The sequence below is a fragment of the Mytilus galloprovincialis genome, chromosome 12 (genome assembly GCF_965363235.1).
Source record: "Mytilus galloprovincialis chromosome 12, xbMytGall1.hap1.1, whole genome shotgun sequence".
NCBI lineage: Eukaryota > Metazoa > Mollusca > Bivalvia > Mytilida > Mytilidae > Mytilus > Mytilus galloprovincialis.
This window is the reverse complement of record NC_134849.1, coordinates 50,535,147-50,657,042: the sequence shown is the minus strand read 5'-3', so window position 1 is coordinate 50,657,042 and position 121,896 is coordinate 50,535,147. Positions and strand designations below refer to the sequence as shown.

At 32.7% G+C, this 121,896-nt stretch overlaps 4 protein-coding genes and 2 long non-coding RNA genes across 8 annotated transcripts; 3 read left to right on the top strand and 3 right to left on the bottom strand.

The window, feature by feature from the left end:
• Window positions 1-18,367: 18,367 nt before the first annotated feature.
• On the bottom strand, window positions 18,368-63,851 carry LOC143054131 (uncharacterized). 2 transcript variants are annotated; one of them, XR_012971569.1, is made up of 7 exons: window positions 63,696-63,851; window positions 58,761-58,907; window positions 34,080-34,135; window positions 32,921-33,000; window positions 32,453-32,535; window positions 26,343-26,535; window positions 18,368-21,895 (listed from the first exon to the last, which is right to left on the bottom strand). XR_012971569.1 is itself a non-coding variant. In XM_076227035.1 (6 exons), exons 1-6 carry the CDS (start codon window positions 63,805-63,807, stop codon window positions 21,849-21,851), a joined length of 525 nt encoding a protein of 174 aa, XP_076083150.1. In that variant the 5' UTR covers window positions 63,808-63,849; the 3' UTR covers window positions 18,368-21,848. The 2 variants fall into 2 exon arrangements, 1 of the variants encoding a protein (XP_076083150.1); XM_076227035.1 differs by lacking the exon at window positions 26,343-26,535 and having other exon boundaries at window positions 63,696-63,849.
• LOC143055434 (uncharacterized) lies at window positions 44,748-45,703 on the bottom strand. The gene is made up of 2 exons (XR_012972031.1): window positions 45,566-45,703; window positions 44,748-45,179 (listed from the first exon to the last, which is right to left on the bottom strand). It is a non-coding gene; the product is annotated as an uncharacterized LOC143055434 (long non-coding RNA).
• LOC143054132 (uncharacterized) lies at window positions 51,530-52,466 on the bottom strand. The gene is made up of 2 exons (XR_012971570.1): window positions 52,329-52,466; window positions 51,530-51,942 (listed from the first exon to the last, which is right to left on the bottom strand). It is a non-coding gene; the product is annotated as an uncharacterized LOC143054132 (long non-coding RNA).
• Window positions 63,852-64,403: 552 nt separating the features above from the next.
• On the top strand, window positions 64,404-81,600 carry LOC143054129 (zinc finger protein 704-like). 2 transcript variants are annotated; one of them, XM_076227033.1, is made up of 7 exons: window positions 64,404-65,074; window positions 65,899-66,047; window positions 66,309-66,517; window positions 69,698-69,798; window positions 70,394-70,613; window positions 76,357-76,509; window positions 76,997-81,600. In XM_076227033.1, exons 1-7 carry the CDS (start codon window positions 64,557-64,559, stop codon window positions 77,225-77,227), a joined length of 1,581 nt encoding a protein of 526 aa, XP_076083148.1. In that variant the 5' UTR covers window positions 64,404-64,556; the 3' UTR covers window positions 77,228-81,600. The 2 variants fall into 2 exon arrangements, with proteins under 2 accessions (XP_076083148.1, XP_076083149.1); XM_076227034.1 differs by lacking the exon at window positions 64,404-65,074 and adding an exon at window positions 65,397-65,527.
• A 4,607-nt stretch (window positions 81,601-86,207) lies between these two features.
• On the top strand, window positions 86,208-92,553 carry LOC143054127 (uridylate-specific endoribonuclease C-like). The gene is made up of 5 exons (XM_076227031.1): window positions 86,208-86,355; window positions 86,957-87,122; window positions 87,736-87,938; window positions 89,950-90,179; window positions 92,311-92,553. Exons 1-5 carry the CDS (start codon window positions 86,310-86,312, stop codon window positions 92,533-92,535), a joined length of 870 nt encoding a protein of 289 aa, XP_076083146.1. The 5' UTR covers window positions 86,208-86,309; the 3' UTR covers window positions 92,536-92,553.
• A 4,010-nt stretch (window positions 92,554-96,563) lies between these two features.
• LOC143054122 (uncharacterized) lies at window positions 96,564-100,882 on the top strand. Its single transcript, XM_076227025.1, has 2 exons — window positions 96,564-96,794; window positions 99,094-100,882. The coding sequence occupies exons 1-2, from the start codon at window positions 96,713-96,715 to the stop codon at window positions 100,650-100,652; spliced, it is 1,641 nt and encodes a 546-aa protein (XP_076083140.1). The 5' UTR covers window positions 96,564-96,712; the 3' UTR covers window positions 100,653-100,882.
• The last annotated feature ends 21,014 nt before the right edge of the window (window positions 100,883-121,896 follow it).

Sequence of the window (121,896 nt, the reverse complement as noted above, 5' to 3'; positions counted from 1 at the left end):
ATTTACTAATCATGTTTTTGTATCTATGAAATAATTAAGTAAAGTTTAAAACTAATGTATGATAATGAAATCTATGATTTAATGATTTACCAGTTATGCATGGATTACGTTTCTTAAAATCAATGACATCACGACACACAAGAGCATAACGAACGAGCTGGGACATATACATATCCAAAGCAAATAGTCGTTATGTCTTATTTCGAATTCCACTGCACTGATAGTTTGTAGGTGGTATATTTGGGTCTTTTCTTTTAGTCTCTGATTTAATTAACGTCATTAACCAACAAATACTAATATAGTAGAAAAATGAAGCCGTACAGAGTTAGATATATATATTCTTATACATGTGCGTTTAGATTATTTTTTATTAGACAAATTTCAAAAGCTATAATACTTGTATAAGAACGATTTATTTCCGATAATGTTTTTGATCTTTTTTGACTTAATGCTTATCAAAATAGTTAATTTGAAATATCTCGAATTTCTTTATTGTGAACTTTTCCATAGTATTTGTTTTTTATTCATGGCCTTTTCCATAGGCAATAAAACATATACTACTACCTTTCTATTTTCGTAATTTTAATTTATCGTAAATATTAAATGCACTGCGGTCGAAAATCTTTCAAATACCACTGTCCATAAAAGAAAAACTGATAACAAAATTTTTTTCAATAAAAAAACAACTTTAAAAATCATATAAAAGGGCAAACACAAAGGACTTACTTTTATATTGTAACTTAATGTTACAAAATGATAACGTTAATAGTTTAGAACGCCAGACGCGCGTTTTGTCTACATAAGACTCATCAGTGACGCTCATATATATAAAACTTTCAATTTTAAACCAAATCTAATATAATATAACATTTTACACTATTTTGTACAACAAGACGTGGTGAAATAAAGCAGGTGCTAAGTATTTATTTATTGCAATCATACAGCATCTTGTTCTTGATAAACTGGAACATGGAAACATTTTACGTAATAAACTTGCAATATCTAAAGCCATCTAAAGCCATCAGAAAAAAATCATTATATTTCTGAATGTGTGAAATATAACACTTTCTTGTGGCGATAATGGTTACACAAATCTCGTATAATTATTTTCTGGATGAGGTATATCGGTTGCCATCAAATCTAACTTTTACTTGACAATCCTTCCCAAATCAAACATTTTCATCATTTGTTTACAATTTCAACGACGAAATTGTACAAGGAATTAATATATAATAATCCAAAGCGTATGTTCTGAATCAACACAAAGACTGCCTTTTCTTGAAACCTAGTATATTCTTTACTCTTAATTTTCAACTCCACAACCTTATTCACAGGTAATACATGAATAATATCTTAACCATTTTGTTGACCTGATTGCTTTTTAAACATACAAATCAAGCTCTCAATTAGTAACATATTATAAAAAAGATCTGTTTTGTTTAATACTATTTTCTATACGGTTTAAAATTAATTCCCTTCCATTAAGCAAAAAAAAAAAAAAGAAGATGAAAAATCTAGTGAAATTTGTACTTTTACCTTTGAAAAAAAAATCCATTTTTGTATGTTTAAATCTAAAACAAAATCAGCAAATACAGAAACTGCTTATTCCTTGAAATATCTTTTGTTGAAACAAACTGCATGTACGATAATATCCATAAATGTCTCATTGTTTATGCAATAAGACGTTTCTTCTGATGTCGTTATTAAAACTTATTTCCACTATACAAACTAATGTAAGACATACCGTATTGTTTGTAGACTCGGTGTTTGTGATTTATGTTTAAAATAAAGTTGGTATATTGACATAAATTTTCTTAACTAACAACATAAACATATATATCATGAATTGTTTTTAAATTCAAAGAGATAAATATGTTATTATAATGAGCTGTGTTGAACTTTGGATTTTATTTTTTTTGTTTTAACGCTCCTTTTAAGCACCGCATTTCGGGCTATTTCATGGCGGCCAGTTTTTATTGGTGGAGGAAGCCGGAGTGCCTGGAGATTCCACCGACCTTTGATAGGAAAACTGACAATTCTAGTCAATTAAGATTGTAGTCAAGTTGTTGAAATTTGGAGACAAATATATAATTTAATTCAAGAACTGTATGGTAGGATTCTGAAATTTGGGTCTTTTCTTTTAGTCTCTGATTTAATTAACGTCATTAACCAACAAATACTAATATAGTAGAAAAATGAAGCCGTACAGAGTTAGATATATATTCTTATACATGTGCGTTTAGATTATTTTTTATTAGACAAATTTCAAAAGCTATAATACTTGTATAAGAACGATTTATTTCCGATAATGTTTTTGATCTTTTTTGACTTAATGCTTATCAAAATAGTTAATTTGAAATATCTCGAATTTCTTTATTGTGAACTTTTCCATAGTATTTGTTTTTTATTCACAGCCTTTTCCATGGGCAATAAAACATATACTACTACCTTTCTATTTTCGAATTTTAATTTATCGTAAATATTAAATGCACTGCGGTCGAAAATCTTTCAAATACCACTGTCCATAAAAGAAAAACTGATAACAACATTTTTTTCAATAAAAAAACAACTTTAAAAATCATATAAAAGGGCAAACACAAAGGACTTTCTTTTATATTGTAACTTAATGTTACAAAATGATAACGTTAATAGTTTAGTACGCCAGACGCGCGTTTCGTCTACATAAGACTCATCAGTGACGCTCATATATAAAACTTTTAATTTTAAACCAAATCTTATATAATATAACATTTTACACTATTTTGTACAACAAGACGTGGAGAAATAAAGCAGGTGCTAAGTATTTATTTATTGCAATCATACAGCATCTTGTTCTTGATAAACTGGAACATGGAAACATTTTACGTAATAAACTTGCAATATCTAAAGCCATCTAAAGCCATCAGAAAAAAATCATTATATTTCTGAATGTGTGAAATATAACACTTTCTTGTGGCGATAATGGTTATACAAATCTCGTATAATTATTTTCTGGATGAGGTATATCGGTTGCCATCAAATCTAACTTTTACTTGACAATCCTTCCCAAATCAAACATTTTCATCATTTGTTTACAATTTCAACGACGAAATTGTACAAGGAATTAATATATAATAATCCAAAGCGTATGTTCTGAATCAACACAAAGACTGCATTTTCTTGAAACCTAATATATTCTTTACTCTTAATTTTCAACTCCACAACCTTATTCACAGGTAATACATGAATAATATCTTAACCATTTTGTTGACCTGATTGCTTTTTAAACATACAAATCAAGCTCTCAATTAGTAACATATTATAAAAAAGATCTATTTTGTTTAATACTATTTTCTATACGGTTTAAAATTAATTCCCTTCCATTAAGCAAAAAAAAAAAGAAGATGAAAAATCTAGTGAAATTTGTACTTTTACCTTTGAAAAAAAAAATCCATTTTTGTATGCTTAAATCTAAAACAAAATCAGCAAATACAGAAACTGCTTATTCCTTGAAATATCTTTTGTTGAAACAAACTGCATGTACGATAATATCCATAAATGTCTCATTGTTTATGCAATAAGACGTTTCTTCTGATGTCGTTATTAAAACTTATTTCCACTATACAAACTAATGTAAGACATACCGTATTGTTTGTAGACTCGGTGTTTGTGATTTATGTTTAAAATAAAGTTTGTATATTGACATAAATTTTCTTAACTAACAACATAAACATATATATCATGAATTGTTTTTAAATTCAAAGAGATAAATATGTTATTATAATGAGCTGTGTTGAACTTTGGATTTTATTTTTTTTGTTTTAACGCTCCTTTTAAGCACCGCATTTCGGGCTATTTCATGGCGGCCAGTTTTTATTGGTGGAGGAAGCCGGAGTGCCTGGAGATTCCACCGACCTTTGATAGGAAAACTGACAATTCTAGTCAATTAAGATTGTAGTCAAGTTGTTGAAATTTGGAGACAAATATATAATTTAATTCAAGAACTGTATGGTAGGATTCTGAAATTTGGGTCTTTTCTTTTAGTCTCTGATTTAATTAACGTCATTAACCAACAAATACTAATATAGTAGAAAAATGAAGCCGTACAGAGTTAGATATATATTCTTATACATGTGCGTTTAGATTATTTTTTATTAGACAAATTTCAAAAGCTATAATACTTGTATAAGAACGATTTATTTCCGATAATGTTTTTGATCTTTTTTGACTTAATGCTTATCAAAATAGTTAATTTGAAATATCTCGAATTTCTTTATTGTGAACTTTTCCATAGTATTTGTTTTTTATTCACAGCCTTTTCCATGGGCAATAAAACATATACTACTACCTTTCTATTTTCGAATTTTAATTTATCGTAAATATTAAATGCACTGCGGTCGAAAATCTTTCAAATACCACTGTCCATAAAAGAAAAACTGATAACAACATTTTTTTCAATAAAAAAACAACTTTAAAAATCATATAAAAGGGCAAACACAAAGGACTTTCTTTTATATTGTAACTTAATGTTACAAAATGATAACGTTAATAGTTTAGTACGCCAGACGCGCGTTTCGTCTACATAAGACTCATCAGTGACGCTCATATATAAAACTTTTAATTTTAAACCAAATCTTATATAATATAACATTTTACACTTTTTTGTACAACAAGACGTGGTGAAATAAAGCAGGTGCTAAGTATTTATTCATTGCAATCATACAGCATCTTGTTCTTGATAAACTGGAACATGGAAACATTTTACGTAATAAACTTGCAATATCTAAAGCCATCAGAAAAAAATCATTATATTTCTGAATGTGTGAAATATAACACTTTCTTGTGGCGATAATGGTTACACACATCTCGTATAATTATTTTCTGGATGAGGTATATCGGTTGCCATCAAATCTAACTTTTACTTGACAATCCTTCCCAAATCAAACATTTTCATCATTTGTTTACAATTTCAACGACGAAATTGTACAAGGAATTAATATATAATAATCCAAAGCGTATGTTCTGAATCAACACAAAGACTGCCTTTTCTTGAAACCTAGTATATTCTTTACTCTTAATTTTCAACTCCACAACCTTATTCACAGGTAATACATGAATAATATCTTAACCATTTTGTTGACCTGATTGCTTTTTAAACATACAAATCAAGCTCTCAATTAGTAACATATTATAAAAAAGATCTATTTTGTTTAATACTATTTTCTATACGGTTTAAAATTAATTCCCTTCCATTAAGCAAAAAAAAAAGAAGATGAAAAATCTAGTGAAATTTGTACTTTTGCCTTTGAAAAAAAAATCCATTTTTGTATGCTTAAATCTAAAACAAAATCAGCAAATACAGAAACTGCTTATTCCTTGAAATATCTTTTGTTGAAACAAACTGCATGTACGATAATATCCATAAATGTCTCATTGTTTATGCAATAAGACGTTTCTTCTGATGTCGTTATTAAAACTTATTTCCACTATACAAACTAATGTAAGACATACCGTATTGTTTGTAGACTCGGTGTTTGTGATTTATGTTTAAAATAAAGTTTGTATATTGACATAAATTTTCTTAACTAACAACATAAACATATATATCATGAATTGTTTTTAAATTCAAAGAGATAAATATGTTATTATAATGAGCTGTGTTGAACTTTGGATTTTATTTTTTTTGTTTTAACGCTCCTTTTAAGCACCGCATTTCGGGCTATTTCATGGCGGCCAGTTTTTATTGGTGGAGGAAGCCGGAGTGCCTGGAGATTCCACCGACCTTTGATAGGAAAACTGACAATTCTAGTCAATTAAGATTGTAGTCAAGTTGTTGAAATTTGGAGACAAATATATAATTTAATTCAAGAACTGTATGGTAGGATTCTGAAATTTGGGTCTTTTCTTTTAGTCTCTGATTTAATTAACGTCATTAACCAACAAATACTAATATAGTAGAAAAATGAAGCCGTACAGAGTTAGATATATATTCTTATACATGTGCGTTTAGATTATTTTTTATTAGACAAATTTCAAAAGCTATAATACTTGTATAAGAACGATTTATTTCCGATAATGTTTTTGATCTTTTTGACAAATATATCATTCAATTCAAGAACTGTATGGTAGGATTCTGAAATTTCAGGCGCTGACTTCAAACAGGATTCATACTCCTTGTGAGTAAATTGTAAAATGTTCGTGCTTTAAAGGGAGAAATAGTGCATCAGTGGTTCTTGAATGAGAACTAAACACAAAACTATATTGTTTCGGATTTACAATTTTGTATGGTGGACAGTTAAGGCCATTTCGTGTTTTCGCCTTTCATATTCTATAGGTCGAAAACGCGAAAACACGAAGTCGAAAACGCGAAATCGCGAAAAGGTAAAGCCGAAAACGCCAAATCGCGAAGTCGAAAAGTCGAAAACGCGAAATCGATTTCGTTCGTTATGTTCTTGTGTGTCGTGATGTCGCGTTTTCGACTTCGCCATTTGCGTTTTCGCCTTTTATTTGCTGATGATAGCACCATATCAGTCATTGGACAAAAAAAAAGTTGCATCAGTCAAAAACTTAATACGGTTTTACAAGATATTTTTCGCTGGTGTGATGACAATAAAATGGCTGTAAATGTATCTAAAACGAAAGCTATATGCATTGGATCTAAACAAAAGCTTTCCGTTACATCAAATGAAAACATTAATCTTGCTTTAAATGGACAACAAATTATAGAAAGTACATGTGAAAAAGTTCTAGGTGTTTTTATTGATGCATCTCTATCTTGGTCTTCTCATATCGATTATATAATCAAAAAAGTTAACTCTTCTTTAGCTTTACTAAAAAGGATAAAGAAATATTTAAATCATAAAGCTAGACAAATGTACTATAACGCTTACGTTTTACCTCACTTAGATTATTGTTGTTCAATATGGGGAAACTGTAATAACTTTCTATTAGATAGTTTACTAAAACTGCAAAAAAGGGCAGCAAGAATAATTTTAGACGAACATGATTACACCAAACCTTCAAGAGAATTATTTCACGAATGTAACATTGTGCCAAACACACAAAGAATACTGTATCACAAATCATTACTAATGTATAAGGCAAAACATGGCTTAGCTCCAGAATATATGTCCAGTCTTATTGTATCAGCTTCTGCAAACCAAAAATATAATACGAGATTTTCATCCTCAGATAATTTTATTATTCCAAAACCAAATACACAGTTGTATAAGTCTAGTTTCTCGTACAATGGACCAAAAGTGTGGAATGCTCTTCCTAATTCAATAAAAAAATCAAATACAGTATCCGAATTTAAACATAAATACAAATCTAACTTTTAACTTTTAACATTACCATCATATTTTTACTGTAATGCCATATCATAATTGTTTATTGTATTTTAAATTGTACATAATCTTTATTTACCATTATTATTGATGCATTGTTTATTTGTTATGTAATTATTATTGTATTAAAAGAGCCTTATTGAAAATTGGTGTAATCCAAATGAGTTACTCTCTCTAAATAAAGATATTATTATTATTATTATTATTTCCGACTTCGCGATTTGCGTCTTCGCGGTTTCGTGTTTTCGCGATTTTTCGTTTTCGCGTTGTTGCGATTTCGCGATTTCTCATTTTCGCAATTTCGTGTTTCAAAGTATAAGTCATTCAAATGATTGTCATAAATTTCATATCTGTGGTTTACTTTAAAGTCATAAGAAACGAGTGACCGGTGAAAAATAATGTTCTTCCAATTCTTGAACCAATGCATACAAACATCATAAACTTAGTCTTCTGTTCAAGAATTTTTTCATTTTTTTCGCATAAATTTCGTATAATCGTCAATTTTTTTTCTCAATCGGTCAGTGTTGTTGTGAAAATTTGGCAGGTAATTAAAGTTCGTGTGTTGAAGCCGAAGTTTAACGATTGTCACCTGTAAACAAAAAAGCATGAGAATTGAGCACGTGTTTAACATGTAAATTCAGATAATAGTTTATTTTAAGGACATCCATGCGTATTGCGATCACCGGATTTTTACGAGATGGGTCACACTGAGGTCACTTTGCATACGGAAAATATGTCGGGGGAATTGCTTCCTGGAAGGAAGCAATTCAAATAAAGTAAACTTCTTCTAAATATGAATAAATTAAAGAATTTTCTTCAGAAAAAAGTACATGTACATAAGTTTTATAATGTAAACTATCCATTGAGTTATAAAAAAACATGTGAACTATTTTTTTAATTTGAGGTTTCTTATGACTTTAAATATTTTCATAATTTAGACAATTCCTTTAATACATTCTTTGTTTCAAATACTATAACAAGTCATTCTCTTTTAAAAAGTGTCAAATTTATAAGTTAAGCCACGATCTAAACTAAAGGCGTTTTTTGTTTTGGAAATTATATTTTGTTTATATACATCTATTGTTTACGTGTGTATATTAGTAGGTTAATTATGTTTTAGTCATGTAGTTGATATTGTATTTAGAGAGCCTTATTTTAAATTGGTTTAATCAAAATGAGTTACTCTAAGTAAAAGTTTAAAAACAGATGCATTTGTATAAAATGCCTATGAGTATACAATTTGCTTGAAATCATATTTTTGACATTTCAAAATATATTTGTTAATTGACCAGATTCAGTTTCTCTATTTGTTTTGTAAATCTGGTTCTGACACGGGGAGGATTGTTGTTGTCTATCTCATTCAACAGTATACCCCTTGTCCCTTGGTGTCTCCTGTAGATGAACAAATTTCCATCTTTGAAAATTTGAAATATTAATCAATGCGTTTAGTAATATATGCGAAACAGATTCTACATTTATATGAATTTTCAGTAAATCCAGGTTACTTTTTGTTGAAATTAAAAGAACATTCGACAGGTTTAGGATATCTTTGCTAAGATCAACCTACGACAGTTTTGAGGCGAGGTCCTAAGAGGATCATAAGACATGTCATAAGATATTCTAGTATGAACAGGTCTTAGGATAGCTTATCAAAACTGTTATAGTCAAGTTTTAGTTGACAAAAGTCTTATCTCCATAATGTATTAAATTTTAAACTTTTTTCACACAAGCTATTTTAAATATTAAAAAAATTTAGATTCACAACAAGAGCATTAAATGAAATATTATGTATTTTAAGTAACCATGGTGATAATAATTATTAATTTCATTTATTTTAAAATGTCAAAACTATAACTTCCAGCAAATTGTATATTCAAAGGTATTTTATACAAATGCATCTGTTTTTAAATTTGTTCAGTAATTGTAAACACAGACTGTATAGAAATTGTCTAATTTATATGAAAATATTTAAAATACGTCGGAAATATGAAATTTATATTAAATCATTTGAATGACTTATACTTTGTAGTCTTGTCTTCAATTATATTTAAAATGTTATTTTATAAAAACATGTATATCGTAAAAACGCGAAAAGGCGAAATCGCAAAAACGCGAAAACGCAAAATCGCAAAATCGCGAAAATGCAAAATCGCGAAATCGCGAGGTCGAAAAGGCGGAAACGCGAAAAGGCAAAAACGCGAAAAGACAAAGTCGATTTCGCGTTTTCGACTTCGCGTTTTCGCGTTTTCGACTTCGCAATTTCGCGAAAACGCGAAATGGCCTTAACCGGCCACCATAGGAAATTGTGTTGTTCACTCAAGCCGTGTTAAAGTCATGCTTTGATGAAGTAAATAAATAAACACAAATTATTAGCGTGTGTATTAGAAGTATTGCATCAAAGTCAGTAATGGATATTCTGGGTTTGGATTTGATCCAGAGATGGGCTGATACACTGAGAATATCATTAACAAAAGCGTAACTTGTAGTGAGGTTTTATTTTATTATTTAAAACAAAACATCAATAAGAATCTCTTCAAAATTTCATCTGGTGAAAAGTAAAATCACAAAAATACTGAACTCCGATGAAAATTCAAAACGGAAAGTGCCTAATCAAATGGCAAAATCAAATGATAAAACACATCAAACGAATGGATAACAACGGTCATATTCCTGACTTGGTACAGGCATTTTCAAATATAGAAAATGGTGGAATGAATCTTGTTTTATAGTGCTAAACCTCTCATTTGTATGACAGTTGCAGCCAATTCCATCACATTTACAACAACGCGTGAACAAAACAGACACAATAGGTAAAATTGTCAAAACATTGGTTCATCATTTGTCTGTAACAAATCAGGAAATAAGACAGTTATTAATCATGATAAAGTATAACGTTTGATTTTGTCATTGTTATGGGACTTTCGCCATCTTGATTAACCTTCAGCTCGGTATTGTTGTTGTATTTTTCAGTATAATCCTACACTAATCAACCACCTAGCTCTATAAACCTAGGATACTTGGATTGTCACTTGGCCAATATTCTTAAAAAAGTAAAATTATAATTCTACTCAAACAAAACTGAAAAATATATAAAAAGAATAAACACAACACATCTGACCTCATTTCAAATACATAATAGCAACTACCATAAACATGTTGAATTTTCACTTCAATTCGGCGTTAAAATATAACATCATTAACTTCACTCAAATGGATGGCTCACTACTTACTTCATTTAATATTGCACTAACGTTTATAATAGACTCTCGATTGATATATTTGTTTTATTTGCAATCACCGACATTAAAATAAATGTTTATATATGATATACTCGGATCATGAACACGAGTAGTATTCCTAATATATACGAATTTGTCTTTCCTTTGTCCTTACATAAAGAGTTCGGTTAAAAAAGACGTGCTACTTAAAACGTGTCGTTTTTAAAGTAGTTTTTCGTTGCTGAATTTAACAACAGAACAGCAGTTTCAACAACAACAATTTATTTCCAAAGAAATTATCAAAAAATTAGAATTTTGAATTATGCTTATTTTGCAGTGTAAATTGATCTATGTTGTATACGATCTCCTGACAATCAATTTGACACACACTTTTTTTTTATTGGAAAAATTTCATTGGATATATAGCATTTGACAAACACTAATTTTGATCATTGAAAGTGTAATATTCTCTAAACAATAGAACATTGTTAAAACGTTCAGTTGATTTTAAATAAACTCCGACTACTAGGCTGGTGATACCCTCGGGGAATTAAATCTCCACCAGCAGTAGCAGAGACCCAGTAAAACTCATAAAGAGTTATCTTTTTTTTGTGTTATGTACATCCTTAAGTAAGTAAGTCGTCGGTTATGTCAACCGTTTAAGCTGAATACAGCATGGTTTAAAACAAAATAAACGACAAAAAGACAAACAACTCCATATAAAACTTTACTACACAATTAATGTTGATTTAATACATTTGTTCGAGAGTAAAATTCCAGCTATATCAGTGACTAAGCTTAACCATTTGTGCTGAATTTGAGAGCAGGAGGATACCAAATAATAAAGGTGTATTAACTATGGGATTATTTTGCTAATGAGAACTTTATTGGATAACTCACTTTGAGAAAATGGATTGTTTAGCTAGAGAAATCGCATCACAATAGAACTTTCTGTGAGTGTTGAATTATAGAAAAATTAATCTCACTTTGAACCCAAAATTAACCTCGTATTTGTCAGCCTCGAAATAAGCAATCAATCTTCAATATGTTTTTTTATATGTGCAGAGGAATTAAAGAAAGGCCCAACAACCTGAAATTAGTTCCAAATCTTTATTCAAGGTCTTAGGAGATTTTAGGACTTGGTCATATGTATTAGTATTCACACACGATGAAATGGTTTACTGTAAAAGTAACTTTAACAGGAAAAAAGGTGTAATTGAAACAAAAGAGTCTATTAGGGTACAAAAAAAAAAGGAGGAAGAATGTTTAATTTAAATACCACCGTGTATCATCGGCACAGCGGATATAAGTATTTACCAAACGGGCTTGATCGATTATAAAGCCAAACAAAAATAAAGTTGAAGAGCATTTGTGGGTCCTCAAAACGCGCGTCTGGCGTATAAAATTATAATCCTGGTACCTTTGATGACTATTTACACCACTGGTTCGATGCCATTGCTTGTGGACGTTTCGTCCCCCGGGTTATCACCAGCCCAGTAGTCAGCACTTCGTTGTTGACATGAATATCAATTATATGGTCATTCCAATAAATAAACTGTTAAAAAACATTTGAGTTCTGATACCAGGAATAGATTACCTAAGCCGTATTGGACACACCTTTTTAAATTTTGGGTCCTCAATGGTCTTCAACTTTGTACTTGTTTGGCTTATTATATATTTATTATTATATATATTTGAACATCGGTATACTAGTGTTGCCTTTATATGTTCCTTTTTTTTAAATTTCCTGTTACAAAACATTAAATTTTTCGAAAAACTAAGGATTTTCTTATCCCAGGAATAGATTACCTTAGCCGTATTTGGCACAACCTTTTGGAATTTTGAGTCCTCAATGCTCTTTAACTTTGTACTTGTTTGGCTTTATAATTTTTTAGATCTGAGCGTCACTGATGAGTCTTATATATAGGAAACGCTAGTCTGGCATAGTAAATTATAATCCGGGTACCTTTGATAACTGTTTATCTGACACGGTAAGAAAGTCTATGTTTTGTTTAATCTAAATTCAGTGTACATTTCTCAACATCTGAAATTCTGCTTCCAAATCATTTTCGCATCGATTGTTTCCTATTTATACATGTTATAAGACAAATTTTATATTCTCATAAGAATGATAAACTTTTACATGGTTGAAATATTTTATAGAAAACTAACCAACGGAAGATCACCTGAAGGGGACTACAAAGACAAAGTGGACAATTAAATATTTATTTTAGCGTATAAGTTGAGAAATGATAGACATTGCCGAAGTATTTCAATCATGAAAGTTATGTGTATCTGGATTTAATATAGAGATCGACTTGTTAAACTGATATAATCGTTCAGAAAAACTGAACTTGTAGCTTTAGGCTTTCTTTTATTTACTGATATCAAAACCTTAAATAAACACTCATCAAAGATGCATGGCTTATAATTTGGTATGCCAGATACGCAGTCCGTCTTACTACAATCAATAATGACGATATATGTACAATAAACATATTAAATTGATAACTTTGCGTATAGTGTCAAGTGTTGGAACATTACGCACTGATCGCAGACCTTGTCTTTTCAAAATGTGTTTATTTAGACTCCTGGAGAAAAGTGGATTGAATGTGATTAATAAACAATGTAAATTCTGTTTTGTATCAACATTGCCACTAGGATCACACATAATATCGAACTGTTTTAACATTCTAAATAGTGTTTGATTCCTGTCAAAACCGAGAGTAAAAGATGTATATGTAAATATCTGCTTGTGTCTTTAAAGGCGAGTGACATTTTTCAAAAAGCCTCTAAGTTAAGGACTTTAGCGCTAACACGGCTGTATTATATTTCATTCGAAAGCTTATTTTCCGTGCTTTCTCTTTGCCCGCTGTATTTTCTGTTTAATAAAGGTAAAAGATTAAACATTTGAAAACCTATTTTTTAGTTCTTGTACGATAAAATTTTCCAAAAGATCATATGAACCTTATATAACATGATACATTAATTCCAAATCAAACATAAAATTAATAGGTATTTCCCCAAAAAATGAAATGCTTAAAAAAAGTTCTAAAATATCGATAAAATGCCCCAAGAGCAAAATATATCTTTGGGGATATTTGTGTGTATGCTCAATCATTAAATAAATGTATGGGTTAAGGAATCTTTTATTTTTAATAATGCGATGCATTTTTTAACTATTGTTCATGGAACCGCCTTCTATTAAAGTGTTTGCAATTGCCTAACAATCTTCAATCTGCGAATAACGATCATTTTGTTTTTCTATGATTAGATAGCACATCGGTAATAAAAATTATTGGGGAGGAGAATACTTTTCCAAAACCAAAGAAGAGGTACTTGAAGTTCGAAAAGAAATAAACGAGCTAAATGAGTTAAAAATATGTTAATTTGCGAAGTCAAAATTATTTACCTTTCGCAACAGTATACAAAACAAAACATATAAAACTAAACATTGAGCAAGACCAACCCCACAAGAAGAGTAAGCAGATTCTTTTCGCTCATTTAATTACTAACATTTTGACCTGTGGTTTAGAAGGCTACCTTGTGAGCAGCAACCCACTATCAAAATAATACAAGTTCTTGAATATCGTATAAACTGGGAGCTATATATTACTCGTATATATATGTACACGTTTCTGTTGGGAACTTGAAACGCTTCTGGAGCTTAACCAATAACAGTGGAGTGATCCCCTTATAGCAACATACGGCATAACATATTCTGAACCAACGTCAAAAGGCAACATCTTGAACAACCAATTATTATCTATGTTTATCTCCAACGGTAATAAGAAAACAAAAATTAAAATACTTGTCCGAGCACAGCATGATAAGGTCGAACCTGAACAGTTAGGGTAAGTTTCGACACAATATTCAAGCTTGAAACTGTTTGAGTTTAGATTGTGATCAAAGGAGTAGGTCCGGTAAGGGCCGATTTTGGCCTCAAATTTCAGGTTCATCTGACGAAAGACTTTTGACACTTTTTAAACACTTAAGTGTCTATTTCAGTTGATTCAATTAGTTTCTGTGAAAGATTTAAGCTAATGTAGTCTTTAAAAACGCTCCGATTCAAGCTGAAAATTTGAAAAATCTATCAAATATGCCAAAAAATGTCTCTTTTCAGGTGTTTTTTTGTCAAAACTGAAAGTGGCCGCATCCGTGTTCATCCTGAACCTTTCTATATGTTATGTATTATCATCAAATACAACTTACATTTCAATATTAAGAAAATACACAAATGCGACCACTTTCATTTAAGACCGTCTAAAATTTAACTCAAATGCTAAAATTGTGAAGATTTCAGTAATTTAGCATGCCTTGGTGATGCTAGTACCCGATATATGTGCACTGTATTGTCAAAAACAGCCATATTTATGTAGCAGAAGCATTCTACTTTCCAATAAATAATAAACGTTTACATTTTAACAATATGTAAAACTGCTATATTTTGGGACCAAAAAAGGTCTTACTTGACCTACTCCTTTGAAATATACTATAGGTTTCTAACACAAAATAAACGTAGTCTATTTTATTTCACTCCATGTTTAAACTGGAGTTCTAATACAAACCTGGAAACTTGAGTTTATTTCATGGGTCACTTTTTTATATATGTATCATCTGGAAACCACATTTGTTGCAAACAATTTTAAAGGATCATAATGTAATGCGAAAAAGTCAGACGTCCAGCGTTATTCATAATTCATTGGATAATGTTCTACCAATTTCATGAATCTATTCTCCTTTTGAAATTAAAGTATGACTGGTGAACGAACAAATGGTGATTGTGGATGGCTACTTAACGTGGATGATCAGTTAAAGATGGTGGATGACTTCTTAACGTGGATGAACAGTTAAAGATGGTGGATGACTACTTCACGTGAATGAACAGTTAAAGATGGTGGATGGCTACTTAACGTGGATGAACAGATGATGTGGTGGATTAACAGATGATGAGGTGGATGGTTACTTAACATGGATGAACAGATAATGTGGTGGATAACTACTCAATGTGGATAAGCAGTTGATGATGGTGGATGGCTACATAACATGAATGGACAGTTAAAGATGGTGGATGACTACGCAATGGATGAACATATGATGATGGGGGATGACTACTCAATGTGGATGCAGAGATGATGATTGTCAATGTCTAATTAACGTTGATGAAAAAATAATGATGGTGGATGGCAACTTTATGTTGATGAACAGATAAAGATGGTGGATGGCTAATTAACGTGGATGAACATATAATGATGGTGGTTGGCTACTTAACGTGGATGAACAGATAATGATGGTGGATGGCTACTTTATGTGGATGAACAGATAATGATGGTGGATGACTACTCAATGTGGATGTACAGATGATGATGGTGGATGGCTTTGTGTGGATGATCAGATAAAGATGATGGATGGCTACTTAACGTGGATGAACAGATAATGGTGGTGGATGGCTACTTAACGTGGATGAACAGATAATGATGGTGGATGGCTATTTGACGTGGATGAAAAGATGATGATGGTGGACGGCTACTTAACGTGGATGAACAGATGATGATGGTGGATGGCTACTTAACATGGACAAAGACAAGGATGGTGGATTGCTACATAACGTGGATGAAAAGATGATGATGGCGGATGGCTACGTAACGTGGATGAACAGACGATGATGGTGGATGGCTACTTTATGTTGATGAACAGATAATGACGGTGGATGGCTACTTAACGTGGATGAACAGATAATGATCGTGGATGGCTAATTAACGTGGATGAACAGATAATGATGGTGGAGGGCTACTTTATGTGGATGAACAGATAATGATGGTGGATGGCTTCTTAACGTGGATGAAAAGAGGATCATGGTGGATGGCTACTTAACGTGGATACACAGATAATGATGGTGGATGGCTACTTTATGTGGATGAACAGATAATGATGGTGTTGGCTACTTAACGTGGATGAACAGATACTGATTGTGGATGGCTACTTTATGTGGATGAACAGATAATGATTGTGGATGGCTACTTAACGTCGATGAAAAGATGATGATGGTGGACGGCTACTGACATCTATGAAAAGATGATGATGGTGAACGTCTACTTAACGTGGATGAAAAGATGATGATGGTGGGTGGCTACTTAACGTTGATGAAAAGATGATGATGGTGGACGGCTACTTTACGTGGATGAACAGATGATGATGGTGGATGGCTACTTAACATGGATAAACAGACAAGGATGGTGGATGGCTACTTAACGTTGATGAAAATATGAAGATGGTTGATGGCTATTTAACGTGGATGAACAGATAATGATGGTGGATGGCTACTTTATGTCGATGAACGGATAATGATTGTGGATGGCTACTTAACGTAGATGAACAGATAATGATGGTGGATGGCCTATTAACGTGGATGAAAAGATGATGATGGTGGACGGTTACTTTACGTGGATGAACAGACAAGGAGGGTGGATGGCTACTTAACGTTGATGAAAAGATGAAGATGGTTGATGGCTTTTTAACGTGGATGAACAAATAATGATGGTGGATGGCTACTTTATGTCGATGAACAGATAATAATTGTGGATGGCTACTTAACGTGGATGAACAGATAATGATGGTGGATGGCCTATTACCGTGGATGAACAGATAATGTAGTGGATGGCTACTTAACGTGGATGAACAAATAATGATTATGGATGGCTACTTTATGTGGATGAACAGATAATGATGGTGGATGGCTACTTAACGTGGATGAACAGATAATGATGGTGGGTGGCCTATTGACGTGAATGGACAGATAATGATGGTGGATGGCTACTTTATGTGGATGAACAGATGATGGTTAGTGGCTACTTAACGTGGATGAACAGACAAGGATGGTGGATGGCTACTTAACGTTGATGAAAAGATGAAGATGGTTGATGGCTATTTAACGTGGATGAACAGATACTGATGGTGGATGGCCTATTAACGTGGATGAGCAGATAATGTAGTGGATGGCTACTTTATGTGAATGAACAGATAATGACTGTGGATGGCTACTTAACGTGGATGAACAAATAATGATTATGGATGGCTACTTTATGTGGATGAACAGATAATGATGGTGGATGGCTACTTAACATGGATGAAGAGATCATGATGGTGTACGGCTATTTAACGTGGATGAACATATAAAGATGGTGGATGGCTACTTTATGTGGATGAACAGATAATGATGGTGGATGTCTACTTAACGTGGATGAAAAGATGATGAAGGTGGATGGCTACTTAACGTGGATGAAATGATGATGATGGTGGATGGCTACTTAACGTGGATGAACAGATAATGATGGTGGATGACCTATTAACGTGGATGAACAGATGATGTAGTGGATGGCTACTTTATATGAATGAACAGATGATGACGGTGGACGGCTACTGAACGTGGATGAAAAGAGGATGATGGTGGACGGCTACATAGCGTGGATGAAAAGATGATGATGGTGGATGGCTACTTAACGTGGATGAAATGATGATGATGGTTGGTGGCTACTTAACGTGGATAAAAAGATGATGATGGTGGATGGCTCCTTAATGTGGATGAAAAGATGATGATGGTGGATGACTTCTTAGCGTGGATGAAAAGATGATGATGGTGGACGGCTACTTAATGTTAATGAAAAGTGATGGTGGACGGCTACTTAACGTCGATAAACAGATGATGATGGTGTGTGACAACTTATATTAACATGGATGAAAAGATAAAACTAACATATATTGAATAGAAACATGAACAAAACTATTATCACTTTCATTTCAGCAGGAGTATAAAAATTCTTAAAATAACATTTTTCATTTTTATTTTTACTTGTAACCTCTTCCATAAATCAAAGTGATAGAATTCACTTATGGAAGGATTAGAAGAGTAATTTGAAAAAATTCATATTAAGGTATGGTGGGGGAAAATGAACATTGAATTATTAATAAAGTACTATTGCTAAAAACTGCATTAACAGCAGGTCTTTAGAAGGAAAAGTGTTTTTCCAGTATGAGAATAAAATGAGCTCATTTAATTAAATAATATGGGTCTCTTAATTTGCACAATTTTGTTTAAACTGCAGTTTATATCTTATCCAAATAATGTTGCCTGTTCTGAACATGTTTCAAAAAAACAAACAATTGCAAATCAAAAATTCTTCTAGTAAATGCTTCCAACTATCATTGTAAGACACAAAATCTAGACCAACAGCTAAGAATTTTAAAGTGTCAACAAAAATAACCTAAATATGTTGTTTTGGGGCATTTTGTAAGTTGAAACATAGGTTATATGACATTGAAGATTAAAAGTTGTAGAGTGCCTTTTGATCAATTTTTAAAGTATTTCTCAAGACAGGGCATTGAAAATGTACCTTTTCAACGTAAACAAATTTAAAAAAAACTTATTTTATTAAAATTTGAATTCTTTCTTGATTGCAAAAATATATATTCACTTCTAATAAAAAATCAAAGGACTAAAATAGATATAATAATTGATGGGGAATAAATGAATAAACAATGGTTTGTTTAAATTAAAAGTTTTAAATTTTAAAAACTGTTTCAAGCCAATGCCTGATGATAAAAACAATAAGTGAACCAATTTAAATTGTTGATTAGTTACAGATGATTATTGGAAATTTATCAAGTAAAATATAGGCCTTACTTGAATAGCTTTTATATATTCATATTTATATTCATATTTCATTTTTTTAAAAGATCTTGTTAATCCATTGATCATTTATCTTTCAGACATAATTTACAGAATCACTTTATATATTGTAGATCAAAAGTAATAGGCAATAAATAAATCTATCATCCTTATGTATATCAAACATCTAATACATACATTTGTGTATTCAATTATGAGGTCAAATTTTTGTATATTGAAGGTTTTTGTTATGTAAGACTGAGGTTGATAAGTTATGTGGTCAATTTGATTGACAGTTTAGGAGGTGGGGCATTGTAATTAAAGGTCCACCTGGTCTCTGATTGTTTGGTGATAATGACAGTTGTCAATCATTATAGTATTGTATCAATACCCAATTACCTAATGAAAATGTTATAAAAAAAAGCCTGCACACCAACACACCTTAGTTACATACATTCTTGGATGAACTGCTCCAACACTATGCCATTTTTTCAGTTCATATGTGTATTATGTGCACATACATGAGAACTTTAGGGAACTATATTTCAGTGTGAATACATTTAGTAACAGTAGCTAACCTGTCGTGTTCTTAGGGAGGCCAGTGCCTAAGTAAAGATTTAGAACAAGTTCTAATCTTTCCGAAAATGATATACAAACTATACAAATATGTAAACATTATTTTAAAATTTGCTTCATCACTGAGTATAAAAATTCATTTCATAAAAAAATAAACATATTCCAATTCTTGATACAAAATTACATAATAGCTGTATTATCACATTTTATAAAACCTAAAATTTGGATTCAGAGAGAAAGACTATACTACACATTCAAAATATACAAGACAAGAAACAAACTTTGTCATTTTATGAAATGTACAGGTATGCAATTATGTGGAGTCAACAGTATACTAAAAAATAACAAGTTAAAACTTAGATCTGACTTTACATAGTTGACAGCAACAATATAATGTCTCCTCAGTTAATATTCTAAACCATGATCTTTATGACTAACAATGAAATTAAATTATTGTTCTGTGAATTTCTTTCTCTAAATAAGCTGTATAATTACAACCTTTAATATTAAAAAAAAAACCATCTTAAATTTTATTGTCTGTAAAGAAAAAAAAGATAAAATTTTTTTTTTTTATAATACATGTACATTTTTTAATATTCAATTTTAAAAGGTGCACTGTCATAGATATCTACAATATGTAACCCAAAATGTATACCATCAAAACCAAATTATATAAATAACAAACAAGAATGTGTCCATAGTACACAGATTCCCAACTTGCACTATCCTTTTCTATGTTCAGTGGTCCGTGAATTGTTGATAGGATTTGAACTTCTAAAAAACTACTCTAACAAAAATTTAACCTGAAGCAGAACAGAAGGACGTTAAAACAGACGCACACACTAAAAAACTTAATGTCCCTATGTGGTACATAACAGAAAAAACACCATTATACTATTAGTTTCAGATAAGGATGAAGGTATGGTACCATTTAAAGTTTTAAACCCGCTGCAATTGCTTGCAACTGTCCAAAGTAAGGAATCTGATGTTCAGTACTTGTCGTTTATCGATGTGGTTGATACCTGTTTCTTGTTTCACGGTTCTTTTTTATAGATTAGACCGTTGGTTTTCCCTTTTGAATAGTTTTACACAAGTAATTTTTGGGGCCCTTTAAAGCTGGCTGTTTGGTGTGAGCCACGTCTCCGTGTTGAGACTGTACTTTGACCTATAAATTGTGACTTGGATTGAGAGTTGTCTCATTTGCACTCATACTACGTATTCTTATATCTATAAAAACTTGACATAAAACCATCACTGTCGACGTGGTTGACATGAAAATGTGGCGGTTTAAACTATTTTTAAGAGATCAAAACTCTCCCCAATACTAAAATTCAGAAGTCAAACCATATGTGATTCCTATTTCTATTTCAACCTTGATATTTTCATGTGTCAAAAAAAAAATCTTATCATCATAACAGCAATATTCAGAAAACATTCGGGACTTGATATTTAACAGATATTTGTCAAAGCACAACAAAAGAACATTAAAATGGTTTTTAAATGGCACTGATAGGTAATTTTTAAAGTGTAAAATCCAATTGAAACAATGTTTGAATTGCATAATTACCCTAGACTCAAAACTGTAAATATGATATCAGAATTAGCTATAATGTATAGCTTTATACCCTACTTATTTTACATCTTGTCAATGAGTTCTTGTATTTCACCTATTTTGTTAGTCATATTCTCAGACTTAACAGATATTATTATTTTTGTAAACTTCGATTTATTTCATGGATATTTTCAACTGAGATGAATTTGAAAATACTACAGATATTTTTTTCATGAATGTCTATGATACCAAATTAACAGATCATAATCAAGTTTTGCTTATCTTCTTTGGTTCATAGTTTCAGATATTTGTCAAGTTCTCTATTGCACTTCCCTTCAGTCACACCAATGTTCTATTTCATTTTGAATCACAAGACTGTGTTACTTTTCTTACCAAGGATGCTCTATTTCTTTTTATTAACATAAGAAGTCTTTTTCGATGACAATCAAAATGTTATTCAATAAGTTGGTTGAAAACGTTGTTCCAATAAAATTAGTTTTTTCTTTATTCTATCATCTACTTCCATAAGCTTTTGGTATATGTATTATGCTTTGTGATTCTGAAAGTAAAACAAAATTTTTTAATAAGTACAGATTCAAATTTTCTATGAAAACTCAAGAAGTCTTTAACTCTAATTATTAGGCATACCTGTCTTATGACAATAATTTTTAGTAGGTTAATGCAACTAAATGGTGTATCCTGGATAGATTTTTGTGCATTTAAGGAAACGATTTCAAGTAATTTTCTCTTAATGCACTTCTACGAGACAAATTGCTCTACACTTAATGTTTCTAAACCTATAATGTCTGTTAGAGTAAACTAAGTCCAAAATTCAGTTCCAATATTAATCAGTGTACTTACTTACTTACTTATATTTAGTTTTACTAATACCAAAATTTCCACTGGAAAATTGTCATTTACTTTGATAAAATGTGTATTAAAGCATATCACATTGAAGCACACGATATTAGTAGATTTATTACAAGAATGATTACTATTATTGCCAATTCCCAACCTGATGATAAAGCATAAAACACACAGTCTTCCTAGGGCAATGAACAGAGGGCACCATACAGTCTTTTTAAATATACAGGGCAATGAACAGAGGACAACATACAGTCTTCCTCAATAAACAGGGCATTGAACGTAGGGCACCATTCAGTCTTCCTCAATAGACACAAAACTGTACAAAGAGAAGCATACAGTCGTTCTCGATAGACAGGACAGTGAACAGAGGGCAACATACAAGCTTCCTCAATAACACGAAATGGTACAGAGGGCAACATACAGTCTTCATCCATAACACGAAATGGTACAGAGGGCAACATAAGTCGTTCTCAATAGACAAGAAAGTGAACAGAGGGCAACATCAACATACAGTCTTCCTCATTAGACAGAGCATTGAACAGAGAGTAACATACAGTCGTTCTCAATAGACAGGACAGAAAACAGAGGGCAACATACAGTCTTCTTCGATAGACACGAAATTGTACATAGGCCAACATACAGTCGTTATCAATACACAGGACAGTGAACAGAGAAAAACATAAAGTCTTCCTCATAAGACAGAGCTTTGAACAGAGAGCAACATACAGTCTTTCTCCATGGACATGAAATTGATCAGAGGACAACATACAGTTTTCCTCAAGAGACAGGACATTGAATAATGGGCAACACACATGTCTTCTTCAAAAGACAGGACAGTGAACAGAGGGCACCATACAGTCTTCGTCAATAGACAGGACAGTGAACAGAGGGCAACATACAGTCTTCTTCAATAGACAGGGCATTGAACAGAGGGCAACATAAAGTTTTTCTCGATAGACACGAAAATTGATCAGAGGGCAATATATAATCTGCAATAAGAGACAGAGCATTGTACAGAGGCAACATACAGTCTTCTTCAATAGAAAGGACAGTGAACAGAGGGCAACATATAGGTTCCTCAATTGACAGGTCAGTGAGCAGAGGGCAACATATAGTTTCCTCAATTGACAGGTCAGTGAACAGAGGGCAACATACAGTCTTCTTCAATTGACAGGACAGGGAACAGAGGGCAACATATAGATTCCTCAAAAGACAGAGCTTTGAACAGAGGGCACCATATAGTTTCCTCAATTGACAGGTCAGTGAACAGAGGGCACCACACAGTCTTCATCAATAGACAGGGCATTGAACAGAGGGCACCATACAGTCTACCACAATAGACAGGACAGTGAACAGAGGGCAACATACAGTCTTCTTCAATAGACAGGACAGTGAACAGAGGGCAACATACAGTCTTCTTCAATAGACAGGTCAGTGAACAGAGGGCAGCATACAGTCTTCCTCAATATACAGGGCAATGAACAGAGGGCAACATACAGTCTTCCCCAATAAACAGGGCATTGAACATAGGGCAACATAAGTCTGTCTCCATAGACAAGAAATTGATCAGAGGACACAATACAGTATTCATCAATATACAGGACAGTGAATTTAGGGCAACATAGTCTTCCTCAATAGACAGGGCATTGAACAGAGGGCAACATTAAGTATTCATCAATAGACAGGACAGTGAACAGAGGGCAACATACAGTCTTCTTCAATAGACAGGGCATTGAACAGAGGGCAACATAAAGTCTTTCTCGAAAGACACGAAAATTGATCAGAAGGCAATATATAGTCTTTAATAAGAGACAGGGCATTGGACTGAGGCAACATACAGTCTTCATCAATAGACAGGGCATAGAACAGAGGGAAACATAACGTCTTTCTCGATGGACACGAAAATTGATCAGAGGGCAATATATAGTCTTCTTCAAAAGACAGGACAGTGAACAGAGGGCAACATATAGTTTCCTCAATAGACAGGTCAGTGAACAGAGGGCAACATACAGTCTTCGTTAATAGACAGGTCAATGAAAAGAGGGCAACATACCTTCTTCTTCAATAGACAGGACAGTGAACAGAGGGCAACATACAGTCTTCTTCAATAAACAGGACAGTGAACAGAGGGCAACATAGTCTTCTTCAATAGACAGGACAGTAAACAGAGGGCAACATACAGTCTTCTTCAATAGACAGGACCGTGAACAGAGGGAAACATACAGTCTTCCTCAATAGGCAGGACAGTGAAAAGTGTCGATTTGTTTGCATGGTTCTTATTTGGTTCCTGAACACACAAACAATAATTGCTATTTTGATAGGTTACTTTTTATAAATGATGGTCTGTTATTCATTGTTCTATGGACTCAAAAAGGACTAGCGATACACATAACTAAGGTTCAAGTTATATTTTGTAGTCATACAGTTTGAGTTCTGTATGTACAATGTATGTTTATTTTTAACTTAAGGATGTACTTAAGTGAGGTTTTGGAATAAGTGTCAAATGTTCGGATTCCTTGGGTTTTTTTTCATACGATACAATGTAAAAATATTTTGGCGCATAACACCTATTTATCTTTTAACATAAGACTTAATAGCTCATAAAAGGTCATTTGAGAAAATTTAAGCAGATTCTTGATTTTCTTTCTTTTGATTTGAGACCCAAATAATACCAATTCAAATATAAGGTAAAAGTCTGAATCAGCTACCTTTTTCTGCCATATTTTATAAATCAAATATCTCGAAAAGGAGCTCCATGACCTATCAATATTTTTTGCTTATTTTGATACTTAACTAATACTCTTCCATCTTAAAGTATCAATTTTGAATTCTTCATCTATTTAATTATACCTTAGATCACCTGAGTGCATCATTAACTCAGGTTTTTAAAAAGTAATTACACCAGTATCATGACCATATTCGGGTATTTTTGATATCAAATTTTCTGATATACTTGATAATAAATCATCTGCTTTACAATGTGGTCAAATAACAATTTGACCTTTACTTGGTATTTACAGGTTTTCCGTGCATGCTGCTAAAATATTAAATGTAATGTTGAATTTGCACATGTTTAGCAAATTATCGAATAGTGAACATAAACAAGTCATGATATCTGTATGAAGTTAACTAAGCAACACTTTTAAATATATTTCATAAATTTAAACACCAACAGTAAATTTATGATGTGTTTCAATTAAATAATGTTTTGTCTAAAGCCAAACATTATGTATTTTGGTAGGTTACCAATAATTTAAAAGTTTAAAATGAGCTGAATCTTACCAAAATATAATATGCACATTTACATATTCAGGATATTATACAGTTACAACAATTGTGCAAAGTTTCATTGGTCTTCTTACTATACTAATGAGGTTTTGAGTTAACATAAGACATTTCTGGGAAAAATTTTGGCAAGATACTGGATGATTATCTTGATGACTTAATGACTAAATGTCTAGTCTAACAAGGACGTATCCCCAGCTGCATTTTAAGACTATTTCTGATTTCAGAATATGATATAATAGTTTGATATATTGTACATGAAATCTGAATCAGGATAATGTTTAACTGCTTTCATACAAGACGACTGATATAACACCAAGTGCCCAACTTTATTTGAAGTATCTTTAGTTGTACTACAGTTGTACACATATCGTAATTCAGGGGCAATAACTCTTAAATAAACACTACAGATGATTTCAGCCATGGTGAATTATTGTACACCTTATTTTGATGATCCTTTCTGCTTGTTACAGTTTCTCTCTATTCAATAAAAATTTGCCAAAGAGGGAGTAAACTTTGTGGTTCATGAGCAATAACTTAAACAAGGAGTTTGTTGACAAAATATTATTGTGTTCAACATTGCTGCTATCTTCAGACTTCAGTGTCTCTCTATCTTTACAATCAAAGAGCTGAAAGCTCTGAGGAAAAATGACGTCACTGTCTCTAATATTGGGTTATTTTTAATGCAAGTCTTGATTTTCACATACCGTAATTAGTTTAACAATGCAACATGTCTCGTAAGCATATAATTGATATTCGTATATGTGTGTGTGAAGTGAAGATGACAACTGGCTGTTTTTTTTTTAAAAAACAAATGAATAGGTCAAGACTACTTGAATTGTACAAATAAATACCGTAGAAAGGCTTCTATATTTCTCACTGGTACATAGTCCGAACCCCCTTCTCCAACAAAATTTTAGGAAAATAATCTTTTTGTTACTGTTATCAAAGGTCTAATGAAACTCAGGTAATTTCAATGAATTTTAGTCAAACCGGCACCTGGTTATATTGGCACCTGGTCAAATCGGCACCTGGTTAAATCGACACCTGAAATAGTCAATTCGTCACTCATGTTAAATATTTTTAACAGTATTTTAAGCAAAAAGAGTAAAAATAAGAAAGGGGTTGCCAAATTTTTTTTCAGTATTCAGGCAAAAAGAGTTAAATACCTAAGGAAGGGAATGTCCAAAAATATTAACTTTCACATTTTTGGGGGTTCATGTACATTTTGCATACATTTATTTTTCTCAACTAAATATGTATTTTTAATTATATATATGAGGTATATTTAGGAATTAAAGGTATTGGATATTTTTTATGCATTTTTTAACCAGTTGAGCATTTTACAGGATTGATGGTTTAATGCTGTTTAAACTTTCCTGAAAAAAAAAACACCTTAAATTTGTTAATTATTTGGCATGAAAGTTTGATTTATTGAAAGGGACTCACTCATAGTTTTTCATTTTTTTTTTCTAATTGTCCCATTGTTAAAACAACAGCTTGGGTAAGGGCTTCGTTATTTCCCTTTATACACAACAACATATTAACTATGTACTTGGTAAAAGTTATTAATAAATTGAATAAAAAATATTATAACAAATATTATTGGATGCCCAATTGACTTCAAATAGGTGCCGATTTGACTAGTTGCCGATTTAACCAGGTGCCGATTGGACTTGTACATTTCAAATCCTCTGCGATCGTTTGCGGTATTTTCTTGAGAAAACCTGTTTTCGATCATCAAACAGAAGTAGAAACTGCTTGAAAATGATTCTAGAACACTTCATGATTGTTAAAATAAGTTTAATTCACTTCAAAAAACAATTTTGACACTTGCTTGGTTTCAACAGGAAGTTTAAAAAGCACATGTAAAAGAAGAAATTAACCGGTGAGAATCGAAATCCGTACATGACAGATATCACTATAATACCATTTTGAAAAAAAACCAGTTCCATCCTTTTGTAAAACAGTCTTTAATATACCTATCACATTAATGTTTGAAGGGTCTTAAGCTTATACAAACCATATAAGTCGGTATGAAACACCAAAACGGAATGAACAATAACCGATTACGTTTTGTAGTTTACAAATTCTAAATGGTTAACGGTTGTCTTTTTCAGAGATGGGTCCGATTACTTTCAATGTAATTGATTAAATTACAATTACTTTGTCATTTGTACGATTAAATTAAATTAATGATTACATCATTTCTGAAAGTATCTGATTAAATTAATGATTACATTGGTAAAGTAATCATGATTACATTGGTAAAGTAATCATGATTACATCTGATTACAATGAATTTAAAAACAAAACATTTTGAATGATGTGGATGAATAAACGTTTAATATAACTATAGCATTTTTGAGAACGTATTTTATTTGGTTCAATTATAAAATGATAACTTCAAATTAAACGTCATCTATTTAAATAAACACCAAATTTCACTACATTTATATATATACATTACACTTTATCACCAATGATCTCTAAATTATTTTGAATTAAATTTAATAAAGATATATCATAATCAAGAGTTTTTTTGTTTGTCTTCTGACCTCTTTCATAATTTATATGTATTCCAAGTTGCAGTTTATGGAAGTTTAAATATGGATGAAATAAAGTTACATTTGTACCAGTTAAAACTATGTTAAATTTTAATAGAAATGTTTAATCAAATTGTAAACAATATGTATAAAAGTACTAAAAACCATTGCATTTTACACGTCCAGTCCAAATACAAAAAAAAGTTTAAACAACATATTTGTCCAACTTTTAATTTAGTTTGTGCTAATAAGATAAATTTTCATGTCTGATTTACCTTTTATCATATATATTTCCCTACAGCTATACTCAATTGGTAATTGCAATAAAAACAAACCTTAATTAGTCTCCTACCTGTCAATTCAAAGTTGACAAAAATCACAAAAATTAACAAAAGATTATAATTCAGGGTTAAAGAAAAGTATCACTTGAATATATAACAGTTATTATCAAATATTAATATGAAGATCATTATAAAACGATGAATATACATGTATGTACAATATCTTTTACCAAAATAAAAGGTATATAATTGTATTATATGTCTCTGCTTATAGGCTAATGATGACTTTTCAATACTGTAACAGTTTATTTTTTACTGAGGTAGACAAACTTAAAGTAACCAAACCATTTCAGTATGTTAAAAATTTATCGAATATGAACGAGAGGTTCATTTATTGACCAAAAACACAATTTTAGATTTTTTTTTCATTGTAATCAGAATGTAATCAAAAAGTAATCATGATTACAGGGTATTTTGAAAAGTAATTGATTAAATTAAATTACATGTAATCAGTGTTTTTGGCTGATTAATGATTACACTGATTACTTGAAAAATTGTAATCAATTACAGCTGATTAACGATTACAATTACAATTACCCCAAGTCTGGTCTTTTTTACTATGTTTAGATCGTTTCAATCTAGCTGATACCAGTTTATTTCAAATGCATTGAAAAGAAACGAGAAATTTGTAATGAAAAGTTTAGTTTTTATATTTATCAGTTTTAATTTTATATTAAATAGAAATAACTTATTAATTTGGATGAGTTAAAATTATTAGTTTGAAAAATGATGAGAGCGCCCTCTACAATATCAATAACAAAGATGGCGTAACGTTAACAAACCACCTCGCCGCGAAATTGAACTTGTTCTCTTATTTCTTGCTTATTGTACTCTATAGTCCGCACCCCCACTGGAATTTTGGAGAATAAAACCGCGGACTATACAAATCTTTCTATGACAGGTCAACCTTTTTGTTGTAAATAAAATAAAGTATGTAAACTGGTTCCCGTCCGTCTACAACACTGTGTTCAACTGTACCGGAATACAAGCAGATACCAGTTAGTTTGTAAAATAGTAAATATGAAACCGAGTGCGGTAGGCGGAGGCAATAATCGACTTCCTGTTGTTCTGGTCAATGGTAACGGAACAATGCCGCTGACGCGTCATTTTCCAAAAAATAGGTAAAAATCAACTTTAAATGGCAATAACTTCAATCATTTGTCAATTGAGTCAACTTATTGGAAGATCTTATTTAGATGATAACTTTTGCTATCAACGATTCTCAGTATCAACTAGTTTCAACTTGATTTTCTGATATCCTTGATAATAAATCATCTGCTTAAAAATGTGGTCAAATAACAATTTGACCTTTAGTTTGGATTTACAGGTTTTCTCGTGCATGCTGCTAAATATGTAAATGTAATTTTGAATTTGCACATGTCTAGCAAATTATCGAATAGTGAACATAAACAAGTCATGCATGCTGGTAAATATCTGTATGAAGTTTACAAAGCAACACTTCATATATTGTGTTCAACATTGCTGCTATCTTCAGACTTGTATCTTTACAAAAAATAGGTAAAAATCAACTTTAAATGGCAATAACTTCAATCATTTGTCAATTGAGTCAATTTATTGGAAGATCTTATTTAGATGATAACTTTTGCTATCAATGATTCTCAGTATCAACTTGTTTCAACCAAAATGGGAACGATCAATAACTACTATAAGTGGTCAATTTTGGCTCTGTTTACTAATTTGTCAATCTCAATTTGCTGAACATTTGCTCCATTTTATTCATTTGTAACAATTTTATACAATAACTGCAAGAAATGGGTAACCATTGTCTCTCAAGCCGAATAACTCAAATAAGGGGTATATTGACTCTTTTAGTCATTTTTGTAATTAAAAGTTTAAAACAAAAATTGCCTAAATACATGAAATAACAAGTGAAACTGCGAGCTACTGCTCACTGATGATACCCCCGCCGCAAGTGGATAATATTAATAGTGTAAAAATATGCAAGTGTTTGGTAAACAGGAAGTTGTCGAGTGATGAATCTGAAAACGCATCACACGGTATAGCTGACTTATAAAAATCCTGAAACCAAATTTCAGAAATCCTTGTAATGTAGTTCCTGAGAAAAATGTGACGAAAATTTTTAACTTGGTTATCATGTGTAAAATCATACAAGTGTTCGGTAAACAGGAAGTTGTTGAGTGATGAATCTGAAAACGCATCACACGGTATAGCTGACTTATATAAATCCTGAAACCAAATTTCAGAAATCCTTGTATTGTAGTTCCTGAGAAAAATGTGACGAAAATTTTCAACTTGGCTTTCATGTGTAAAATCATACAACTGTTCGGTAAACAGGAAGTTGTCGAGTGATGAATCTGAAAACACATCACACGGTATAGCTGACTTATATAAATCGTGAAACCAAATTTCAGAAATCCTTGTATTGTAGTTCCTGAGAAAAATGTGACGAAAATTTTCAACTTGGCTATCATGTGTAAAATCAGACAAGTGTTCGGTAAACAGGAAGTTGTCAAGTGATGAATCTGAAAACGCATCACACGGTATGGCTGACATATATAAATGTTGATACCAAATTACAGAAAGGGTGGATGTGTAGTTCCTGAGAAAAATGTGACAAAAGTTTCATGGGACGGACTGACTGACGGACGGACTGACGGACGGACTGACAGACAGAGGTAAAACAGTATACCCCCCTTTTTTAAAGCGGGGGTATAATTATCATTAAATAATTATAAAACAACAAAAATTGTGAAAGAGGTATTCAATTCCTAATAATTTTGTGAACTTCATATTTCATCACAAAAAACATACTAGAGGCTCACATTGAAAAATAAGATGCTTTGCTGAGCGCAGCCTGATACGACCACAAAGGTTGAACTCCTAAATGTTGGGGCAAATTTGGACACAATAGTCAAGCTTGATACTGTCTGAATTTGGATTGTGATCAAATTTTTGACATAATATAGGTTTCTGACACAAAATAAATGTGGTCAAATTTTACAAATCTAGTGCCCAAATGCAATACTGTGCAAATGATTTTTTGAAAGTTTTAAAATTTGCAAAATTAAAATCCCCAAAACTTATTCAAAACCCCCCTTAAAGCAATAACCCCAAATCTCAATCCCAGCCTTTCCTTTGTAGTATGTAACCTTGTAGTATGATTTCAGAGAGATCCATACACTTAAACACAAATTTTTGACTAGAACTAGAAAAATGCTTCTTTTTGACCCTTTTGTGGCCCCTGATTTCTCACTGTTTGGGGCAATTAACCCGAAACTCAATCCCGGTCTTCCCTTTGTTATATTAAACCTTGAGGTACAACGTCAGAGAGATCCATACACTGATACACAAGTCCGGAAACTAGAAAAATGCTTGTTGCGCAATTGAAAATTTCTTTCTCAATTTTCATTGCCCCCTTTTGGCCCTTTATTCTGAACTGTTTGACCCAAAAACCCTTAAAATAGTTCCTAACCTTCTAGTTATGGTATTAAACATTGTGGTACAATTTCAGAGCCATTGAAATACACAAGTTATTGTCCTGAAACTAGATAAATGCTTGTTTTGGGCCCCTTTTTGACACATAATTCCTAAACGGTTTGTACCATCATCCCCAAGATCAATCCAAACCTTCCTTTTATGTTATTGAACCTTCTTAAAAATTTCATAGTGATCCATTTCTTTAAACTAAAATTATTGTCCAGAAACCAATGTGTCTTTACAGGGCGCAGATGACGCAGACAGTGACATCATATCATTATATGATCCCAAAAATTTGTTAGCGGTCGTAAAAAAAATAACCCTTTTAGAAAATTACAAATTGTGACTTGGATGGAGGTTTCTGATTGGTACTCATACCACATCTTCTTATATCTATAAGTTATTCCACAGTGTTTCATTTTTAGTCCTGTAAAAAAAGATTTTTGAGTGGCTCCACAATTGCTTTATTTCAGATGATTTTATTTTTCAAAATAAATTGTCTAAACATCAAAATATTCTAAAGTGTAAGCTAATAAAATTTATAATTTCTAAATAAGTACTTTATATAATCCATGCAATGAATTTCTTTTGAGTTTTTATTGTTCATGAAAAACCTACCTATATCTTCTAATAAATTCTGTAAAATTAAACCAATAAATGATTTAGGTTTCTTAGATTCAAGTCCTACATATGAATATAACCTGAAAAATAAAAGAAATCTGTTATTAAAATTAAAGTTTGATAATTCAAAGCTATCATGTGCTAACTATATAACAAATATCAAATTAATATCTTCAAGCATGACGAAAAATGTGTGGAAAACTGATTATTCTAGTAATCCAGGGACCATAGCTCTGAACAAAATTATCAGACTGGAATAGTATTTGAACTTGATCTGTAACTAGACATGATAAAACAATATACCAAATATCAAATCAATATCTTTCTATCTACATAAATGGTACTCCTGTCTGGAGTTATGAATCTCTATCTACATAAAACAATTCTCCTGCCTGGAGATTTGAATGTCTATCTATAAAGAAAGTTCCTCCTTATAGCTTGGTAGACATCAGAAATCACACTTACCATCCTAAGTGAGTGCCACATCTGGGACATGCCACAAGCTGCCACATGTAATCAAGAAACCAGGTTTGTATATTTGAATACTGCAAAATAAATATATTAGCAAAAAATCAAACTAAGTTTACCATTCAACATTCTGTATTAAATGTATATTATACTTCACATTAAAATGCCATATTTTGATTGGCTAATACGAAGGTATTAATTTACTCTATCACATGACTGAGAGGGTGACAATTTTTGGAATGTTACCCTCTCGTCCAGACCAATCAAAAATTGACAATTTAAGGCACAATGAATTGAATTTACATCAAGTAATTGAATACAATGCTTAAGTTTTACGTTTTGGCTCAGATTTTATTAATTAACTGTCAAAATAAAAAAATAAAACATTTTGCTTAATTTATTATTTTTCTGTCTAATTCCCATAACGTTTTTTATGTATGTGACGTCAAAGAAAATACTTTTAAAATAAAATTAATCTGTAAAAGACAATAATGATAGGACATTTAGTATAATAAATTAAATAACACATAGCTGAGAGCCTCAGGGTGAATTGGAGCAGATTAGTACCCCTCGAAAAAGATATTCCAGTTACCTTAATTTACTCGGCAACACTAGGAAGTACAGAGACAGCAAATTGATTTACAGACAGGAGAACTTGACATGCATCCTTTTGCATAAATAACCCAGGAATCCCAGTGGCAGTGCAATTTGAATTGGTTCATGTATATCCTGCTGGGATTTATTTTTGGGATCCCGCTTTTTTTTCCGGGAATCCCAGTATATTTCCACTGGGATTTACATCGGGATCCCGCTTCTTTTACGGGAATCCCGAAAATTTATCCCAGTACATTAACATCGGGATCCCGCTTCTTTTGCGGGAATCCGGAAATTTTATCCAAGTGGAATTAGGTGGGATCCCAATTGAAATCCCACAATATTCCAGTGGGATCCCAGTATATTTCCACCGGGATTCCCGCTTCTTTTTCGGGAATCCCGAAATTTTATCCCGGTGGAATTAGGTGGGATCCCAATTGGAATCCCATCAAAATTTCAACTGGAATTCTTTTCTCTTGGGTAGTCATTAAAGCATAATGGGGTTCTAAAATTTAACTAAATTCATATACTATAGAAATCTAATTGGAACAATTAAGTGTACCTCTCCTGTTGGCTGTACATCTGCTTCTTGTGTTGTCACAACCTCAAAATATAAACCTACAACACAAAAATCAGGAAAAATGCTTAAAGGGGCACTAGCTGTCAAATTCATGTTCACTGATTTTTATCAAATTCTCATATTTGATTTATAACAATGTAAACCATTTATCCAAACTTTTAAAAGTCTGAAATAAACAATTAACAGGGCACGGGCATGAAAATACGTAACTTCGTTTTGTTTGTATTTTAGTCAAGACGCCATCTAATTAACTATCCAGTTGAATTCTAAAGTCATGTAAATATAAATATAGATATAGATAGATTAAGCAAACTTGTGCTGTTGGATTTTTTCATGTCTATTTAATTTCATATTATAGATGGAAAATAGATGTTTGTCATCGTATTTACATGTATAAGAATGATTTTTTGTGGATCGATGCAGTCAATCAAATGATTTACCTTTGTTTCACTTTCAATGTTGACATTCTTTTCCTTTAAAAAACTTTACACATACAATTCACGTGTTATCCATCTCAAGCTAAAGGGTCAAATGGAAGTTTACATGAATACGTACAGACTCAATGTGGTCGAATTATTCACTTGTATGTGAATAATTCATAATCAAGTTTTTTAGTTATTTTTGACAAAATTGAACAATACTGGCTGCTAAAAGCGAATTATTATTTCACTATTTGCATTTCATTTATATTTGAGCAAAAAAAAATATATTAGATTTTTAAAATAGCCCTCATGAAAAAAAATTCTGATTATTGTCTGAATTTGTCTGAAAATGTCTAAATCATTTCTGAAATTGTCTTACATGATAAATGATGTCTGAATTTGTCTGATTCCTGATATTTCTATTCTGAATTGATGCTGACAATTCTGATTTTTTGCTGAATATTTCTGAATCATTAAGAATTTTATTCAGACAAATTAAGAACTTCTGAGACGTTTTTCCTGTCCGTTTGTATAACTTGCTACGTAAAATACGTCTGTGGTATACCTGGGACTATTACAATAACAGTTAGTATAATAGTTCCAGTAAATACATTATAAACCAATATAAGGGGGCATATAACGTCGGTTAATAATTAACCATATCTGCCGGTACATATACTTGAAATTTAAGTAGACAGATATAAGTGGTTGAAAACCTCCATAAATTTTAATCATACAAGAAAGCTGAGACAACTATAACACGTGTGTTATATTAGTTTCAGAAATAAAGTAAAAATTTCCTTGTACAAATATATTTACTCCCGACGATTTCATGGTAATTGGTAAACGTAACAGTCTATAATCCAGAAAATGATCCGGAGTTGGTTTTCATGTTAAAACACGGCTTAGATCTAGATCGTGTGACGCAGACAACTAACGCTGCAGAACAGATATTTTAAAGATAAACTAGAACCTTTGTATGAATAACAGCTTGATAAATAGGGAAAAAGGACGTCTGCCATTTAGAAGATGGTTTTCAACTTGTGAACTGTCAGTGTAAATCCAAACGCACATACCGTACAACTACCAACAACTGCAAGTGACAACAGGCTATAAGAAAGCAATGACGTCAAGAACGATCATAGGGTATAACTATGAGTCTATTTCAATGACAATTTTTTTAATTTGGAAACGGACATTTAATATTATGGGTGGGGCAGGGGATTCGGAAAATGAATAATCTTGCCTTGCCCTAGTCCCAATAATTATTTAACCACAGCTGCGGACAGTGGTATCACATCAACTGCCAACAAATTAATCGCTCCATGTATGAAATATTAGGAAACAGTAACATCTCATGAGAATGCATCAACTGCTGCATGCCAAATTTTTCCACAACCTTTTTCAACACCACAATTGAGACATCAAACAGTTATTCAGAATTAGACATAAGTAATGAGCCAAATGGTGTGGATAACATCGGGCGACCAAATTCTACATCTTCACCCTTACCAAAAAAACGGGAAATACAGAAAAAACAAAAACAAACCGAATCCATGTAAAACAAAACTGAGAACACTTACCATCAATTTTTAGTATATGAAAAACAAAAAACTTTAAATAGAACGAATAATTGAATCTTGTGAACCAGGCATAAGTTATGGCACAGAAACCTGGCTCTCAAATACTATATCACCATACGAGTATATATCACCATCAAAGTACACTATATACAATAAAAATAGAAAAGACGGATATGGAGGAGTACTACTAGCTGTATCAAATAAAAACGTATCATCACAAGTAAATGAATTTGACACGGATTGTGAATAATTTGGACAAAAATAACATCACCAAATAGTAAAACTCTATACTTAGGTGCCTACTATAGACCACCTTCAGACAAAGGGGTATCATTAGAAAACATGGGTATCCTTCTTAATACTGCATGCAAGAAAACAAATGCAAACATCTGGCTGAGTGGTGACTTTAATCTAGGCCACATAAACTGGGAAAACACTTGGTATTACCAAACAAACCTTATCTAGCACTACACCAACAACTGCTTAATATTCTTGATGATAATAACCTAGCACAAGTAATTGATAAGAACACCAGAAATGATAGAACTTTAGATCTAATGTGCATGACAAATCCATCCTTTATGAACAGAGTTGAGACCCTCCCACCAATAGGAGGAAGCGACCATGATATTGTCTTTTGTGAAATCAACTTTGCTATACCAACACCAAAACAACAAACACACCAGATGCTCCGCAGGGCGTAGCTTTATACGACCGCAGAGGTTGAACCCTGAACGGTTAGGGCAAGTATGGACACAACATTCAAGCTGGATTCAGCTCTAAATTTGGATTGTGATTAAATAGTTGACACAGCATAGGTTTCTGACACAGAATGAATGTGTTCTAATGAACTTAAAATTTTTGTTTCTCTTAGAGCAATTCACTATGCTGTTGAATATTAATCCTCTCAAAAAAATGTTTGAAGAAATTTTCTTTTTTATTTATGAAATTTCAAATGAGAAAAATTGAACCCAATTTTTTTAATCACATCCCCCTTTCCCTTATTCCAAAACTAATCTCAATTAAAATTTCTAATGGAGTTTGCAACAATAACTACTCATTTAAATACATCATAAAATATTAAGATGTAAAAAAACTGCTTGTTATCACTGAATGGTAAAGATTATTTTAATTTATCAGTTGGTAGTAAAAAGTGAATATACATTGTATATTGTATATAACAAAGATTTAAGTTGATTCTGGACAAAGAAAGATAACTCCAATTAAAAAAAAATCTTGCTATTGCACAATATTTTGCAATTAGATATTTCTTGCTTACTATTCTGGACAAAGAAAGATAACTCTAATTAAAAAAAAATTTGATATTTCACAATATTGTGCAATTAGATATTTCTTGCCATTGCGCAATACTGTGCAATTGAAAAGACTTGCTATTGCACAATACTTAATATAATAATTTTAGATCCTGATTTGGACCAACTTGAAAACTGGGCCCATAATAAAAAATCTAAGTACATTTTTGGATTCAGCATATCAAAGAACTTCAAGATTTCAATTTTTGTTAAAATCAGACTAAGTTTAATTTTGGACCCTTTGGACTTTAGTGTAGACCAATTTGAAAACAGGACCAAAAATGAAGAATCTACATACACAGTTAGATTTGGTATATCAAAGAACCCCATTTATTCAATTTTTGATGAAATCAAACAAAGTTTAATTTTGGACCCCGATTTGGACCAACTTGAAAACTGGGCCAATAATCAAGAATCTAAGTACATTTTTAGATTCAGCATATCAAAGAACCTAACTGATTCATTTTTTGTCAAAATCAAACTAAGTTTAATTTTGGACCCTTTGGACCTTAATGTAGACCAATTTGAAAACGGGACCAAAAGTTAAGAATCTACATACACAGTCATGACAGTTAGATTCAGCATATCAAAGAACCCCAATTATTCAATTTTGATGAAATCAAACAAAAGTTTAATTTTGGACCCTTTGGGCCCCTTATTATGTTGGGACCAAAACTCCCAAAATCAAACCCAACCTTTCTTTTATGGTCATAAACCTTGTGTTTAAATTTCATAGATTTCTATTTACTTATACTAACGTTATGGTGCGAAAACCAAGAAAAATGATTATTTGGGTCCCTTTTTGGCCCCTAATTCCTAAACTGTTGGGACCTAAACTCCCAAAATCAATACCAACCTTCCTTTTGTAGTCATTAACATTGTGTTTAAATTTCATTGATTTCTATTTACTTAAACTAATGTTATTGTGCGAAAACCAAGAATAATGCTTATTTGGGCCCTTTTTTGGCCCCTAATTCCTAAACTGTTGAGACCAAAACTCCCAAAATCAATCCCAACCGTTCTTTTGTGGTCATAAACCTTGTGTCAAAATTTCATAGATTTCTATTAACTTAAACTAAAGTTATAGTGCGAAAACCAAGAAAATGCTTATTTGGGCCCTTTTTTGCCACTAATTCCTAAAATGTTGGGACCAAAACTCCCAAAATCAATACCAACCTTCCTTTTGTGGTCATAAACCTTGTGTTAAAATTTCATAGATTTCCATTCACTTTTACTAAAGTTAGAGTGCGAAAACTAAAAGTATTCGGACGCCGGACGACGACGACGACGACGACGACGACGCCGACGCCAACGTGATAGCAATATACGACGAAAATTTTTTCAAAATTTGCGGTCGTATAATAAAGCACTAATATACAACCAGATGCTCTGCAGGAAGCAGCTTTATACGACCGCAGAGGTTGAACCCTGAACGGTTGGGGCAAGTATGGACACAACATTCAAGCTGGATACAGCTCTTAATTTGGATTGTGATTAAATAGTTGACACAGCATAGGTTTCTGACACAGAATAAAAGTGGTCTAATGAACTTAAAATTTTTTTTTGCCTTTGAGCAATTCACTTTGCTGTTGAATATTAATCCTCTCAAAAAAATGTTTGAAGAAATTTTCTTTTTATTTATGAAATCTGAAATGAGAAAAATTTAACCCCCCCCCCCCCATTTTTTTCACATCCCCTTTTCCCTTTTTCCAAAACTGATCTCAATTCAAATTTCTAATGGAGTTTGCAACAATAACTACTCATTTAAATACATCATAAAATATTAAAATGTAACAAAAAGTGATTGTTATCACTGAATGGTAAAGATTGTTTTAATTTATCAGTTGGTAGTAAAAGTGAATATACATTGTATATTGTATAAAACACTGATTTAGGTTGACTCAACTACTATTCTGGACAAAGAAAGATAACTCCAATCAATTGAAAATTTCTTGCTATTGCACAATATTGTGCAATTAGATATTTCTTGCTATTACGCAATACTGTGCAATTGAAAATATTTGCTATTGCACAATACTGTGCAATTGAAGATTTCTTGCTATTGCGCAATACTGTGCAATTGAAAATTTCTTGCTATTGCACAATACTGTGCAATTGAAGATTTCTTGCTATTGCTGAATACTGTGCAATTGAAAATTTCTTGCTATTGCACAATACTTAATATAATAATTTTGGATCCTGATTTGAACCAACTTGAAAACTGGGCCCATAAACAAAAATCTAAGTACATGTTTAGATTCAGCATATCAAAAAAGCCCAAGAATTCAATTTTTGTTAAAATCAAATTTAGTTTAATTTTGGACCCTTTGGACTTTAATGTAGACCAATTTGAAAACGGGACCAAAAATTAAGAATCTACATACACAGTTAGATTTAGAATATCAAAGAACCCCAATTATTCAAATTTTGATGAAATCAATTTTGGACCCTTTTGGGCCCCTTATTCCTAAACTGTTGGGACCAAAACTCCCAAAATCATACCCAACCTTCCTTTTATAACCTTGTGTTTAAATTTCATCGATTTCTATTCACTTTTACTAAAGTTAGAGTGCGAAAACTAAAAGTATTCGGACGACGACGACGACGCAAGACGACGACGCAGGACGACGACGACGCCAACGTAATAGCAATATACGACGAAAAATTAAAATTTTTGCGGTCGTATAAAAAAGCAAACTGGAAGAACATAAAGAGAGACCTCAGCCCTCCTCAATGCTTTTCAACTTCGTGCTTTATTTGGCCTTTTTTACTTTTTTGGATTCGAGCGTCACTGACGAGTCTTTTGTTGACGAAACGCGCGTCTGGCGTATCTACTAAATTTAGTCCTAGTATCTATGATGAGTTTATTTATATATGATTATTTAAAAGCAAACAAGACAAATATGACTGTCGATGATCTATGGACCACCTTTAAAACCAAAACAACAGAGACTATCAACAAAAATATACCAACTAAAGTAATTGGGAAAAATCAAAATTACAATGGGTAAATAGAGACCTGAAAAGACTCAAAAGAAAGAAAAACAAACTCTATAAAAAGAAAAGTCATGACTAAAATTACAAAAATAAATACAAAGAGATAAAGACCAAACTTCAAAAAGAGATGAGAATAGCATACTGGGCATACATCGAAAATATGATCTTTGACATCGATATAAAAGTACCAGACCAGCATTGCTTCAACAAACAACCCAAAAAGCTGTACTCCGATATAAAAAGCCAAAGAAAAGAAAACACCGGCATTGCATCTTTAAGAAGCGAGGGCACCCTCCATACAAACCCCTCTGAAAAAGCAAACATATTAAACCAGCAATTTCAATCTGCTTTCACATCAGAAACTAACACAGAAATACCAACGAAAGAAGCTAGTACTAACCCTAAAATGGAACTGATTAACATCAGTCGGGAAGGTGTATACAAACTCATAAAAAACATAAACACCAATAAAGCTACAGGACCAGATACTATCGCTGGCAAAATACTGAAGGAAAACATTACAATCATTTTTGACAAATCTCTTGAGACAGGCAAAGTACCATCAGACTGGAACCATGCAAACGTTACATCAGTATTTAAAAAAGGAGACAAACATCATCCTTGTAATTATAGACCAACCTCACTTACCAGCATCTCATTAGTTTAAACATATTTAATTATAGTGGATAGGGAAACAAGTTTTGCAACTTATATTAATCCCTTTCCACTTTGCGGGTGCGAGTACTGCCTTGTAGCGGTATTAGCCTGCTCTTTTTCGAAATCTACAAGGGTGTCTTTAACGTGCAAGATATGGCTCTCTCTTAATACGGGTTAGCCATTTATCGTCCCCTTCCGATGGACTATCATCGTTTCCTCAAGACCATACTCACAAATTGCGTCAAGGGAGCGCCGAATATTCAGTCCCTGAAATTTTCATTCCAGACGGGAATCGAAGCAGGAACCTTGTGTTAGTAGTCCGATGCACTAACCACTACACCACGACTTATCTACATTAATGATTTACCTGACTACCGACAGCATTATCTACCGGCCGATTACCTGCCAAAACGATTGTCTTAATCTTCAAAAAGACATAGAAGCAGCTATAAAATGGGAACAAGACTGCCTCATGTCATTTCACCCCGACAAATGTAACATCTTAAAGAGTCTCAACAAAACAAATACACTTTTATTACAACATGCACGGTCATTTCCTAGAACAAGTACAATTAGCTAAATATCTAGGCATAACAATCTCTTCAGATCTCAAATGGAACAAACATATACAACAATCAGCAGCAAAAGCAAATCAATCTTTACCATTCGTCAGACGTAATCTAAAAATTAGTTCAAAATTAGTGAAGGAAAGAGCATATCAAACAATAGTAAGACCAAAATTCGATTGATTGATTGATTGTTGGTTGCTTAACGTTCAGTGGCAAATATTTCATGCATATTCAGGACGAGAACAAGTTCACAATAAATACAATAGGTAGGTTGATACAATAGAGGCCATCTGGGATGATGGTCGGGGAAATTTGGATTGCCGTTGGAAAATGAGGGTATATTGGATAGGGACAGAAATTTTGCCTTGCAACAGGCCACCTGCGGACCCCTCAAAGAGTTGTTACAAGGGTTCTTAACGTGCAAAGAGCGTGGCACTCTCTTTATACGAGGCATCGGATTTGACGTCCCCCTTCCGACCGGACGTGACTGCGAACTTGATACATCCCGCACAGCCAAACGGACGCCCCACTTCGGCAAGCGTTTTACTGCCGGTCGGGAGAAGACCGAGTGACCATATTTCTATACCCCAGTCACCCAAAGAATGCAATAAATTACCACTTGAAATTTCAAACAAAACTTCTACAGACAACTTTAAGGATGCACTTACCCATGAAGTACTCCTTAAAACTTTTTCTCACTTAAACTAAGTGTACCTATTGTTTTTATCTTAATTTAAAAAAAATAAAATAAAAATAAAAATTTAAAAGTTCAATAAAAATTGCAAAGCTTATATAAAAAATAAAGAAAAATTGAAATTAAATTTAAAAAGAATTAGTCATGCCTCCTCCTGGATGTATGTCATTTGGTCTATTTTAGTTACTGATATCATTATATAATTAGCAGCATTAAGTTATTGTACAGCCTTTAACAATGTGCTAAACTCACACCACATAGCAAGCTGTAAAAAGCCCAACAAGAAAATTGAATAAAGAGCTGCCCTTTAAGCTTGTTTTTGTGCTTTAAATTATTTTTTTGTACATTAATTTGGCTGTTAGTTTTCTAATTTGAAATGTTTTACATTTGTCATATCAGGGTCTTTTATAGCTATGGCTTTGCTCATGGTTGAAGGTCATATGGTGACCTACAGCAGTTAATTTTCTTTTAATTTTTGAAAGGTAGCTTAGTTAACAAATATAAACAATTTACCAGTTACATAAAATTTTGTGAATTGAATGTGTTTATGAGTGATTGTCCGAAAACTGAAAAATCCCCCCTTTTTTAAGCTTAAAAATTCATAACACGGAAACGTAATATCTGAAATTATAAAAATTGAAAGGGAGCATACATCAATAGATATAAACAATTCACCAAAATTTAATCAAAACTGATGGAAGCATTTTTAAGTTATTGATTGTCCGAAAACTGGAAAATCCCCCTTTTTTAAGGATAACATGGAAACGAAAAATCTGAAATTTATAAAATTGGAAAGGAGCTTACGTCAATAGATATAAACAATTCACCAAAGTTTCATTAAAGTTGATGGAAGCATTTTTGAGTTATTGTTCGAAAACCTGGAAAATCCTCCTTTTTTTAAAGGATAAAGCTTTATAACATGGAAACGAAAAATCTGAAATTTATAAAAATTGAAAGGGTGCTTACGTCAATGGATATAAACAATTCAACAAAGTTTCATAAAATTTGATGGAAGTGTTTTTTAGTTATTGTCCCAAGTGTGGACAACAGATGGACGGACAAACAACGGTACACCGGGGTCGTCCCGATAGTCCGACACTCATTGGTCCGACACTCGATAGTCCGACAGTCAATAGTCCGACACTCGATCATTTTCCACTACCTTGAAAAACAAGTGTGGACACACTGAAATGTCTCGCCTGTATAACGTTAAATTTAAATGATCAATGTCAGGGCCGGATCCAGCCATTTAAAAAAGGGGGGTGTCTGTTTTCCCAACCCAAGGTACATGTCCCGATACAAATGCATTGATCGGCCAAAAAAAGGGGGTTCAACCCACGACCCCCTCTCCCCCCCACACACACATGAGGTCGAGGTGAGATATACCCTTTCAGACAAACGTGTATATATAAAAAAGGAGATTTGGTGTACTTGCCAAGAGACAACTCTAAACAAGAGACCAAATGACACAGAAATTAACAACTTTAGGTCACCGTACGGCCTTCAACAATGAGCAAAGCCAAATTAATATACAAATAAATGAAAGACAAAGGCCAGATATACAATCATTCCATACTTCAAATATAGTTAACATATTACTTATAATAAAAGTGAAATTAACATTGCAAAAATCTGAACTATCCCAGTCTCTCTTTTTGTTACAGAAGTCGCAAGCGAGACACTAAATACAAAAAGATGTGATGTAATTTCCAATGAGACAACTCTTCACAGGAGACCAAATAACACAGTAATTAACAACTATAGGCCACCTTACGGCCTTAACTAACTTTAACCTTGCAATGTACTTTTTAAAAATTATGCCAATTCTATATTAAGTGAACAATAAGACTGAGCTAAAACCCAATTTATCATATAATTAATAAAAACCTCATCAAAGGAACATGTGTACTAAGTTTCAAGTTGATACGAGTACTGCTTCATAATAAACCACACTGACTAAAAATCTGTTCGCACGAACAGACGAACGAACTTACGGACAAACGAACATCTGGACAATCGGTCATACAAATGAACGGACAGATGAACAAACTAGACAATATAATGCCCATGTACAATCGTAAAAAAGGAGGTTGGGTGTAATAGATGAAAGCCACAGTAAACTCAGATTTGAAATAAATGTAGATGCGTAATGACTGGTCTTAAGGTCAATTAAGAATGTCACGTTCTGCTGGACTTTTTAGAATTACGAACACAAACTTGTAAGATATGTTTTATTTCAACTTTTATTACACCACTGACAAACGGCTAAACGTCTCAGTCATTTCAGTTAAATTGGGCAACAGTGTAAACCATGGCGTCCCAGTACTGATTAAGTGTTCTCTGTCCATTTCTGTAGAAATTCGTTCAGGCAGCAACCATTTGATTGTCTGGGGGGGGGGGGGGGGGGGGGGGCTATGGTTTTTTTTGGAAAAAAAAAGTTTGTTTCCAGTTTTTGGAGAAAAAAAAAATTTGTTTTTGATTCTGAGAAAAAAAAATTGTTTGTTTCACCCTCAGCTGCCACTATATGTAATGCTAAAATTGAAAGAAAAAAATTGTTTTCGATTTGTCGCGAAAAAAATAGATTGTTTTTCACCACAGGCGAAAAAAAAAATTTGTCCAGAAAAAAAAACCATAGCCCCCCCCAGAAAATCAAATGGTTGCTGCCTAAACGATCTATCCTTTCTTGAAGAAGGCGGTACTTCCTCTTTCGAACAGGTGGTCGATCGCCTCGTCTAACGGCTGCAACGGACAAGGCTCCCCTTCTCTCTTCTGTTTTTAACTTCTTCAAAAAGTACCACAAGTTTGAATGATGTCTGCCAACTACTGCGTTCCATCTCTTGTTGAAAGCTGAAAAATATTTATAATGAATTTTCAAAGGAAAAACAGAAAGTTTTTTTGTGACCCAATTCTGATTTAGTAGTTAGCAAGGATTAAATAACACATTTCATTTTTATATTCAGTGAAATACAAAAGTAAAACTCTTACAATCATGAGATACTGAATTTAAGCATTTTTCTTTCTGAATTTCGGGTATGATTGTTACACAGAAGCTTTTATGAAAAACAACGGCTGATCATAAGCGACAGAATCGCTTTCCATTTTTTTTTATTGGGGCCATTAATACTGATAAATCAAATTATTAATACTACATAGATTGGGGATACTTACCGTAACGGAGTGTCATTAAAGCATATGCTTTTATGATTTAATTTGTCATACATGTATATACTTACATTCGACATGATTGTTTGTCCTATTGTCCATATTTCTTTGGTAGACATTCCAAATAACTGGGCTAAACTGTCCATTTAGGTAATTTTGTTGGAAATAAGTTAATAGCTCCCTTAGACCTGGACAATTGTGACATAGTCAAGGAGTTTTTAAAGCCCTCCCCCTTTTTAAAAAAAATCTGGAGTTTTTAACTGTTAATTTCTAGCTGTGTAAAGTTAATTTAGAATCAAAAGCAAGTAGCAAATACAATTTAATTTGAGCATGTTTATTGTGATAATGTATAGAAAAAACGTGAATTTAATCGAAATTGATAGAAAACTAAGAAAAATACCAGATTTAGATAAAAGGGGGAGGGCTAAAAAGTTGTCTTTTAGCCAATATCTATGGCATAGACCAGATCATTTTTCAAAGTTATGCTAACCGTTTATGGTAATTTTTTAATTTTCCCCGATTTCACATCAGTTTGAAAGAAATTAAAGTTATTTAATATAGAATAAAAGTTGAGGAACAAAATTATTTCAGATAAATGTAGGGAAAGTTGTCCATTACATCGCAATAAACTAAACATGCATATTATGCATATTATTATTTTTAATATATATTTTTTCTTTAGGATATTTTTTTTTCTTTTCAAATTTATTGTTCAGAAATACAATGAAGCTAGGAGGAAAGACACGGAGAAATATAAATGTATAGCTTATCATTTTGTGATCAACATCTGGTTATAATTAGTGAACCACTAAACAAGTGTGTCCACATAATTTATATCTAACTGATTACTGATAACATGCTGAGATAAATTTATAGAAAAATATTAGGAAATCCGGGCTTATGTCTTAAAATGCCCTCTCCTAGAAAAAAGACAGCTAGCTAGATCATGAACCTTGTACCCACACTTGATTTATAAACACCTGCCTAAAAATGTTTTTATGGCATTGCTTTTATAGGCCTATTTAATGTTATTGAATCGTGAATGAATCCAGATTTTTCTCGAATGTAATTAACAAATTTGACCTTTTTGCAACAGGCATTTGTTCTATTTTAGATACTTGTCTCATTCGCAACTATAAGTCAATTCAACAATTTTCAAACACACATACCACATATGGCAAGCTATTAAAGTTCCAAACATAAAACAATTCAATCAAGAAAAACTAAGGCCTGATTTATTTACAAAACAATAAATGAAAAACAAATATCATATACGGAAACAAAGGACAAGCACTAAAATGCAGGCTCCTAAACCTAGTATATGGCATACAAAATTTAAATTCTGGTATCTATGAAGAGTTATCTACTAACTAGGATCAAACAAATATAGAATGTGTGGGTTTAAACATGTATGCCAAGTTCAAACCTTTCATCTATCCTAGCTGGTACATCAAAATATACCTTTATACTAAATATAAAAGGGAGGCTTATGACAAAAAAAAATTAATGCCCCATTTATGGGCATTATGTTTTCTTTATGGTATTATGTTTTCTGGTCTGTTTGTCAGTTCAGCCGTTCTTTCGTCCGTTCGTCTCACTTCAGATTAAAGTTTTTGGTCAACATGGTCAAGATAGTTTTTGATGAAGTTGAAATCCGATCAACTTGAAACTTAGTATGCATGTTCCCTATGGTATGATCTTTCTAATTTAAAAACCAAATAAGAGATTTTCTCCCATTTTCACAGTCCATTGAACATAGAAAATGATAGTGCGGATGGTGCATTAGTGTACTAGGGACACATTCTTGTTAATTTTACTTTAGCAATTCGACCGTCTTAGTGTCATTCTATTTGATTTATCATGATGAAAATTAAGTAAATATATGTTGGACTCAGATCGACGTCTGGCCTCTAATCGACGTCCTTTCCTCAAAACGACGTCCGTTTCTCAAATCGACGTCCAAATCTTACGTCACATTCTCAAATCGACGTCCAATATTTTGATATTCTAATCTACGCCCAATGTGACGGCATGTATTGCCAAAACTACGCCCGATTGAGTGTAGTCGTCCATTATCAACAAATGATAAATTAATAGACATAAGTAGGGCCTTTTTTGTCGTTTGAATTGTTTTATATTGTCATTTAGGGGAATTTGATAGCTGACTATACTGTATGGGCTTTGCTCATTTTTGAAGGCCGTACGGTGACATATAGTTGTAGTTATAGTTTTGGTCTCTTGTGGAGCGTTGTCTCATAAGCAATCATACCACATATTTTTTTAAAATTAATTGTTTACACTTATACATGTACATGTTTTGTAAGGTTCAAACATTATTACATACTTTTCATATAGATTTTTTTTTTCAACCCGAAATAGGTATCATGCATATTTAAGTTTATCTTGATAAAAAGTTTATCGAATAGATCTACAAAGAAGTGTGTCATTCCTAGTTTAAACATATTTAATTATAGTGGATAGGGAAACAAGTTTTGCAACTTATATTAATCCCTTTCCACTTTGCGGGTGCGAGTACTGCCTTGTAGCGGTATTAGCCTGCTCTTTTTCGAAATCTACAAGGGTGTCTTTAACGTGCAAGATATGGCTCTCTCTTAATACGGGTTAGCCATTTATCGTCCCCTTCCGATGGACTATCATCGTTTCCTCAAGACCATACTCACAAATTGCGTCAAGGGAGCGCCGAATATTCAGTCCCTGAAATTTTCATTCCAGACGGGAATCGAAGCAGGAACCTTGTGTTAGTAGTCCGATGCACTAACCACTACACCACGACTTATCTACATTAATGATTTACCTGACTACCGACAGCATTATCTACCGGCCGATTACCTGCCAAAACGATTGTCTTAATCTTCAAAAAGACATAGAAGCAGCTATAAAATGGGAACAAGACTGCCTCATGTCATTTCACCCCGACAAATGTAACATCTTAAAGAGTCTCAACAAAACAAATACACTTTTATTACAACATGCACGGTCATTTCCTAGAACAAGTACAATTAGCTAAATATCTAGGCATAACAATCTCTTCAGATCTCAAATGGAACAAACATATACAACAATCAGCAGCAAAAGCAAATCAATCTTTACCATTCGTCAGACGTAATCTAAAAATTAGTTCAAAATTAGTGAAGGAAAGAGCATATCAAACAATAGTAAGACCAAAATTCGATTGATTGATTGATTGTTGGTTGCTTAACGTTCAGTGGCAAATATTTCATGCATATTCAGGACGAGAACAAGTTCACAATAAATACAATAGGTAGGTTGATACAATAGAGGCCATCTGGGATGATGGTCGGGGAAATTTGGATTGCCGTTGGAAAATGAGGGTATATTGGATAGGGACAGAAATTTTGCCTTGCAACAGGCCACCTGCGGACCCCTCAAAGAGTTGTTACAAGGGTTCTTAACGTGCAAAGAGCGTGGCACTCTCTTTATACGAGGCATCGGATTTGACGTCCCCCTTCCGACCGGACGTGACTGCGAACTTGATACATCCCGCACAGCCAAACGGACGCCCCACTTCGGCAAGCGTTTTACTGCCGGTCGGGAGAAGACCGAGTGACCATATTTCTATACCCCAGTCACCCAAAGAATGCAATAAATTACCACTTGAAATTTCAAACAAAACTTCTACAGACAACTTTAAGGATGCACTTACCCATGAAGTACTCCTTAAAACTTTTTCTCACTTAAACTAAGTGTACCTATTGTTTTTATCTTAATTTAAAAAAAATAAAATAAAAATAAAAATTTAAAAGTTCAATAAAAATTGCAAAGCTTATATAAAAAATAAAGAAAAATTGAAATTAAATTTAAAAAGAATTAGTCATGCCTCCTCCTGGATGTATGTCATTTGGTCTATTTTAGTTACTGATATCATTATATAATTAGCAGCATTAAGTTATTGTACAGCCTTTAACAATGTGCTAAACTCACACCACATAGCAAGCTGTAAAAAGCCCAACAAGAAAATTGAATAAAGAGCTGCCCTTTAAGCTTGTTTTTGTGCTTTAAATTATTTTTTTGTACATTAATTTGGCTGTTAGTTTTCTAATTTGAAATGTTTTACATTTGTCATATCAGGGTCTTTTATAGCTATGGCTTTGCTCATGGTTGAAGGTCATATGGTGACCTACAGCAGTTAATTTTCTTTTAATTTTTGAAAGGTAGCTTAGTTAACAAATATAAACAATTTACCAGTTACATAAAATTTTGTGAATTGAATGTGTTTATGAGTGATTGTCCGAAAACTGGAAAATCCCCCCTTTTTTAAGCTTAAAAATTCATAACACGGAAACGTAATATCTGAAATTATAAAAATTGAAAGGGAGCATACATCAATAGATATAAACAATTCACCAAAATTTAATCAAAACTGATGGAAGCATTTTTAAGTTATTGATTGTCCGAAAACTGGAAAATCCCCCTTTTTTAAGGATAACATGGAAACGAAAAATCTGAAATTTATAAAATTGGAAAGGAGCTTACGTCAATAGATATAAACAATTCACCAAAGTTTCATTAAAGTTGATGGAAGCATTTTTGAGTTATTGTTCGAAAACCTGGAAAATCCTCCTTTTTTTAAAGGATAAAGCTTTATAACATGGAAACGAAAAATCTGAAATTTATAAAAATTGAAAGGGTGCTTACGTCAATGGATATAAACAATTCAACAAAGTTTCATAAAATTTGATGGAAGTGTTTTTTAGTTATTGTCCCAAGTGTGGACAACAGATGGACGGACAAACAACGGTACACCGGGGTCGTCCCGATAGTCCGACACGCATTAGTCCGACACTCATTGGTCCGACACTCGATAGTCCGACAGTCAATAGTCCGACACTCGATCATTTTCCACTACCTTGAAAAACAAGTGTGGACACACTGAAATGTCTCGCCTGTATAACGTTAAATTTAAATGATCAATGTCAGGGCCGGATCCAGCCATTTAAAAAAGGGGGGTGTCTGTTTTCCCAACCCAAGGTACATGTCCCGATACAAATGCATTGATCGGCCAAAAAAAGGGGGTTCAACCCACGACCCCCTCTCCCCCCCACACACACATGAGGTCGAGGTGAGATATACCCTTTCAGACAAACGTGTATATATAAAAAAGGAGATTTGGTGTACTTGCCAAGAGACAACTCTAAACAAGAGACCAAATGACACAGAAATTAACAACTTTAGGTCACCGTACGGCCTTCAACAATGAGCAAAGCCAAATTAATATACAAATAAATGAAAGACAAAGGCCAGATATACAATCATTCCATACTTCAAATATAGTTAACATATTACTTATAATAAAAGTGAAATTAACATTGCAAAAATCTGAACTATCCCAGTCTCTCTTTTTGTTACAGAAGTCGCAAGCGAGACACTAAATACAAAAAGATGTGATGTAATTTCCAATGAGACAACTCTTCACAGGAGACCAAATAACACAGTAATTAACAACTATAGGCCACCTTACGGCCTTAACTAACTTTAACCTTGCAATGTACTTTTTAAAAATTATGCCAATTCTATATTAAGTGAACAATAAGACTGAGCTAAAACCCAATTTATCATATAATTAATAAAAACCTCATCAAAGGAACATGTGTACTAAGTTTCAAGTTGATACGAGTACTGCTTCATAATAAACCACACTGACTAAAAATCTGTTCGCACGAACAGACGAACGAACTTACGGACAAACGAACATCTGGACAATCGGTCATACAAATGAACGGACAGATGAACAAACTAGACAATATAATGCCCATGTACAATCGTAAAAAAGGAGGTTGGGTGTAATAGATGAAAGCCACAGTAAACTCAGATTTGAAATAAATGTAGATGCGTAATGACTGGTCTTAAGGTCAATTAAGAATGTCACGTTCTGCTGGACTTTTTAGAATTACGAACACAAACTTGTAAGATATGTTTTATTTCAACTTTTATTACACCACTGACAAACGGCTAAACGTCTCAGTCATTTCAGCTATGGTTTTTTTTGGAAAAAAAAAGTTTGTTTCCAGTTTTTGGAGAAAAAAAAAATTTGTTTTTGATTCTGAGAAAAAAAAATTGTTTGTTTCACCCTCAGCTGCCACTATATGTAATGCTAAAATTGAAAGAAAAAAATTGTTTTCGATTTGTCGCGAAAAAAATAGATTGTTTTTCACCACAGGCGAAAAAAAAAATTTGTCCAGAAAAAAAAACCATAGCCCCCCCCAGAAAATCAAATGGTTGCTGCCTAAACGATCTATCCTTTCTTGAAGAAGGCGGTACTTCCTCTTTCGAACAGGTGGTCGATCGCCTCGTCTAACGGCTGCAACGGACAAGGCTCCCCTTCTCTCTTCTGTTTTTAACTTCTTCAAAAAGTACCACAAGTTTGAATGATGTCTGCCAACTACTGCGTTCCATCTCTTGTTGAAAGCTGAAAAATATTTATAATGAATTTTCAAAGGAAAAACAGAAAGTTTTTTTGTGACCCAATTCTGATTTAGTAGTTAGCAAGGATTAAATAACACATTTCATTTTTATATTCAGTGAAATACAAAAGTAAAACTCTTACAATCATGAGATACTGAATTTAAGCATTTTTCTTTCTGAATTTCGGGTATGATTGTTACACAGAAGCTTTTATGAAAAACAACGGCTGATCATAAGCGACAGAATCGCTTTCCATTTTTTTTTATTGGGGCCATTAATACTGATAAATCAAATTATTAATACTACATAGATTGGGGATACTTACCGTAACGGAGTGTCATTAAAGCATATGCTTTTATGATTTAATTTGTCATACATGTATATACTTACATTCGACATGATTGTTTGTCCTATTGTCCATATTTCTTTGGTAGACATTCCAAATAACTGGGCTAAACTGTCCATTTAGGTAATTTTGTTGGAAATAAGTTAATAGCTCCCTTAGACCTGGACAATTGTGACATAGTCAAGGAGTTTTTAAAGCCCTCCCCCTTTTTAAAAAAAAATCTGGAGTTTTTAACTGTTAATTTCTAGCTGTGTAAAGTTAATTTAGAATCAAAAGCAAGTAGCAAATACAACTTAATTTGAGCATGTTTATTGTGATAATGTATAGAAAAAACGTGAATTTAATCGAAATTGATAGAAAACTAAGAAAAATACCAGATTTAGATAAAAGGGGGAGGGCTAAAAAGTTGTCTTTTAGCCAATATCTATGGCATAGACCAGATCATTTTTCAAAGTTATGCTAACCGTTTATGGTAATTTTTTAATTTTCCCCGATTTCACATCAGTTTGAAAGAAATTAAAGTTATTTAATATAGAATAAAAGTTGAGGAACAAAATTATTTCAGATAAATGTAGGGAAAGTTGTCCATTACATCGCAATAAACTAAACATGCATATTATGCATATTATTATTTTTAATATATATTTTTTCTTTAGGATATTTTTTTTTCTTTTCAAATTTATTGTTCAGAAATACAATGAAGCTAGGAGGAAAGACACGGAGAAATATAAATGTATAGCTTATCATTTTGTGATCAACATCTGGTTATAATTAGTGAACCACTAAACAAGTGTGTCCACATAATTTATATCTAACTGATTACTGATAACATGCTGAGATAAATTTATAGAAAAATATTAGGAAATCCGGGCTTATGTCTTAAAATGCCCTCTCCTAGAAAAAAGACAGCTAGCTAGATCATGAACCTTGTACCCACACTTGATTTATAAACACCTGCCTAAAAATGTTTTTATGGCATTGCTTTTATAGGCCTATTTAATGTTATTGAATCGTGAATGAATCCAGATTTTTCTCGAATGTAATTAACAAATTTGACCTTTTTGCAACAGGCATTTGTTCTATTTTAGATACTTGTCTCATTCGCAACTATAAGTCAATTCAACAATTTTCAAACACACATACCACATATGGCAAGCTATTAAAGTTCCAAACATAAAACAATTCAATCAAGAAAAACTAAGGCCTGATTTATTTACAAAACAATAAATGAAAAACAAATATCATATACGGAAACAAAGGACAAGCACTAAAATGCAGGCTCCTAAACCTAGTATATGGCATACAAAATTTAAATTCTGGTATCTATGAAGAGTTATCTACTAACTAGGATCAAACAAATATAGAATGTGTGGGTTTAAACATGTATGCCAAGTTCAAACCTTTCATCTATCCTAGCTGGTACATCAAAATATACCTTTATACTAAATATAAAAGGGAGGCTTATGACAAAAAAAAATTAATGCCCCATTTATGGGCATTATGTTTTCTTTATGGTATTATGTTTTCTGGTCTGTTTGTCAGTTCAGCCGTTCTTTCGTCCGTTCGTCTCACTTCAGATTAAAGTTTTTGGTCAACATGGTCAAGATAGTTTTTGATGAAGTTGAAATCCGATCAACTTGAAACTTAGTATGCATGTTCCCTATGGTATGATCTTTCTAATTTAAAAACCAAATAAGAGATTTTCTCCCATTTTCACAGTCCATTGAACATAGAAAATGATAGTGCGGATGGTGCATTAGTGTACTAGGGACACATTCTTGTTAATTTTACTTTAGCAATTCGACCGTCTTAGTGTCATTCTATTTGATTTATCATGATGAAAATTAAGTAAATATATGTTGGACTCAGATCGACGTCTGGCCTCTAATCGACGTCCTTTCCTCAAAACGACGTCCGTTTCTCAAATCGACGTCCAAATCTTACGTCACATTCTCAAATCGACGTCCAATATTTTGATATTCTAATCTACGCCCAATGTGACGGCATGTATTGCCAAAACTACGCCCGATTGAGTGTAGTCGTCCATTATCAACAAATGATAAATTAATAGACATAAGTAGGGCCTTTTTTGTCGTTTGAATTGTTTTATATTGTCATTTAGGGGAATTTGATAGCTGACTATACTGTATGGGCTTTGCTCATTTTTGAAGGCCGTACGGTGACATATAGTTGTAGTTATAGTTTTGGTCTCTTGTGGAGCGTTGTCTCATAAGCAATCATACCACATATTTTTTTAAAATTAATTGTTTACACTTATACATGTACATGTTTTGTAAGGTTCAAACATTATTACATACTTTTCATATAGATTTTTTTTTTCAACCCGAAATAGGTATCATGCATATTTAAGTTTATCTTGATAAAAAGTTTATCGAATAGATCTACAAAGAAGTGTGTCATTCCTATTCATGTTAGTAAATGACATGCATGTGAGTGTATGTCAAGGAGAAAACAACCTAGGGACAAGGAAACCCAAAGTGAAAGGACATCTAGAGGGCATTATTCACTCTTCAACAATAAACAAAATAAAGAAGTTCAGCCAATTGTTTTGTTTTAGTATGATAATTCGGACTCTGTAAGATATTTTTCAACAAATTTGCACCTGGAGTGAAACATGTACGCAAGAAATTGGCATTATGTGTTCATGTGGTGCTATAACACAACTGTTCTATGTTAAGTGCTCACAACCTGTTTACATATTTAGTCTATAGATATAGGAAGATGTGGTGTGAGTGCATGCCAATGAGACAACTCTCCATCCAAATAACAATAAATAAAAGTAAACCATTATAGGTCAATGTACGGTCTTCAACACGGAGCCTTGCTCACACCGAACAACAAGCTATAAAGGGCCCCAAAATTACTAGTGTGAAACTATTCAAACGGGAAAACCAACAGTCTAATCTATATAAAAAACGAGAAACGAGAAACACGTATAAATTACATAAACAAACGACGACTACTGTACATCAGCTTCCTGACTGAGGACAGGTGCAAACATTTGCAGCGGGGTTAAACGTTTTAATGGTACCAAACCTTCTCCCTTTTTCTGAAACAATAGCAGAACATCACGACCTAGAAAAACACACGATAAAATATCAATTGGTAGTATGTTATAAATCTTTACAAAATAAAAGTTTTTGAATGGATCCTATTTGTCATACATAATATGTTTAAAAGTCTAAAGGTTTCAGCTTCTGTCGGTTCTGGTCAATTTCGTATTCTGTGTCCAAAACGGACGTTCATTAAAGAAGCTAAAAATAGGACGTCGATTAGAGAAGCCAAAAAATAGACGTCGATTAGATAAGCATAAAATTGGCCGTCGATTTGGAAGGATATTTTTTTGTGATGTCAGATTTGGACGTCGATTTGAGGAACGGACGTCAATTAGAAACCGGACGTCGATCTGAGTCTTACATATATACTAAGGCCATTAAAAAATGGATGTTGGTTTCCCCATACATGTGAAAGTTACAAAGGCCAAGGAGGCAGGAAAAACTTTTTTTTAATATTTTTTTGTGAAAAGTCAGTTTTGATCTACAGAGAATTTCTTGTTAACCAGTAATTAATTTTGTTTTTTAATACAAAAATGATATAAGAAGATCATTGATGTGGTTGTATGTCAATGCGACAACTTTCCATCCAAGTCACAATTTGTAAAAGTAAACCATAACAGGTCAAAGTACAGTCTTCAACACAGAGCCTTGGCTCACAGCAAGCTATAAAGGACCCCAAAGCTATTAAATGTTAATGAACCTCTCTGTTAACTGACAAAATTCAAACAGATTTTTAACAGTTTATAAGAAGATCCTATAGGTGAATTTTAAATTAAGCCTAAAGAAGTGATGGTTAAAGAGAGATAACTCTAACTCACTGATTAATATTCATTCCAATTTTCTCATTTATAATCTATATTTGTTTGAGACACAGCATCTTTAAAAATTTAAATAATCAGAATATATCTCAATAAGCATCTTATTCTTTAAAGACCAAACAGCCAAGTACAAAGTTGAAGAGCATTGAGGATCCAAAATTCCAAAAAGTTGTGCCAAATACAACTAAGGTAATCAATCTATGCCTGGGATAAGAAAATCCTTAGTTTTTCGAAAAATTCAAAGTTTTGTAAACAGGAAATTTATAAAAATGACCACATTATTGATATTCATGTCAACACCGAAATGTTGACTACTGGGCTGGTGATACCCTCTGGGACGAAACGTCCAACAGCAGTGGCATCGACCCAGTGGTTTTAATACATGTAGTTATCAAAAGTATATGTACGCATCAAAATATGTTTTGTAATGAGAAATGAGATACAGCAAGCACAAATATTTAGTAAAAATCAAACAAAAATCTATGAAAAGACAAATGCTTATGATTTTTAATTTTGTAATTTTCACAATTTAGCTACCAACAACAATAGTTCTAGTAGTTTCAATCTACTGGCAACAATTCTAACTTTAATTTACTGGGCTGGTGATACCCTCCAGGACGAAACGTCCACGAGCAGTGGCATCTACCCAGTGGTTTAAATACATGTAGTTATCAAAAGTACCAGGATTATAATTTAGTACGCCAGACGTGCGTTTCTTCTACATAAGACTCATGCAAAATGTTGCAGATGAGGAGGTCACATCTGTCATATAACATTGATTGCAATAATACATGTACGTACGCATCAAAATATGTTTTGTAATGAGAAATGAGATACAGCAAGCACAAATATTTAGTAAAAATCAAACAAAAATCTACGAAAAGACAAATGCTTATGATTTTTAATTTTGTAATTTTCACAATTTAGCTACCAACAACAATAGTTCTAGTAGTTTCGATCTACTGGCAACAATTCTAACTTTAATTTACTGGGCTGGTGATACCCTCCAGGACGAAACGTCCACGAGCAGTGGCATCTACCCAGTGGTTTAAATACATGTAGTTATCAAAAGTACCAGGATTATAATTTAGTAAGCCAGACGTGCATTTCGTCTACAAGACTCATGCAAAATATGGCAGATGAGGAGGTCCCATCTGTCATATTACACGGATTCCAATAATATGTACTAATCAAAACATGTTTTGTCATGAAAAATTAAATACAGCAGCCAGAAATATGTAGTAAAAATGAACGAAAAGACTTAGAATTTTGTAATTTGCACAGTTTACCAACAACAATAGTTCTAGTAGTTTCGATCTACTGGCAACAATTCTCACTTTAAATGGAGGATCTGGAAAAATTGTCGAAATCTGTTATCAGACTAGATTCATAGCATTTTCTTCCTTAAAAATCATCTAACCAATTTCCTTACAATTTCAAAAACAGTTTAGAGTAGCAGTTTTATTACAGGAAAGGGAATTTTAAACAAAAACAAGTTCAAAATGGCGATTATGAATAAAATGATTAAAAATTATTTCTGCAATACATTACTAAAGTGTTAATCTTCCATTCTTTTATATACATCTACATTCCCTTAAGTTTTTCTAGGACTATATTTTAACACAATATTTACTCTTATGTAGTTAACTGTTGATAGTGATATCCATAAACTCCAAAACTTTAATGATATATAACTACACCATGAAGTGTGAACTTTTTCATGGAGAATTTTAGAAAGTGGTAGTACATAAGTCTTCAGATTTTTCTAAAGTTGCAATATTGAAGTATCGAAATAGACAATTGAATGGGTAAATGTCTGACGTATGCCATGACTGCATATTGTGTGTGCTCTTTCTGTTCACACCATGTATATATTTACTTTTTACATTCAATTTTTAAAAGTATGAAATCATTACATAGTTTATAAAAAGAAGAATCCTCGAGTTTTGAAGGATTGCCAGCATCGGGTACCCCATACAGTATTTTTGATTCCATAAGGTAAAATTGGCTATATCAACTATATCATGTATATAAATGAATTGATATTTTTTGAAGTGAGTCATTAAATGATTTTTTTTAGTTTTAAAAAGGTCTTTTACCCCTTTTTGCAGTTCAGACTTGGCCTCTGTAAATGCATGGTGCAGATGCTGGAAATATGACTCCCAAATATCTATAATGTTTAACATTTTCTACGTATACTGTAATATTGTTGATTGTTTATTTTAAACCTAATAAACACCACATGTGTTAAATATCACACATTTAGTTTTTACATAGTTTATTTTCAGGTTCCACTGAAAGCGATAAGATGACAGCCTATCACACACCATATGTACACATGTACATGTATAACATGCATTAAGAGATCTTTTTTCGCTTGGAGATAACAATACCATATAGTCAGCAAACTATACCCAGTGTATTCTCATTTTAAAATACTGGATCACTAGAGATATCAAAATCATTATTTATTTGGTTAAGAAATCTTTTGAATAAAGTATTCCATGTGGATTTTAAATAGAGTTTTACCATGTGGATTTTGAATTAAGTATTACCAAGTGGATTTTGAATTAAGTATTACCATGTGGATTTTGAAACAGCTGTATTAGAACATCTTTGACTCCTGATATGGTATCATTTCTCTGTCGATGTGCTAATTTAGAAGGCACTGCAGTCAGATCAGTTCCCCTAGCTATCTCATGGCCACACTTCCTGCAGAGCAAATAATCTGTAAAATATACATTATATATATCAAGATCAAATAATCTGTAAAAATATACATGTACATGATATCAAGATCAAATAATCTGTAAAATATACATGTACATGATATCAAGAATTAAAATTAGAAAGATCATATCATAGGAAAAAGGTGTAGTAAGTTTCATCAAAAACCACCTGGACCAAAAACTTAAACCTGAAGCAGGACAGACGGACGAACAGGCGGAAGGACAAATAGGCAGGCGGACGGACGGACGAACAAACGGACGCACATACCAGAAAACATGATGCCCATAAATGGGCTATAAATTAACATGATATCAAGATCAAAGAATCTGTAAAATATACACCTTGACCTGTAATGGTTTACTTTTATTAATTGTTATTTGGATTGAGAGATGTCACATTGGCACTCATACCACATCCTCCTATATCTATCATATCAAGATCAAAGCAATTTCATGGCTACACTTCCTGCATAGTAAATAATCTGTAAAATATACATCATATCAAGATCAAAGATTGTAGTTCATAGGATATAAAAGAACCTCTTGCATAATTTTTCTTGTTAATCATATTAATTTAATAAATGGAAACATCAGATCATGCAGTGCTATTTACAAAACAACCAAGTAATAACAAAAACATCTTGTCAGAGTCAGACTAGTAGGTAGTTTTTATATTCACATAAGTAGTATACCTAAAACGACAAAGTTATTTTTCATTTACCTATATATATTATGAAAACCGTGATTATTTTCGAAAGGTTAAATATTTGGCGGTTGTGTCTTGCCATGGCTTTGTTTGGATTTATTTGTTTGCTTTTTGGCCTTGAATGTTTGTCCCTAATAATATTTTATTAACTATGAATCTGCATTCAGGTATTGCAGATCAAATTTATTCGTTCATAGTGTGTTAAATTACATTTTTTGATTAAAGTTAAGTCTTCCGATTGATATCTTATAGTGTGGTTTTCTATGTTGTGATGTTATGGCATGCTCATGCTATTGTTTAAGAAAAAGGGAGAAGGTTTGGTACCATTAAAACTTTTAATCCCGCTGCATATGTTTGCACTTGTCCTAAGTCAGGAATCTGATGTACAGTAGTTGTCGTTTGTTAATCAGTTAATGTAATTTATACGTGTTTCTCGTTTCTTGTTTTTTATATAGATTAGCTATAGACAATTGGTTTTCCTGTTTGAATTGTTTTACACTAGTAATTCTGGGGTCCTTTATAGCTTGTTGTAACTTTTTTGGTGTGAGCCAGGGCTCTGTGTTGAAGGCCGTACATTGACCTATAATGGTTAACTTTTATAAATTGTTAATTGGATGGAGAGTTGTCTCATTGGCACTCACACCACATCTTCCTATATCTAATCATCATTTCTTTTAAATACATAATTTACAAGCAGTGTAAGGGAGATAATCAAACAATGTTCTTTAAATTGATTTGGATTACCTCCCTTACACTGCTTTTAAAATTGTCTCAATTGTCCTTTAACCAGAAAAACCCTTGTTTTCCCCTTTGTTTGCCCCTAATTACTAAATGATTTGAACCATAACCCCCAAAGTTAATCCAAAACCATCCCATTGAAGTATGGAAACTTGTGGTATAATTTCAGAGAGATTCATACACGTAAACACAAGTTATTGTCTGGCAACTACAATAAATTGTTTTGCTGAGTGCAGCCTCAGATGCGACCAGAGATGTTAAACCCTGAACAGTTGGGGCAAATTTGGACACAATATTCAAGCTTGATACTGTCTGAATTTGGATTGTGATCAATTTTTGACATAGGTTTTTGACACAAAATAAATGTCAAGATCTTACTAATCTATTGGGCAATACTGTGCAATTAAAGATTCTTCTTGAAAATCTTCTTTTTAATAGTTATCAAAAGTACAAGGATTATAATTTAGTACGCCAGACTCATGTTTCGTCTACATGAGACTTATCAGTGACGCTCATATCAAAATAGTTATAAAGCCAAACAAGTTCAAAGTTGAAGGGCATTGAGGATACAAAATTCCAAAAAGTTGTGCCAAATACCATGAATACGGCTAAGGTAATCTATTCCTTGAAATTTGACAAATTTTGAAAAAGAAATTTGAACCCCTTAAGAAAAATTAAAAACCCCAAACTTTTGAATACCCCCTTGGAGCAATTACCCCAAAACTGAATCCCAGCCTTTCCTTTGTAGTATGGAACCTTGTAGTACAATTGCAGAAAGATCCATACTCTTAAACACAAGTTATTGTCTCGTAACTAGGAAAAATGCTTGTTTTTGGCCCACGATTCCTGCATGAACATGATGAATTTGGCAATTACCCTAAAACTCAATCCCAGCCTTCCTTTAGTGATATGGAACCTTGTGGTACAATGTCAGAGAGATCCATGATTTTTCAAGTTATTGTCAAGAAACTACAAAAATGTTTGTTTTTAGGACCTTTTTGGTCCTTATTTCCTTAACTGTTTGCACCATAACCCCAAAAAGAATTCAAACCTTCTACTTGTGGTATTAAACATTGTGGTACAATTTCAGGGCAATTGAAATACTTATACACAAGTTATAAACCTGAAAGTAGAAAAATGCTTGTTTTTGCCCCTTTTGGGCCCCTACATGTAATTCCTAAATGGTTGGGACCAGCATTCCCAAAATCAATTCCAAACTTCCTTTTGTGGTATTAAGCCTTCTTCTCAAATTTCATAGAGATCCATAGACTTAAACTAAAGTTATTGTCCAGAAACCAAATGTGTCTTTGGACGACATCATACCAGTATACGATCCCAAAAACTTTTTTTGCAGTCGTATAAAAATGCTTATTTACGCCCCTTTTTGGCCCCTTATTCCATAATGTTAGACTATAACCCCCAAAATCAATCCGAACCTTCCTTAAGTGGTTATACATGTACCTTGTGGTAAAGTTTTATTGATTTCTATAAGTTATGATTCGGAAACTATGTCTTCGAACGATGCTGACGATGACAACAATGACGGGACTACGAAAACAACAACATGATACAATTTTGGTGATAGTATAAAAAGCTAACTAACTAAATAAAGATTAAAAAAAAATAATACAAACAGAAACGATTGTTATTAATGTTATTTAGTTTTAAAAATTGCAACAGGTTTGGTTTTGCAAAAATGTAAACTTGTATTTTAAAATGATTATTTATATGCATCATTTCTTGAAATCACAATAATTGACCTCACATTTTTGTTCATTGTTTAATAATCTCAAAAAAAACTATCACTTTTTGTCCGGAATAGCAGGACATCACAGAAGTTCCTGTCGAATTTGATGTGAAAAAGTAATATCTTGACACCTCAAATGAAAGGAAGAGATAGTTCAAATGTTGCAAATTCTCCAGTCATATGTGTTTCAGATTCCTATTACGCGATAAAGTCTGTAAGCGCAAGCAATAATTTCTAAATTTACAGTAGTAATAAAGAATAATGGGGTGCTTAAATGTAAATAAACAATAGGCAAAAAAAAAAGGAGCAAAATAGCTTAAATTTAAGGAAAACAGGATGATAAACCTTATCTTGGCTCTGTATTTAAGAAAAAAAATCACTTTGGCCTTAGAGGCGGTAATTATAAGGCCTTGGTAGATTCAGCTATTTCTTTAAAAAATAACTTTATTGCACTTTTATAAAATTGATGTTTTATTAAAAATGATTATAAAGGTTATGTAAATCTGAGACTATCATAGTAGTCTCAGTGTAAATAAACTCATCATAGATACCAGGACTAATTTTTATATATACGCCAGACGCGTGTTTCGTCTACAAAAGACTCATCATTGACGCTCAAATCCAAAAAAGGTTAAAAATGCCAAATAAAATACGAAGTTGAAGAGCATTAAGGACCAAAATTCCTAAAAGTTTTGCCGAATACAGCTAAGGAAAAAGAACAGCCTTAATTAGCATTTCAAAAATTCTAAATTTTGTAAACAGTTAGTTTATAAATCTAATCATATCAATGATAATTCATGTCAGCACAAAAGTGCTGACTACTGGGCCTTTTAAACCCTGATTTAGAAAAGTTAATAAAAATGCATTACTTCATTGCTTTTAATCATCATAAACATTTTACTAAAGTTTAGATTTCCTTTTGGTCTGCCTGCCATAGGAGGCAACTGCCTACATGTCTCCACACGATCTTTACAAAATGAGATAAGCAAAGGAAATGGCAAATGAATGGTGACAGTTTGGTTTTAATTAATTAAATATAACTCATTGATTGGTCTATTATGAGACAGATCCCTTTGTCAATCACTTAGACACTAATTTTATCACTTACATTGTAACTAATCCAATTATCTAATCAAATACAAATATATCATTTTGTAAATTGGTCATGTAGAATTTATTTTATTTATATAACAATTTAAAAAATCCATTACAGTACAGCATTCAGCAATAATGGACTGGACTGAGAGCTATAGACCTCAAAAACATCAATGTTTATTTAAAATAGAATACAGTTATCTCATAGACAGCAAACACACAAAATAAGTTTTTGCAAATTGATGTTGTGAAAATCCATGGATGGTACCAGCAAGATTTGATCTCTCAATATCAGGATCTAACCATTGAGCCCCAAAAAAAAAAAAAAATCTTCCCAAACTCAACTAGTTAGACTACCTTATATTTCCAGGTCTACAACATTGATATGCAGATTTTCCAACTTCACACTTTTTTTACAAAACTTAAAGTTCTATGCACAAAAAGCAAATTACTTTTTTAGTAGGTGTTCTTAAATTTGAGCAAACTTAAGTTTTTAACAACCTGTTATATCATCTGATATACAATGTACACTGTGCATCAATGTGTAAACTGACAAAAACAAAAACAAATAATGTAAAATTGGATGCAAAATTGCTTTCATGGAGGCTGACATCTTTCCAATGAACTCTGGGATTTGCTTATTGTTTATCTCTTTGACAGTTGTCACATGTTTGACCGATTTAATTTGGCTGTTCTAGTTACGTTAATTACCCCTCATCCTTTTCAGTTAACGAAGATTTACATCCCGAAACGTACAGATATTATTATATGCATTGTGTCTCATGGTTTAAGCTGACATTTAATGAAGTCATAAAACCCTTTTTCTAAATAATAATTTCCTTTTTGCTGAAATTCATTACGTAAGTAACATGGCGGGAGTACATGATAATCTCTATAAACACCATGATGAAATTGATTGACAGGTGCGTTTTGACAAAACAAATCAAATTAAAGCAGTTTTACTTTAATTTTCAAGTAATCTGAGTAGCAAGTGTCATCTTCATCATTCAATGTATCTGAAATCACTTGAAAATACAAAGAGAATCCACGAAAATATACATTTTTGTCAAAATATTTCTTAATTTATGTCCTTAACCTTGTTGCTATTTTGAGTTATCCAATGACATTGTGGAGGTGTGCGATTTTAAGCTAATAGCTCGCAGTAGTTAAATCATGTGGTTTTGTTGATACCCAGTGAAGCTCCGCCTATTAACAGCACCATAACAAACCGGTGGAAAGACCGGCATATGTTTACATTTGACAGCTGATTTTGAGCAACAAATTATTCAATGAATATATCATTTTAAGTGCTAACTTCTAAATATTTTTATGTTGGATATATGATTTATTATATATGAAACTATGTTTACCAATCGGAGACTTGCAAAACGGTCTATTATAGGGACAAAAATCAGTGCTTTGTGGCAAGATGGCCGTTATTATCCTGGGAGCATCCAGAATTACACAGCTGAAGAAAGTATGGTATTTGGACCCTCATACGCCATACAGTTTGACGATGGACATAGGAAGGAAGTCCGTGCAAATGAAATAATTGGACCTGGATTTCAAACTCTATCATCTGTGAAACTTAAGAACGGCCAAAAACTTTATTTAACTTTGAACGGTCGTGAGGTCCCAGGAATTGTCATTGATCACGATAGAGAACATGACGTTGTGATTATTAACGTAAAATTGTCAAACGGTGGTGAATCGGAGATAGAGAGAAAAACGGACGAATTAAGACTGATAGAAAGTAGGAAATCGGCAAGACTTGTTGATCAAGATACCGATTATTCGAAACTTGCTGACTTGGCACTGAACACTAATGAAAACAAAAGAAGCCGAACAGTTTCACACGTGATAGATGTGCCATCAAAATTGTAAGTAATTTATTTTGCTCCTTAAATGGTATAGCTTCAGCTTTCTATTTGAAACTCCTTTTGTGTCTGTATAATATCTATTTAAACTATTCACAGGTTATTGCCTGTGTCTAAATATAGTTCATAGCTGATAAAAATCGTAAAATACAATACCGGCTTACTATACAATTAACTAATAGGAAATACGTAGGTTTCTTGCTGTTATGAAATTAATTCAGTAAACACGCCATTTACGGTATTATACATGTACAAGTCGCTGTCAACATCCTTTAATTGACAAAATTAGTGTACCGATTAACTACGTTAATTGGTCACTAAAATGATTTTCGATGGAAGAAAAAATGACTGGCATTTATAGCACATTATTTTCAAAGATGTGAAAAAAGTTAAAATCAGTCGATCCCCCATGATAGGAACCAGGAGGAGATTTAACATTGTGACTAGGGGATACCGGTACATGTATGTGTGCACGTGTGTACATGGTGTAGGTCATTTCGTGTGTATACTAGCTTTATGATGTAACAGTTTTAACATTTAAAGCTTCTACTTGAAACTGGGACTATTATACTAATAATATAACAGTCCCAACTGGAGACACACGTTGCTGAAACTGCATATCTGCTGTATAACTCTTTAGAACATGTACGTGCATGTATATATTTTATATATTTTTTCATTAAAACATTTATTTTTTTATTTGTAAGAAAAGGTAATCTAAAGAAATCAAATTATAGAAAAATTTAAAGGTGATTTGAAATACATGTACATGTATATATGATTTACATGTATATACAATTCGGGCAATTTGTACATATTATTTTCAGTAGACACAGAGGTCCAAACATTGAAGGAGAGGATCAGAACAACAGCCAAACCGATGATGATGTAGAAATGGACGAAAATATCGCGGCAATGGTGTTAACGAGTTTGTCGTGCAGTCCAGTATCCCCACACTTCCATGGGTCATTAACAGGTAATGGTCAATGGTTCTGTGTATATCCAAATGCCTAAGTTACCCGAACTGTCTTCCTCTAGTTGAATATATGCTGCTTCTGTTGGAGAACGAAATGTAAGCAATACATATCTCTTTGATAAAAGTTCGTTTGTACAAATGTTACTTAAACTGAAAATTAATGTTATGAACATAATAAATTTCATAAATAAGAATTGTTGACGTATATATGTGCAGTTTATATGCCAAAAAATAATAAACCCTTATTTTTTTTAAAAACAGAAAAGTGTCACTTGTTGTCTAGCAGTGCTAACAGTAGTGGCTTCCATTCCGAGCCCAGGAGTGATCCCTCCCCACCCCTCTCTAGTCATTTGAGTGAAAGTTGCCCTACGACGACGGGGATGTTTTTTGGACCCCTGGGGAAAGATGAAGGAATAAACGCAGATGATGACATGGAAAACAGTCCAGAACCAAAGAGAAAAAGAAGTTTGGTAGGTTAAATTGTCAGAGGATCAAATAAATAAATGTAGTGGAATTGTGTCAACTATTCTTCAATCGGTTATTAAATCAATGGAACAACAATTCCATTTGCGTGCCAGTTGGCAGGCTATCAATTATCAACAACATCTTGCAAATTTTAATGAAAATACTGATACACTTTATATGTGACGACAATATAGACATCACACCAATAGAAAATAATTCCCTTTCTACGCAATACACTTTTAAACTTTTAAACCCTCTTTACATAATAGTTATTTCAGGATTGGTTCTTTGTCGTTGTGAATGTGTATTACGTTTGTTATTTGTTTACATTTATGACCTACTTTCAGTCAGCTGATCATACCTTACCGGCTATCTATTTTTAGCTAGAAAAATTGATTATTAAAATTCGGAAAACCTTTATTTATATTTTCATTTTTGTGTTTATATATCTATGCAAAGGTGATTTGCTTTGTCTATCATGCGTACTTGCGCTGATTATGTTATGTAATGGGGATTAAAGGTTGCCTTTTTGCTGAAAGGGTCAACGTTCTTGGCCAATACACAAAGTCAGGTGTCAATCATGTGATCACGTGGTATTATCATGTAAACACGAAGCATAATAACAAAGACTTGTAGTTGAACTTTGCTTTGTTTAAAAAAATCAAAAAGTAAAGAATTGAAATGAGCTTTGTCTAATTATTTTTGGATAATTTGCATTGATTCTCCGTACAAGTGCAGAAGGATCATATCACATATGGGAACTGACCGATTTTTTATTGTGCAATGGAGCGTAACAAGACGTATCGGTTAACATCCCGAGTCAGCAGTTTTTAAGTGGCACATCAATGTAACAGTACACTAACCCTTAGGCAGTTAATAGAACATGATATTGACATAATTTTGTAAATACACAACAACACTTTCTGTTTGCAATTGAAACATGGAATTATGAACTATATGACCTAAATGAGCTATATATATATATATATATATAGAGAGAGAGAGTTTTTTTTCACATGTTCATCTCTTAGTTATGGATATATAAAAACCACAGATAGGAGACGTGTTCTTTAAAATATATCTAAATATATACACACTGTATTCAGTAAATATACATATACATGTATATTAAATATCTCCCCTCATACCTGTGTGTCAAACAACACAAACACTGTGACATTCAAACATAGAAAGCCGGAGATCATATATTTATATATTATATGCATACATTAAAAACACACATTGAAGCATGCACTTATGACATGGATAAGAAAACATAAGGCTTGTTTGCTTATTGAAATAGCACAAAGAGTTTTAACATTTTAAGAATAAGGTTCTTGTTTTATTTAGTTTATTCCCCAAAAATTTTAGGAATTTTTATAGAAAAGTGATATGTAAATATGAGAAATGATCAGAAATGCATAATTGTCTATTGTGGAATCATACAACATCTTATTTTTTTTAGCTCACCTGGCCCAAGGGCCAAGTATGCTTTTCTCATCACTTTGCGTCCCGCATCCTCCATCCGCGTCGTCCGTCCTCGTTAACTTTTACAAAAATCTTCTCCTCTGAAACTACTGGGCCAAATTAAACTTGGCCACAATCATCATTGGAGTTTTAAAAAATGTGTGGCGTGACCGGGCCAAACAACCAAGATGGCCACCATGGCTAAAAATAGAACATAGGGGTAAAATGTAGATTTTGGCTTATAACTCTGAAACCAAAGCATTTAGAGCAAATTTGACATGGGATATAATTGTTTATTAGGTCAAGCTCTATCTGCTGTGAAATTTCAGACAATTCGGACAATTTGGCTTATAACTCTAAAACCAAAGCATTAAGAGCAATTCAGACATGGGATAAATTGTTTTGCAAGTCAAGATCTGTCTGCCTGAAATTATCAGATGCATCCGACAACCAGTTGTTGGGTCGCTGCCCCTGAATTGGTATTTTTTAAGGAAATTTTGCTGTTTTTGGTTATTATCTTGAATATTATTATAGATAGAGATAAACTGTAAACAGCAAAGTAAGATCCACAAATAAGTCAACATGACCAAAAAGGCCAGTTGACCTCTTAAGGAGTAATTGCCCTTTATAGTCAATTTTTTTTTTTAATAATTTTGTAAATTTTTGTAAATTTTAACAAAATATTTTCCTCTGTAACTAATGGGCCATGTTCATTATAAATTGAGATAATTGTAAAAAGCAAGAATGTTCAGTAAAGTAAATTCTTTAAACACATCACCATCACCAAAACACAATTTTGTCATCAATCCATCTGTGTCCTTTGTTTAATATGTACATAGACCAAGGTGAGCGACACAGGCTCTTAATAGCCTTTAGTTTTTTATATAAGGCGAAATAAAAATAAATGTGGATCCGGTTACCCTACCTACCCTCATTAAAGTCAGAATGTTGCTACCATAGACTCAATGTTAAAATAAAGCATAGAATAAAAATATCCCTACCTACCTACCTATCCTATTTTTATGCCCCACCTACGATAGTAGAGGGGCATCATGATTTCTGGTCTGTCCGTCCTTTGGTTCGTTCTTCTGTGCGTCCGTTGGTTCATTCTTCTGTGTGTCCATTCGTCCCGCTTCAGGTTAAAGTTTTTGGTCAAGGTAGTTTTTGATGAAGCTGAAGACCAATCAATTTGAAACTTAGTACACGTCATGTTCCTTATGATCTGATCTTTTTACTAGTAACTTATATTTAATATTAAAACAGGGAAAAAAGTAACTTTCCTTGGCACATTTAAATACAGTTAAGGCATATGTTTTTTTTTCAAACCAGGATCATTGTCACAAAATCTCAATTTATTTTAGAATTTGTAGTATGATATTACAGTTGAATATGTGTACTTTGATAATCCAACAACATTTTATGACATTACTGAAAGACTGTTTGAGCTTTAAACTAAAATTTAGATAGATTTTGGCAGATTTTTAGTTTATTTTCAATGATTTCTTTCAGCATGATAAGAAAGACAATAATTTGAAACCAATTGTAATATGTGTATTATGAGTATTAAGAGATATATATATCAGTGTAGATAGTATTTTGATTTATAATACATATATGCAAAATTGAAAAAAAATCTTAATTTAGACTTTACTTAATATTATTTTTTTAAGGTCAGAGCAGTACTATTTGGAATCCATATTTTGATTTTTCAATTTTAGGGTATGACCAGAACTATGTTCCAGTGTACTTGGAAAGGATGTGGAAAAGTTCACAACACAGAATCTGCAATAGAAAAACATGTCAGGACAAACCACTTGGGGTATGTATACATAGGCTGATCCAGGGGGACTGTCCCCCCTTTTTGTGGGAAAAATTTGGTTGAATATATATAGGGAATCACTGAAGAGTGACTGGAGCCTTAGGTCAGTCAGCAGGCCCCCTTACAAAAAGTTCTAGATCTGTCACTGGGATACTCATATTATGTTGAGACCAGCATGTAAATATAGAAACACTGACAATGAAGAGCTTGCTCACAAGAAGAATAAATATACATTTTAAAAGGCCATGACATACAAGAAATATCCACAGTATCAATGTCGAATGCAAAATTTATCAATTATACTATAATCAGTTTGTTATTAAAGGAACATACTAGGAGGACATTAAGGCATATATGCTGAGACATTACAGTCAATGTATCTATAACCCTGACCATTTTCATAAAAGATTGACTTATCTCCCTTAGGCCATAACTGTTCATCTTTAAATGTGTATGCAATGTGGAATTTTTGTTTTGTTTTTTTTTTGAGAAAATTTGTGGTGAACATGTGAATGAAGTTTGAATAAAAAAGGAAAATTGATAAGAAAAAGATATAAACTTTGATTGTAATACAGGAACAAATATTTGATTACAGGGGCAAAGATTCTGATTCTGACATGTCTGACCATGAAGAGGAATTTTATTACACAGAGATAGAAGTGAATGTTGACAATGTTACAAAGACTTTCTCAGATATGTTCACGTCCTCACCTCCAGACCATAATTACATGGACCCTGTGCAGTATATTACAGACCATGATTATCAGAGAAAAGTTGATATACCAGAAACTAAACCAGAAACAATTGATATGAAGGTAAATAAAATTGTTTAGAGCTTAGCTGCCAGCAACAGGTTATACTGAAAAGTCTGAGATTTTTTTAATGGGTTTCCTGAAGAATATTAACAGACATTCATATATATCATAATTGTTTATGTAAGAAGACAAATATTTTTTACGTATATATATTATATTTTCATTAACAGGAAATACTAGTACTCTGTCCACTGTTTTTGAGAAACCAAAAACTGCCACATTAAATATAATTTTTAAATTATAAATGTATAATTGAGATTTTAATGTTTGAAATTTAGGGGAAAATATATTCACAAACCTCTTTTAAGCTAATTGATATCAATTACAAATTGTTTTACTAGTCAAGCTGATTTAAAATTGAACAGTGAATTGATTCATTATAGAAGCAAATAAAAGTTCATGCACTTACAATTTTCACTTTGTAATTGTAAACATTTCACATTCTATGACCATCACTGAAATTAATTATAATGTAATGTTTTTATTTTCAAACCTATGACATTATTAAGTGTATATACTGAAATGCAGTCGACTTTAGCGTTTGATAGTTCATTGATAACATTCTGGCGTAACACAAACAAACAACTTGTAACGTCTCATTTCATTGGCCGAAAGATTTAAATACAACAACAATGTAATAAGTGTGCACGTGAATTGACACAGGTGACCGACAATGGAATTTACTATGTTACTACGAACGTCAAAACAATGATTTGTATAGTATAGTTTACAAACCTTTGGTCAAAAGAAATAAATGAATGTTTTATTAACTTCAAAAAGTGGGGTCGAAATATTATACTGATAGTTATTAACTTCAAATAGTGGGGTCGAAATATTATACTGATAGTTTGTTTTAAATAATATTCTAAGTTCTTTACATGCAGCAACTCAATTATCTTGTACCCGGCATGATGAGAAATATAAGGATAAAATAAAATACATGTGCCGCTTTTATACGGATGAATATATGAACCACTTTTAATTTCTTTCATACTGACGATAGGTTATAATCCTAACAATGTCATAGTCACTTATAATCAGTATCTCATAATACTGATCCATTACAATCATTAATCAGTGGTTGCACTGACATTCCTCTTTTATTATTTTCATGCTATAAAACATACACACAGTACAAAAATGTAGCTATAAGCGTACCATAAACGGAGGAAATTGTCCCCCAAAGATAGAAACAAAATAACTTTAATCGTATCATTGGTGCACCTGAATGAATTCAGTGAAGGCATGTTGTTGTAATAAATTGAACTGTTACATCGGCGAAGATTATTTCTTATGCATGTGTGGAACTAAATAATAAATTAATACTTGTGAGAAATCGTAGTTTATAAGGAACAATTCTCTTGTTTGAATTCGGGGCCTTTTATAGCTAACTATGCGGTATGGGCTTTGCTCATTATTGAAAGCCGTAAGGTGACCTATAGTTGTTAATTTCTGTGTCATTTTGGTCTCTTGTGGATAGTTGTCTCATTGGCAATCATATCACATCTTTTTTTAAATATAAATGTACTGTTTTCGATTTTAAATGGATGAACATTTATCTTTCAATTTTATACTGTAAGAATAGAGCTGCATAACATTGTTGAACTTTCCGCTTAAGTATATGTAGTATGTATTCGTATTTAAAATGAAATACAAAACGAAACGTGTATGATAAACTGATAAACAAAATATCAAGAAATTAAGGATGACTAAATGCATGCACAAGAAGAAACTCACCTTTCTATCGATACATTTGAATGATTTAATGAATAAACACTTTTTTAAAAACTGTTTGTGTCTATTTACATAGATATAGGAGGATGTGGTGTGAATGTCAATGAGACAACTCCCCATCCAAATAACAATTTATAAAAGTAAACCATGATAGGTCAATGTACGGCCTTCAACCCGGAGCCACTGAACAACAACAGGGGTTCAAATTAACATTTGGTACTGGAAGGTCCAGGACCTTTGACACTCAAAACTGAAAGGTCCACAACCTAAATTGCAGGTCCTACTTTTACTTGAAATATTTTATAACACAGTAAGATACAAAATTATTGTGCCTTTGGTGTTAGGTTATCTTGTTACATTGTCAGTGTCACTGTTGTATAATATGTTCAATAAACTAATAAATATAATTGTCTTGTATATTATGAATTCATATTATCTTTATTTTTTTTTATTTGGTAGGGTGTCACTGTTGGTAGGTGTGTTGTAACCAAGATTAGTAATTAATTACTAATTATATCATTACCTCAGGGCTCACACTACTTCAACTCGATTTTAAAAGTCCACTAGAGCTTGTTACTTTGTTACATTGTATCATATCATTACCTCAGGGCTCACACTACTTCAACTCGATTTTAAAAGTCCACTAGAGCTTGTTACTTTGTTACATTGTATCATATCTAGTTGCACTATTTTTGATAATAAAGTACGAAACTTCCAGCTATTTACAGGCCCCTAAAAATTGAGGAGAAATTACCCCTTGGAATTGCAGTAATTTGTTTACACTTTAAAAACATCTGCATGTCATATCCACATGTATTAATGATAAAAGAAAAATGCTGTCACATTGTATTGGATGTTGACATGGAAATTTGTCAACTAAAAAACTTATTAAGTAATTTTGAGTTTCAACCTAAAATATTTTCTGGTCTTTCTTTCTTTTCCATATATCTTTTGGTTTTCAATTCTAGTGATTATATTTCATAATCTTAGATGTATTTTGTCACAACTTCAAGCCTGACATTATTTTTATGGCACCCTCAACGGAGTTGGGGTGACGTATTGTTATTCATCGATTCTTTTTTTCCTTATTCTTCTTCCACACATTTTGTCCACGCAGTTTCTTGGAATTGAGTTGACCAATGTTGATGGAAGTATACCACAATGTGCACCAGCATCTGAAGTTGTGCACCTGACTTTGGAATGGTCAAAATGGCTGCCGTTTCCATGGAAACAGCAAAAATCCGAAAATATTCAAAGTGTTCCAAACTGCACGAAACTTCACTTAAATATTAACAGGCATGGCTTGAGCTGCATTTTGATCTTGGAATTTTCAAAATGGCTACCGTTACCATGGAAACAGCTAAAATATCAAAAATTCTAACTCTGTCGTTATAAGACCCAACTGGATGAAACTTTATAAAAATATTACCCAGTATGCCAAGATGCCAAAACGATATTTGGAAACTCCAAAATGGCCGCCGTTGTCATGGAAACTGGGGACAAGTTTAACATTGACCCTATGGAAAAATGCATAAAATCAGCATTTTCTCAAAGAGTATTGCACCAAAGTAAATGAAACTGTATTGATATATAACATGACATGTGGCATTGAGATGTCTGCTTTTAGAATTTTGGAATTATCTACTGTAACCATGTTTGCAGCACAAATGTTCAAAATTTCAAAAAAAAATTAAGTGCTGCAAACTGGATGAAACTTTATAGGAAAAAGTAAAATCACAAAAATACTGAAATCAGAGGAAAATCAATTTGGAAAGTCCATAATCACATGGCAAAATCAAAAAACAAAACGCATCAAAAACGAATGGACAAGAACTGTCATATTCCTGACTTGGTACAGGCATTTTCAAATGTAGAAAATGGTGGATTAAACCTGGTTCTATAGCGCTAACCCTCTTACTTTAATAACAGTCTCATCAAATTCCGTTACATTTACATGATGCGTTAAATAAACAATCACAATCAATAAAATAGTCAAAATATGGGAACATCAGTCATCATCGTATAACAATTTAACAGGACACAACAACATCTACTATCTACGAACACATGGATTGATTTGAGTGTCTGACGTCAGAAAAATTATATACGTCACATAAATTTGTCGTTCAATGTGCATACAATAGTTATCAAAAGTACCTGGATTATAAACAATTTTAAATTTTACATAGGCAATGAGCGCAGACAGGGTTAAAAAATCAAAAGTATGTAAGAATAAATTACAGAAATCGAACTAGTCCAAAAGTTATACATAGAATTTATGAGAATCCAAAACTTTTAAAAGGAACAATTTAACAGGACACAAAAACCTATCCACGAACACATGGATCTACTTGAGTGTCCGACGTCAGAAAAAGAATAGTAACTGACATATGCAGAGTTGCATTTTGAAGTTTGAATTTCCAAAATGGCCGCCGTAACCATGGAAACAGCAAAATTGTCCAAAATTTCAAATTGCTCCAAACTTAATGAAATTTTACAAACATGATAACTTGCATGAGTAGACTGATGCACTCTTTGACTTTTGAATTTTCAAAATGGCTGCCGCTCGCCTGGCAATGGGGGGACGAGGGTGCCATCCGTTATTGCTAGCAATTACAAATCTAGTTTTTATTGTATTTGATCGGCAAACCCGGAATTACCCTTATCCGTCCCGGAAACTGATCCGGTATTGTAATTATCTTCATTTCCGGTTTATATATGGCATCCATTGTTTTTCTATGTTGATGTTGTCAGTCAGATACGATTTCACTCGGATTTACAAATTACTTTTTAACGATTTTCGGTATAAAATTAGCGGTTGGATAAAATGAATATTGCTGTCATGAATAATAAAGATGAGAATTTATTTTGAGATCGTTTATTTGGAAATTTTGATAAAAAGGTCTGCGAAGTTATTTTTTATTTTCTTTCAAATCGAAGGTCCGTCGGGCGTAGCTAGTAACCAAAACGAAGGTCCGCTTGCAAAAGTGGAAGGTCGCGGACCTCGGACCACCGCTAATTTGAACCCCTGCAACAAGCTATAAAGGTCCCCAAAATTACTAACTGTAAAACCATCTAAACGGGAAAACCAACGGTCTATAAATATTTACAATATATAATTTACGTTCGTTTTTCAACCGAGAATAGCAAAACCTAAGGAAGTATATCGTTGGAGTTTATAAACTACATTTAATCATCCCCTGTGCCATGATTGGCCATCTCCGTTTTTTCTTAACAATGCATGGTTGGTTACATGTTATGAATTTACTTACAATTTCGGGATTTTTTTTCTTCAAGTAAACAGAATCAGAAAAAAATCGCTATCCTATGTCGAATACATAAAACTTGGAAAAGGATATGAAGTAGTACGGTTTCATTTTTCAAGTACAACGTTAATTCATCGAGTCCATTGAGTAAAAGAAAATGCAGGATAAGCAAGGGGGGGAATAAATGAAAAAATATGTGAATTGAGTTTTTTTTTATCCTACATTGAACTTTTGATGTCGTCCCTTGATCTAGAGGAGACATTTAAATTGAATATTTAGATGTGAAAACTGTTAAGATTTTAAAGTTTAAACTTTACTACCAATTGCAGAAAACTATAAAACCAATGAATTTCACATGCACATTTATAAAAGCTAGAATTGTGATTGGAATCATGTATGAGAATATGTCAATGGAAGCTTTAAACGACCTTGACCAGATACGTGAATATTAATCAGTCCATTCAACGTTATAGTATGTGTTTTCTATTTTCGAAGGTGTGAGGTCGAAGGTTTGAATTGACCAATGGAAACGATCGTTCCTTAGAGAGTTAATCTAATAAAGTTTGTGTGACTGATTCCGTCGCACTACCTTTCTCTAAGCTAAGCCGCATATGAGTGTATATTCATTGACAAAGTTATCTTATGCTGTTTTTAGTTTGACAATGTCATAGTATAATTCCCTGATGCATCAATGATATATATTTGTTTTCAGATCATTCAAATATTTCATTTCTTATTTATAGGAGCACAGTTATTCCCATATGTATGCCTCATCAGTGCCATCAGGAGGTGTTTTTCCACACCAAGAGCTGACAGCTCCTATTTCCATGCCACAGATGAAAAGGTCACTATCATGGCAGAACAGTGCTGTAAACTTGTCTCCAGTGTCATCTGCTGTAAGTTATTTTATAACATCTTTAGACAGTTGTATGTATTGTTTGATACAGTTCAATTAATACACACAAAAGGGGCTCAGTTGATGTTGAGAATTTAAGCTGATTTTTTGTAAAGTTACAATGTATACCAGAAGTGGATCTAGGATTTTAAAACGAGAAGGGGGCTAGCAACATTGCATTGTTTTAAGTAGGATTTGTTAAACATCTAAGCATTAACCATATATATGTAGCTTCATGTAGAGAGGATTAGGTCTCCTGGCCCCAACCTAAATTATTATCTGAATAATATATACCTCTGATTATACTGGTGCATTGTATGTGCAAATATATGATTTTTTTTCTCAAAAGTTTTCACTTGTATGCAGAAAACTTGCTATGAAAGAAAAGAAATAATGGTTTATCCATTCATGTGTCATAACCAACCACATTGAGTTATTCCTGTGGCAGAGCCAATAACATATCATGGTATTTATCTCTTTATTTATAGGTGTCATCCCCTATTAGAATGACCAAGCTTTCACCTCAGGACAGATTACAACAACACCAAGCACAATCTCCTAAGTCTCACATGTTTGGACAATCACCAAAATCAGCGGCACTCCATAAAAAACCACGTAGTGAAGTACGGAAATGTCGAAAAGTATATGGTATGGAAAACCGTGAAATGTGGTGCACACAGTGTAAATGGAAAAAGGCGTGCTCAAGATTTACAGATTAAAAAACTAACTGTCAGAACGCAATTGCTTGATGGTTGTTAAATTGAAGTCAAAACTAAAAACCAAAGCAAAATAATGATGTTACAAAAAATGGATTGCAAAGAATGTAAATTACAAACTTGGTGGTAATTTGGACCAAGATACAAATCATTGTAAACTATTATATCAAATCTGATAAAAAAAGGTTCTTTAGTGATTTTAAGGTTGTATAGCACTTTTCCTTCGAATTATATCTGACACCACATTTATAATAAGTTCTATTATAAGATTAATTAAGATAGAGCCATCATAAGAAATATGGTAAAATGGATATCATTGTATCACAATTATTCCACTTAGTCTCAAACTTGGAGAAATCTCTTGGACAGAAATGATCTTACAATAAATACAGTTTGTTACTAATAGGTCTTAACTCCGGATCAATCAAGTAATAGATATAAAGATTCAGAATAGACATTAAATAACAAAGCTCAATTATTGATCTCAATATATATTCATTTGATTCATTATGCAAACTGAAGCATAACATTTTTCAGCTGACAAAAGGAAAAAAGTTTTTAATGAAATGATTAAGAAAAGGTTAGATATTCATTCTATGATGTGTGGATTGAAATTTATCATTTAAAAATAAAATCCACTCCCTAAGAACCTTATATTCCAAAGCTTGTTTCAGCAACACATATGTTATATGAGTCAGGACTTATAGCTATCTAGAAAGTTTTATTAACTTTTGACTGTTATTACATATATCATTATATGTTATGTATGTCATATAAATATAAAACCAGTTGTTGATCGATCATTATGTATTTTATTATCTGTGATATGTTATTGTAGTTTCCTGAATAAATAGATAGGACATTGTTAAACAGAAAATTTAAATCTTTAAACAGAAGATCTTAATCTTAAAACAGAAAATTTAAATCTTAAAACAGAAGATCTTAATCTTTAAACAGAAGAAATTAATCTTTAAACAGAAGATCTTAATCTTTAAACAGAAGATCTAAATATGAAAGCAGCAGCTCTAAATATTTAAACATGAAATCTTTATCTTAAATCAGAAATATTCTTCTAACTTGTTATTTTGAATTTCTTGTCATTTGACTGTTTCATAAAACCACCTATTTCTCTGCTTTTAATACCACAATGCTTTGATAAAAGAGATGTGGGGTCGATGTTAGTAAGGCAAAATGTTGCATTCAAAGAACTGCAATTTATAATTTTTATCCACTCTGAAAGGTCAATTTCTACTGGGCAAAAAAGTGCAGAAAAAGGTTAAAAAAAAGATAACAACAGAAAATCATGTGCCAAAAAACTGCATTAAAAGGGCCAACAGATTTGAGAATAGAGAATGAGGCGCAAAATATTAAATAATGGGCCAAATTTTTGAAAATAGAGAAAAATTGGCTAGAATATTGAAGAATACAAAAATGAAGTACCTCTATTGACACCTTCATAGGTAATTTTGTTTACTAATTCATTGTGGCATTCAGATTTCAATAGGGCAAGTATTCTGTTTAAGTCTTACTCTTTCTGTCCTTATAATTGATACAGTCAAAAATATTTTCTTCAGGTTCCAAAAAATGTTTTTTGGGTAGTCTCCCATTTGAGACTGTATCAACTATTTTAATTACTTATACATGTACATTGTAATGAGGGAACGTTTAAATCTCAGGTATTTTGTGAAATTTAAGTTTTGTGTACTTTAATTAATTTAGAATATTTATTTTTAGTTAATTGAAATGATGCTTTCAATATTTGAAAAAATTATAATAGTGATGCAGACTGTAAATTGATACAGTTTAATATTACAGTGCTACTTAAAATGAACATGATTATATATGTATTTAGTCAATTTATTACAAAGAGCTTTTGAGATATTTATGATATGTTATTCCTGTACTAATCATGCTAATATTTTTAAAAAACTTTTTCCTCAATAGCACAATTTCATCTATAGCTAAAAGCTTATTCTATTTCAAACTTTCAATGGTAAGTCCTTGCAATTTTATAAATACAAGTTTGGAGTTTGAATCAGACATTAATTTAAAAGATGTCCAGAATTTGTTTACCACTAAATCAACTGCATGCAATTTAGTGAAAAGTTAAGACTGAAACCTTGTATTTGAATTCAAATTAATCCCTTTTTCCATGGAAATCTTTAATTGTAAAAATTTTCAAACTCCTCATCATAAAACCCTTTGGTAAATTTCTTTAATACATTGTACCGTAATACAATCTAGAATCTTATAAATGACCAATTTCTTAGTGTAAATATGTTCAAGATAAAGAATTCTTTGTTATTTCATATATTTAAGATTTAAAAGGTAATTCTTGGTCATTTTATACATAATTTTTTAGACTTTTATCAGGTATAGCCAGTCAAGGTCGTTAATAACTTCCATTAACTGCTGTTTATTGGACTTTTCAATTATCACTTTGGCACCCTAGCTCTCTTTCTCTGAAAAAGGGGATGTTGCATGACCTTGACTTCCAATGAGAGTCTCACAGGATTGGTATGTAAAACAATTTACAGCAACAAAAATATAATCTTTCTTCAGCCTTATCATTTATTGTACAGAATATGACAGGTTCATGCTAAATTTGAGATTCTTTGCATACCCAATGCAATAGAACACAATGATAACATTTTTATTTTGTTTGTGATCATTTTAGTGCTGTTTTGATATCCTTGTCTAAATGTTTTGTGTACTTTTATTAAGTCATGAAGTACTCTTATATTGATTAGATTTAAAATTTATCTTGATTTCTAGTTAACAATTGTCTAGGGCAGTCGATGTATAAGGCAGTTTCTGAAACCATTTATTTGTGCAAAACATTATCTTTGAAATTGCATTCTTGGGGAATATGGCAAGGAAAGGGATTGTAGTTTCAGTTTAAATTCCTAAGATTTTTATCTGTGATGTCCAAAGAAAACTATACGGAGATGTACATTTTAAATTCTGAGTAACCCATCTATGATCTATCACTGCAAAATATTATTCATTTAGGAATGCTTTAAGACCAGATAATATTAGAATTTTTGTGAATAAAGATGATGAAATTAAAGTAGAGCATAGCTAGAGTTATTTCCCTTTGACTGTTCCCAAATGCAGTCTCTTTCATTTTTTTAAGTGTTAATTTATAATTCTTTTTCATAAGGTTATTTTTTTCATTGATGTTTCAAATATTTTATACGGTTCTTTTCTACAGTTGTTAACTTCTGTATCATTTGGTCTCTGATGGAAACACGACTGATTGGCAGACATACCACATCTTCTTATTTTAATAGAAATAATGAGATTTAAAAAAACAACAACAGAAAAACCAGAAGAGTTGAACAATTTCCCCTACATACAGATTGATATTATTTATATACGGTAGCAGTGTTATTATATCTTATTTTATTGAAGACCACAAATAAATGTTTTGAGGACATTTTATGTATTTCGTTGTGTGTAGTACCATTATTTAGTCTTTCATCTTTTATTGAAACCGGTTTATTTAAGTGTGTGTAAATGTTTATATACATATAATTTTCATATTTTAAATGTGTTCATTGTAAATCTCTCCATTGTAATAGAATCATAGTTCATTAATAGTATCCCTCAATAATCAAATGTCACTGGTGACAGGAAAACATCCCTTATATAGAGACCTTATTTTTGTAAATGTATGAACAGTAATGAACAGGTTTTTGTTTTAAATATCTTAAAAATAGAAAATGTATTGCAATGAAAAATCGTCCTGAACATGCATGAAATATTTGCCACTGGACATTATGCAACCAACAATCAATCAATCATGCGATGAAAAAAATTACTATTTAATATGTCCTCCCACAAAATTAAATGTTCAATGAATAACAATTTGTCTATAGGCTAAATAATAAATTTCTGCTTGTATGCTGATTTCTGCAAATTTAAACCATAATATTAAATATCCACAAACATGCAAGTTTTCCTTAATCCGTGAAAATTGGTACCCACGAAAAATAAATGAATCCACAGTAAAATGCTTTTATGGCACTATTAGCTTGATAAATCATCATGCATTCTTTTGTGCACATATAACACTTACATGTATGATGATAAAATGGACATATATGCTTCATGATCACATCATTTAGATTCTTAATTAATGAACTTTGAATGAAGTGATTTTAACTCTAGATTTTAATATTAAGTCTTCTTTGAAGAGTTAATTCCCCTGTTTGAATAGTGCATTTTTAAACTTACATATTTTACTTATTTATAAAGTATATATCATATATATCATTGTTATTCTTTATTTTTGAATTTTTAAAATTATTGTTTGAATATGTTATTATTGTAAATATGTAAATAATAAAGAGTCAAATAAATTGTGAAATACATCATGAAGTTTGCTTGTGACTTTTTTTTTCATCAGAGACAAAATGACCTGATTTTGGTCTTTCAGTGGTAGTTTACTTGTGAGATTTTTTTCAACAGAGACATACATGTGCTGATTAAGGTCCTTTTAGTGGCAACTTTACATGCGAGTTTTTTTCATAAGAAACATACATGGGCTGATTGGGATCTTTCAGTGGTAAGTTTACTTATGACTTTTTTCATCTGATACATACAGGGGCTGATTTAGGTCTTTCAGTGATACAATATTGTGCTGTTATTCTCTGGTAGAGGAGACATTTATATTTTATTGTAATCATCATGTCAAGTGGTTTTCATGCAGAGATATATTAAGTTAACCCCCCTTTTTTTTGATGATCAATGCTTTTGAAGTAGACATCTTGTTGGAAAACCCCTGTTACTCATTATGCTTCTTTAACAAAGATTCATGTGACTGGGTAACCAAGGTTTAGATATGAGAAGATATGATATGAGTGCCAATGAGATACTAGTACCTCTCAATCCAAGCCACAGTTTGTAAAGGTAAACCATTTCAGGTCAAAGAACAGTCTTCAACACAGCGCCTTGTCTAGTTAAGATCAGTCAAGGTATTCGGCTGATGACTTGATATACAAGTATAATTATGTGAAGATCAGCTCAACCGTGTCACCTATTATGTTTTAGTTTTGCTCAAGTGATATAAAGAAATGACATTCACAAGGACTATGACGATTTACTTTATCATTGATAATGACTGCCAATGAATTGTGCAAACATGCAATCCATAAACAAAAGTTTGGTTGATTATAATATGATTTTCCTTCCACCATCTTAACTCCATCTTCACAATAATAAAATACTCCAAAAGAAAGTACTTAAAATTTCGTATAAACCTCACAAAGAGAGTCGATTTTATATTATGCATAAGAAATAGTTAAATTCATGTTTATGATTTGTGTCATTATTGTTTCATTATTATAAAAATCATTGTAATAAATTGCTTTGCTCTTCATGGGCCCTTTAATTGGAATAAAAATATCTTATCTTATCTATTGTATTAATACTGATGCCTACAGACATTAATTGATTGTTGTTCACTGATCGTTCTGTGGAAAATCTTTAAGGTATATTGTCGTCAGGTGGCAAATATTTCATGCATGTTTACGTTCAATGGTAAATACTTCATGCATGATAACGTGCAATGGCAAATATATCATGCACATTCAAGACGAAATGAAATTGAACAATAAATCGAAAAAAATATTTGCTTCAAAATGACCCATAAAGAAACCTAATTGTGACCAATCAAAAATAATCTGTAAAGCCACGCAATTTTTCCTTGCAACAGGTTGTTCCGGGATTCTTGCAGAGAGCTTGTCATCCTTCCGTTTTCAATTTTTTTTAAAATATCTTCTTAGATTTAAAGATGTAACCTCTTTAGAAAAATCGCATTAAACCTGCATGTCAATGATTTTTATACGACCGCAAAAATTGAAAATTTTTTGGTCGTATATTGGTATGACGTTGGCGTCGTCGTCGTCGTCGTCGTCGTCGTCGTCCGAAGACATTTGGTTTTCGCACTATAACTTTAGTATAAGTAAATAGAAATCTATGAAATTTAAACACAAGGTTTATGACCATAAAAGGAAGGTTGGGATTGATATTGGGAGTTTTGGTCCCAACAGTTTAGTAATTAGGGGCCAAAAAGGGCCCAAAATAAGCATTTTTCTTGGTTTTCGCACAATAACTTTAGTATAAGTAAACAGAAATCTATGAAATTTCAACACAGGGTTTATGACTACAAAGGAAGGTTGGGATGGATTTTGGGAGTTTTGGTCCCAACAGTTTAGGAATTAGGGGCCAAAAGGGTCCAAAATTAAACTATGTTTGATTTCATCAAAAAATGAATTATTGGGGTTCTTTGATATGCCAAATCTAACCGTGTATTTATAATTAGATTCTTAATAGTGTCTGTTTTCAAATTGGTCTACATTAAGGTCCAAAGGGTCCAAAATTAAACTTAGTTTGATTTTAACAAAAATTGAATTCTTGGGGTTCTTTGATATGCTGAATCTAAATATGTACTTAGATTTTTGATTATGGGCCCAGTTTTCAAGTTGGTCCAAATAGGGGTCCAAAATTAAACTTTGTTTGATTTCAACAAAAATTGAATATTTGGGGTTCTTCAATATGCTGAATTTAACCATAAATTCCACCTTATGTAAAAATGCTGTATTTTGATTGGATGAGAAGCATGGTATTTTTCACCAATTTCTATATATTGAGATTTTCTTTTCTCTGCCGGGGTATTTGCCATTAGGGAATTCCATATGCCGGGGTATTTGCTAGCAAATACCATGGCAGATGGGAAATACCCTAGCAAATACCATGGCAGATGGGGAATACCATGTCTAAAAATAACTCAATGATTTATTTCTATTCTAATATGACAAATTCATGGTCATTCTAAATATATGGTTCCAGATGAAATATTTAGGATAAAAAGCATCATTATTGAATTTGGACCGAATGACGTAAAAATTCCGGGAATGACGTCATAAATAAAACTCAACGGAAACGAATTGTCAACCGGTCACATAAAACTGGAATCCACAGGCGCGTAGCTCCCTATACGCTAACACGCAGTTGCGTGCGCAGCTGCACATTGATTCGGCATGCCAAAAAAAACATGGCAAAAAAAAAATTATAGATGTTAAAGGAAACACCTATGTTGTCACTTTTTTAATTGATGAATTATCATTAAATAACGGCATTTGGTTTCAAAATGTTTTATTGGAGATTATGACAAAATCGGACAGTAACTTGTATTTTTTACAAGATTTGAATTTGTAATACCCAGTCCAAGACATGTTCTTTTTGGAGCACATTTAACAGTGTACGGTTCATCAGTTTGGAATGAGATGTACCAATCGGCATTAGAATAATCAGAACCCTTCGATATCGTTGAAAATATGCCGAGGCGATGTGGTCGACAGACTACCAGAGCCAATCACCCTGCAAACACTCCAAAACAGTATTGAAAAGTCTCATTATTTTTTGCGTTCATAGACCATATGATATAAGGGAACTGGAGAGTGGAGTCGCGTCTAGTATTATCAGAAAATCGCTTCTTTGTGCTGTATCTGCTTCATCGTGTTGTAAGATATATAACAAACGAACAAATCTCAACATTGTCTGAGACATACGAGACTGACTTGGCATGTAATTTTGACGAATTCAATTGGGAGGTCGCTCGATGCCGAACACGTACGCTGGTTTATAACATCTCGCGAGTGCTACCATGAAGATCTATCAGGGTACTATATATATACGTATGTTGAAATGTACGATCAACAATGAACAACAACAGTTACAAGCATTACTGCATATTCATCGGGATTTCAGTGTGAATATTGACAATTAAAGTAATCAGAGAAGTTTGTTTCTGCCTAGACTCGAAGAGCAGATTTTGAACAATTTTGAGTCAATTCTGTATCACGAATATGTGTTGTTTATGTATAACTCTATTCAGAAGATTGATTAATAGTTTTACATTCATATTTTTTTTATAAATCCTATCTACATATAGATCCTCTTTTAACCGTCCTATGACCGAAAACCGAAAAAAAAAAACAACATTTTTTTGCAGAAAAGGGTCCCAAAATTTTTTCGCATCGCTCCGCTCGGCCGTATAGTTGATTGCACATAGTTTCTTTCTAGCTACGCCCCTGATCCACTTGTATTACGCTTCACTGAAACTGATGAACAAAGTGTAGTAGTCAGCCGAGAACCAGCTTATTATCATAAAAAGGGAGATATATATACACAGTCAGTGACTGTAAATAAAAAAAAATAAGATATAATTATACGGTCAATGCAATTTGACTGCACAAATAGCACAGCTGCAGTGTATACAAAAATTATACATTCAAGTCGAAATTTCATATGATACCTGATTATAATAAACTTTCTGAAGTGGAACATTCGGTAGAACTAAACAATTATATCTTGCTTACAAGGGGTATTTGCCAAAAATACCGGTTTCGAGGAATCAAATTTCCCTCGCCTGACGGCTCTGGAAATTTGTACCTCTCAACCGGTATTTTTGGCAAATACCCCTTGTAAGCATGATATATTTGTATAGTATTTAGATTTTTAATTTTTAGGCCCGGTTATCAAATTGGTCCACATTGAGGTCTAAAGGGTCTAAAATTGAACATTATTTGATTTCATCAAAAATTGAATTCATGGGGTTCTATGATATGCTGAATCTAACCATGTATTTAGATTTTGGATATTGGACCATAATAGGTAAATGTCCAATTTAAAATTTTTAAGTTTTTAAGTTTAAGTTCTTAGACCACATTCATTCTGTTTCAGAAACCTATGTTGTGTCAACTATTTAATCACAATCCAAATTCAGAGCTGTATCAAGCTGAAATGTTGTGTCCATACTTGCCCCAACTGTTCAGGGTTCGACCTCTGCGGTCGTATAAAGCTACGCCCTGCGGAGCATCTGGTTATATTTCGGGGGCATCTTTTAAATGCCCTGGCCATGAACCTTATCTCAGGACAGTGTTGATATTGGTCTGTTATCAGAACCCATATGATGTCACCGTCAGGCGACTTTGCTGTACCTGTGTTAATACAATCAGAATAACTGATCTGGTTATTGACTACATCGTGTTTAAAGTTCTTATCTATTATTTTTCACATGTTTATACAAGGTATCATGGCAATACGTCGGGCATCTATATTTGGTAAGTATTTATTTGACATTTCATGATTTAAGCCATGTTTTTCATATTGAAATCGTGTAGCATTAGAAACTCAGTTCTGTTAATGTATTTTGTAAATACATGAATAACTTATAATAATAAAACATATCCACACGCGATCACAGCGACTGTTATTAGCGGAGGGGCGAATTTTGAAAAAAGTCGTTTAGTTAACGAGTTTAAATTACCTAAATACCTCATGGATTTTTTTTTTGTTTTAAATTGTCTATCAATTATTCAGTTTCAGAAAAATTTTGTCGTAAATATCAAGCCTTAACTGACGTTACCCAACTTACAACGAATACCCAACTGCTGATTCGGTAGACAAATCTCATAACTTACATTTGCTCCAGTGGCGGACACTAATGGGTCTTCAATACAGCGAGACAGTGACGCACCCGGAGGCGTACTTAAGCTGGTTCAGTGTCCTTTTTAAGCAAAAATCGTCAAAATTCTTTTTGTCTCGCTAATATGCGTTCAATTTATTTAACCATTGAGGACAATAACGCCCCTTTCCTCGAACCCTTGGATACCAATACTGATAGGATACGCTATTCTGACATTTATAGTAATTTTATTTCAGTTTTGGTCCTGACGGGTGTTGTTTCGTGTGTAGAGGATACAGAACTGTCGACTCTCATCACATCACTATGGAACTCAGATACTAACGCTGCAACATCACATGACCTTCGTTATTCCTATCAACAGCACACAGATACCAGTAGTTCTACCGATCATGCTCCAAATAGGTCTATGATTTTTTTTTATTTACACTGCATTTAAAAATACTATTTTGTTTCATTATCTTGTAAGGAATCAACGTGAATATACCGATACTTCACTCTATTATATGTACAGGGGTTCCGCTTAAAAAAAACACTCTGTTCTCTGTGAGTTATATATATGACCAGTTGATCTGCTAAAAAAAAAAAAATTTTCCGTGAAACACAATTACAATTTCAATTTATTTTACTTTATTATATTCGATCTGGAGAACAAGTGACCACAAGGGTTGACTTTTTTTCATTTGGTTACTTATTTTATGAGTGTGTTTGTACATAATGCATAAGAAACTAGACTGAAACATATAGCTACATCGCTTATACCGTGGGACAATTTAGTAATGTAACCAAGTGTAAGATTTTCACTAACTTTTAAGTCACAATTCACTGGATTACTGGTAATACTTGTATTGATAAAATCAAGGATTTGTATAGTAAGGTCTAACTATACAAATCCTTGATAAAATGTCGTATTTTCCTTGTTTCAGCATCTGTAGTTCAATTTCACGAACTCTTATGCAATTTACTTCTAGAATATCCAAAATATTTAATTCCTTAAATTTTGTTATTTTATTCTTAGGTTATTTTCATATGTAAACGAGAACTACCTTTTCCATAAACCAACATATCGTACATTTCTCGATCTTCTGGATAATTATCAGAATTCGGTTGGAACAGCTGAACACGTGACCACCACAGAAGTTGCAGAAGAACTTAGATTTCTAAACGAAATTTGTAAAACGTCAATAATGCAGAAAACGCAACAGTTTTTACACAAAAAAGGTTAATAGGTTTATTTTTATAGAAACAAATCTTCAATTGTGTATCGCCAATCTGCGAATGTAAAGACCTGCACTATTCGTGTTTGTTATTGAATGGGGATTTTGAAAGTCGTTCTTCAGTGTTATAAAGGTCGTGGATGTTGAATGATTTGGAAGTCTTAAATGGAAGGTGTTTGGAAAGCCTCAGAGCGTTGGTATCTGGAAAGTCTCAGATCGTAGATGTTTGAAAAGTCTCAGATCGTGGGTGTTTGGAAAGTCTCAGATCGTGGATATTTGGAAAGTCTTAGATCGTGGGTGTTATGCAAGTCTCAGATCGTGGGTGTTTGGAAAGTCTCAGATCGTGGGTATTTGAAAAGTCTCAGATCGTGGATGTTTGGAAAGTCTCAGATCGTGGATATTTGGAAAGTCTTAGATCGTGGGTGTTATGCAAGTCTCAGATCGTGGGTGTTTGGAAAGTCTCAGATCGTGGGTGTTTGGAAAGTCTCAGATTGTGGATGTTTGGCAAGTCTCAGATCGTGGGTGTTTGGGAAGTCTCAGATCGTGGATATTTGGAAAGTCTTAGATCGTGGGTGTTATGCAAGTCTCAGATCGTGGGTGTTTGGAAAGTCTCAGATCGTGGGTGTTTGGAAAGTCTCAGATCGTAGATGTTTGAAAAGTCTCAGATCGTGGGTGTTTGGAAAGTCTCAGATCGTGGATATTTGGAAAGTCTTAGATCGTGGGTGTTATGCAAGTCTCAGATCGTGGGTGTTTGGAAAGTCTCAGATCGTGGGTGTTTGGAAAGTCTCAGATTGTGGATGTTTGGCAAGTCTCAGATCGTGGGTGTTTGGAAAGTCTCAGACCGTGGGTGTTTGGAAAGTCTCAGATCGTAAGTGCTTGGAAAGTTTCAGATCGTGGGTGTTTGAAAAGTCTCAGGTCGTGGATGTTTGGAAAGTCTCAGGTCGTGTGTGTTTGGAAAGTCTCAGATCGTGTGTGTTTGGAAAGTCTCAGGTCGTGGGTTTTTGGAAAGTCTCAGATCGTAAGTATTTAGAAAGTCTCAGATCGTAAGTGTTTGGAAAGTCTCAGATCGTAGACGTTTGTAAAGTCTCAGAGCGTGGGTGTTTGGAAAGTATCAGATCGAGTATGTTTGGAAAGTCTCAGATCGTGGGTGTTTGGAAAGTCTCAGATCGTGTGTGTTTGGAAAGTCTCAGATAGTGGATGATTGGAAAGTATAAGTCGTATCCAAGTGATGAATTGTGAACAAAAAAGAAACTAAATCTATAATAAAATATATTTTTCTATTTTAATGTATCGAAAATGAATGGTTTCTATATATCAAAAATAGGTTAAAACAACTACAAATATATTTCGAAATAAAGGTGTTTTCTATTGTCATGATTGCCGGATATTGTTTGATTTTGTGCTCTGTTTATTTTAATTATTTGTTGGTTTTCCAACTGTTGTGCTCCTAGTATATCTTACGAGTACCAAAAAAAAAACAACAAAAGAACATGACAAACTTTTTATCTTCCTCGCTCAGACTGTCTTTTAATCTTTCTCAGTGTCTGTCATATTGTGTGTCGCGGTTTTCTGATATGCGGCGATTACCGGCTATAGCAGCAAAACTGAAATCATTTATTTAATTCTTGTTTACACAATAAATTGAGTTCAAATTAACCAATACTAAAAGTCTTGTTTTTACCGGTGGTTACAGATTAAAAGGTTTTGGGTGACTATTCAACTGAGATTAAACAACTCAGAGAAATCCATTGTTTTTTTGTTTTAATAACACGATATAAAAATAAAAAGATGTGTTAACTTATGACTACCAATGAGTGAACTCTCTACCAGAAACCCAATGACGAAGACTGAGTTTTAACTATTGATAACCGAACGACGTTCAGCAATGAGCAAAACCCCATAGAAAGCTATATAAAATAGTCTTAATCAGGTTACATATATATTTTTTAGGCGAACAATGCATTTCAAAAAGAATTCTGTTTGTTAACATAATTTTATAAAACGATATATTTTAGGGTATGTTAGTTCATCAATGGTCGATTTTGAGCATAAGTTGAAATCTGTATGGTTTACAACTTATCCTAGGAGCGGGTCATCCAGGACTCTGGACAGCAGTGGATTTGAACATGTCTTTGTAGGAGAGGTGAAAGGATCAAGCGTGGATGGTTTCCACAACTGGATTCAGTTTTATTTAGAGGAGAAAAAGGGCCATGCCAACTATTTAGGATACGTCTTTAAACACCAGGTATTCTAATTTTGGATTTACAAGCAAATGTAAAATTGCTTTTAAACTTTCATAGTGGTCGTCTCGAAAATTTCATTCTATTGAGTTAAGCCTGCCAATTGATATTTTACCGTGTGTTTTTTCTATGTTGTGATGTTATGCTATTTTTTCAGAAAAAGGGAGAAGGTTTGGATCCATTTTAAAAAAGTTTAATCCCGCTGCAAATGTTTCCACCTGTCCTAAGTCAGGAATCTGATGTACATTAGTTGTCGTTTGTTTATGTAATTTATACATGTTTCTCGTTTCTCGTTTTTTAGCTCACCTGGCCTAAAAGGCCAAGTGAGCTTTTCTCATCACTTGGCGTCCGGCGTCCGTCGTCGTCGTTAACTTTTACAAAAATCTTCTCCTCTGAAACTACTGGGCCAAATTAAACCAAACTTAGCCACAATCATCATTGGGGTATCTAGTTTAAAAAATGTGTCCGGTGACCCGGCCAATTATCCAAGATGGCCGTCATGGCTAAAAATAGAACATAGGGGTAAAATGCAGTTTTTGGCTTATAACTCAAAAACCAAAGCATTTAGAGCAAATCTGACATGGGGTAGAATTGTTAAACAGGTGAAGATCTATCTGCCCTGAAATTTTCAGATGAATCGGATAACCCGTTGTTGGGTTGCTGCCCCTGAATTAGTAATTTTAAGGAAATTTTTACTCTTTTTGGTTATTATCTTGAATATTATTATAGATAGAGATAAACTATAAACAGCAATAATGTTCACCAAAGTAAGATTTACAAATAAGTCAACATGACTGAAATGGTCAGTTGACCCCTTTAGAAGTTATTGCCCTTTATAGTAAATTTTTAACCATTTTTCGTAAATCTTAGTAATCTTTTACAAAAATCTTCTCCTCTGAAACTACTTGGCCAAATTAATCCAAACTTGGCCACAATCATCTTTTGGGTTAGTAGTTTGAAAAATGTGTCCGGTGATCCGGCCATCCAACCAAGATGGCCGCCATGGCTAAAAATAGAACATGGGGTAAAATGCAGTTTTTGGCTTATAACTCAAAACCCAAAGCATTTAGAGCAAATCTAACATGGGGTAAAATTGTTTATCAGGTCAACATTTATCTGCTCTGAAATTTTTAGATGAATCGGACAACCCGTTGTTGGGTTGCTGACCCTGAATTGTTAGTTTTAAGGAAATTTTGCTGTTTTTGGTCATTATCTTGAATATTATTATTGATAGAGATAAACTGTAAGCAACAATAATGTTCAGCAAAGTAAGATTTACAAATAAGTCAACATGACCGAAATGGTCAATTGACCCCCTTAGGAGTTATTGTTCTTTATAGTCAATTTTTAACAATTTTCATAAAATTTGTAAATTTTTACTAACATTTTCCACTGAAACTAATGGGCCAAGTTCATTATAGATAGAGATAATTTTAAGCAGCAAGAATGTTCAGTAAAGTAAGATGTACAAACACATCACCATCACCAAAACACAATTTTGTCATGAATCCATCTGCTTCCTTTAATATTCACATAGACCAAGGTGAGCGACACAGGCTCTTTAGAGCCTCTAGTTATTATTTTATATAGATTAGACCGTTGGTTTTCCCGTTTGAATAGTTTTACACTAGTAATTTTGGGGCCCTTTATAGCTTGTTGTTCGGTGTGAGCCAAGGCTCCGTGTTGAAGGCCAAACATTGACTATAATGGTTTACTTTTTTTAAATTGTTATTTGGATGTAGAGTTGTCTCATTGGCACTCACACCACATCTTCCTATATCTATTATATTTTTATACATGTTCAACTAGTCCTAGAAATGAATTAATTTTGTACAAATAATTTAAAGTATTTGTATAAGATGTTTTGGAAAGTACTGTTTTTGCATGAAGATAGATGAGATAAGATAAATTTATTTCATTAAAGTGTCACGCATTGATCTTACACAATAGTAAAATATTTACACAAGTACAACTTCATAAAAAAACATCAACACCCTGCCTATAAAGACTTATGAGACGCTGTTATATACATATAAAACAGCAGCCTGCTCATGAAGGGGAATCAGTAAAATACCGTCAAAATACATCGAACAGCGAGTTTCTTTCTCAGCACTAATTCCTATTTCTTTTTTTCAGCCTGGAATACTCGGGGTCCATTTTAAATGGTACAGCAGTTATAAAAAGTTAAGTTCCTTAATATTAGGGTCCAGTCCAGAGTTTGAAATGGCGTGCTTTACTCTATGTTACTACCTACATAGGAATAGGGACTGTCAATTCAATATTAATGGCCATACCATTCGTGTGAAAACCTACGAAGTCGACAACATGCCAGGGGACCAAATCGCAACAGCTTATCTTTAATAAATAATATTAATATGATGTTGTTCGATTTTTCTTTTAGTATTTTTCATCTTGTTACGCTTTTATTCAAATGCAACAAAAATTACAAACATTTATATAGATATTATAATACGTGAAGCCACATGAAACTCCCATATTAATCAAAGAAATACAATCTACATGTATTTAGTTTTTTTTTATCGAAACTTAAAAGTTTCAAAAGAAAATTAAAAATTGGATGTAAGATGAGACAGACAGCATCGACAATGGAGACTCAGTCACGAAGCATACTGATTCAAAGATGGAGATCAATTTCATGTAGCAAATAAAGCGCATAAATGTAAAAAATGTTTTCTTCATTTAAAAAAAAACAATCTTTGATTTTGTAGGATATTGAAAGATAAACCAACATTCAACAATTTTTGAGTTAATAAGTAGGTTTTGTAAAGTGGGACGAAGGCAGGAAATAGTATCTGGAACAACAGGTTCATTGGGGAAGGGTTGGAATATTAACCAAACAAGGCTCTGGAACAACAGGTTCATTGGGGAAGGGTTGGAATATTAACCAAACAAGGCTCTGGAACAACAGGTTCATTAGGGAAAGGTTGGAATATTAACCAAACAAGGCATACACGGACTTCTGTAGAAAGTTATTTTAAGAATAACATACACAACCATTCCTATATATTATTTTGCTAAATTTTCAATTGCAAATATTACATGCGTATTTCACAGATAACAAATTAAATATTCATTACTTTTAAGGGAAATTCTACATTGTTGGTCGATTGAACTGGCGGGTAAGATATTTGGATATCCCCTAAATTGTTATGACCTGTCAAAATGGGAATTGCCATTGTTACTTACAAGTCTCATTTCCAACTGTCTGAGAGATGTACCAAGGGACTTATCGCGTGTCGAAGGTTTGGCTGTGTGTTTAAATGTAATGTCAACTTTCCCTGAATTTATTTCACAACAGTTTAAAAATAAGAGACCAAATGACTACGTGTCACCATACGGCCTTCAAAATTGAGGGAAAAAAAGCAAAAAAGGGCTCGAAATTATCAACGGTAAACCAATTCAAAGGACGATCGAATTCGAACATTACATCCTGATGTATATACGAAAGGATTCACGAAAACAGATATTATATGCACCAAACGCGAACAACGAAAATATAAAATAAATAGACATGAATGTAGAAAACTTCTTTCAATCTTTATTTGCCGACAGCTCTTTAGTGTGTACTTCTAACGATTTCTTAAAACATTTTTGTAGTTTTTAAAAAGAATATGTACATTTTTCATTTTTTTTTTGTTTAAATGCCTTTAACAACAACATTCACGCTAAATAACATTTTGATCTTATTGAAATATGCAGCATAGTTTTAGCAATTTAATATTATCATCAGAGACATATAAATAGACAATAACTGTTTAGTGTCTTTAAATATCAGCTGTATTTGTACGAGGCTAGGAAACAAGGTGTATGCGAGCTTTTAGCGAGCTATTACACCTGTTTCGAGCCGAATATTTAAAGACACTAAACCGTTATTGTCTTTATCCTGCAATTAATTCTGTATATTATTTGGGTTTTGAAAGACACAAAAACAAATGTTTTCCATTTATTTTCGATTTGAAATCCCTTGAGGCCCGTGTAGTAGTACGACTCAGTAATCACACATTCAGCTGAAGATGGGTTCGCAAAAAAAAAAGAATCTCAAATGGTCAACAATAATGCATCGCTCAAAGTGATTAATTATTTATTTTAACATAACAACTTATTTCAACAGTAAAAACAAAAAACAAAACATTGTCCAATTTGAAACAGGAGTGTACGAGTTGTCCTACGCTTCAGACTCGACATTCATTAAGGCAGCAACCATTTGATTTTCTGGGGGGGGGGGGGGCTATGTTTTTTTGTGGAAAAAAAGTTTGTTTCCAGTTTTTGGAGAAAAAAATAATTTGTTTTCAATTCTGAGAAAAAAAAATTGTTTCTTTCACCCTCAGCTGCCACTATATGTAATGCTAAAATTGAAAGAAAAAAATTGTTTTCGACTTGTCGCGAAAAAAATAGATTGTTTTTCGCCGCAGGCGAAAAAAAAAAATTTGTCCAGAAAAAAAACCATAGCCCCCCCCCCCCCCCAGAAAATCAAATGGTTGCTGCCTAAACATCATGCTGAAATTGAACTGGTTGTTTTTGTTACACAATGATACACAAGTTTTGAAATCGATAGTTGTCATCGTAGAAAAGACTGCTGTTCATGTGTGTACATTATCAGAAAGTTGGTGTAATTCTTATTGCTCTAAAAAAATATTAGAAAACATACAGAACGTATAAAAGTAATCGTTAATTCGCAATTGATACGTCATTGGAATGCGATTGCAATACACATTCTGAGGTCACACAGGTTCATACAATACTCAGTCCGGCAGTGGGCGGAGCTTTTAAGCGATATCTGTATAGTATACAGATACAGCATAGCGATATCTGTAGGGCTGTATCTGTATAGTAGAACACCCAAATTGCAGGATAATAATATGAACTAGTATTATATGTCTCTGTTATCATTCTCTAATTTGACAACATTCCTTTTTATAGCATTGTCCTCTTGTAGCACCATACGTGTACCTATGTTGTTATAAATTGTCTTGTCTATTTCAATGAAAATAGAAACGAATAATAATGAAAAAAAAAAATAGTAATGAAGATATGAAATAATGTTCAATAATTTTTAGAATTACTGAAACTGCATGTGAACATTTTTTTTAGTATAGCGTGTACTCGGTTATTTAGTAGTGTTTTATTTTTTTGTAATTGTTTTTGCAATGCACGTGTTGTCATAACAAGAAAATAGTAATACATCTGATTATTAACCAACTAAGTACATTATTGCCAAAAATGACTGGTTATTAAAAATAACATATTTTCTGTAATGGCCCTGTTTTTTCTGTAATGGCCCTGTTTTTCTGTAATGGCCCTGTTTTTTCTGTAATGGCCCTGTTTTTTTTTGTAATGACTGTATTAATGCCCGGTTTGTCTGTATAAAGCACAGTTAGAGTTTTTAATAAAGTTAATAAAATTAAGTTGTAAAGAGTATAATACTTTTTTGTATTTTATTTTATTTAGTAACCAGCAACCAACATTAAAGAACCATATATAGGGATCACTGTTCCTCCTGTTTTTCAACACATAACTTCTGTCAACTTAATTTCTTGGATATTTGGTATATTAACACATACACTTTTATTCAGTTGGTTAATAAATGTTGGTTAATAAATGTATTAAGAAATGGGTGTTTTTATAATGGCTCTATTATATGTCCTCGGTCAGTAATAATGGCCTCGGAAGTCTGTAATGGCCCTCGGCGTTGCCTCAGGCCATTACAGACTTCCTCGACCATTATAACAGACCTTGGACATATAACAGGGCCATTATAAAAACACCCATTCATTAATACTATAATAATATGTGCATTTGAAAAAAAAACAATGTACCAATGCATTCAGAAACAAGTCAAATAAGTTAGAATATAAATGAATTTCAAACAACAGTAAACGTACTAAACTTTGAAAATTGATGTATGACGGGCTACTTGATATTTACAATACTTTTTTTCCTAGAAAAATTAATTATTTATTTTTTATCATATTTGTTTTACCTCGCTTTTTTTTTTATAAAAGTTTGGAATAAGTTATATAAGATAAAAAATAAACCAAAACCAAAAAAAAAATAAATTAAAATTTCATTTTTTTTTTTTTGCATTGTAATATTTAAATTTCTCAATGTTCTCAAGATGTCACTCAACACTAGAATTCAATTCAAAATCTTATCTTAATTTTGTACCTGGATTTAAAACTAATTAACGTATTATCATAATCACAGCAATCAAACAAAACGTAAACAAAGCAATCAAACAATCAGAAAACAACAACAAGCTAAGTATGGTACTGAGAAATTTGAACACTTTTTAATCACGAAAAAGACACCCACGTGATGAAAATGACACATGTATATTTCTCGTGCAAGTTTTGAAATGAGTTCAAAGTGCCATCGAAAGCTCATATTTGACAACAAAAAAGTGTCACAGAAGAGTTAAAGTTTAGTTATAAGATATTCCATCTTCACTTTATATCATACAAGCTGAGGGATTTGACGTCGAGTTAATTCTTTGAACACACAAGCTGAAAGCCTAAACATGGTCAAGCGCAAACGAGAAGACACAGACACAGATCTGAAAGATGCAAGCCAATGTCATCCCAAAATGGCATCACTTATAGGTGAGTTCACATAAAGTTTCTTTGATTTATTTAAAACTGTCAAATCTGTGCAATCGTGCGAATATATTGATCGCTATGACATAGTCAAAAATTCTGACACTACAGGGAGGTACCACCTTAAAACATCAGAATTAAAGAGTATACCAAAATAATCTTAAGTTTCTACATTAGATTAAATTGATTCTATAAGTTCATTGTATAACGATAAAAACTTTCTGGTTAAACCAATTCACGAATATATTTCCATTTGCTGTTCAGGGCATATGTAATATCGTTTGTATGCTCCCGGTCATATATGCTATTTTTTATGCCCCATTTATGAGCCTTATGTTTTCTGGTCTGTGCGTCCGTTCGTTTGTTCTGTTCGTCCGTCCGTCCGTTCGTTCATCCCGCTTCAGGTTAAAGGTTTGGTCGAGGTAGTTTTTGATGAAGTTGAAGTTCAATTAACTTGAAACTTAGTAAACATGTTCCCTATGATATGATCTTTCTGATTTTAATGCCAAATTAGTGATTTTATCCCATTTTCACGGTCCACTGAACATAGAAAATGATAGTGCGGATGGGGCATCTGTGTACTGGGGACACATTCTTGTTTATTTTTTTTTTAGGAAGGATTATAAACTACCAGTTGTATAATTATAAATCAATGTGAGCAATGTTCTTTTTAACAGATTGACTGTGTGAATTCAGTATAATCAATTCAATTCAACATTTTATTACTTTACAGTTTGTGACATATAACAAAAACAATAAATTGCTTCGCTGCGCGCAGCTTGATACGACCACAGAGGCCCAACCCTGAAACATGCACACAATATTCGCACTTGATACAGGTTTGAATTTGGATTGTAATTCAATATTTGACATATACTAGGTTTCTGACACAGAATAACTGTAGTCAAAGAACTTGAATTGGTTATGTGAATTTATATTTTTTTTTGCTTTTGTGCAATACACTATGCTGTTGGTAATTGACCCCATCCATCCCTAAAAAATATAGTTATTTAGTTCGGTAAGTTTTAAAGTGATTTTGCTAATTTAGGTAATATTAAAATGACGATTGATGGATTAAAGAACCACAAGAAAGCCGTTATTGGGCATGGAAAATTGCATGCTGCGCATTTCACTCTCTGTAAAGTGTGCAATACTCTAGAAAATAAAATAATTTTATTCGTAAAAAAAAACGTTTGTACCAAAACATCATTGAGTAAACTAAAAAAAGAAAGTTGTTAGTGGTGATAGTTCGCATTTTTAATCTACAAATATAATAATTAAATCATGGCAGTTGTGAATCAAGGGTTGTATCAAATAAAGTTGACCTGAAGTCGCGCACCCTTTAAGTTTCCATCACACATTTTGTATTGTGTTTAAGCGAGACAAAACGATCATAGTTTCAGTTATCGACGTTGTTTTTTTCGTCGGCACTCACTTTAAGGTTTATGTTTTTAATTTATTCAGACATCAGTTTTTTCGTTTTCATTGAAATTTTCGATACTTAAACAACATATTACAGTCGGATGTCAGATCTTTCTTCAGCTCTGTTTTATTTTGCTGATTGTATACATATTGTCGACTGTAAATAGAATTTATTTCTGAATTAGATAATACTATCAGTTCATCATAAGCAGTAGACAGCCGCTCTAGAATGAATATAGAACATATATTGTAACCTTTATTTTTCTTACTATTCTGACAAATGTAACAAAAATTAACCTTTTAGTTTGTAGAAAGAACTTCACAAAAACGTTTTTCTTACCAAGAGACTCTGATCTCAATTGACTAAGATTGCCATTTCTCTGTCGATACACGGCGAATCTCTCCATCATTATAAACTGTCTGCCACTACGGGGCGCCGAATGGGACTCTTGTGGTTTTGTACTCGAAATTCAATTTTGTCACAAAAGTCAATTTTGTCTACTTGCATACCTATTTGACAAAATCGTTATGAAAAAAATGAATTTTGTCTACAAAAATGAATTTTGTCATCACAAAATTGAAGTTCTCATAAAACAAGTCTGTATCACATCGTTTTGTGAGACGAAAATGATTTTGTTATGACAGAATTGAATTGTGTACAAAACCACTGGAGTCCCATTCGGCGCCCCGTATCCACGGTATAGACAAAAGTACTAAAAGTTGCATTAAAAACTAACAACCAATCGAACAATTTATAAAATCAACATGCAGTTGAAGTTATTGCAAACATTTTAGATTTGTATATTACAATTTCTGTCATGCATTTATGATTCATTCTTAAAGTCCAAATTAAATATTTATGTGTGGCTGTTTTTTTCTTTAGGTATGGCATCAAGACTGACAACGCCCTCTGTTTTATCAGCAGCAGAAACGGAACTACGAACAGTTATGGACGATTTTGTAACGGTATATGAAAGATTGGACCAAGAAGACAAAGCGGACAAGAAACCAAATTACTCTTACACAGAAATGATCTACCTTTCGATACTTCGATCACCAAACTTTTGTTTACCGATAACAGAAATTTATAAATATATCAAAAATAGATTTTCATACTTCCGGAGTTCTGCTCGGAAACATTGGTGTAATGCTGTCCGCCATAGTCTTTCAAAAACAAAATGTTTTACAAAGATTGCTATTGGTAGGGGATCAAGTGGGAATCATAATCTCAACAGATCAACGTATTTATGGTGCATAGTTCCTGGAAGTATAGTTAATTTTGCTAGAGGAGACTATCGTCCGAATGTAGATTCAGAAAGTGGGACAAACACCCTTCGATGGGGATATTTCCGTGTAAATGCGGGACAATTCTGGGATCAAGTAGCTGTGTATTTGGAGAAAAAAATGGAAATTTTTCAGCAAATGATAATTGCAACACAGTCACCTGGAAAAGTGTTGGAGGCACAGGCTTGTTTTATCCCAGGTTTAGCATCGACTGTTAACATTATGAATTCGTCACAAACCAACACACCAGTAGTTGTTACTAACCAAGAATCAGCGGGTAACCCCTTTGTTACAAAACAAGATATGCATGTACCAACACGTACTGTGCATTATGGACCGAATTTATCTGATAGTGGAATTTTAGACCAAAGTCTACCAAAAATTCAAAGACGGACAGTTAATAATAGTAGAGACAGTGGAAATGAAAGCTTTTCCGACTCAAGCCCCGAGGAAAAACGACAGAAACACAACAATTTGACAAACAAAGGATGTGGATTGAATGCTTCGTATTTAACAGTCAATTCATCGATACTCGACGATACACGGAAAACTCCAGAGCTTCCGGATTTGGGGCATGTCAGTCCGTTATCGATTTCACCGTCATTATCGCCGATAACAGGAAATGTAACTTATGACACTGATACATTTACAGGATCTTCATTTTCATCCACATTTCCGTCAGTTCCAGCATCGTTCGCGTCGACACCCGTTGTCACTTCGTTCTCACAGCAGCGTTTTTCTCAAGCACCATCTGTGTATACACATTCATTTTCACCGCCACTGTTCCCTTCATTATCGCCTCCAACGTTTCAAGTTCCAATGGAGAGTCCTGTTTGCTATGCACAGTTTGCCCAAGCAAATTCTAAACCACTGACATTGCCATATTTACAATCATCAATGAACAGCCCAATGAACACTCAACATAATATGTTTTTACCACGTGCTTATCCGCAACCGCCATTGTATATTCCACAAACCGGAAGTTACGATTTTGGACAGTTTCCGGTACCTTCTATTTCTCATACACCCTATCAGTATGATTCGTACGGATGTCAATCAGCTGAAAATCAGATAAACTATTTGCAGTTGTCCTCACAGAACAAGTGCGAGCAGTTTTCCGGTCAAACATTAGCCTCGGTTAATTGGAATACAACTTGACATATAAGGCATGATCAAAAACACATTATAGTGCTAAGTTTTAGTTTTGTTATGATTTTTATTTGTAAATAGAATATTTAATGATAATCACTGTTTTATGGAAAGAAGTTTTTATATTGGTGTACCTGTACTAATTCAATTTTATGTAAAGTGTACATTTTATATACAGTGTACATGTACTACAAATTGTTTTAACGTCTTTTAAAATGCCATTAAACAATTTCAGCTCATTTCTATTTGTTTTATTCATTTTCTAAAGTGAAACGGTGCTTTTGAGATAAAGGTTACATTTAATTTACATTAATATGATAGAGAAATCAGAGTGCTGTCCTGGCTTATAACAAGGTTTCTGCACATAACACATTAATTCCTTTAAAGGTGTGATATATATAATAATAATTATCTGATGTCTTAAACTATAATATACACATACTGTATATAAAAAGAAGATGTGGTATGATTGCCAATGAGACAACTGTCCACAAGAGTATGTCTTATTTCAAAAATTAAAATTATAAAAATAGATTCACCTGGATATAAATAATTAGATGTGGTATAAATGCCAATGAAACAACTTGTCATAAAATAACCAAAGTGGGACAAAGATCTAACAATTATAGGTCACAGCATACACAACCTTCAACCATGAGCAAACTCACAAAGAATAGTAAGCTATGAAATGCCCGTTTATGACAAAAGATGAACGAATTCAAAAGAGAAAACCAAGAGCATAAATCATTATCTCGCTTTGACGGAGTCCAAAAGCGAAACTTGCATATGCTGATCTATGATGTTTCGGTGTCGGCGGCGTAGATGGCGTCACAATTGTAATATGTCTTTTTCAGAGAAACAACTTATGGTAAATCTATTATATTTGATCGTTAAAAAAGCATTGCTAATTCTAATTTGATCATTTGACCTTGTCCCCTCAGCCATGACCCATTGACGTTGAAACTAGCCTAACTTGAAATCGGGAATGGGAATGGGGGATGTGTCAAAGAGACAACAACCCGACAAAAGAGTAAAACAAACAACAGAAGGCCACCAATGAGTCTTAAACTTCAGCTGACCCCTAAACAAAAATTCGTACTAATTCAGGGGAAATGGACGTCATACTAAACTGAACTAAAATTAAAAAACATACATGCAAGATTTACAAAGGTCAGAGGAAAGTAAAATCCATTATATTGCTTTGCTGGTAATCGGACCCGGAAAAAAAATATTTACTGGCAACAGGAAACACTGGTCTTATTGTTTCTATCATAACTATATCAGGGAAAAGTGTGATATATTTAGAATTAAACAATATTTGAAATTTGAATATGTTGGAACGAACATAACAAGATACAACGAGTAAGCGATTCATTTAAGAATATATGCAGAGAATAACTAGTAACCACCAAAAAAAAAAAAAAAAAAAAACAGGACACTACAGCATACCATAGCATAACACACCAACCTCAAATACTCAATGTTTTCACTTAAAGCAAGTAAAAAGACTAATTACACACGAGCATATGCTGATAAAGGATAGAAAACATTATAGCATAAGACAAGAGACCGACAAAAACAGGAAGAAATCCAATGCTACATTAAATCAGAAGTTTTTGATCCAATGGTGATACTCGACAACATCCACAAGGAAATCAATTGCTCCTTTAAGTCAGAAGTTTCTGCTCCAATGGTGATTACCCCCCTTCCCCCCCCCCCAAAAAAAAAGAGTGGGAACATCCAATGCTACATTAAGACAGAAGTTTCTGCTCAAATTGGTATACCCGACAAAAACTGCGGGAAATCAATTGCTCCGTTTAGTCGGTGGTTTCTTCTTAGATAGTGATTCCGGACAAAACCCGCAGGGAAATTCAATGCTCCGTTCAGTCAGATGTCCATGCTCCTATAGTGACACCCGACAATAACCGCAGGGGAATCCATGCTCCGTTATGTTAGAAATTCCTGCCCCAATATGAATACCCAACAAAAACCTTTGGCGAACCCAATGCTCCTTTAAGTAAATACCGTCTGCTCAAATAGTGATGCCCGACAAAAAGCGCGGGATCATCCCTACCAGATCGACCCAGCTTGAGTTTCTTTGTTTTTGCATGCTTTCTTAGTGTTGAAACATTTAGCGGGAATGGCTTATCCACAATAAACTTAGAGAAATATTAATTTAGAAAAGACACACGTTCAAAATCTACGTGAAAAAATCCATTGTCTATGCTGGGATTCAAACTAAAGACACTTAGCATATCACCCCACGACACATTCCCCTACACCAGGATGTCTGGGTTCTGACTCTTAGTAATTTAACATATTTAAAGGAAGCAAGATATTTTAATAAGTTGGGCGAGTTGGCAGACCTGTGTTCAGTGGGATTTTAACCCTTTTCATAAATAAGGCAATTTGATAAACCAGAAGTGGACGATTTTTTAGAAAGTGGCGATTTAGTGTGGGTCCTGTTTTCATATTTAAACATCGAGTTTGGGGGTCATTAAGGGTATATATTATATAATAGTAATATATAAAGAGTATTATGATGGTTGTGTGACGATCTAAACTAGATTTTAGGAATTGTAAATTATGGCTTTTCGTCTAATCTAAAAAAAAAAAAAAAAAGCTGAATTTAAAATAGTTATCCCATTCGGACTATTACGTAAAATTTCTACTCCAATTGTGATACCCCAAAAAACGTTGGAAAATCAAGTGTTACATTAAGTCAAAAATTTCTGTTCCAATTAAGATACCCGACAAAAACTGCGGGAAATACATTGCTCCGTTAAGTCACAAGTTTCTGCACAGATAGCGATATCCGACATTGGAAAATCCAGTGTTACATTAAGTCAAAAGTTTCTGTTCCAATTAAGATACCCGACAAAAACTGCGGGAAATGCATTGCTCCGTTAAGTCGGAAGTTTCTGCTAGAATTGTGATACCTAACAAAAGCCACGAAAAAAATTAATGTTCCATTAAGTCAGATGTTTCTTTTCAAATAGTGTTACCCGACGAAACCGCGGGAAATTCAATATTCTGTTACGTTTGAAGTTTCTGCTCTAATAGTCACTGGGGTAAAGCTGATGACCGTAACTGCATTCACGGTCATCCCAAGATGTCGGATGAAAAAATAGGTCAGTTTCTGTATTGTCTGTTAAAGTGTTTCTATATCATTTTCTTTACAAATCATACATTGAAACGATGTAAATTTATAAAAGAATCACTCGAAAATCACTAATTACTTCCGAGAAATGTGCATGAAACGGGAAATTCGATTTGAAAAAATCGTTAAGATGACCGTAAATCATAATCAAAATATTTTCAAGATGACCGTAACATAAAACAAGGATGACCGTGATTGGTAAAAAGATGACCGTAACTTGTAAAGGATGACCGTAATTTGTAAAGACTGACTGTAATTTATATAGGACGACCGTAACTTTTATAGGATGACCATCAATTCTAAGAAATATCCGTATTGTATTCAAAGCTTTTTTGTTGAGTTTGTCGATCTCAATAGGGGCTCGGTTAGCGGATATAAATATGTTTCATAAATTTCTTTTTTTAAACTATAATATAATTGGCCATATTTAGGATTTATAACAATGATAGTAAATTGCATATTTCTCGTAAACAATGAAATATTTATTGATATCGACGTTAACATTTTAACACAAATTTACAGCGATACGACGAAAATTTGAAGAAACATGAATGTGTCCCTAGTACACGGATGCCTCATCTACACTATCATTTTCTATGTTTAGTGGACTATGAAAATGGGATAAAACTGTAATTTGGCATTAGAATTAAAAAGATCATTCCATAGGGAAAATGTGTACTAAGTTTCAATTTTATTTAACTTGAAGCTGGACAAACGGACAAACAAACAGACGAATGGACGAACGTACGCACAGACCAGAAAAACATAATGCCAATAAATGGAGCATTAAAAACATTAATAATACATACGAATATTTGGTAATCGAGCCCATGTGTATTTGTCTTGATATATGCAGGCGGAAACACTTTTGAAATAGAACAAAAGAATCGAAGGTCTGTGTTTATCGAGAAAGCGATAAAAGTTAACTGTAATGTTTGATATAGTAACAAAATTTTAAAAAGTTAATAGAAACAAATAAAACGACAATTTTCTTATTTTAAAAACACCATTTGCATAAGTTTTCAATGTATCTATTACATAGTAATGCAAAACAATAAGATATCAAGTCGACGACATGGTTCTTATCGGGGCCTTTTATAGCTGACTATGCGGTATGGGCTTTGCTCATTGTTGAAGGCCTTACGGTTACCTATAGTTGTTAATGTTTGTGTCATTTTGGTCTTTTCTGGATAGCTGTCTCATTGGCAATAATACCACATCTTCTCTTTTATATATAGTATCTATAAGTTGGATGTAGAAAATGCATAACCTCCGATTTTTTTTATCACGGATGGAGAACATATCAATCTTTTAGTTCAGAAATTTTCGTGTCTGCCCTTCCATTATGTGAATCAAGAAAAAATTCCCCAAAACAGGTAACGATTGTATCGAAAAGAGAAAAATCGAGTGCACCTTTGTATGTTAGGGCATGTTTGGGGTGTATATTTTGTCTTTAAAACGTACAAAGCAAGAGTATTTTATATAGCATCTCGCTTCAGATTCTATCATTATTATATATCAAAGCTACAGGTTGACTTTATAACGTAAAAAAATGACAGTACGAAAAGATGAAATATATGGGTCAATTGAGATACCTATCTAATGAATCACAAAAACAGAGTAGGTGTGTTCGAATAGCTATTTTTTCTAAAAGTACTTGACGACAGTCTTTTAATTTGGATGATGAAAATGTGTGTGTGATAACTAGGGTTTATAATCTTCAACCACTGAAAATGTTTAGTCTGCCCTTCCACGAAATATTTAATTAGAATTTTTTTAAATGCTTAAGAATTTTCAAAAATTCCATCTGACATCCAAACAGACAATATTTTTAAGTTGAATCAATGCAGACAAGATCATTAACTAATGCTCATTAGCTAGTAGATACATTTGTATTTTAAAATATAACTGACATATAACGATCGATCGTAATGGTGCTATGTGGATAAATTTATCAGTTTTCAAGAGCAAAATTGGCAGAGCGTCATCCCTACAATGGCTTCCATTTCTACGACTGTGAGCATGAACTGGCGTAATGGGGAGATAATTTTGAAGAAGTAGAATCCTGACTGTATGAATAACATTTCTGTATATATACAAATTGACAACGTTCCGCCTTGTGATATGCTTTTCGTACAATACTATTTTAAGGATCTACTTTGCTGGAGCTCACCTTCACTAGTTTATTCGAATGATATTTTCAAAATATTTCTGTTATTCTATTTGCACGACAAAATGAAAGACGATATAATATCAATGGGTGTACATGCAATTTTTTGGCATTTTTAAAAATGTGTATTTATTATATGTCATTAAAAGGAATCCCAGAAACAAACAAAAATCTTTTGTCGAGCAGTTGAAGGCTGTGCACCGCATGTCTTTTGGCAAATTCATTTTAAAAATTGAACCCTCTACTGTAAAAAAGATACATATGGTAATCTTTGCATTTGAAGCACGTCTTATTTTCTTCTACCTATAGGATAAAACTTTCATATTAATATGTGTATACCAACACGATTAATCATTTGATACAAAAAGATAGTTATATAAATACGGATATTTCTTAGAATTGAGGGTCATCCTTTAAAAGTTACGGTCATCATTTACAAATTACGGTCATCTTAAAAGCAGTTACGGTCAGCCTTGTTATGAATCGCTGATTCTGTTACGGTCATCTCGATTGTGATTTACGGTCATCTTGGCGATTTTTTCAAATCGAATTTCCCGTTTCATGCACATTTCTCAGAAGTAATTAGTGATTTCCGAGTGATTCTTTTATAAATTTACATCGTTTCAATGTATGATTTGTCAAGAAAATGATATAGAAACACTTTAACAGACAATACAGAAACTGACCTAATTTTTCATCCGACATCTTGGGATGACCGTGAATGCAGTTACGGTCATCAGCTTTACCCCAGTGAATAGTTATACCGGACAGAAACCGTGGGGAAATCCAATGCTCCGTTAAGTAAGAAATTTCTGCACCAGAGTTGATACTCGGCAAAAACCGCGGGAAATCCAATGCACTGTTAAGTCAGAAATTCTACTCAAATTGTGATAATCGACTGTCGGACAAAAACGTCGGGGGAATCCAATGCTCTGTTTAGTTAGAAATTCCAAGGGAAAATCAATGCTCCGTTGAATAAGAAGTTTCTTGCGGTCATAAAACTTTCGAGTCAGTTTTTTGTACTCGTACTTGAAAATCAACCAATCAAAATGTTTGATTTCATGTTTCAAGCATGATTTTTGTACTCCAAACACTGAGCAAAGTTTTATGACTTCAACCCCAGAGTTGATACCTGACAATAACCGTGGGGAACTCCAATGCACTGCTAAGTCAGAAGTAACTGCTCAAAATATGATACCCGACAAAAAAACAAGGGGAAATGAATGCTCCGTTTAGTTAGAAATTCCTGCTCCTATAGTATTTTCCGGAAAAAAACCCACGGGGAAATCCAATGCTCCATTCAGTCAGAAGTTTATACTCCTATAGTGATACTAAATAAAAATCGTGAGGAATTCACATGCTCCTGTAAGTCAGAAGTTCCTGCTCCAATAGTAATACCAGACAAATTTAATGCGACGTTAGGCCGGAAGTGGTTTTGTTTGATACTTGTTGGTATGAAACAGTAAAGCAGATATCAAATAATTGAATCATCAGCAGTAACATCATCAAACAGTGAAATGGTCTAAACTAAAGGATTTTTAATCTTGTTTTTTTTTTTCTTTTTCATTGTTCTCCGCTTTGTAGGTACCCAATTTCCGATGATGATGGGAAACTGTGAAAAGAAACATACACGCACTGAGACAATCTAATTAAAATAAAATTCTTTGAATTCGTTTAACATATATCTACCAGCACACGAGTTGATATAGGTCTGAATTTTAATCAGATTGGGACTTGGAAAAAATAAATAGGGAATGTGTACATGGGGACACAGATAATGCCCCCGCATGCATATCATATAAAGTTATAAAGGAACATAACCGCAAAACGGTAAAAGTGAAGCAATCCAAACCAGTCCTTGATCTGATTTTTGTAGTAATAACAATCGTGTATAACTCTCATAGCATTAGGTTCAGAAAAACTTCAGTTAGAGAGAACGGAAACGAAAAAGTTGTTAAAAGGACATAACTCTAGAAAAAAAAAATCTTATGAAGCAATACACAGTTAGAAGCTAGGTTTCGCATTTTGGCCCCGGTGGATTTTTCAAATATGAAAGTTATTGTGTAATAAAATTCATTTTTAGACTCAAAGATGGTTTATAAGATCATCAAGATTATTTTTTACATGTTTTATTGGCTATTTTCTGTTTGATTCTCCGTATTTTCATAACTAGACCAGCCATCGGTTCAGAAATACAGAAACACTTTTTTCTACACGAAGTTTTTGACGCAATTTTACAAAAAAAAAATGAGAAGAAAGACATACGATTTTCATTGGACTAACTGAAAGATATATGTAACAGCTTCAGAAAAGGTATAACTTCAAGCGATTGAAATTCTACTTCTAGCCAAATTTTCGGGAAATATGTGACATCTTTTCACCCCTTTTTGCAATTTTTATAGCAAATACATGCAGATTGTTGCCATGAATACACCCAAAAGAAACTATATTTTACCATTTTATATACTTGATATAAAATCTATGGAAGATTCTGATTACATACATATACACATATACATGACACAAGTAGTAAGCTAAATATTGCAAGAAAGCAATAAAAAGGGGATGGTAAATTTATGAGAGCAAAAAACTGTTTATTCCTACCTTAAGTTAGAGAACGGAAACCGACACATGTGTACATACGGATTACGCACTAATGTATATGTATACAGACGTACAAACGGAAGCGACAAGGGTAAACTAATTGCCCACTCTACTACGGCGGGGCATAAAAATGCAGAACAAGTGTCAACAATTTGTTCCTTATTTTGTGTACTTTATTTTTGTCGTCGTGCTTTTCTTTTTATTCTATGAATATAGAAAGGCAGCAGAGGTTTTAATTTTTTTCACTTCAAAAAAAAAAAAAAAAAACCCATCCATATACTAAGACAAAATTTCGATTATACACTCACAACTTTATTGTACGGAGGACACTTTTTTTCGTCGTGCTTTTCCTTTTCACTGTATAGAAATATTGTGTAAGACTTAGTATTTGTCACATTTCAAACAGAAGGATCCATGTACTAGGTAAACAAATTAACCAAACTCGCACCTTTATTACGATAGGAAAGAGAAAAGAATTTATATGTTTTTTGACTATGAATTAATTTCCAGATTATCCCCAAATTCAGCTAAAAGAAAAATACACATTTGATATAATAAAATAAAAAGAGTGAGTGTCGAGTTGGCGAAGTGGTATCCCTGTTGCCGAGCCGAGACTCAACAGACAAGGATGGAACTAGCTGCTTTAGTCTCAGAAGTATTAGTAATCATTTATCCACTACGCTACGGCTCACTGGATATCTAATAGGAAAATTTAACTATATTATAATATAAACTGTATTGGCTTTGTTGTGCAATATCCTGTATGTACATACGCATGTGTAATTATATATCGTCATGCATATATTGTGGGAATTTTAAATACTTTTATCAATATGTCTTTCAATTGAAGATTATATAGAATCAAAATCAAAATGAAAGTAGATCTAGACCAATTATCAACAGTTCAATAAAATTTCTTATGACAGTTGAAAATATTTACCATTAAGGAACTGGGAATTATCACTTGTGATGAAACTATCGTAAATATCAGGTTAAAAATTCTTGATAAAAACTGAACCATGGGAGTATAAGATTCGATCCCATCTCCTCTTAATTGCAAGTCTAACGTGTTAACCGCTCGTCTAATATGAAATGTAAATGCAGTTCTGATAAATTGAGGCTATTTATATATTATGACCAATGACTTTTTTTTACATAGTAGAACACGTACGATGAAGGGTATGAGAAATGATGTCTATTTTTTCTTCTTTGGCGGAGCAGGGAAAGATATTTCCTATCAAGAAAAAGAAAACAATGATACACGTTCAGGCAAAAAGAACAAATTCCGAATTGGCGAGTTTTTCGTATGTTTTTTTCACGCCTTGTATTATCCACTCTGTCCGGTAAATAAGGCACGGCCCGGTGTCTTTTTTCTGAATCCCATTTATGATGATAGATAATACATGTAACACTAAGGCTAAAGATCACGATGAAAAATAATTCGAAACATAAAACATTCACGGAAATATGAAAAAAAGAATGAATTTAGACATTAACTTCCTGTGATGAAAATTTGTACGGAGGACACTTTAGTTTTGTCGTGCTTTTCTTTTTCACTATATGGTCCAAGGACACAGTTATCGTCCTTTGGTTTTCGTTGTACGAATATAGTCCCTAGTGTAAACAGTGTATAACTTGAATATTTTATTTGATACACTTTCCCAATTTATTTCTTGATATTAAATGGATGAAAAATTAAGTAGGGGGATGTCATTACATGTTAAAAAAAATTGGGTGCTGAATCTTTATGTTAAGTAGTGATGTGATCCAGTCCAAAATTGTAAAAGGTCATATTTTATCACGTCTGAAGCTGTCAAACTGAATTTTACTCCCCCTTAACACAGAATTGTCAATAGTTTGAGTTAGAGCTGGAAGAGGTTTCTATAATTTTGATATTATTTGTCTCACTGGTAGTACACTACGCTGTAAAAATCTTTTTGAGAAAGAGCAGGTGCGAATTTTTTAATTTGAATTTATTGTCTAAAAGAAATGCACTACGAAATAACTGTGTTCTCGGGCCATATAGAAAGATAGTGAACACATTTTCTCTTTTCAAACAAAAGGATCTATCATATACTACAAAAAAATGTCAACCAAACTCGCACAACCTTTATTACGATAGGAAAGAAAAAAGAATTTATATGTTTTTTTTTACTATGAATTAATTTCGAAAATTATCCCAAAATTCAGTTAAAAGAAAAATACATTTAATATAATAAAATAAAAAGAGTGAGTGTCGAGTTGGCGAAGTGGTATCCCTGCTGCCGAGCCGAGACTCGACAAACAAGGATAGAACTAGCTGCTTTAGTCTCAGAAGTAAGTGATCATCTATCCACTACGCTACGGCTCACCCGATATCTAATAGGAAAATTTAACTATATAAACTGTATTGGCTTTGTTGTGCAATATCCTGTATGTACATACGCATGTGTAATTATATATCGTCATGCATATATTGTGGGAATTTTAAATACTTTTGTCAATATGTTTTTCAATTGAAGATTATAGAATCAAAATCAAAATGAAAGTAGATCTACACCACTTATCAACAGTTCAATAAAATTTCTTATGACAGTTGAAAATATTTACTATTAAGGAACTGGGAATTATCACTTGTGATGAAACTATCGTAAATATCAGATTAAAAATTCTTGATAAAAACTGAACCAAGGGAGTATAAGATTCGATCCCATCTCCTCTTAATTGCGAGTCTAACGTGTTAACTGCTCGTCTAAAAAGAAATGTAAATACAGTTCTGATTAATTGAGGCTATGTATATATTATGACCAATGACATTTTTTTTTACATATGAGAACACGTACGATGAAGGGTATATGAGAAATGACGTATTTTTTTTTCTTCTTTGGCAGAGCAGGGAAAGATATTTGCTAACAAGAAAAAGAAAAGAATGATACACGACCAGACAAAAAGAACAAATTCCGAATCGGCGAGTTTTTCGTAATTTTTTTTACGCCTTGTATTATCAGCTCTGTCTGGTAAATAAGGGCCGGTGTGGTTTTTTTTCTGAATCCCATTTATGATGATAAATAATGCAACACTAAGACTAAAGATCACGATGAAAAATAATTCGAAACATAAAACATTCACGGAAATATGGAAAAAGAATAAATTTAGACATTAACGTCCTGTGATGAAAATTTCTACGGAGGACACTTTAGTTTTGTCGTGCTTTCCCTTTTCACTATATGGTCCAAGGACACAGTTATCGTCCTTTGGTTTTCGTTGTCTACGAATATAGTCCCTAGTGTAAACAGTGTATAACTTGAATGTTTTATTTGATACACTTTCCCAATTTATTTCTTGATATTAATAGGATGAAATACTGAGTAGGGGATGTTATTACATGTTAAAAAAAAATTGGGTGCAAGTAGTGATTTGGTCCAGTCCAAAAAGGTCATATTTTATCACGTCTGAAGCTTTCAAACTGAATTTTACACCCCCTAAACACAGAATTGTCAATATTTTGAGTTAGAGCTGGTAGAGGTTTCTATAATTTTGATATTATTTGTCTCACTGGTAGTACACTACGCTGTAAAAATCTTTTTGAGAAAGAGCAGGTGCGAACTTTTTAATTTGAATTTATTGTCTAAAAGAAATGCACAACGAAATAACTGTGTTCTCGGGCCATATAGAAAGATAGTGAACACGTTTTCTCTTTTCAAACAAAAGGATCTATCATATACTACAAAAAAATGTCAACCAAACTCGCACAACCTTTATTACGATAGGAAAGAAAAAAGAATTTATATGTTTTTTTTTACTATGAATTAATTTCGAAAATTATCCCAAAATTCAGTTAAAAGAAAAATACATTTAATATAATAAAATAAAAAGAGTGAGTGTCGAGTTGGCGAAGTGGTATCCCTGCTGCCGAGCCGAGACTCGACAAACAAGGATAGAACTAGCTGCTTTAGTCTCAGAAGTAAGTGATCATCTATCCACTACGCTACGGCTCACCCGATATCTAATAGGAAAATTTAACTATATAAACTGTATTGGCTTTGTTGTGCAATATCCTGTATGTACATACGCATGTGTAATTATATATCGTCATGCATATATTGTGGGAATTTTAAATACTTTTGTCAATATGTTTTTCAATTGAAGATTATAGAATCAAAATCAAAATGAAAGTAGATCTACACCACTTATCAACAGTTCAATAAAATTTCTTATGACAGTTGAAAATATTTACTATTAAGGAACTGGGAATTATCACTTGTGATGAAACTATCGTAAATATCAGATTAAAAATTCTTGATAAAAACTGAACCAAGGGAGTATAAGATTCGATCCCATCTCCTCTTAATTGCGAGTCTAACGTGTTAACTGCTCGTCTAAAAAGAAATGTAAATACAGTTCTGATTAATTGAGGCTATGTATATATTATGACCAATGACATTTTTTTTTACATATGAGAACACGTACGATGAAGGGTATATGAGAAATGACGTATTTTTTTTTCTTCTTTGGCAGAGCAGGGAAAGATATTTGCTAACAAGAAAAAGAAAAGAATGATACACGACCAGACAAAAAGAACAAATTCCGAATCGGCGAGTTTTTCGTAATTTTTTTTACGCCTTGTATTATCAGCTCTGTCTGGTAAATAAGGGCCGGTGTGGTTTTTTTTCTGAATCCCATTTATGATGATAAATAATGCAACACTAAGACTAAAGATCACGATGAAAAATAATTCGAAACATAAAACATTCACGGAAATATGGAAAAAGAATAAATTTAGACATTAACGTCCTGTGATGAAAATTTCTACGGAGGACACTTTAGTTTTGTCGTGCTTTCCCTTTTCACTATATGGTCCAAGGACACAGTTATCGTCCTTTGGTTTTCGTTGTCTACGAATATAGTCCCTAGTGTAAACAGTGTATAACTTGAATGTTTTATTTGATACACTTTCCCAATTTATTTCTTGATATTAATAGGATGAAATACTGAGTAGGGGATGTTATTACATGTTAAAAAAAAATTGGGTGCAAGTAGTGATTTGGTCCAGTCCAAAAAGGTCATATTTTATCACGTCTGAAGCTTTCAAACTGAATTTTACACCCCCTAAACACAGAATTGTCAATATTTTGAGTTAGAGCTGGTAGAGGTTTCTATAATTTTGATATTATTTGTCTCACTGGTAGTACACTACGCTGTAAAAATCTTTTTGAGAAAGAGCAGGTGCGAACTTTTTAATTTGAATTTATTGTCTAAAAGAAATGCACAACGAAATAACTGTGTTCTCGGGCCATATAGAAAGATAGTGAACACGTTTTCTCTTTTCAAACAAAAGGATCTATCATATACTACAAAAAAATGTCAACCAAACTCGCACAACCTTTATTACGATAGGAAAGAAAAAAGAATTTATATGTTTTTTTTTACTATGAATTAATTTCGAAAATTATCCCAAAATTCAGTTAAAAGAAAAATACATTTAATATAATAAAATAAAAAGAGTGAGTGTCGAGTTGGCGAAGTGGTATCCCTGCTGCCGAGCCGAGACTCGACAAACAAGGATAGAACTAGCTGCTTTAGTCTCAGAAGTAAGTGATCATCTATCCACTACGCTACGGCTCACCCGATATCTAATAGGAAAATTTAACTATATAAACTGTATTGGCTTTGTTGTGCAATATCCTGTATGTACATACGCATGTGTAATTATATATCGTCATGCATATATTGTGGGAATTTTAAATACTTTTGTCAATATGTTTTTCAATTGAAGATTATAGAATCAAAATCAAAATGAAAGTAGATCTACACCACTTATCAACAGTTCAATAAAATTTCTTATGACAGTTGAAAATATTTACTATTAAGGAACTGGGAATTATCACTTGTGATGAAACTATCGTAAATATCAGATTAAAAATTCTTGATAAAAACTGAACCAAGGGAGTATAAGATTCGATCCCATCTCCTCTTAATTGCGAGTCTAACGTGTTAACTGCTCGTCTAAAAAGAAATGTAAATACAGTTCTGATTAATTGAGGCTATGTATATATTATGACCAATGACATTTTTTTTTACATATGAGAACACGTACGATGAAGGGTATATGAGAAATGACGTATTTTTTTTTCTTCTTTGGCAGAGCAGGGAAAGATATTTGCTAACAAGAAAAAGAAAAGAATGATACACGACCAGACAAAAAGAACAAATTCCGAATCGGCGAGTTTTTCGTAATTTTTTTTACGCCTTGTATTATCAGCTCTGTCTGGTAAATAAGGGCCGGTGTGGTTTTTTTTCTGAATCCCATTTATGATGATAAATAATGCAACACTAAGACTAAAGATCACGATGAAAAATAATTCGAAACATAAAACATTCACGGAAATATGGAAAAAGAATAAATTTAGACATTAACGTCCTGTGATGAAAATTTCTACGGAGGACACTTTAGTTTTGTCGTGCTTTCCCTTTTCACTATATGGTCCAAGGACACAGTTATCGTCCTTTGGTTTTCGTTGTCTACGAATATAGTCCCTAGTGTAAACAGTGTATAACTTGAATGTTTTATTTGATACACTTTCCCAATTTATTTCTTGATATTAATAGGATGAAATACTGAGTAGGGGATGTTATTACATGTTAAAAAAAAATTGGGTGCAAGTAGTGATTTGGTCCAGTCCAAAAAGGTCATATTTTATCACGTCTGAAGCTTTCAAACTGAATTTTACACCCCCTAAACACAGAATTGTCAATATTTTGAGTTAGAGCTGGTAGAGGTTTCTATAATTTTGATATTATTTGTCTCACTGGTAGTACACTACGCTGTAAAAATCTTTTTGAGAAAGAGCAGGTGCGAACTTTTTAATTTGAATTTATTGTCTAAAAGAAATGCACAACGAAATAACTGTGTTCTCGGGCCATATAGAAAGATAGTGAACACGTTTTCTCTTTTCAAACAAAAGGATCTATCATATACTACAAAAAAATGTCAACCAAACTCGCACAACCTTTATTACGATAGGAAAGAAAAAAGAATTTATATGTTTTTTTTTACTATGAATTAATTTCGAAAATTATCCCAAAATTCAGTTAAAAGAAAAATACATTTAATATAATAAAATAAAAAGAGTGAGTGTCGAGTTGGCGAAGTGGTATCCCTGCTGCCGAGCCGAGACTCGACAAACAAGGATAGAACTAGCTGCTTTAGTCTCAGAAGTAAGTGATCATCTATCCACTACGCTACGGCTCACCCGATATCTAATAGGAAAATTTAACTATATAAACTGTATTGGCTTTGTTGTGCAATATCCTGTATGTACATACGCATGTGTAATTATATATCGTCATGCATATATTGTGGGAATTTTAAATACTTTTGTCAATATGTTTTTCAATTGAAGATTATAGAATCAAAATCAAAATGAAAGTAGATCTACACCACTTATCAACAGTTCAATAAAATTTCTTATGACAGTTGAAAATATTTACTATTAAGGAACTGGGAATTATCACTTGTGATGAAACTATCGTAAATATCAGATTAAAAATTCTTGATAAAAACTGAACCAAGGGAGTATAAGATTCGATCCCATCTCCTCTTAATTGCGAGTCTAACGTGTTAACTGCTCGTCTAAAAAGAAATGTAAATACAGTTCTGATTAATTGAGGCTATGTATATATTATGACCAATGACATTTTTTTTTACATATGAGAACACGTACGATGAAGGGTATATGAGAAATGACGTATTTTTTTTCTTCTTTGGCAGAGCAGGGAAAGATATTTGCTAACAAGAAAAAGAAAAGAATGATACACGACCAGACAAAAAGAACAAATTCCGAATCGGCGAGTTTTTCGTAATTTTTTTTACGCCTTGTATTATCAGCTCTGTCTGGTAAATAAGGGCCGGTGTGGTTTTTTTTCTGAATCCCATTTATGATGATAAATAATGCAACACTAAGACTAAAGATCACGATGAAAAATAATTCGAAACATAAAACATTCACGGAAATATGGAAAAAGAATAAATTTAGACATTAACGTCCTGTGATGAAAATTTCTACGGAGGACACTTTAGTTTTGTCGTGCTTTCCCTTTTCACTATATGGTCCAAGGACACAGTTATCGTCCTTTGGTTTTCGTTGTCTACGAATATAGTCCCTAGTGTAAACAGTGTATAACTTGAATGTTTTATTTGATACACTTTCCCAATTTATTTCTTGATATTAATAGGATGAAATACTGAGTAGGGGATGTTATTACATGTTAAAAAAAAATTGGGTGCAAGTAGTGATTTGGTCCAGTCCAAAAAGGTCATATTTTATCACGTCTGAAGCTTTCAAACTGAATTTTACACCCCCTAAACACAGAATTGTCAATATTTTGAGTTAGAGCTGGTAGAGGTTTCTATAATTTTGATATTATTTGTCTCACTGGTAGTACACTACGCTGTAAAAATCTTTTTGAGAAAGAGCAGGTGCGAACTTTTTAATTTGAATTTATTGTCTAAAAGAAATGCACAACGAAATAACTGTGTTCTCGGGCCATATAGAAAGATAGTGAACACGTTTTCTCTTTTCAAACAAAAGGATCTATCATATACTACAAAAAAATGTCAACCAAACTCGCACAACCTTTATTACGATAGGAAAGAAAAAAGAATTTATATGTTTTTTTTTACTATGAATTAATTTCGAAAATTATCCCAAAATTCAGTTAAAAGAAAAATACATTTAATATAATAAAATAAAAAGAGTGAGTGTCGAGTTGGCGAAGTGGTATCCCTGCTGCCGAGCCGAGACTCGACAAACAAGGATAGAACTAGCTGCTTTAGTCTCAGAAGTAAGTGATCATCTATCCACTACGCTACGGCTCACCCGATATCTAATAGGAAAATTTAACTATATAAACTGTATTGGCTTTGTTGTGCAATATCCTGTATGTACATACGCATGTGTAATTATATATCGTCATGCATATATTGTGGGAATTTTAAATACTTTTGTCAATATGTTTTTCAATTGAAGATTATAGAATCAAAATCAAAATGAAAGTAGATCTACACCACTTATCAACAGTTCAATAAAATTTCTTATGACAGTTGAAAATATTTACTATTAAGGAACTGGGAATTATCACTTGTGATGAAACTATCGTAAATATCAGATTAAAAATTCTTGATAAAAACTGAACCAAGGGAGTATAAGATTCGATCCCATCTCCTCTTAATTGCGAGTCTAACGTGTTAACTGCTCGTCTAAAAAGAAATGTAAATACAGTTCTGATTAATTGAGGCTATGTATATATTATGACCAATGACATTTTTTTTTACATATGAGAACACGTACGATGAAGGGTATATGAGAAATGACGTATTTTTTTTTTCTTCTTTGGCAGAGCAGGGAAAGATATTTGCTAACAAGAAAAAGAAAAGAATGATACACGACCAGACAAAAAGAACAAATTCCGAATCGGCGAGTTTTTCGTAATTTTTTTTACGCCTTGTATTATCAGCTCTGTCTGGTAAATAAGGGCCGGTGTGGTTTTTTTTCTGAATCCCATTTATGATGATAAATAATGCAACACTAAGACTAAAGATCACGATGAAAAATAATTCGAAACATAAAACATTCACGGAAATATGGAAAAAGAATAAATTTAGACATTAACGTCCTGTGATGAAAATTTCTACGGAGGACACTTTAGTTTTGTCGTGCTTTCCCTTTTCACTATATGGTCCAAGGACACAGTTATCGTCCTTTGGTTTTCGTTGTCTACGAATATAGTCCCTAGTGTAAACAGTGTATAACTTGAATGTTTTATTTGATACACTTTCCCAATTTATTTCTTGATATTAATAGGATGAAATACTGAGTAGGGGATGTTATTACATGTTAAAAAAAAATTGGGTGCAAGTAGTGATTTGGTCCAGTCCAAAAAGGTCATATTTTATCACGTCTGAAGCTTTCAAACTGAATTTTACACCCCCTAAACACAGAATTGTCAATATTTTGAGTTAGAGCTGGTAGAGGTTTCTATAATTTTGATATTATTTGTCTCACTGGTAGTACACTACGCTGTAAAAATCTTTTTGAGAAAGAGTAGGTGCGAACTTTTTAATTTGAATTTATTGTCTAAAAGAAATGCACAACGAAATAACTGTGTTCTCGGGCCATATAGAAAGATAGTGAACACGTTTTCTCTTTTCAAACAAAAGGATCTATCATATACTACAAAAAAATGTCAACCAAACTCGCACAACCTTTATTACGATAGGAAAGAAAAAAGAATTTATATGTTTTTTTTTACTATGAATTAATTTCGAAAATTATCCCAAAATTCAGTTAAAAGAAAAATACATTTAATATAATAAAATAAAAAGAGTGAGTGTCGAGTTGGCGAAGTGGTATCCCTGCTGCCGAGCCGAGACTCGACAAACAAGGATAGAACTAGCTGCTTTAGTCTCAGAAGTAAGTGATCATCTATCCACTACGCTACGGCTCACCCGATATCTAATAGGAAAATTTAACTATATAAACTGTATTGGCTTTGTTGTGCAATATCCTGTATGTACATACGCATGTGTAATTATATATCGTCATGCATATATTGTGGGAATTTTAAATACTTTTGTCAATATGTTTTTCAATTGAAGATTATAGAATCAAAATCAAAATGAAAGTAGATCTACACCACTTATCAACAGTTCAGTAAAATTTCTTATGACAGTTGAAAATATTTACTATTAAGGAACTGGGAATTATCACTTGTGATGAAACTATCGTAAATATCAGATTAAAAATTCTTGATAAAAACTGAACCAAGGGAGTATAAGATTCGATCCCATCTCCTCTTAATTGCGAGTCTAACGTGTTAACTGCTCGTCTAAAAAGAAATGTAAATACAGTTCTGATTAATTGAGGCTATGTATATATTATGACCAATGACATTTTTTTTTACATATGAGAACACGTACGATGAAGGGTATATGAGAAATGACGTATTTTTTTTTTCTTCTTTGGCAGAGCAGGGAAAGATATTTGCTAACAAGAAAAAGAAAAGAATGATACACGACCAGACAAAAAGAACAAATTCCGAATCGGCGAGTTTTTCGTAATTTTTTTTACGCCTTGTATTATCAGCTCTGTCTGGTAAATAAGGGCCGGTGTGGTTTTTTTTCTGAATCCCATTTATGATGATAAATAATGCAACACTAAGACTAAAGATCACGATGAAAAATAATTCGAAACATAAAACATTCACGGAAATATGGAAAAAGAATAAATTTAGACATTAACGTCCTGTGATGAAAATTTCTACGGAGGACACTTTAGTTTTGTCGTGCTTTCCCTTTTCACTATATGGTCCAAGGACACAGTTATCGTCCTTTGGTTTTCGTTGTCTACGAATATAGTCCCTAGTGTAAACAGTGTATAACTTGAATGTTTTATTTGATACACTTTCCCAATTTATTTCTTGATATTAATAGGATGAAATACTGAGTAGGGGATGTTATTACATGTTAAAAAAAAATTGGGTGCAAGTAGTGATTTGGTCCAGTCCAAAAAGGTCATATTTTATCACGTCTGAAGCTTTCAAACTGAATTTTACACCCCCTAAACACAGAATTGTCAATATTTTGAGTTAGAGCTGGTAGAGGTTTCTATAATTTTGATATTATTTGTCTCACTGGTAGTACACTACGCTGTAAAAATCTTTTTGAGAAAGAGCAGGTGCGAACTTTTTAATTTGAATTTATTGTCTAAAAGAAATGCACAACGAAATAACTGTGTTCTCGGGCCATATAGAAAGATAGTGAACACGTTTTCTCTTTTCAAACAAAAGGATCTATCATATACTACAAAAAAATGTCAACCAAACTCGCACAACCTTTATTACGATAGGAAAGAAAAAAGAATTTATATGTTTTTTTTTACTATGAATTAATTTCGAAAATTATCCCAAAATTCAGTTAAAAGAAAAATACATTTAATATAATAAAATAAAAAGAGTGAGTGTCGAGTTGGCGAAGTGGTATCCCTGCTGCCGAGCCGAGACTCGACAAACAAGGATAGAACTAGCTGCTTTAGTCTCAGAAGTAAGTGATCATCTATCCACTACGCTACGGCTCACCCGATATCTAATAGGAAAATTTAACTATATAAACTGTATTGGCTTTGTTGTGCAATATCCTGTATGTACATACGCATGTGTAATTATATATCGTCATGCATATATTGTGGGAATTTTAAATACTTTTGTCAATATGTTTTTCAATTGAAGATTATAGAATCAAAATCAAAATGAAAGTAGATCTACACCACTTATCAACAGTTCAATAAAATTTCTTATGACAGTTGAAAATATTTACTATTAAGGAACTGGGAATTATCACTTGTGATGAAACTATCGTAAATATCAGATTAAAAATTCTTGATAAAAACTGAACCAAGGGAGTATAAGATTCGATCCCATCTCCTCTTAATTGCGAGTCTAACGTGTTAACTGCTCGTCTAAAAAGAAATGTAAATACAGTTCTGATTAATTGAGGCTATGTATATATTATGACCAATGACATTTTTTTTTACATATGAGAACACGTACGATGAAGGGTATATGAGAAATGACGTATTTTTTTTTCTTCTTTGGCAGAGCAGGGAAAGATATTTGCTAACAAGAAAAAGAAAAGAATGATACACGACCAGACAAAAAGAACAAATTCCGAATCGGCGAGTTTTTCGTAATTTTTTTTACGCCTTGTATTATCAGCTCTGTCTGGTAAATAAGGGCCGGTGTGGTTTTTTTTCTGAATCCCATTTATGATGATAAATAATGCAACACTAAGACTAAAGATCACGATGAAAAATAATTCGAAACATAAAACATTCACGGAAATATGGAAAAAGAATAAATTTAGACATTAACGTCCTGTGATGAAAATTTCTACGGAGGACACTTTAGTTTTGTCGTGCTTTCCCTTTTCACTATATGGTCCAAGGACACAGTTATCGTCCTTTGGTTTTCGTTGTCTACGAATATAGTCCCTAGTGTAAACAGTGTATAACTTGAATGTTTTATTTGATACACTTTCCCAATTTATTTCTTGATATTAATAGGATGAAATACTGAGTAGGGGATGTTATTACATGTTAAAAAAAATTGGGTGCAAGTAGTGATTTGGTCCAGTCCAAAAAGGTCATATTTTATCACGTCTGAAGCTTTCAAACTGAATTTTACACCCCCTAAACACAGAATTGTCAATATTTTGAGTTAGAGCTGGTAGAGGTTTCTATAATTTTGATATTATTTGTCTCACTGGTAGTACACTACGCTGTAAA

Bases quoted from the DNA above. Each gene is read 5' to 3' on its own strand.
- LOC143054131 (XM_076227035.1), bottom strand. From the start codon at position 63,807: ATGTCAGCCTCCATGAAAGCAATTTTGCATCCAATTTTACATTATTTG. The intron at 34,136-58,760 runs GTAATACTTAAT...TTTGTGTTGTAG, and splicing joins GCTGTTTCAAAATCCACATG to GTTTATATTTTGAGGTTGTG. The intron at 33,001-34,079 runs GTACACTTAATT...TTTATTTTGCAG, and splicing joins ATGTACAGCCAACAGGAGAG to TATTCAAATATACAAACCTG.
- LOC143054122 (XM_076227025.1), top strand. From the start codon at position 96,713: ATGGTCAAGCGCAAACGAGAAGACACAGACACAGATCTGAAAGATGCA. The intron at 96,795-99,093 runs GTGAGTTCACAT...TTTTTTCTTTAG, and splicing joins CAAAATGGCATCACTTATAG to GTATGGCATCAAGACTGACA.
- LOC143054127 (XM_076227031.1), top strand. From the start codon at position 86,310: ATGTTTATACAAGGTATCATGGCAATACGTCGGGCATCTATATTTG. The intron at 87,123-87,735 runs GTCTATGATTTT...TTTTATTCTTAG, and splicing joins ACCGATCATGCTCCAAATAG to GTTATTTTCATATGTAAACG. The intron at 87,939-89,949 runs GTTAATAGGTTT...GATATATTTTAG, and splicing joins ACAGTTTTTACACAAAAAAG to GGTATGTTAGTTCATCAATG.
- LOC143054129 (XM_076227033.1), top strand. From the start codon at position 64,557: ATGTTTACCAATCGGAGACTTGCAAAACGGTCTATTATAGGGACAAAA. The intron at 69,799-70,393 runs GTATGTATACAT...ATTTGATTACAG, and splicing joins GTCAGGACAAACCACTTGGG to GGGCAAAGATTCTGATTCTG. The intron at 76,510-76,996 runs GTAAGTTATTTT...CTTTATTTATAG, and splicing joins TGTCTCCAGTGTCATCTGCT to GTGTCATCCCCTATTAGAAT.